The sequence below is a fragment of the Danio aesculapii genome, chromosome 11, assembly GCF_903798145.1.
Source record: "Danio aesculapii chromosome 11, fDanAes4.1, whole genome shotgun sequence".
In the NCBI taxonomy this organism is placed as follows: Eukaryota; Metazoa; Chordata; class Actinopteri; order Cypriniformes; family Danionidae; genus Danio; species Danio aesculapii.
Genome location: NC_079445.1, coordinates 23,733,414 through 23,855,309, shown reverse-complemented (window position 1 = coordinate 23,855,309; position 121,896 = coordinate 23,733,414). Strand labels below are relative to the sequence as shown.

General features: G+C 35.8%; 2 protein-coding genes across 2 annotated transcripts; both read left to right on the top strand.

Annotated features, from left to right (window-relative positions):
- Positions 1-842: 842 nt before the first annotated feature.
- pik3c2b (phosphatidylinositol-4-phosphate 3-kinase, catalytic subunit type 2 beta) lies at positions 843-89,606 on the top strand. Its single transcript, XM_056467854.1, has 33 exons — positions 843-1,090; positions 13,549-14,404; positions 16,346-16,446; positions 18,643-18,803; positions 24,463-24,583; positions 28,419-28,530; positions 29,616-29,695; positions 29,781-29,844; positions 31,272-31,418; positions 31,750-31,783; positions 33,295-33,490; positions 42,202-42,324; positions 42,757-42,924; positions 47,134-47,245; positions 57,043-57,185; positions 68,500-68,688; positions 69,980-70,073; positions 70,215-70,309; positions 72,269-72,449; positions 73,363-73,470; positions 74,376-74,468; positions 74,577-74,706; positions 75,208-75,344; positions 75,579-75,748; positions 76,566-76,722; positions 76,892-77,001; positions 77,217-77,418; positions 77,506-77,633; positions 80,023-80,140; positions 82,438-82,531; positions 85,113-85,219; positions 85,320-85,448; positions 87,453-89,606. The coding sequence occupies exons 2-33, from the start codon at positions 13,637-13,639 to the stop codon at positions 87,642-87,644; spliced, it is 4,764 nt and encodes a 1,587-aa protein (XP_056323829.1). The 5' UTR covers positions 843-1,090; positions 13,549-13,636; the 3' UTR covers positions 87,645-89,606.
- A 2,953-nt stretch (positions 89,607-92,559) lies between these two features.
- LOC130237152 (protein phosphatase 1 regulatory subunit 15B) lies at positions 92,560-100,453 on the top strand. Its single transcript, XM_056468001.1, has 2 exons — positions 92,560-95,143; positions 98,790-100,453. The coding sequence occupies exons 1-2, from the start codon at positions 93,398-93,400 to the stop codon at positions 98,979-98,981; spliced, it is 1,938 nt and encodes a 645-aa protein (XP_056323976.1). The 5' UTR covers positions 92,560-93,397; the 3' UTR covers positions 98,982-100,453.
- The last annotated feature ends 21,443 nt before the right edge of the window (positions 100,454-121,896 follow it).

Below are 121,896 nucleotides of genomic sequence, written 5' to 3'. Positions count from 1 at the left end.
ATTTTGGGGTGGTTTCATTTGTAGTAATAGCTTTGTAATTTTCACAAGGGATTTTTCTCAATTAGGCCTGCATTTAGTCAGGGATTGTCTATTTAGGTGCTGTATTCAGCTAATGTTTTCTCTTTTTCAGCGTTTAGTATACAACATCAGTCCGTTTTGTTATTTAGCTTAAGTACTCTAGATAAATGTTGTGGTTGTTTACTTTAGGCTAAGTAATGTTTGGCTGGTCTGTGTCAAGCTCTTTTGCTGACCAGTTAGCTGACAGCTTGTTGACTTTTTCTGGGGGTATTTTTTTTATTTAGAAACAGTTTTTAGATGTTTATATCTGCTCTTATTTTTGAGTTTTACTTTGAACATTTTGAATATATCTGCACAACCAAACATTAACCAAGAATTTACTACAGATAATTAAAAAAACATGATTATAGTACTTAAACCACAGTAACAACAAATTCACTATAGTTTTTGCTACTCTATATAGTTTAACTACAGTATGTGTCGTTAACCGTATACATATGGTAGTCAATGTGTCAAAAATTACGACATTATATAAAATAATGAAACAATGATTAATTAATGTTTCTCATATCACCAAAATTAAGTCGATAGGGCCTATATTTATATTATACATATGAATAGTAATTTATAATAATTTTTTTCTTTTTTGGTTTTATCAGAAACAAAAGTTGCTACGTTTCCACTGCAGTGCATGATGTCAGGCACGATGGGACGCAGTTACCAACATCATCCTCTAGAGTCCGCTGTTGCTCCTCTCAATATCAATCTTCTGACTTCACACATTCTCCAATGAGAACTGGGCGCTGTGCGCTTTGAAGCCGAAATCCACAGTGCAAGTCGCCAATCAAACAACCCGTTCAGACACACAGCGAGAGAAGGAGGAAAGATCATGCGTCTCGTGTGGATTAACAGAGACGCGTTTGTGATTTGGCCCTGATCATTGCACGATCTTTTGCCACCGGACACCGGAAACGAGCGCCCGATCGCGATCTATCAAAAAACAACGATCGAGAAGCTGATAATCGGCGAGCAGCACTATTATGACACAGGCGCTGGAGAGGCCGTGCACACGGTATGTGATGTGCTCTTTCATTTACTATCACACTGAGCGCTCATACAAACGCCTCTTGTTTAGATACGACCAGCTGTTTTTGCGCAGTGGCTGTAAATTTTGTTCAAATCTTTGTGTTGGATTGAGCTTCACCAGAGCTGAGAACCAAACACTCGAGTGCTGCTCTAAATATCTAACATTTAACAGCTGCCTGGAGCATTTAGAGGTGTTTGACCGCTGCCGTTCTTGATTATTTTATCGCCTGTTTTGGTTTTAGACAAGCTTTTCTTGATATAGACTTCACAAGTTTGGGCTTCTGAGAACAAATAAAAAAAAAATAAAGAAATGTAGCGTTAGTTGGAGACTGAGCCATACATGGATAAAGTGTGAAAACAGAGGAAACATTTAAGTTTGGTAAGATTTCTGTTTTATTTAGTTAATTTAATCTTTCAATGTCACTACAGGAATTAAGTATTGTTTTAAATATTAAGTCATTTGCAAACTATTGGCTGTGGGTGCTGTAAAAAGTAGCTTACAGCATGATAGTCTGTTCCTTTGCAGTGATATTGCATATATTTTGTAGTTTATCTATCTATCTATCCATCTATCTATCTATATGGATAGTAAATAAAGTAATATAGTAAACATCATTTTGTCATTAACATTCACTTATGCACGCTGACATTTATCTTTTGACGCTAGGAAAAATAAGACTTCTCTCTGTGTTTACACTTAATGATGGAGACTTTTTGGATGAATCTTATCATCAGAATTGCAAGCTTTATGTTGTATTACAACAAAATACTTATATATTTTTCTACATAATCATAGACTTTTATTTTAATCTGGATTCTTCATTTAAGCTTTCTGGAATCAGTCTTTGGCCGGTTTTAGGTCTTTGATTGTGCAAAATATGCACATGTTGTTTCTCTAGAACCACCTACACACCTAAGACCTGTCAGACGGGGTTGGGGAAAAAAAAAAAAAAAGTTATCAATGTTTTATATTCATCTGTTCAAACTGCGTATAACCAGGTAGAATTGTGGTGCCTGAACTTTAAAGTCCAGGGGTCTTATTTATAAATGTGGCATAAAATGGGTTAAAATGTGTGTACGCCTCTTCCCACTTAAAGGTTGTGATCTATAAAAACAAACTGAACAGCAGAATGTGCGCAGCTGTAAGTAATCTCCAAACATATTTACCTTAAATGTTGACTTAATTGAACAACTTTAAATCGTCACATCATCCATAATCATTAATACATAATTAAAAATGTTTTCTGGCTAGGCATGGGCCGGTATAAGATTCTGACGGTATGATAACCTTGGATATTAATATCATATTTTCACAGTATTAGGATTACTGTTCTAAATATATATTCTTTTAAATGTCTGGGCAAAAAGCTAAAACTTTCCCCCATTGAACACAAATTATTTTATGTTGAGACACATTTAAAATATTTTGGAGCAGTAAACATGTCAGGATGTCATATGAATCGTTGACTTCTGATGTGTTCATTAGTTTCAAAAACACAGATTTCTTTACAATTTAAAACGGCATCTTTAGAAATCTTTTCTGGTGGAGATACTGTTGTCATTAAATATGTATATACTGTAGGAATGGTATAGCTATAGATTTTGACGGTTTTAAAACCTTGACTTTTCCAAACCATGGTATAGCTTGAAAACGGTTATCGTCTTATACCTGATTCTGGCACTTTTAGGAAAGTTTCTACACGAAGTTGTATAAATCAGACCCTAGATGTCTTCTTCGCAACAGGTCAGTCAGACCATGTGCCATGTGTTTGCTTGAATCACTTTCCTGTGAGTTTTAAGGCTTGAGAGTTTGGCCTTTTCATCAACCCCGTTTCCATTTCTCAAAATTGGAGGTCAGGTGTTACCAGTTAGTTCTACTTTATTAAAAGTTTGTTTTCTATTTGTCAAATGCCATCGCTGACTTTCCCAGCAGATGCCGTAGAGGCTGAGTGTTACCTCATTGGCTGAATGTGGGCAAACTCACCACCATCTGTCTGTCAGATCCAAAGTAGAGTCGACTTGAAGTCTTTAAGGCAATATTAGGGTGGGAACGCCACAGGAAGAGCGGCGTATTGATGATGGAAGACCTCAGCATAAGGCGCACAAGCCTCGATCAGCTGGAGCCAGCATAAGCGAACACCCTGGGCATGGAGGGAGCCGTGTGATATTTGTTGTTGGGTGGGTGTTTTGGGGGAGGGGTGTACATGGGGGACAGGGATGACAGCGGTCTCTTTGTCTTTGGCTTCCCGAGCCGTGTGAACGTGTCTGAGTCGGCCCTGCCTCACGTGACGCCGCTGCCCTCACTCCTCCCTGTCCTTTGTTCAGCCAATCTGGGAGCCACCCCTGATTGAATGGGATTATATCCCAGCAGGGCATTGATTCCGGGGGCCTGTATCTGGCTGGCCTGGGGTCCCTGTGAAACAATGCAGATCCACCCTCCTTGCCACCCCTCCAGTTTTACTGCACCCCTCCGGCCAAAGCTCAGTCATGAGACTCTGCATAGGAAGCCCACGGGAGGCCGATGGTCCTGGGAATGTCTTGAAGGAGATGTGCGGTCCATCTGCTGGTGCCTGAGAATGCTGTTTACAAACACATCTGGTTTTTCAGAAGCGTCGCATGAGGTTATTTACATCCTTCGTTGGCCCAGAACTGACTCTAACACCACATCCCAGCCAAGCAGGCATGGTTAATCTGAGGCCTTGTTTACACCTGCTATTAAAATGGGTTTCGGTTGATCAGATAACATGTAGTGAAGGAAGTTTAATCCGTCTATTTTGTTGTTCATTTTTGACTACTTTCTGATTAGGGAGTGTCTACGGGTGGGTGTATTGTGGGATTTTGACCTGATGTTGCGAAACAATCTTCTGGAATTGACTTGCACAAAAAAAAACAGCTATAATGTAAATTTGTCAGTGGATATTTTACAGTTACAAGTGAGTAAATGTTCAAGCATTGAAAGCACTTAAAATGTTTTATTGATTATCTAATTCAAGTTAAAATATTTAACTCATTCTTTCTGAGGAGTACAGTTCCTAAAACTGTATTTATGCTGTTGAAACATGTTTTGCCAATTGAAATCATGTCACTCTAGTCTGTAGCATGAAATTAATTAACACCACATTAATTTAAAACATGAAATAGAACATTCACAAACCTATTTCACCAAAGGGCTGAAAATAATATAAGAATGCTATTTTTATGTTGGCTTGAGAAAGCCAACATGCTGTTATACTACTCTGTCCTCGAAATCAAATGTATCTCCTCATAGGCCATTCATGTTACAAGGCCCAAATTTGGTCAAAATGTGCCTTCTGCATTCAAGATTGTTGCTATATATATCCTCATGCTGATCAAACTTATCATTTTTTGTATAAAAATGTTAAATATTACATTTTAATAATCCGGGCATATAAAAAATTATACATGCCCCAAAATTGTCCAAAAGCTGTGTTCTTCATTAGATTTTGTAATTTTATCTTTTCAGATTTATCAGACTTATAGTTTTCCAATAAATATTTTTAAGCATTATTTTTCTCAAATATGGGATTGTTTTTTACTGATATGGAACACCATTTGCATGTATCACTTTCACACTTATTAAGCATTATATTTTCAATAAAATATGGCAAGCCATTTTTACCTAATGTCCAAGTCAGGTTTTTACTGTTATAGAGACATCAGGGTTGATTTATATCACTCATATTGGCAAGAAGCTTTCATGTATCATCAATAAGCTCAATTTTCCCCATAGCAACAAAAGAGGTTGACCTAGCAACCATTTAAAAACAGCAATATCTCCACATCAGAACATCGTAGGGACCTGGGTATTGGCTCGTTTGACTTAAAATCTTTTAGATTACATTTATACCTGTATTTAGTGTCACCGACATGATTTGATCAACAAAATGGCAACTTACAATCTCAAATCCTATTGATTGTGGTGTCACTTCAAGCAACATTTTCACTTTCAATGTGTTAAAATACATACTGAAAGTGAAAGCAAGTTGGTGTAAACCTGCACCATATCACACTTGGTTTTAAAACCGTGCAATGTGTGAGTCATCGTTGTTTACCCGGATCTCCATATGCACACGATCATCTCAGAAGTTAAACAAGTGACTGCCTGGATGATTTGCTGATGGAAGGTCTAAATGCTTCTTTTTCTTCTGTTTATCTGGAAAACGCATTTTGTATGCTTTATTTTATTCAGATAAAATAAAAATATCAGTCCAAAAATATATGTCAGACAGATGCCATTTTGCTTCCTCTTCTATCTTTGTTCTGGTGCCACTCTTCTGGTGTCGGGTGTCAGAGTTTCCTACAGTTGTTTTTGTGGGCGGAGAAACAGACCCCCTGCCACTGTTGTCAAGTTTCAGAGGAAACGGCAGGTCACAATGGTCAGGCACTTAAAGGGATCATTTACCCAAAAATCTAAACTCTGTTATCATTTACTCTCTTTCATGTCATTCCAATACAAAATTACTTTATTTATTTTGTGGAACACAATAGAAGATTTTTTCATTTAACTTTTAACAAAGTCTCCTTAAGGCAAGTCATTTCACCCAGTGACCATCTTTGAAACACCTCTCGGGCAGTATGCTCAGGAATTCTATCTGAATGGGAAAACATCAAATTCTTCAAAACTGTTGGCCAAGCTTACGATTACATTACGTATTTGTAACCACCAATAGAATTAAACCACAATCGTCTCATAAGTTTCATTTTTGAACGTCCAAATCAAACAAAATTAACATATTTTCAGGTTGCCCGAGTTAATGCGCATGCACACTCGAAAGAACAAGATCACGATACCAACCTCATTTATGGCCGTGTTACACATTATCATCCTCTGAATAATGCTTCGTCAGACCACGCTGGTCTTCTGAAGTTATCTACAACTTGGTCTTTGGTGAATCTCCTCCAGAAACGACAGCGACTCTGTTTAAATGTTTGTGGGGCTTTTCAGATGTTGCTGTCATGTGATGTGTGTTTGACAGGATGAACTGTACCTCGCGTTTATTTCATACAGATTACAAAACCAAAAAACTTTTTTAAGTGCGCTTGGTTCATTTAAAAGCACAGATTTCAAGCCTTATGTGGATATATTTTTTATGTCTGTGAATCAAGTATTAGCTTAGATTCCAGTGTGTTTGTTGACCACCAAATTATAAAAGCACACATCTGGTCCGAGCTTCTCCCCCAGAGAATCGTCAGTTAATAGCAATCGATGATTGGCTCTTGTTCTAGTAGGCGGATTCAAAACTATACGAGTGACACGTCTTGTGTATTCTATGGTCTTTGCTTCTATCAGAAAGACTCTCTGAGAATAATAATCTCTTTACAGACTTTACAGGACAAATTACACATTAAGAACACTACAAATCCTAGAATCACCCACTATTTGCTGAGTGATTGTCTTAAAATGATCCAAAGATGCCAATTTTTTGTAAGTTTAGTTTAGACTGAAGATTGTTTGAAAATAGATAGAAAATGTCTTTTTTTGTAGCCTGAAATTACAAAAATTTGAAAACTGCTGTTTTTTTTTGGAAGTGATACTGTTATTGGATCAATGTAAAATAAAAAAAAAACAGAATTTGTGATAACTGTGTCTAACCAGGAGTCATATTTTTTTAACTTTGCAATCTGTAGAGAATATATTTTTTCTGTTTTTAGTGCATCGTTGAGTAAACAAATTGTCAGTAAAACCTATTGGAGTCCAGTAATTTTTGTTGTGGACTTAAAGCATTACTCACACTATGTACAGTTACCTTGAACCGGGCCGAAGCACGCTTGTCCCCCCTCCTGTCGGCCCGCACTCATATTGCATTTGAGCCTGAGCATGCTTAAGTCATCGATGATGCTCTGTTCAGTTTAAGACGTGCTCTTGCTTAGCACAGTGTATATTCCTTTATGTCGTTATATTGTTTTAGTCGTTTGAGATGCAGTGACACGCAGTCAAATATTTCACCGAACAGAGCAGCCACTTTTGACGCTCATAAACATCCATAAGTCCTCATTCTGCAGGAATTAGGAGGTTTGCTAAAGGTGCAGCTGTCGTGCAGCAAAGGGTTTGCGTCTTTAATAAACTACGAAAATTTGCGTTCATTGAACAGTAAGAATGATTTAAACACATGAAACAGTCCCGTAAAAATCACATCTCGTCTTCAGTTTCAGGCACGCTTTGCGCTCATACTACAAGCGTACCGCACCAAAGCCCAAGTAAACTAAGCTCTGGCACACCTCTTCCAACCGGGCCTGGGCCGGCCAACTGAACCGTGCCTGAGCCCAACTCAGAGCACTCGCACTTCTCAAACGATCCAGGAAATAGGCCTGGGCATAGTTTGGAGAGCATAGTGTGAGTAGGCCCTTAGGCCCAATCCCAATTCATCCTCTTAGCCCTTTCCCTTATCTGTGCCTTGTTGCGTGTTCACGTGAAGATGTTGGGTTGTCCCAATTCTTTTTAGCTTGAAGGCATGGGACTAAGGGGAAGGGCTAGATAGCCCTTGCAACTGAGATTTTTCAGGACCAAATACACCATCACCAACGATAGCATGGATGCACAAATTACAACAAACAAGCATATTTTTTAATACATTCATTATGGTGTGTTTACTGCTTTAAAAAAAAAACGCTAAAACAAAAACCATTATGCTATATAATAACTCCTGTATAGCAGTCCCACAACATTCTGTCACTCTGACGCTCGAATACCCAGTCAAAAAAGTCTAGTGGCTGGAATTACCTTTTTACAGTATCTGGTATAATGTTAATGTTGTTTTCATGTGTTTACATGGATGAATATGAAATGATGTGAATACAAAAATAGAATTGGGATTGGGCCTTAGTTTGTTTTAATTTTATATTTATTGCTTTCAACAACAAAAAAAATGTACAGGTTTGGAATGACATGCTTATGAATGAATAAAGACACCCTGTTCAAAAAATATAGTTAATCAAAACAACAGCTGTGGTTGCTGAAAATTTAGTTTATTATTATTATTATTATTATTATTATTATTGTATATTTTTAAATCAATTGAACTCAAAGTAAAGTTAAATTGACTTCATTAGCTAATACAATGTTCATATACAATTCTGAAGTGATATCTGTTCATCTGTATTGTCGAACACAACCACATGATGAATCCGAGCTCATCGCTAACAGCTTTTCCACAAGCTGGAAATAAGCATTAATATATAGCAGCTCCACAGTGTCATTCACACATCCACCAAACACCATCACGGTAAAGCACATGACACTTGGCTAATGCAAACAAAGATAATTGAAAAACATTATATGCGAGCATCATGCCAAATTCCGTTATTACTCAGTACAGGCTTCATTTTTGTGTGCACTGTCATTTTAAACCTCTTTGCTGAGCCATGGCCTATTTAATTTTAAACTACGTTGTATACCACTTTTTAACGACATTAGAGTCTAGGACTTCTCTGCTATTTTTTCACGTCGTAACAGTTACCATCCTTCCAGAAAAACAGTCTGACCTTAGACCTTTCCAGCTGAACTCATTTAGAATTGTTTATGCCTAGATGACCATTAAACCCAATGGTTTGTGCATGTCCGTGGAATGGCAGCTGTGTCACGCCACATGTGTAGCGAGGCTGATCGAACACTAAACCCATTTGAGCAGCACTCAGCAGGTCTTCAGGTCGATTTAAATTCGAAGCTTAGCGTCTGTCCAGCTGTGACTCCACAGGAACAGGCCTCTTAATATGGCACATCAGTCTCCGTGCAGTAGAGAGAACCACTTCCCTCCCCCTAATGCGGAGGAACTGTCGTGCTGCAGAACAACCTGCACTGTTGCTGATGACTGTGCTGAAAGAGACAGATCTGCTTGGCTCAGTCTTTTGCTGAGCAAGCGAAGACAATGTGAGTCAGATGATCGAGCCAAACACAATCAAAATCAGCATCACACATGTGCGCTCCTCTGAACATGTTTAGCATCTGTGACTGAACATGTGGCTCTTTGATCTATGTATAGTTCATGGGGTTCGTTAGTTAAATGGTTTTGTCATTATGTAATTAATCATTCACTTAGCCGTTTTTAGTTATAAGACATGCTTGGTGTATGTGTGCCATATTGTCTGATGTTTGAGATTTTAAAAACATCGTATGTTTGTTCGTGCTGCTTTCCTGTGTTTTTACATTGTCCATACTTATGCCTTCAACTAACACTCATGTAAAATCAAATCTTAATCAAATCTATCCACTTTCATAATGCGCATGGGTTCATTCCTATATTATCTTGATTTATTTATTTATTTTTTTTACAATTCTCAAACTACTTTTTGTTTACTAGAATGTTCTATAGTGATCTACTAGTTTACAGCAAAGACAAACAATTTTTTCCTATATTGGAATCAGGACTTTTATTTTGATATGCATTCTAAACTAGAAGCTAATATCATCCATCTTCATTAGTTGACAGTCTTCGTTTAACAGTGCCATGTAATATAGTACTTAAAGGTTAAGCTATATGAAACCTATATGTCCACACATATGACGGAAACCTATATGTGCACACATATGTCGGAAACCTATATGTGCACACATATGTCGGAAACCTATATGTGCACACATATGTCGGAAACCTATATGTGCACACATATGTCGGAAACCTATATGTGCACACATATGTCGGAAACCTATATGTCCACACATATGACGGAAACCTATATGTGCGCACACATGTCGGAAACCTATATGTCCACACATATGTCGGAAACCTATATGTCCACACATATGTCGGAAACCTATATGTCCACACATATGTCGGAAACCTATATGTCCACATATATGTCAGAATCATATACATGTCAGAACACATATATGTCAAAAACACATATATATATCTGCATAAATGCCAGAAACATGTCCCATATATGACAAAAACATATATATCCCCTATATGTATAGCACATATATGTCCAAATATATTCCAGAAACGTATATGTCCCATATATGTCAGAAACGTATATATGCCCTACATGTATAGCACATATGTCAGAAACATATGTCCACATATATGCCAGAAACGTATACGTCCCATATGTTAGAAAAATATATGTCCACATATATGCCAGAAACGTATGTTCTATATATGTCAAAAAATATATATTTCCACATACAATTGAAGTCAGAATTGTTAGCCCCCGTTTATTTTTTTTCCCCCAATTTTTAGTGGAGAGAAGATTTTTTTCAACACATTTCTAAACATAATAGTTTTAATAACTCATTTCTAATAACTGATTTATTTTATCTTTGCCATGATGAGAGTAAATAATATTTGACTAGATATTTTTCAAGACACTTCTATACAGCTGTGACATTTAAATGCTTAACGAGGTTAGTTAGGTTAACTAGGAAGGAGAGGATAATTAGGCAAGTTATTGTATAACTATGGTTTGTTCTGTAGACTATCGAAAAAATGTATAGCTTAAAGAGGCTAATACATTGTCCTTGTTAAAATAGTGTTTAAAAAAAAATTAAAACTGCTTTTATTCTAGCCGAAATAAAACAAGTAAGACTTTCTCCAGAAGAAAAAAATTATCAGACATGCTGTGAAAATTTCCTTGCTCTGTTAAACATCATTTGGGAAATATTTTAAAAAAAGAAGAAAAAAAAAAAATTAGTGGGGGGGGCTAATAATTCTGACAACTGCTAGAAACCCATATGGCTTTTATATGTATAACAAATAAATGTCCCAAATGTGTTAGAAACGTATATGCCCACATATATTTGGGACACGTTTATGTCATATGTCAGAAACATGTCCACATATATGCCAGAAACATGTGTCCCAAATATGTCTGAAACATGACCACATAATATGCCAGAAACCTATATCTCCATATATGTAAAACACATATATGTCCCAAATACTATATGTCAGAAACATATGGCCAAATATGTCAGAAACATATGTTCCCTACATAAATATCACATATGTCAAACATATATGCTCATATGCAGTATGTAAAACACTTATATGTCCCGTATACTGTATGTCCGAAACATTTATATTCCCATATATGCCAGAAACATATTTGTTCACATAATTGCCAGAAACAAATATGTCCACATACACCTCACACTGCTACACTGTTTTGGCGCTGCTACATCTGAACGCAGCTACATCCTCTCACATAACAGCAGGGAAAGTTACAGCCAATCACAGTGTTCATATGCATTACGGGGCGCTGCCACTCGATGAGAGAGTAGATTTAACCCTTTCGACATGTCTGGGTTAATATTGACACTTTTTTTAAAATTGTTTTTTATTTAAGTTAATTGAATTATTGGTGGGGACATTTTAATAGTTGGTGGATATTGGTTTGGACTGTCTATGCTAAATCTACGCCCCTGCTTTTTAGCAAGACGCTCCTCAAATAGCCGCCTGTGGAGCTTTTTTAGGTTCTGGTTGTTGTTTTTCCTCATGCTGTGGCAACAATTCAGCGACAGCTCTTAAAAAATGACCTGGTTTTGTTTCGTGTCTGTGACTTTAAAACCAAGATATTCCCATATTACTGATGTGCTGTTTTTCTTTGATATTAATTTGTCTATTAATGCTTCTAAAGCAGCAGACGCCATCACCCCACTCGTTCGCACTTTCCTGTTTTTTTTGTTTAATTTTTTTATTGTTGGCGTTTCACATAGTTCAGTTGCAGAATTCTGATTGGGCAGAATAAAAGTGTGCTCACTCAGTTGGCTAGTAAGACTGTCACACACAGAAGGCAGTTATGCATTCGCTCTGAGCTGGGGAAGTTAAATAATATATTTTTATATTGCAGCCTCTTTGCGCTTAGCTAATCGTTACGTTTCAAATTGCAATTTGATATCAATTAATCGCACAGCCCTACTCTGTCATATTACCTCAGTTGCAACTGTGCTTTTGTAATTAATTTGCTTATACTAATTAATAACACAATTAAAATTTTTGGTGAATTAACAATATATTTGATCCGATATTGGTAAAATATGACAATGCGATATTTTGTTTTTCTGTGACAAATATGGCGATATACTTTGTTATATTGTACTTGGAAAGACTTTGGTCACACTTTATTTTAAGGTTCAGTTCTCGCTCCTGGCAAACCATTTTGATTTTTGCTTTAATAAACTCCTAATTTGCTTCTTTTTAATAGTTATTATGGTAGTTTTAATATTGGGATAGATTAGGGATGTAGAATAAGATCATACAAAACATGTGCTTTATAAGTACTAATAAGCAGCCAATATCTCAATAACATGCATGCTAATAAGCAACAAGTTCATAGTAAGACTTGGTCCCTAAAGTGTTACCAAATGTATTAATTTTCATTGACTGGGATGATTCTGTATGGGAGTGAATCATGCATAACGTGCAATAAACAAACTACTAGCATATATTTATTCAACAAAGCAAAGATGAAAAGTGAAATAAGCAGTGGATGCATTATGGTTTTGTATATTTAAATGTAAAAATTTCACTGCAAAGTTAACTCAACATTGCATATCTTTGCCATGTGACATTGCCATATCAGTGCTGAAATGATATATTGTGCAGCTCTAATGCATCCTGATTGCAATCACACAGAAGCACAGAATGTAGCAGGCACATGTACTTTTATTAGGTATTATTAATGTTATACTCATCCAATTGTAGTCATTGACTTTTTTCTTACCTATAAAAATGCAACGCTCGTTAAAAACAACAGAAAAAATGTCTGTGTCTCAGGATAAAACACAATGATGTACACGCACCCTTATTGTGTTGCTACTGTAGTATGCACTTTGAACTGTAATGTTTTCTCACTAGTAAATGAGACATGTTGTAATCTCCCTTTCGTCTTGCCATTCCAAGTCTCGGGTCTAAAGTAACACCGTGACTGCCTGTGCGCGTTCATGTACTTTGAATACCCAGGGTGGGCAGGTTCTTTAGCTTTAGCAACCTCTAGCTTCTCTGAAATCACCTACACTGCCTTTAACATGAGGTATAGGAACCATGTAAATATTATGTATAATGTGTTATGTCACGTTACTAAGGAAAAATGTGAATGTCATTAATTAAAAAACCTGCTCCGGGTAGTAGCCAGCCAGAGGAAGGAAGGGGCTAAGTGATGGTGCTCATATTTGTTTGTTAACTGTATCAAATTATTCATCCTTTATTTTGATTTTGATTTGTCTTTATGTTCGTTAAATATGCAATGAATTAAACAAACAAGACACACGTGCAAGATGATTGAAGGGTCAAAGTTATTCCCACGCTCAGCTTCTCTGGCTTTATTTGTTTGTCGGCTGCTACGTGTTGTTTGTTTGGTTACTAGCCTCCCTATATAAATGATCCCTACGTGGAAGGCATACCGGGCCATGATGTTGTAATCTCTGTCATTGGCATACAACAACAGCAGCATGTTCCTTATTGCTTCCCTCTTATCTCTTTACAGAGCCTGATGAAGTGGTTGTGCAACTCGTAGTGCCTTTCAAGCTCCTTCCTGTGTTCCTCCTGTGCACTGCAGCGCCCCTCACAGGAACATGTCGGCAGCGCAGACTCAGAATGACCGGGAGCAGCGCTGGGGCTGTCTGGAATCGCTCGGCCTCAGCCAAAGGGAGCTGGTCCTCGCGGAGGCCTTGCAAATGGAGTATGACGCCCTTGCCCGTCACCGTCAGGACAAGGGCTCATCAAATACACTTCCACCGGACAGCAGCAAATCATCGCCCTCACGGAGTGAGTCGTCTCTGCCTCGACGTGTTCCCAGTCCCTCTTGGAATAACTTACAGCAGCAGGGCGTTTCCGGATCTGACCCCATGCTCAACCACGTTCAACCCGGGGTGTCGAACCTATCCCGATCCAGCGGCGAGTCTCATGGATTCACAAAGGAGCCGAGGTATATCCTGGACGAATGGGAAAGTGATTTCGAAGGAACATCGCAAATGTTGTCGAAAGGCCTTCCAACTCTAGATGAGCCTCCCCCGCCGGTACCGCCCAGAAATCCCATCCCCCAAAACGATCCGTTCATTGTCCATCGAAGCTCGGCACCGCGGGATGTCAACTTGTTCACTCCTGAGGTAGACCAACCCAAGCTTTCCTTCGGAGACACGCTGAACTACGATAACCTCAATGACTCCCTGAGTAAGATAAACGGGGATTGGCTGTCTCCTGGTAGAAGTCGGAGAGCAAATGGAGACAAATCAGGGAAAGCAGTCGCTCGTAGTAATACACTTCCTCCTCAGGTTCCTCCTCGCACGTATCTTCCCACACAGAAGAGCACTAGAAGCCAGCGCAGAGTATCTGTAGATCCGGTAAGGATTCGTTGACTTTATTACAAAATAATAATTTCCGGGAAGTGTTGTTGATGGAATGTTATGTTATGTTATCTTATGTTATGTTATGTTATGTTATATTATATTATGGATTTTGGTTCTATGATCTATGTGTACATGTTTTAAGTTCTTCAAGTTGAAATCTTTAAGTCAATTTAAAGTATTCGTTAACCCCTTCAGACCTGAATTATGTTCAAAGTTTCATAAGTTTTCCTGTTCTTAAGGCTTACATATGTCTCAAGCTCCATTCCTGGAGGGCCGCAGCTCTGCAGTTTTGCTCCAACCCTAATCAAACACAGCTGATCCAACTAATCAAGGTGTTCAAGACTACTAGAGACTATTAAGCTGGTGTGAGTCGGAGGTGGTTGGGGCTAAACTATGCAGAGCTGCGGCCCTCCAGGAATTGAGTTTGAGACTTTGGCTTGCATAAATAAGACCAAATAAAAATTATAAAAATGTCAATACTCATTGACATTTCATATTTTGTGTCTATTTCAATGGGAATCAGGTCAAAACACAGTTGTACTGCAAAACCAACCTAAATAACTTTGTTTGAGGTTTTTGTTTTACAGACTGAACCCACTGTGCATTAAAATAGACAGACATATTAAATGCCATATTTAGCTCATTTAAAGCTTGCAATGGGCTATATGCACACAGACTTTTAATTTTCAGCCAAAGCAGCCTGGCGGCTTCCGGTGAACTGTCTTTCCATGTTTAAGATTTGATTTCTTTAAAAATCAGCGATCTTCACTGGCTGTTAGATATACGATATAAAGTGGGTCTCAGATTGGACAAGAAGCACTGCATTAAATTCCATTTTCCCCCTGCCATGTCTTTAACATATGAGTTTATTTTACCCCAGTGTTTTCAATGGAATTTCTGCGGTAGCCTGTTGCTACTGACGGCGCTAGAGGTTACAACGGTCTTTCATATCGTTTTACGCTTGAACTACTAAATGAATGCTTAAGTCCATTTAACTGAATGTATTGTAATTACATTACAACATCAATGCTGTAAAAACAACCTTGTGAAATTATAAATAGTCACATAAAGCTTTCACTGGAAGTTTATCATCGGTTTTAAAACTCTAGCTGTGCATAGAGCCCATTCTTCAATCTTTTTTTAATTTTTATTTTAATTAGTATATGCAGTCCTCCTTTTTTCTATGCAGTATATCAATCAAATATTGGCAAACATATCAATAAATGTAAATAAAAATATTGAAATTTCTTTGTTTAGAACAAAGTGCTGCCATACTTCTCCTTAACGTTGCATATACAACAATTACAGAACAACAAGCAGAGCTTTACTGCCATTTAATTAGATGACAAAAGACCAATATCATAGACAGCCGGCTTTAAATTTGGTGAAACAAAAAAATTTGACATTTGATGTCTATTATAATGGACATAGAGTCATTAAGCGTTAAGACACAAATTTCGAAATTTGTGCACTGTTGTCTGTCCATGCGCATATTCAAGCATCTATTTTTTGTCTTTTTATGCTCGAATGGACACATTAGCAAAGATCTTCAAACTTTTCATTTCAGTGAACATCATAAACAATCAGAATGTCTGAAGTGACATTATATGGGATCTATGTATTCGGTCTTAAAAAGACAGCAACTTTACATACCTGCTATGTTATTAATGTCAATCTACCAATAAAAGGGAATAATTGAGAGATCACACGCATCATAGATTATGCAGTGTTATCACATTATGTTTGAGAATTCAATTTCTGTACCTTAATTCTGTTAAACTCACTGGTAAAACATCTCAGTTTTATCAATGCTTGTATGCATATATAAATATATAATTTTATTAGTACTCTAATTTTGTTTTAAGCTGTTTTGTTTAATTTAAATTCATGATGAGTGTATTTATTTATAATTTTTTTATCTTTAAATCCTTATAGGTGTCTCTGGGGTCTAGGCCAAATGGCTTTGGTTATGAGCTCTTTCAGGTGTCTGAAGAGAGAGATGAAGAAGTTGCGGCCTTCTGTCATGTACTTGATTTGTGAGTTGCTACGTTTTGTATTTTTCTTCACAGTGTCTATTAGAGATGCAATGATTCTCTGTAAAAAAAAAACGTATAGGCTCGTTGTCCTCCCATGGTTCAGTGCGCCCTGTGATCCGCAGTTTAGAGTGGGCATTATTAATATTGATTTGTTAAAAAAACATCTGCAACAAAGCAGTTCCGCCTACCTAGATCAGTGGTCACTAACAGGTGGATCGAGGTCCGTGTCCAGACCCAGAAGCGTTCCATACGGATGCGGACATACAGCAGGTCTGTTACTTCACTCCCGCACCTGCTGGGTGTTCTTCCACACCCGATCACTCCCGCTGTTCACTCTGTTTGCCTGCGGTCTGCTAAGAACAGTTTTCTTCTCAACTGACTGCTCCCGCAGCATTAAGAGAGAAGAGCCGAACGCTCTCTCTTTGCTTAAGTTTAATTCACTACGATGGTGCTTATAAGTGAAACTGAGCTCTCTGGAATTATAGTAAAATCATAAAGAAATTATAAATAAAAATGTGTTGTTGCCTCGGTAATGCAAGCATACTGTAAACAGAAGAAATCAATGCTCTAAATATGCTCAATTAAGATGTGTTGATGATTGTTATCTGTATAATTATACAGATAAAGATGAATTGAAAAATTGAATTGATTAATTGGTTAAGATGTTGAGTTGAGATGAAATACAGAAAGAGGGGAAATTTAAGCTTTTTCTCTTTATTTTCTTAAGCACTTTATTTGAATATACAGTTTTCAAAATGCCCTACTTTATGCAAGAACATGCAAATCTACTGTCATAAGTGTGAAGTGTGAATAAATATGTTTATTGTTCTTTGAATTGTTCTGTAGGCATTTTTTTTCTAAGCAAAGCACATACCGTACTATACCAAAACCATGTCCCTAAAACCCTGATGCATACCGAACCGTCAGTAGATTGAACCGTTGCACCCTTAGGGCCCTTTCATACACCTGGCACAATGCGGCACAAGGTGCAACGCAATTGTTGTTTGCTAGTTTCAGCTTGGCGCAAGAGTCATTTTGACATTTAAATGGCATGCTGTTTAAATAGCAAATGCATTTGGGCTCATGTGTGCAGCTATAGGCGTTCTGGTCTAAAAAAGGAGGTGTGTTAAGGCGCATTGCTGGCGCGTTGCTATTTTGAGGAACTAAAATAGACTGTTCAATTGACCAGATCAAAGCAGATCTATGGTCCAGCGCAGTGCGCGTTATTTGTGCGCCTCGCTTACACATTGCTTAATACACAAAGGGTATACAGCAATACGCAAATATCTTTACAAATGAAAAAGAATTAAAGGATTAAATGATTCCAAAATTTTTCTAGCCTACATAAATATAAAAACCATACTTTCATGCCTTCATCTCGGGGGGCTTATTCAGTTTATTCATAACAATTTGCTTTTGTATTATGTTATTATTATTATTAGCAGTATTATTTATTATATCCATATTTATATTTGTTTTTTAAAAACAAGCTTAGATTTGCCCACCTGTCAGGTTTTGGACCATATGGGGCATAGCATGTGTATTTGGATATAACTTTTTTGACCACACTTCGTTATTATTGTTCATTTATTCATTTGCTGGAAATTAGAACTGAATTTAGAAATAGTTTTGAAACAAATCTTTGTGCTTAACAAACAAAATTAATTATTTATAGGCTAATGGATGTATGTGCGTACAACACGTTTCCCTATCCACGAGAGTGAAAGTAAATAATGAGGAGGCTCATCTCTCTTGCTGGCGCTGTAGATGCTCTGTTTAACTGTTTTCTCTCTAGTGAAGTGTTCAGTTTTTCCCCTTACAAAGTCCGCCATGTAAATGCTATGGCGCGACTCAACTGACTCTTAAAGGGAATGGGAGATTCTGATTGGTTTATTCTCAAAACACACCTATAACTTATTAGGAGAATAAGCTCAACCTTGTTAGACCATGTGCCACGGCGCAAAGCAGATTTTTTCGTCCTTAAAATAGCAAAAGTGGATTCTGACACTCCCTTAATGCTTTTGCGCCCTGCGCTTTGGACTGTCGCATGGATTGTCAAAATAGAGCCCATAGTGTCTATTGTATTCACTTTTAAAAATGTTACAATAAAATAATGCAATTTCAAATATAATAAATAAGTTACTAATTATTAATGTCTATTCAGTCATTTATATATAACCTTTACTGTTTTATCAGGCTGCGTTCGGCTTACCCATGCAACGACTACTCCAAAAATTCAGGCTTTGTTTGGAGCCCTTGTGTGGCACAAGATGAACTACAGCAGGGCCTGGGTGTCAGCATAAAGGTCACCGTTTACAGTGATCACTTCAGAGAACCGCTCACCTTTTCGTGCGACGGTAAGCATTCAATCATTTCGAATCTAACAACGCAGATCATATAGTGTGCTATTTCAGTTTTTACTTGATTATAATTGTGGAGCTGTTTTTACTTCACAATTGTGGAGTTATATTTTCTGTCCCACATCATGAAGGTTTTGAATTGGGCCACAGGATCTTATTGGAAAGACTGGAGAGGCTCTAGACCCTGAATTCTCTTAATAGCATTACACTGAATGGGCGTTCTGCCAGCCATCTGTTTTGTGTACTCAATTAAAAGAGGCAGCTTTTCATTCACTCGCCTTGGAGGAACACTCACAAACCCCCTCATACACGCACACTCGCTAACACACCAACAGATATGGTCTCATGTGGAGTTATTAGAGAGGGGCTGAGAAATATGTCATGAACATGCTTTCGCTCTCATTTATTCACTACATTTAGTTTTTTTTTTCTTTTGTTTTTCCTGCTCTGGCATGATTTGCCTGACAGATGCCCTTTATCATGGCAGCCTGCCAGTGTACGATGAATGCGGACTCTGGTGCCATTCTAACGTGGGTTCCCATTTGTGTCATAAGCAGCTGTGAGTTCTGCTAAATGTTAGTGAAATTGATGCAGGTCATCTTAAAATAGTCCACAGGGCATGGAAATGTTTTCTTAGGCCTGTATAGCATAGCTTGAAAGTTGGGTAGTCTGGTCATTTAGACATATTTACAGTATAGTTTCATGTGAAATATTAATCTTTGCTAATGTACATTGTAATCACGTGGTTAACTGATTTAGTTTGTTTGTTTGTTTTACAATTTACTTAAATGATAAGTTAAATATAGGGCTGCAAAATCATTGTTATTGTGATAATAGTATATGCAATATCTGTATCGCAGATGATTGATAATTTACATTTATTTTATGTATTGGTTGTTTATCTAAATTTGACCAGTCAGATGGGACCTTACTGTCTTTATCCCCAACTTTCCGTTATTTGCTGTTCTGCTATAGACTAAAGTGGCCCAAAGGCAAACCCAGAGATGAAAATAAATACTTATGGCGGAAGTCAAGAGAAGAGAGGTCAATGATAACAGCCAATCAGAGTCTGGCTGTTGATGAGGTTTTCACTCATTCTTAGTGTTCTAAAGACTAAATGTTTACACCATGACACAGTTTTCTCTGTCTGTATTAGATCTGAAATATATCTTTGACCTATTTATTTTAAAATATTAAATAAATAAATGATTTAAAAGCATACCCAAGTAAATAGCGTTTTTCAAAGGAAATTGTATATCTTTAGAAACATTTTTATTGCAATACAAGAAAATTGCATACCACTTATTTTTAATTTAATGTAAACTAATTATAATATAATATATTATAATATAATGGTGTGAAACATTTTTTTATGTGTATTCAAGGCCTGTGACTAAGTTTTTAAGTGAACTTGAACTATTTGGGCACAAGAAATTATAAAGTCTGCCACTTAAACAAAGAATAAATGTGTTTATTTGTACAATGAAGACTCCATGCAGAAATATTTTTGCATTTGATTATTGATTTTTTTTCTACCTTAAAACACCATCAAAAACCATAAAGTGCTGTTTAATTAATTTCTCTCAATGTGCTATTGTTTTCATCCATGCTTTAATTTCTTAATTGGGTAATTTTGTATATTTTCATGCAGGTGAACTAAATCCCAACCAAAGGAAAATTATGAATTCTTTACAAATAGTTAATAAAGTTATCTTGTCAGTTTAAATTTATATTGCAAAATAAATCAGAAAAAGAAAACATTTCAATGTCAGTTTTTTCCTATAGACCATTTCAATGAGGTCATGTCATTGGCCCAATCATAACTTCATGTTAAAACAGCTCTCATAACATTTATCAATTTATGACTTTTTTGGGATCCTCAGAATGTACAGAAATTAAAAATGTAAAACAGGAAATACGTTGGGACCATTGTTTTGTTTACATCCCTCAATATTGTGCAGTCCTACTTTAAATGCAAATGAGCTGTAGCTCTCTTCCCACTCTCCATAAGAAGGTGAAGCCTTTACAGCTCCAGTCTTTCTATCAAAGATAAAAAAAGGTCAGTTAAAATGTCAAACCAAACTGCAATGTTTACACTTTGTGTGGAAGACTAGTAACTTACAATGCTTTTTTATAATTACCAGTAAGAAATCTCCTATTTTGTCAGTGGAAATGATGCCTTGCAGAACTAATATGGGTTACAAGTGCCTTGTTTCTCTCTTCCCATCTACACTAGTTTCTGCCCTCTCTGCTGTCTCAGATTGGCATGAGTTTATCTGAGTTCGTTCGGGGGAAAGAAAGAGCCCACCCTTAAGACTAATGTTCCAAGAGAGCTATCCAATTCATTATTGAAAAAGTTTGGAGAAGCCCACAGAAAGAGAGAGAGAAAAAGAGAGAGACCAGGGGTGTTTTCTCCTAAATGTGCTCCCACGGTGACCGCAGTGCAGCGCATCTGCCCAGTTAGAGTGTAATTTGTGGGATGGGGGGAAGGGTGGATTAACCTTTTTCTGGCTCATCCCTACCTCCGCTCATTTATTTCACATCCTCTCAGTGAAGTGACGAACATTGCTGTGAATCAAGGGAAAATTCCTAACTCCTTTGTTTTCTTTGGTCGGCTGTCCACAGAGGGTATTCAGATCAGTAGTTTGCTAATTTACTGTATCGAGAGCATCTGGCAGTGTGTCCATTTTCAGGAATGGCTGCGCCGACATGTCACTAATTGATGACCTCTTATTGATCTAGCTTTGGATAAACCAATACATTCGAGACACTCGGCAGCTCCTCTGTTTCTTGATGTGCCTTTTGTTAGCAAAGAATTAAGCCAGTGTCTTGTGTTGTTGAACAGTGTATATGGGAAGTTAGTTTGAAGCTAGTTTCAAGTTGCTTATGATTTAAAGTTTAACAGTCAAGCTATGGAGGCCATGCTATATTGCTGCATGCTGTTATTTTATTATTACAGTTGTGTTTTGGATGTGTGTTTTAACTTGTTGCTTCCTGCCTTGCCATTCTCCTTGTAGTGATGGCCGATCTCGAACAAATCACTCTTTTTAGCTGGATCTTCTAAGTAAACCAGTCAGACGAGTTAACCAAATAGAACTGAATCGTTTGAAACGGTTCGTTTACAATAAGCACTTATCCACAAGTTACTTACATTTTAACATGCCTGAGACTCCCTCAGACTCTAAATAAGCCAATTTCAAAAAAGCCGAATTACTAGCACAGTACACTGAGATCACGTTTGAGAACCGGTGAACTGATAATACTGCACATTATTAGACTGTGAACTGAACACAAACAGTATGACAGCCTGCTGTGATGTCGTAATAGAATTTAAATAATAAGTGAATCATGCTTCATTTGCGTAGCAAAGCCTAATTGTAAGAAACCTTTCAGATAATTGTGATGTTTTAACCGACTAAAATTATGATTGCTGACTATATATTGGTGTGTTCTAGCATGGGAGGATTGTCATTGCGTATGACATCTTTACGTTGTAGCGTAAAATAATCGTTTGATTCGTTTTTTTTTTCAACCAGTTTTTTCAAATGAACTGTCCGAAAGATCTGATTTGTGAAAAAAATATCTTCCCATTATTTTCTCCTCGTGCCACATTAAGTGACAGTTTTCTGCAGAGGGTCTAGTTCCACCCTTTAGGGACCATACTATTGTGCTAAGTACCCTTACAAAAGGATTACAAAAAAGTGATACAGTTTGCTATTTTGATACCATTCACACCTTCTGACAGTGGAAACAGAAACAATTGTGTACTGTACTGAACCATTTCACTCAATGGAAACGAGCCATCCAAGTCTAATGTAGTACAAAGTGAGTGTACGGAAATTAAAAAGGAAACAGAAAATAGAACAGACAGTGTATATATCCCTTTAACTGCCCCACCAAGAAAAAAAAAATGGATAAAAATTTGTTAACTTCTAATGTCGCTAGTTAATACACTCAATGCATTTTTTTTTCCAACACCTCCCATAATTTCTAAAATATCAACCACTACCAAATGGTTGATATGTCAGTTTATGGTAAAAGTACCAGAATTAATACATATACTATGACAATCAGAAAATATGTAGTGTAAGGCCAATTTATGTAAAAACATGATCAAAACAAAACATTTATTTTTTGAAGTATGCCATAAAATAATTCAGATTCTCATTTAACCCTCTTTCTTGTTTCCAAAATCAAGTGTTGTAGTGCAACAGGATTATGTTTTTTTTGTAAATCAACAATGCTGTGTGTGTAAACAATAATTTAAAACAGTCATTCTTTAAATGACTTTAACTGTCATTATTTACAACAGTCAAAATACGGTCAAATATTTGGTATGGCAGGCAGTTAAACGGATATTGTGAATAAATATTGCTTTTTAAATATAAAATAAAATATAGAGGTTATTGGTTGTAGTAGGTCAAAATATGTATCTCTTATATGCACAGACTGAGCAGTTCAAATAAATCACTGAATATAAACGTACACACTGACATAAATTTTACTTGTTTTTCTGTTCTGCTGTTTCTGTTTTCACTTGTTTTGCTCCTGCTTGTATTAGTTGCCATGGTTTTTAATTAGTTGATTGATTTGTCTCACCTGTGCCTTGTTTTACTTTCATCACCTTAAGTATCTGTTCCACCTGTTTGATTCATTCTTTTTTCGTGTGATCAATTCTTGTTTGCAGTTGTTTTTTCCCCTTTGTTTGCTTATTTGTATACTCTTAAACTTCTTGAATGTTTGTTTTTTGTGATTGAAAGACTGCTTACTTTTAGACCTTCCTTTTTGCTTTCTTGTTTGAATCGCACCGTTGCTGCTACATGCACTGGCGTTCAAATGTTTGGCTAATTTTAAATTGTAATAATATTTTGTAACACTGCGTATCTATCTTGATTGTAGTTTTAATCGAAAAATTTTCAAAGCGCTCTAACCAACCCACACCTTTAAACAACAGCGTATATAAAAAGAGAGGCATTTTATGGTCCTGATTATACACCAAACCAGCATCAAAAAACTAGTGTGGATCAAAGTCGACTGGGTTGTCACCTTGTCACATGCATCTGTGCTAAACTTTTGCACTTCAACACATTTCAAAGACTACAGCCAACTAGCAGGTATGGTAAATGCCTGTGTATGGGAGAGTTTTATATCAGTTGGTATTTAATTATTCAAACCATAAACAAATCAGCACTTTCTGAATGTTTATCACTACATAGCAGACTACTCATACACACATTGCAACATGTAGTCATATTGAATTTGTTGTTCGCATTTGTCACTTTTTTGCTTTTAGATTCAAGCACACACTTGTTTACTGAACAATCAAGTTGGCTTGGGGTGCCAAGTGGCAACACAATGTGCTCAATTGTTTAAAAAAAAAAACAACTACTGATAAGATTCAACCTAAATATAAGCTGACGGATTCGATGGTCTGCTGTGTCAGGGACCTTTGAAAAGTGTGTTATTGACTCAATTGACTTGTAAATATAACAACAAAAAACAGAAGTATGTTGTTTTATAATCTCCTCTTTAACAGAAATGTGGTGGGTCACTGGAATAGTGACACTGTTTAACTGCAAAAGTAGGTCTCAACCCCTGTTGGACAATTATTTCTTATCATGCAAGTAAAATAAATATTGTTATCTTCGTCCCACAGGATCCTCAACAATCGACCTGCTGATCTATCAGACCCTCTGCTATGCTCACGATGACCTGGATATGATTGATGTGGACGATTATCTGCTCAAAATCTGCAGCCAAGCAGAGTTCCTTAAAAAGTAAGAACATATCAAATCTACCGTGATTTTGACAAACTGATACATGAAACGTTCAAGGAAAAACCACAACTTCTCTTATATAATAATCACAAAAATCTAATACAGAAAAGAGAATATATAATCGCACTTGCATGTAAATTAAAGACTTTATTTAAACAATGTTTTGGAAAAGAACTTTTGGCAAGGTGTGCTTTTTTAATTTAATAATAAAAAATAGCACGTGGAACATAGGAAACTTGATTTTAGAACACATGAAAAACAGGAGACTTGATTTTTTTTAATTATTTTTTTTTTTTTAATTGGCTTTAATGTACAAAATAGAACCGCAATAACAAAACAATTGAGACACAAGTCAAATACATTAACCCGGCACACAATTTTGTGTTTAATAGTTGTCTAGTAGACCATTTCAATGTGGTTATCTCATCGGCACATTAACATTTCCTGCTTGTTGTCAAACTATTTCAAAACTGCAACAAGAGGCAATTCAATAGTATATTAACATTAAAACAGCCGCCATAACTTTATTTATCAATATGTTTACCTGTTTAAATTCTCAGAAGCTATGGAAATTACAAATGTAAACCAGGATATATGTTAGGACCATTGTTATTGTTTACATCCCTCAAAATGGTATTTAGACATCTAAACGTAGACAGCTAGGCTAAAACAAGGCTAAACTTGGGCTGTCAGGGAAAACCTAATAGCCATCTAAGAATAGTCCAAAACTAGACTCGTCATCAAATAGACAGATTTTATGTGTAGTCATTAATTTCTGTTTATTTTATGACTAGTCTAGTTTTGACCTGTTCTTAGACGTCCATTAGATTTTCACTGATTTAGCCTTGTTTTAGCTAAGACGACTATGTTTTGACATCTATTAGACATCTTTTAAAAACCAAAAATGCTTGCTGGGAAGAAACATTTTCAATATTTAAATGTAATAGACATGGTAGGAGGTACCATCCAAGTGCACTAAGTAGAAAAAAAAAAAGATTTCAATGAATAAATAAAAAGGTGAATAATTGAATAATATTACTTAAAGAAGGGAAGTCACATTTAATATCAGACTTGATTTTTAAACATTTGATTTCTTCCTCAAAATAATTTTATTTATTTTATTTATTTAATTTTGTTTGCAATGTGATTTTAAAAATGCAATCACACTTGATGATACTCCTGTGGTATTTCTGTGAGGGTAGTTTGCTGCAGAAGTTATGTAATTTAGCCTTTGTCGTGACCTTGCGTAAAAAGGGCAATTAGCAATCTTAAGATGAAGCTTGCTATGAAACTTGTACTCGCTCCAAGCTTTTTAAAGGCTTAATCAACCGTCGCCTTCAGCCTTGTAGGAAAATGATTAGCCTGATCATCTTGTCTGGCAGTGGTTCATAATCCAGGCCTCTGCTTGTAAATACTCCCTGTTGATTGCAGGGTTGTAAGAATTTTTTGGATGTTTGCAAAGGGATTCAGACCCACTTCACACAGAGGCTCTGTTAGATTTTGCCCTAAAAAACTGGCCACTGCTAAAAAAACAAAAGTTATTGTCCAACAGCATACCCAACGTCATGTTCAAGCACATGTCCATTTAAGTTGTGTGTGGAAATGGGGTGATTCCAGAGAAACTGGCTGAACTGGAGATCTGCGGTTTGTGGTCTCCTCGTCATATAACTGTGGCCCTTCAATTGTGGTCGCACAAAAACAAGCTGTGCTAATGTCTGCGGACTGCTTTAACCACACCGGGTTTTCCCATGGCAAGACTACCGTAGCAAGACCAACTTAACAACTAATCACTCATACATGTGCTCTTCCTGTTTTTCATTTTAAAGGCCACTTGACATTTTTGACAATACATTCGGTTATATTATTTCTCTTAAAGGGCAAAACAGACAGAGCTAAGACTTTTTTCCTCTGAGTCAAAAACTGCAGGTGTGATTCTGTTGAAGTGCGTGTTGGTGGTTTTTGCTGTGTGTGCAGCTGTGTGATAGGAAGTGTGTCTTTTCCTGATAACTGTATGCTTGTGCAGGGCTGTGAAAAGGAGGGTTGTTGAGTGTATGACTTTTAAAGTAGATGTGTATATAAGCAGCAGTTTCAGAACAATAATGAGCTTTAGTCATTGAGGGGCTTTTTTGGCTGCTAAGACGATGAAACAATAAGCCACAATGTCAACGGTGCAGCGGAAACATGCTTTAGCACAGTATTTTCAGTTTTTGCACAGCTGTTACACTGTGTCTGTTGTTGTTTTCTGGCCTGCTCACTCCATTGTTACTGCTTTCAGGCTCCAAAAATGCTATTGTTTTATAAATGGACAGCCAGATTCAGAAAAAAGCTTTACAGTTTTAAAAAAAATTATGTAATGTTGAACGTTTTTAATTTTCATGTTTAGGTTTTTAAATACACACAAGATGCAGTTCTAAAGTCTTGGGTTGATAGGACTAAAAAAAAAATACTTTTTATGGATGAAAAATAGAAATCATTTGATATGATAAACTTCTTCACAGTGTTCCTCATTTGTGGAACTCGCTTTAGTTAAAAGCATTAACCAAACTAATGCATTTGGAGTGCTGATTATAAAATGTCTTATTTTTATTGATTTTAAAAACTGTTGTGCTGTTTGATATGTGGAAATGTGGCATGTTTTTGTTGAACTTTAAAACAACAACATAGAATTAGAATTCCTTTTTTAACATGAACAATTATGATCAATCAGTTTTGATTAATTTAAAGGTGCAGTATGCAAGTTGGACACCCAGTGGTTGAACTAGGTATTGCACTCTTGGATCAAAACAAACGCCTAGTGCAGGTTGCCAGATTGAGGACAGGAGCGAGTGATTTAAACCGAGTTCTAAATAAAAGCAACGGCACAACACCTCGAATGATCTATCAGATACTGCTTATTTCTCACAGGTAAACAACAGAAAACTGACAATTAATGATTACCTTAGGTAAACCTCATGTGCTGTCTGTTAAATGCTAACAATGTGAGTTTGAGTGACATTTTACATGAAATTTATTGCCATATACCAAAAGCAGCAGCAGATATTTTACCTCAGATCTTGGAAAAAAAAACATTAGAAATTGAACTTTAGAACTAAACACATATGAGTGATTCAGTATGTACATTTAATAATGTTAGAGGTTTAATATGTATTAAATAGATTATAAACCGTACCATTTTGTGAGAGAATGCATATTCTGTGCTTCTGAATGGCTATATTTAAATTTCTGTAGTGTTCTGTCTAGTACAAACAGCCAAATTGTTTATCACTGCATATCTCGTCACAAAGTGTGTTGTTAGGACACGCCGTTACAACGTAACCTGCTCACCTAATGTTTACATTTGTAATATTTATATCATTTGCTAATTAATAACCTCATGTGGAAATCTGCGTCTCATTTCGGAGTCTGCTACGGTCCACCAGAGGTCGCATTTCAGTCACGAGCACATACTTTGAGCCTTTCTGAATTAATGAATGAATGAATGAATGAATGGAATACACTGTTTTCCACCCAGGCAACCTGGGGTGCTGAAATATTGGCTAAAGGTTAAAATGAGCAAAAAAAGACAGCGTTCCGACACTGAAAACACATTTCCAAAGCAGAATATCTGACTTCAGCATTGTTTTTCAGATAAACAAGTATGTTCACTTGGCATGTTTCTTAAATATCTACAAACATATTATGGTGCTTTTATGCTTTAGAAAAATCAAAAACTTACATACAGCACCTTTAATGTGTGTGCGGTGAATCAGCTAAAGCTATGAAAAGTAGTGTGTGTCGGTGTGTTTGTGTATTATGAATATATAATGTCTAATATAAATCTTTTCTTTCCGCATAGTACTCAGACTCTGGCGAGCTTTGAGTACATCCAGCAGTGTCTGAAGTTCGACTGGGACATTCGCCTCATTCTCACCAAAAGGAGTTCTGTCAACATGGAGCTCGCCCGAACGGTAAGGCCAACACTGACACCAGATGGATTAGCGATCCAAAACATGCTTTTCTTTTGTCGAACCTGCAGGAAACATCTGTAGGAAAGCTTGTTTAGACATCTTAAAGCTGACAAGCTTGTACATAATTCTGGAAGTTCTTTACAAAACCTTGAGTTGCAGGCTTGAATTATGTTTAGGATACACGGGGCTACTTTTTGAGCAATGTTAGATTCAGGGCGTATACTTCTTCCATACATACTTTAAATGGGATACAGATTTCACTCATTCTCAATAGGAAAGTAGCCAAGAAAAAAAGCCCTATACTGTAAAGAATGCTGGGTTCCACACAATCGATAGCCCCATATATCATCAGTGTGCAATGCATAACACTGCTGAATGCAAAACATTTTTAAAAATGCAGTCTAGACATATATTTCTCTATGCAGTTCCTGAAATGCCAGACCATTCAATTTACGTCTGACAGCAACCACTGTACTATCATTTAGAGTACAATACATGTAATGTGTCTGGTATGTGACCTTACACCGAGATCTTGTACTTGAGGTGTTTTCCCAGAAATATAACAACACCCATTTCCTTATATTGGATTTTGTTCTGTAGAAGCATTTCCATTGAATCAAAGGCTTTGTTCACACCTGGAAGTGTTAGCATGCGTTTTCGTCAATCCATCAGTCAGAAGTGGACAGTGGAGACACCTATGGATGTGATTGAAAGTGGACAAGCTCAATGTTCACGCTTGTACTAAGCATTAGCCCAGGCATGTCCAAGCTCGGTTCTGGAGGGCCGGTGTCCTGCAAAGTTTAGTTCCAACCCCAATCAGACACACCTGGGCTAGCTAATCAAGCACTTACTAGGCTTTCTAGAAACATCCGTGCAGGTGTGTTGAGGCAAGTTGGAGCTAAAATCTGCAGGACACCGGCCCTCCAGGACCGAGTTTGGACACCCCTGCATTAGCCGCTTGATTGATGAAAACAGATCTTAACTCCAGGTGTGAACAGGGCCATGGTGTCAATGCTAATCATGTTTGAGTTTTTAAATGTTTGAATTATTGAAGGGATGTTGTTGTTGTTGTTGTTGCTCGACAGACTGAGGATGATGATACTCAATCTACCATGAACCACAGTATTCTATTGCAAGAGAGGCCAATCAAACAGACTGTGACCAAGTAAGTGAGATGGAGAAGGTTTTGGGCTGTGGGGGTTTTGGCATCCATATTTTCTGATGAAAAAATCTTTTTGTGTGTGTAACAGGGAGGCACTGACTCTTCTTTTAGATACTTTTCACAACGAGGCCGAGTCTTTCCTTTTATCAGAGGTGAGCTTGCTTTTTTTTTTTTGATGTTCTGAACATAGTTTGATAATTTGTTAAAGTGAATGTGTGTATGAGATAAAAAGATATAACAAATTGCGGAAATATTGTTTCCAAACACGTTTATGAATGTGAATAAATGCTAAATATTTATAGTATTTATCTATGTGACAAATATTAATATAATATACATGTGAAAACCCTAAATTACAAATGTATACAACAGTTTAAGTATTAAAATGAAATTTTATATACTTTTATTTATTTTTATTTTTTATACTTTGTGTATTTATGATCCTGCTGTAATGAATTGTTTCATTTTTGCAACAAAATGAAGTAGTGATGATTGAGTTAAACAGTGGTCAATGTGGTGGGCTTAATTTAAGGCGGTGTTTTTTTTTTCGTATTTTCATTTTATTTGATGATTAATTCTTTCCATCCTCCTAGCCCCTGACAGTAGGAATAATAATAATTCCTTACGTTTATATAGCACTTTCTCTAGACACTCAAAGTGCTTTACACATTGGGGGAATCTCCTCATCCACCACCAGTGTGCAGCATGCACCTGTATGACGCGATGGCAGCCATATTGCGCCAGAACGCACACCACACACAAATGGAGAGGAGACAGAGTGATGAAGCAAATTATGATATGGGGATGGTTAGGAGGCCATGATGGACAGATGCCAGTGGGCAAATTTGGCCAGGATGCCGGGGTTAAACCCCTACTCATTTGGACATCCTTGGATTTTTAATAACCGCAGAGAGTCAGGACCTCGATTTAACATCTCATCCAAATCATTGCGCTCACTGAGCAGTATAGAGTCCCCTTCACTATACTGGGGTGTTAGGACCCACACAGACTGCAGGTTGAGCCTGCTGGTCTCACATACACCACTTCCGGCAGCAACCTGGCTTTTCTCCAACCTTGTTTGGTCTCCCATCCAGGTACCTACCGGGCACAGACCTGCTTGGCTTTAGTGGGCGACCATGTGAGAGTTGCAGAAAGCTAGCTGCCGGCATTGAAGGGTTCACCCAAAAATGAAAATGCACTCATCAATGTTTGGAACCATCAAGTAACCATCTGAGTTACTTTTTTGTTAAACACGTTTATATTTTAAAGAATGTTGGAAGACAGTAGGCAGTAGGAAATCAATGGAGTTTCAACATTCTTCAAAATATAATCTTTTATGTTCAACAGAAGAAAAGAATTAACAGGAAGTAATAGCAACTGGAGGGCTAGTAAATGAAAGAATTGACTCAAACTCAACTTCACTATCCCATTTAGCGAGTCATTTTAAAATTTCAATTGTCTAAAAATTGTCTTATAACTTTTAAAAACTAATTTTCCATAGTTTTTTTTTTTTTAAATGTCCTTATCCTTTGTGATTCACTGTTACTTTCTCAATGTCTTGTTTTGTTGTTACTTGTAGGTGGAGTTGCCATTGCATGTGGAGCGTTTAGTGCAGTCTGTGAAGGCCTTGTGTACTTCACTAGCAGCTGTTGAAACACCTGACATCACTGCTGCCCTCAACCAGCTGCCAGCCTGTCCCTGTAGACTACAGCCTAAAGTGCAGAAGGTAGTGCACTTTCTAAGTCAGTAACACAGCATGGGGAAAGTAGAAATCTGATAAGAACTGATGAACTGCTGTTTTTGTTGGCCACTTTCTTTTGAGTGCAGCTGCAAACCTGCAATGTTTGCTGCAGCTTTTAACTTCCTCAAATGATTAGTGCTCGATTTTGCTCAAACCACTAACCTTTTAAAGTTGCTAGAAATATTCCACCAGTGCTATTTTTTTTTTCTTTTTTTAAAAGGTGTTATGAGTTTCACTTTTACTTCAGAAGCAGTTTGTGTTGTCTTTTTTGGTATGCAATGCTAATGTTGTTCTACTTTTCCATTTGCCTTTAAAGGATGTCAGTGTCTTGGCCAAGAAAGAAAACAGAGGTATGAAGATTCACTCTGGTTATAATGCTTTCACATACAACCAATGCTATTAGCAGTATTTATGATATTTTGGAATAGTAAAGCCATCAAAAAATTAACTGAACTGGAAGCATGAGGTTAAGGTGATCACCAAAAATACTGAACTAATAAACGTACACAAAGCAAATGAGTATGGAGTAACGAGAGTTTCTACGACGGAATAAAATCTAAAATAATCTCAATGTAATTGTGACTCCTTAATCTTGCTTATTTTCATAAATTTTAAGTTGATATCCTTGTATAAAGAAATGGCGAGCTATAATTTATTAGATCTAAATGATATAAATATAAGATATAAAATTTGAGAGCTAAACAAATGTAAAATAGCAGAACTGAGAGATGGAAACTTTAAAATAGCTTTTAAATCTCACTAATCTGAATTTACATTTCCGTGTTTTTTTTTTTTTTTTTGTATGATTTTTCACAATTGCAAGTTTATACATTTTAAAAATGTTATTTATAAAGTTCAGAAAAGTCAAAATTTTGAGTTCAGTTTTGCTAACTTTTCATTCATGCTGTCATACATGAGCAACTATGAGTGTGTTCGGTTATATGTTGTGGTTTATCATTTATATAACTACTTAACAATTGCTTTTATAATAAAATATATCTTTAATTTGTTTAATCCTAGTCAAATTTGAATTTAATTCAGCAGACTTATACATCCGAAGTGACTTACAAATGAGCAATATCACACAAGTAGCAGTGCGATATGGCTGTATATCTGCACTTGTGGGAGGCTTGCGTTGACGCAAGGCCGAGCGACGATATAAAGCCATATTGCATTGCTACAAGTGAGATATTGTGTTTATACAACACTTCGACGGCATAATCATTTATATAAAAATGAAAATCAAACACGAGAGTATAAAAACCGAAGAGTCTAAGGGTGCTATCACACCTAGACTTTTGTTTCGGAACCGGTCTCGTTTGCCCAGTTAGCGCGGTTCGTTTTGAAATTGAGTTTGAGACCTATGAGATGGATAAAAAATAAATAGGGAGTGCTATTGTTCGGAGGATGCAGTGTTAACAAAATGGGTGTATCTTCAGCGTAGTGTTAGGCAAGTCAATTTTATCTTAACACACATTTGTATGATCACAGACTTAAGAGCAGTTCAAACATGACTGGCCTCTTCCTGTTTAGGACGTATGCAAGTGTTTCATGTTTGTTGGAGGAGTGTATTTATGTTGCATCCTGCAGTGGGGAAGCCTGTGATCTCAGATATGAGTAAACCGGAAGGATGAGGTCCATGTGTGAGGCAGGAGGAAATATTAATGTCCCCCTTTTTAACTGTAACATTAAAAGGTGACATCTTACTCATGCTGGATCCAGCTTTCAATAAGCAAAAAAAAAGCACAAGATTTGAGAAGTAGAGTAAAGGGTTAATCAGAGTAAAGTATCTCAAAAGTAGTGTAAATATTGAGGATTTTCAATATCAGAATTTGTGGGCAACTTGTCTTTCTCTTTATAGTGGCAATCGTGGAGAAGTTGACTGCAGCCATTTTGGATCTTGTGGAGCTCTACTGTAGCACCTTCAATGCTAATTTCCACACCATGCCGCACAGCAGCAGATCCACAGCCCCAATTCAGGAAGCTGGCATGGTCACTAATGTGCTTTCCTTCAGTGTTTACGCCGCTCATCGGGTCCCCATCACATGGGCTGCCAGGTATTAAAATGATTCTTGGTTTTGCCTCCTCAAAATTTGGGAAATTTCAAATCTTATTTAACAAGGGTGCTTCATATTAATTAAAAGTTACAGCAGAATCATAATGGTACAAAAATCCTTTGAATTTTTATTAAGACGAAATGTGTCTAATTTGTTCATTTTGGTCTCCACTTTAATTGATAAATTGGATTTATAGAAAGCATATTAAATATAAGTCAGGTGTCTGCTTTACTGTTTCAGATAACTTTTGTGAAAAATCTACACTTAATAATCATGGTAAAATTGTATAATACTTGTTTTTGTATATGGGAAAACATTTAAGCAGGATGGTAATGAATTCATCTTTTTTTGTTTTGTCATTTGACTTGCATATAACAATTCCCATGAAATTTCAAGCAAGACTTCAGTTTTCATTATTGTTTACAAGTAATTATAGTGCTCAGCGTAATTGAGTACACCCCATTTTGAAAATGAATATTTTTATCCGTTTCTCAGTGAATATAGGCAATGTATTTTGGTGCATTTAAACAAAACTGATTTATTATACAGATATATTTATTAAAATATTTCACCAAACATAATTAGAAATTGAAAGATAATACAATTAAATTCAATATTGCAACAATTACAACCTACAAAATTTCAGTAATTTTTCATTTTTTTTTTGCTTCTCTTGATTTTTCCTCTTTTTTTTTATTTTTTAAATTGTTTAATATTTTTGTATAACATATAAATTTGGGTGTACTAGTTGTTGGACCGTTATCGTAAGTTATTTTGTTAGATAATCTCCAGATTTGGCTTTAGTACTGACTAATCTAATGTATCTGCACAAATATAATATTGTATAGCTGCCTATTAAAAATATGAATTTAAAAGATAGATTTGTGAGGGGTGTACTTATTTATGCTAAGCACTGTATATTACAATTATTAGTGCTAAACATTTTACAATTTATTTTAATATTTCGCAATATTACAGTTTTCTGTGTTTTTGATCAAATAAATGCGGCCTCGGATGCGATGCACTTGTGAAGATGGCAAACATTAAATATGAAAGTAGCTTGAGCTGTCGGTTTGAATAAGATCAGATTTTCAGCAGTGCACATTCTCTTGTTTGTTTTGCAGACACAAACCTATTAAGAATCAGGACTGACAGGTTTTTCTGTCAAGACTTTTCATGGCATCATCTTACATGCTGTTTGCTTCCTTTCTGCAAACAAAAAACTGAAAGTAGGAAATTATTCTAAAGCAAATTACATTCAAGAAGCATGTTTTCAGCAAAACATTGATTAATAAAAAGATAATAATTATGGTCCTGGATATTGGCCTGGTTTTAATATTATATTCAGTAGCGTTTAAAACATGTGTTCTCAGAATTTGGACTCATTTTGTTCAATATTACACCACACCAGTTCGCTCTTACATTTTTAGCTTGTAAATTTTGGTGTTTTTTTTCGATATGTTTTGAGTTTTTTTCCTTTTAATTGTTGAACAGAAGATATTTTGAATCTTCTATTGAATCTGAAATTTTAGAATTTGGAAATTTGTAGCCGTTGACTTATGTAGTATTTTTATGTAGACGTTAAACCAAGGTCCTGACTCTCTGTGGTCATTAAAAATCCCATGGGCCCAGTGTTCTGACCAAATTCCTTCGATTGGCCCTTACCCATCATGGCCTAAAAATCATCCCCATCCACCGAATTGGCTCTATCACTGTCTCTCCACTCCACCAATAGCTGGTGTGTGGTGAGCGCACTGCCGCCGTTGTCCTGTGGCTGCCGTCGCATCATCTAAGTGGATGCTGCACACTGGTGGTGGTGTGAAGAGATTGTGAAGTGCTTTGGGTGTATGGCCATACACGATAAATGTGCTATATAAATACACATTACATTTTACATCACATTTTTTGGGCATATGGATGTCAATGAATACCTTTTTTTTCCAAATTATCTTTAACAGAAAAAAATTAAACTTCTAAAGGTTTGGGGAGTAAATGATAAAAAAAATAAAGTGTTGCTTTTTTCCCTCTTTGAATCCTGAGGTCAACAGAAATTAGACCACAGGAAAAGTTGAATATTATGGAAATGGTGGTTTGAGAGATGCAGCTGTACACCATCTGTCCACATTGCTGATCCCCTTCAGTAATCCTGCAGGATTATTTGGCATTGCGGTGCACAGAGAGACCTCTCGAGATCCACATTCCCTCATTTCTCACTCCTCTCCATCCCAACCCAGAACTGCCTGCATGGAGAGACAGATGCTGGCCAGCCCTAAATGTCAGCACACCTCGCCCAGTCGTTCAGTGATCAAGTCATTCGGGCTCTTTCCCTCCCCCGCGCAGCATAGGAATGGTCTCTCCCTCCATTGACCTGCTCTTTGTCTCCCTCTGAAACTGATGCTGAGTGTGGAGCGAGTCTTTACAATGGGGTGTGTATGGGAACTCGGCATCACCTTTGACCTCTGGAGGCCAGGCGGAGGGCAGGCCGGGCACCTGTGCAGTGGTGACAGGACTGCTGGCGCTCTCTTGCGTCCCATCTGCTTTGGGCAATTAGAATCAATCAGACGGGACTAATCTAGAGCTTCTGTTCTGCTGTAGGACTTTAGACCGTAGGCAGGCATCTTTTTATTGCGGACTGAGTTTCACGTTTTGTGCGTGCTGCTTGCTTCATTTATGCGAAATGACAAAAAACTAAAGTAGGAAAATATTCAAAAGCAAATCACATTTGAGAAACATCTTTTAGCAAAACAAGGCCAAGATGATCATTTTTTTTCCTGATTAATCCTTGTTTTAAGTTGATAAGTTGATAAATCAATTATGAGAAAATTAAGTTCCTTAAAAGGTATTAAAGTCTTAATCGCGTTTTTACGAGGTCTTAAATTTTGTTGAAGCGTTGTCCAAAGCGTTTGACTCCAAAAAAATTATAAATATATTTATTTTCCTCCTAATATTAACAATGGCATGCTCGATCCACCGGGTCGTGTTCAGCCAAGCCCCTCCGTCCGGGTGATGTCACGTAAAGGCTGATTTATACTTCTGCATCAAGTGCACGTTTATGCTCCGGCGCAGCCTACGCATGGGCGCATAGCCCTCACCGAGGCCGATGCTGACGCGCACCTCTCAAAATGTAACTACACATCGCAATGCGTAGCGCAAGCACTGTGATTGGTCTGCTTGGTAGTGCTGATGAGTGTGGGCGGGACTGAGAGCCACGTAAACCCGTTGGAGCGAGAGTTTACAAGTGTTGAGTCCCGTGAAGGAGCTCTGGATGGAAAGTTTTGTTTTGTGTTTACTTTGATTAAATTTGTTGCATGTCCATTGGTTCCCGCCTCAAACATTAAGGTTTTCACTAATCTACATTAGGTTAGCGTTAAAAACAAAACAAAACACCAGTGAAGAAACACGACACAGAGAAACATAACCTATTGCCAGCTAGTGTTTCGGAAGTGTTGTTGCAGAGCAACACTATCAGCTGGCAGAAGTATAAATGCACGCGCAAGGCATGTTGCGATCTCACTAGACGCAGGAGTAAAAACTAGTTTTAATTTGCGACAAACGAGGGAAGGTGAAATGACGCCCTACACATGCAACGAAACCATATAGCGAGAAACACGGCAAAATGGGAAAATTTAAGTTTGCATACTCCTGATTGGAGAAAGACGAGTTTAAACAGCGACTGAAGCCCATCGCTAAAAACGACAATTTATTTTTTCAAGCTTTGTTTCTTCCGAGCTTATCAGAGTTGTTGCATGGTTGTGCTCCATTGCTTTATTGAACTACAACACTTTATTAACAACTGTTTATTAAGTTAAAGGTTTGATGCTGATTAGAACTTAAAGTGGCGATGAGGTCCTAAAACATTCTAAGAAGGTCTTTAAAACGTCTTAAAGGTATTGACTTTACCTTTAGGATTCCCGCATATACCCTGTTTTAAATTCGGTAACATTTTAGAATCTTTATTCTTAGATTTTGACCTCACTTTGAAGGAGTTTCATGTTTTTGTCATTAATGATAATAGAACGAATGCATGTTTCTATTCTGGAGGGCATGAAAACAGGCTCTTTAAGCACTAGAGCTTTGTTGATACTCACCTCCTATAGTAAAACTCTTTGTGGTTAGAACCGGCCAATTTGTGCGAGACTAATTTGGCCTACAAACACCACAGACATGCAAACATGTTACACTGTAAATGTTAAGTTAAATCAAGTTAGCTTTAGTTCATCTTCATGTTACATTAAAAGAACACTCCACCTTGAAAAAGACTCTGAGTTAAACCATTTTTAAAATCCATTCAGCCAATTTCTTGTTCTGGTGGGGTCACATATTAGCTTAGTTTAACTCTAGGAGACTTGTTAAATGAGGAAAAAAAAAAAGGTGGAGTGTTCCTTTAACAACTTAGCATTACTTAAATTATTATGCATTAAAAAAGGTCATATTTTGGTTTTGTGTGTCTCCAACAACAGGCTGATATTCATGCAAGGTCAAAAAACACTTTCATCGTCTTTATAATTTGCATTTATTTTTACCTCATTATCCCAAACACTCCTATATGATTCATTCAGCGATTCATTTGTTCCCAAACCCCTCCTTAGCTCATTGCTAATATGTGCTGATTGGTCTGATGACCCAGTCTGGTGTGATTGGTCAACTGCGTTCAGCGTGAGACCGAGATAACTGCCCACCACGGCTTATCAACAATCTTGAAGTAGTCAGAGTGCAGAGTGTATGTGTGAGCCCAATGCAGGAGTGCATTGAAGCCTTGCAGTTAAACACCAGCATATTGCTCTCTTCTTCTTAACCATAAGTAAAAACAGTGACACATATTCAGTATTAATCCACACAGTGGCAAAAGCTGAACTATTTTAAAACTTGACCACTGCACGTGTGTAGGAACAGCCAATGGTGGCCATAGCAATGACAAACGGCAGTGGATCGTGAGCTCACAAATGCATTTAAATCCATAAACAAAGCAGCATGCATCATGTTTTCAACAGGGTTTTAGACGCGATATGAGAATATAAGGAGTTAACCTGATACACTACAAGTTGCCTGGAGCGGTTACAAGTAATAAAACACAATTACATACATAATTTGCAAGCTACAGAAAACAAGGAGGCAACCATTTTAATCGCACTTACTTACACTTGTAAAATGGAGGAAGGAACTGATCCATGAACTGTGTATTGTAAAGTTCCTGTCAAGCTCTGACAAAGTCCCATTCATCAGTGGTCTTCTCTGATCCTTCCTTTAACGAACAGCTGACAAATCCCCTATTGTAAGGGTGTAGATTGCTAAAGCGCTCGTAACAAAAATGATGGGAACACCGCACAAGACTGGGACTATAATGCTGAGGTATTTTTACAAAAATAAACTTCAACCACTGACTCTTCACAGCCTCATCTTTGGGTAGGGAAAATAACACTGACTTTCCTTCACACTTCAGAGCACAGCATTTATGCGACTTTATTCAGCCGGGATCTGCTACAATGTTTGTCTTCCTCAATTTCTTTCTACTGTGTTTGTGGGTGGAGCCGAGCTTTCAATTTTCCAGGTCTGCGCATGCACCAAATAGGCGGGGCTTAAGTTGCATATTGATGTCACGGCAGCACGGCTAAAGACTCGCTACCGCGGCGATTCATTCGAACCACTAGGAGTCGACTCTTTTTATAGATGAATCAATCGTTTTAAAGTCGCACTTTCAGATTTAAGCCTTAGCTGGACATTTTACTTCACTTAGAGCTGTTACACACTGCATAGAAAGTCATTTTCTAAAACCCATAATAGGTGCTCTTTAAAATATCAAGTTGAAGCTCATTTCACTTGAATTTAAAATATGGTTGACCACTTTTAATAAGGTTTTTATCTGTATTTTTGATGTTTATTTAGTGCATTGTTGAGTTTGATTTATATAAATCACAAATGGTTTAATTTTTAGTTGCCGTATTTCCTGGAAAATCAATCGCACCAATACAAGTCTCACCAGGCCAAAACTGCATTACAGAAAAATAAAAAATAAGTTACATCTGATATGTAAAAATAATGCAAAAAGCTACCTCTTCATGAAATAAAACATTTACAAACATTGCAAACATGTATTAAGTTTTAGTCAATCCACAACAAATTCTTTAACGAATCTAACAAACTCGTCTGCATCTTGTTTGAAACCAAGCAAAATATGCACAAACACACAATCCCTTTGTTTAATGTTAATTATAATATAACGATGCAGCATTATACGTCATTTTGGAAGTCAGCTTTCCAATGATAAAGAGCATTATTCTGGAGAATATATTAATGAAAATATAACAGCTAGATCATAATATTGTCAGAATAAATTAATAATAAAAGAGAAAAGCTTTAAGGGCTCCCTGTGGATTTTCTGCCATTTATCTAATCGTCATTTTAAGGAGACAATAACCATGGTGCTTTTACTCTGGAGTGTTTTTCTGAATCCTCTGATCAGTATTAGGATTAGCAGCATCAGTATTTCACTCACGTGTTTTTCTTCCCTCTCTGGTATTTCATTTAGCTTGGGAATGTTTTTACTTCTATTTAAATCAGTCTCGGGAGAGTTCATTTTCCATTTTAAGAGTCTCTATAAGTGCTTAAATTGAAGCTGAATGATGTGGGAGAACATTGTATAATGTCGGGATTAGGAGAGAAGAGCTGGGGAAAAAAAGGTGGCGGAGTTTCTGCAACCCTTAACCAAGCTCACGAACACTAATCTATAAAAGCATGTCTGCGTTAGTAAAGACTCGAGTTTTCTAAAGCATCAAGACTTTTTTTTACTTTTGATTTCAAAACAAGATTTGATCAAAGTGACATGCTTGATGTTTTTTGGCAAATATATTTAATAACATTTTGTGCAGATACAATATCATATAAAAAAAGTAATACAGTGTTCTGCTTTTTCACAACTAAGAGCCAATGACCATAAAAACAATATATTTATTAAATAAAACAGTAAATGTAAAAAAAGAATAATAAAACAAATAAATCACCAAAAAATGAACAATAAAAGAAATAAATAATAAAAACAGTAATAAAAAAAAAAAGATTTCTTCTTCTGCTTCAAGATCAGTATCAGTGTCAATATAATTCAACAAAGGATTCCTTGTTTTGTAAAAGATTTTAAAGACCCTCTTAATGAAAACCTATTTTTTTTCCAACTTTAAACACAATAAAAGTATTTCATCCATCTGACATATGAAGGTGGATATGTATGTTTACACTTAAGGAGAATACACCTCCTAGTCAAAAATGTGGTGAAAGCAACAACGTTCTGTGCTGTTGAAGGCAAATTTGACCCAAAACGAATTCTGAATAGTGCTCTTAGAGGGTTTGGAGTGGCAAATATGTTTTTTTTTTTTTTTTTTTTTTTCAAAAGTATTAATCATTATAGACTAAAAGACTGTCAATCTTGGACGAGAACAAAACGTGTGTGTGATTTGCTGGAGATTGTTGACACCTCTTACAAGTATTTTTTCTATTTGGGTATATTTTGGCTAATCTGGCATTGGTGTAGTGTGCTCTGTGAAAAATCTTGCATTGCATTAAACTGTGTCGGGCACATATAGAAGAACTGTGTACAAAATTGAGTATATAATACTGTTCTATTTCACTGATGGTCCCAGGTTTTCTTATGTAATTCAGAGGATTGAGAATTTTAAAGAATTTATTGGCGGATAGATGATGGAGACTAAAGGACCATTTTTATTTTTTTAATACTTTTATTTTATGATACAGTTTTGCTTTATAATATTTAATTGTATTATATTTTATCAGTTTATTTGATTTTTGTTATACTATTTTGATATTTCAGCATATCTTTTAATCTGTTTTATTAATTTCCTGGACTCTGGTAATTGAGATTTCTATAAACAAAATATAGCTATATACAAAACAGTTTTTGCTTTATAATATTTAATTGTATTATATTTTATCAGTTTATTTGATTTTTGTTATACTATTTTGATATTTCAGCATATATTTTAATCTGTTTTATTAATTTCCTGGACTCTGGTAATTGAGATTTCTATAAACAAAATATAGCTATATACAAAACAGTTTTTGCTATGGTAAAAGTTTCAGCTGTGACATGGGTTTCTCATGGTCAAACTTATTTTTATGCCTCTCTTAATCATGCATAGTCTTCAGAGAAATCAGTGCTTTGAAGATTATTAAAATATTAAAGGATTCATTCACCCAAAAATGAAAAGACTTCTCTTTTATTCAGTATTTAAATTACTTTATTCGGTGAAACATTAATGGAAGTGAATGTAAATGGAACTACACCAAAATCACCAGCACGGCATCCTAAATGTACTCATGACTTGTGAAATTTGAAGTCTTCTGAAGTCTTATTGTTGATTTTAAATGGGGAACAGACTCCATTTTAAAGTTTTTCACAAAACAAATGACATTGCAGCTTTCAGCGGAGTTATTCAGAGAAACGGCAACATCTGGTTTGTGAATGAATTGTTCTTTAGAGTCAGATCTATATATTTTTTGGATGATTCAGAAGATCAAGTACTTTAAACCAGGCTGAATGAATTATTCACATATCTTACTGATCTGTTTTCTAAAGTCAGCTCAATTTGCTCACCACGGTTAGCAGTTTTTCATTGATCAGTGTCTTGGCTTCTGTTAGATCCAACATTTTGCTGATCTCACCCTCTTTTTCTGCTCTCTCTTTTTTAATAACGCACCCACAGCTATGAAAATTTCTTCCTGTCCTGTTCTCTCACCCATGGTGGCGTGGAGCTTTGTGCCCCTCAACACACCAGTAAACAGTCGGTCAGCAAATATCTCTTCCACCTGGTGGTGTGGGACCAGAGGTGAGCCTGATGCCAATTCACATGCTTCACAGGACAATGAATAAAACTACTTTGCATTGTAGAATTAAAAAAAGCCTAATGTTTGAACCTGCTAGTTTACCTCAGATGTCGACTTCCAAAATAGCTTGCCCAACTCCACTTCCTGTGGCTGTTTTTGCACTCCTTACTGTAGAGTTTAGGTATTGTTCTGGGATATTTTAGTGCGCAATTGTCATTTATTTCCTTCATCCTGTTTAATGTATATTTAGGTTCATGTATGTAGGTGTATGTGTGTGTTGTTATAGCTCCAAGTGCAAGTGTAGGTGTTAAAAAAAAAAAAAAAAGTATTTGTTTGTGTTCTTGGTTCTAAATTTACCTGTATTGGAAGCCATTTTGCTGTTTGGGAAGTGTGATTCTGACTGCTATTTTTCTAATCTCTTTTTTCCAAAACAGAGTTTGCTTCCCCGTTCAGATCAACCAGTTGCCGAGGGAGTCACAGTTGACAGTGACTCTTTATGCCACCCCTTTACCGCCCCCTGGAGGAGCGGAGGAGAAGAGCAAGCAGAAACGCAGCATTGAATCTTTGGGTTGGGTCACCATGCCTTTATTCAACTTTAGACAGTAAGCGGGTTTTTATTTGAATATTTTTTTTATCTCTCAGATTTTTTTGTTTTATCTATTAATGTCATTAAAGGTGCATTAAAGTAGTTTTAGAAAAACGATTTTGATCAAAGTGTTAGACCGAGCCCCAAAACACACTTGCAGCCAATCAGCTGCAAGAGGCGGGTCTATTAATAGACTCAATAGGTGCGTTCAACTTGAACCACAGCTGCAGCTTGTGATCAACGAGATTAGCCGAGTGCAGGCAGGGGCGGAGTTGAAAACGGAGCTGTCAAGCCGGACACTTCAGGGCTAAAAGTTGTGGCAGTCGTGATGACCGATCACATGGCATCATCATCACTATTTATTTATTTATTTTATTTATAACAACACAAGATTTACAGTACAAATAAAAAAAGAATACAGTCTCTACAATCCAGTTCATTTTTAAACAACAAGGGAATTATGAATTAAATTTATAACAAACGCATGACGAAATAAGGGGAAACGAGAGTGTAATATAAACAAAAACGAATAGGCCTATTAAATACAATGCAATAAACACAAATTCTACGAGTTTAAACATCACTCTTCAGGCTAACTTGTTTGAATATGCTAAAAAGGGGTTTACATTTATTTACATTTATAGATATAAAACTTTGCAATATATATTAGTATAAAACCCAAAACAAGGTGTTTTGATTAAGTCTTAAACAATGACCAAGATTAATTTGGATAATAAAAGCATTTTTAAAGAGCACTTTAATCCAAAAAGATTGAACAAAAGGACATTCCTAAAATAAGTAAGCTACACTTTTTGTAGAAATTAACCAGAAAGAGCAGATACATCAATGTCCCTTTTTAAAAGGTGTGCATAAACAGCTTGACAGGACTTTTTTTTTTCATAATCATATAAATTTATAATTATTCAATAAAATAGTTCTTTAACTTAATTGGTTAAGAAATCTTTAGGGTGGCAGGATCAACGATGATGATAATTTTATTACAAGTCTGTAAGACTTATTTTAGTTAATATTTAGGTTATTCACTAAAATATATAATTTAAATTGTTCATTGAGCTGAATGCAGTAAATAGTCTGTATAAAAAAGGCTGAATAAACCTATGCAAACAATCAAGCCTTTATAAACATTATTTAACAAAAATGATACTGTAGTACAATATTTGTAGTCTTTTAATAAGCATGATATATACATGTATAGATGTATAGATATATACATATGTATACATGGTATAAAAAGTTAAATGTTTGTTTTGAAATTTGTGAGATGGAATTTGTCCAATAATAAACCCGAAACACACATTGTTGTTGTTTTCATGAGCTGAACTCAGCCAATCATGTAATATCGATGTCGTCATCGCAACTCCTGCAGTCGATATTTAGACACTGCACCGACTGAGTCTGCTGTCTGTTCTCTGACCACATGGGTCAGTCACATGGCAGCGCCAAGCCGAAAAACGTAAAACCTAAAAATATAAAAAACGGGCATGGTCGTGGTGTGGGCGTGCTTGTTTTGGTGTTTTCAAATAGCTGAAAATGTACTGTTAATGCATCTTTAATGATAATTGAATGTGTTTAGTCATACTGGAGGGCATGAAAACAGGCTCTTTAAGCACTAGAGCTTTGTTGATACTCACCTCATATAGTGAACCAGTTGTGGTGATTAGAACAGGCCGACTTCTGCAAGTCTGATGCGGCCTACTAACACCACGCACATGCAAACAAGTGCATTTTTTTGTGTGTGCCAGTTCCTGTGTAGAAATACAATAGTTTGAAATGTGTTGCTCCAAACCCATTTGACCTTTCTTCAGTAAAGAAATAAAGATATTTTTATTCTGAGAGATCTGTTCCTCTATTAAAATTAATTCACACACAACTGTTTCAAAATATCCATAAAGAGATCAAATGACACATGCAAATGTATTTCAATAATTCATCCATACAATCTCAATGCCATACACATTTATTACATGCCTCTCTGGAATACTTGATTCTTATTGGTCAATCACAACATGTTATTCCCAAATAACAACCGCTGAAACCAATAACACAGACTCTAATTATTCATTCATTCATTTTCTTTTCGGCTTAGTCACTTTATTAATCGGGGGTTGCCACAGCGGAATGAACTTCCAACTTATCCAGCATGTTTTACACAGCGGATGACCTTCCAGCTGCAACCCATCACTGGGAAACACCCATTCTTTCTCATTCACACACATACACTACGGACAATTTATCTTACCCAATTCACCTATAGCGCATGTCTTTGGACTTGTGGGGGAAACCGGAGGAAGACTAATTAAAGAGTTAATATATTTTAGTAGCATTCGTTTGTTCACTAAAACTCAAGTACTGGCTTTGGGTATTGTTTTATCAGTTTAAATTTTGCTTAAAGGTTTTTGCGCACTGAAGTGTGAAATTTTCGGTTGCGTTTTTTATTTATTTATATGCGAAAAATTTGTCACGTAAACAAACCTTGCACACTGAGTCCAATGTGTATTAATTAATCCATTACAAAAAACGCAAAACATTTCAGAGTCCGTTCAAGCATTGTTCTCCTCTCTCTTCTTCAAAGTAGAAAAAGAAGGATGAATAGGCTACATATTGATTATCCAATACTCCATAGAGAGGAAGGAGAGTTCAGCTCATTATCAAAGAGCTGATTTATCCCGACATGTAAAGTTTCAGGAAATCAGTGGAGTTTGAATTCATTGCTTGTGATGCTTCACGCACGTAAACAAATCCTGAACAGAGACTGGCAGTGCCATAGACATTATAATAGATGGTTGCCGTGTTGACATGTTGAAGCTACGGAAGGAAAACGGACCATGCTTTCTATTATATTGCAGAGGTGCGCCAGTTACTGAATCAAGTCAGGGATTCTCAACTGTTCTTGGAGAATTTTCTGTCTTTATTTTATGCACCGTTTGTAATCCAGATATCTGTAGCTCAAATGACGGCATTCATTTAACTTTTCACCTGAACAGTGGCTCTGAACTGTCAAAACACCTCCCAAAACGCTTTTCCCCACTCAGTGTTTGTAATGTACAACTATCCTTACTGTAAAACACTTTTTTTTTTACTGGACTGTCCTGCTTTTAATGATTTCACAAGACTTTTTTATGAACTTAACTCCCTTAAGCACATTTTTAACAGTGACACCAGGAAAAATGTTAGAATTCTTATCATGTAATGACACTAAAAATCTTATTGAATTTATGTATTCATTTGTTTGTTGTTTTTAATTGTATATTTATTGTTGGAAAGTTCTTGCCATGAAAATAGGCTTGGTTGCTGACATGGCATTAAATAAAAACATTACATTACAAAATGATTTTTCGCATGTGTAAAATGGAAAAAGAAAGAATTATTCAAAAATTTTTTTGATAGTCAAAAGGATGAATTTTATTTTTTTAATGTGCGAAAATTACGGATGAAAATTTCAGATTCAGTGTGCAATAACCTTAATTCAAATTATTCAAACGATTCCGTTTTGTTTCCAATGTGGGAAAAAGGCAGATGTTTATAGATTTTTATTTTTTTATTTTATCTTATGTTGCAGCTGAATACCATGAAAAATATGCAGGAAGCTTTATAAAACCAAGCACACTTAATGATGTCGTAATTCATATGAACTTATTTCCCATTTCATTCTTTTTTTTTTATAAATCTTTTCCTTTTGAAGCATCAGAAGAATGACAGAAATATCTCATCTTTTGGTTTAGGGCAACATGGGGCTGAATAATTAATCATAGAATTTCTGTTTTGGGGTATCCATCCTTTTAAAACTAAGTAAGTTTTGAGAAGGAAATGATTATTAAGACTCAGTCAAATGCATAATGATGCATTAATTAACTATACATCTTATTAACATGCCATACTTAAACATATATTTTTTTTCTTCTTCATGAAGTGTAAACTGCCATAATATTTACTCGACAGCCAGGCTTACGTCGTGATAAGATGTTCTTTAATTCCTAGGAAGGTTGACTTGTTTGCTTTAGGATCTGTTTGCAGGATCAATATTGTATTACTTGGCGAAAAAATATTTATCTTTGCTTCCAAGATAAGATCAGAAATGAACTCTGCAGGTCAAGTGCGTATGTACTTATACTCCATCTTTGTCCACATCCTGTTGTTGCTTGTTCTGTGCATCCATAAAAGGATGTTAGGTGTTTTCTCACCTCGTTTTTTCCTCTTCCTTTAGTGTTCTGACCTGTGGGAGGAAGCTGCTGGGTCTTTGGCCTTCAACTCCGGGCAGTGGAAATGCTCGCTCAAGTACACCAAACTTCAGCCAGCCAGACAGCGTCATCCTGCAGGTTCGGCCTTTTGCTTTTGTGTAATCATAGAGTAGAATGTTTCCTGCTTGTCCTACTTTATAATCTGTGACTCGCCTACAATTTCAGATAACTCGCATTTACTCTTTTCTTCACTTTTTTTCTCCTAAATGCAGTAAATGTCTCTAGATCTATTTTCCCTTGAAAAAGCTCTTCACAAACCTGCTGAGACTAACTTTCAGTAAGCATGATGTCAGCATGTTTACTAACTATGTGCACAGAGATTGGAATAGAGATATTCGAATAAAGATTATAAAAAGCGGGCTAAGGAAAGGATTACATTCGTATACCTCATTCAGACTAGCAGTGTCTTTTGTAGCTGCTTGTCGCTCAGGGTGGTGATCTGCTGCAAACACAGGTTTGTGTAAGTACAGTATATACAGCACGAATACAACTGGCCTCACGTGAGCTCTCCTGGTGCTCCTATTGGCTGTCGCTCAAAGTTGCTCTTTCGCCAAAGTTGAAGGATTCACCATTGGCTGCCTTGTAGACTGAGGTTGCTGGATGTTGCTCGCTCTCCATTGAAAGCTTGGTGCTTTGTCTTTGCGTGTCGCTTGTTGTGTGAATGAGGCTTAAATGTGTATCCTTTTGCTTTTAGAGATTTAGACATTACATTTTTTTTTTCAAAGCTTATAAGTTAATAATTAGACAAATATATTTTTACATATTTGAAAATGTTTTGAGAAATGTAATAAAATGGCTTAACATGTATTTATAGAATGTATATTTGCATTAATATATATATTTTGGCTGTTTGTGAAATATTAAAAACTATTTTGAGAAAAAAAAGAAAAAAAAAAAAAAAAGAGTATTTGTCTTCCACGATTTAAGGTAAAAACCTTTTAAAATCTCATTGGGTTAAAATTTTCAAAAATATTCTTTCAAAGGCAAATTTGAACCATTTTAGGATAGCTTTTGTGGTTAAATGATTTGGGAGCCATCTTCTCCTTGCATTTCACACATTTAGGAGCTAGTTTTAGTGCTAAAACCATAGACTGTTAAGATATGATTGTAGCATCCATGACATCACCCATAGGTTTCTGAAGAGCGCAAATGAAGCTACAAGTAGGCGTGGCCAACCGTCGCCATTTTGCTCAAGCGTCATCAGGGGTTACCAAAAAAAAAACACTGTAGTTGAACTGTAAAGAATTGTAATTGTAAGAAATAATTCCAAAAATCAATTGACTGTAAAGCCACATAAAGCAAAACAAAAATACAATTTATATGCAGAGTTCAGCGGCTAATCAGCCAGAATGACGTGACTGCGACCAGCGAGACCTACAGTAGCTGTCACTCAAGTAGCTACGCCCTTAATTATGCAGACTTAATAAAACTTAATAAAAATGAAACCAATGAGTTATAAAAGAATTCACCCCCTCACAGTTGGTAATATTAGCTATATGCACCAAAACCATCTTTTGTACCAGGCTGTAAACATGTTTTTATTAGCTGTAAAATTGGCCAGTTTAGCATTGCAGTCAGTGAACATCTGGAGTTACTGGAGCCAGCCCCCAAAGGCCAGTCGATGAATTGCAGTTTCAGTTACTTCCGTATTGGCTTTACGAAGGAGAGCGGGATGTTGCCGCTTGGCTAAAATACTTTTGCTCTGTGAAATATTTGTAAATTGAAGACTGATGCTCATTAATTTTAAGATTTTCTCCCAAATCAGCAAGCAGATTCTTTTAGCCTGGAGATGTTTTAATAACTGGCTGTATTTTATCCAACGTCACTTTCATCTTTTTCCCAACATCATTTATGCAAACAGTCAAATCTTAAGTTTTGAGGACGTGTGCATTGGGAAATTTTAAAATGTGAAAGTTTGTAGAAAGGATGAATATATTTTTGAGTGCATGTCTGGATAGATTATATTTGAAGGAGTATAATGAAAGGTATGTTCAGCGCTTGGCTCATAAATTGGGCGGTAATAGGGTCGGGCCAGTGTGCTAGTGGAAATATAAGGAAGGAACTGTCCTGCTTCTCGCAAAATGTCCTAAAAGTAGGTCAGATAGCTCTGCACAGAGAGAGAAAGACTGATGCAGAAGTATTACTTTTACATTCATATAAACAGCCCAGAGCAAAATGCAATGCTCAGGAAATAGTCTGACAGCACTAAACTAGATGTTTTATTTGGATGTTTTGTTGCAAAAGTACTATAAAAGTAATTGATTTCAGTGTACACGTATAAACAGCTTTTTAAACTATTCATTTAAATGCACAGGTTGATCCTTCTCTAATCAATTTTTTTCCCCCTCTGTTTGAACGTTGTTAGCAGTAAAATATGTCCTTTGTAAAATGTACTTCATCTAAATCAGTCATCAGTGTCACAGTTATTCAGATGTTTTGCTAATACACTAATTTTGTAACATCAACATGATTTCATCTGGCTGAGAGTGCACAATTTTTAAAAACTCAAGCGTACAATTTGCTCGCCGCCACGTTTTATTTGAGTATAATATGAATCATTTTGAAGAGATTTTGTCTGAAACCGGTACGACTGTACAGACATCTTTATGATCCGTCTATGCGTGATCATAGGGATGACCAGGTGGACAATAATTATTGGCTAGAAATTGCAAAAGTGGGAAAGGAGGAAAGTTTTTGTTTAGTTTAGAAAAACTTGAGGGATAAGTTTGTTAAAACCAAAAAGAGAAGCCATGGTAAAAGTAGAGACCCGGGTGGTATGTTTTTCCACCCTTCATAGGTTTTAATGAATTTGTTACAAAACTAAAATGAAGTAACAAATTATTTCTTTGATAACTGAAAAAGAATATTTGAACCCATCGGTTTACAATATACTGATGCCCCATTTTTCTAGGCTTTATTGATGATAATGGTTTATTCTTTCCATAATAAAAAATATATTTGTAGAGTAAGTCATGTTCTGTTATTATTCATGTTTTAATAAACTTTAAAACGTAGAACTGTCTGAGATATGAGCAAAAGCAAGTAATGCAACAAAGTTTGATTTAAAAAATAAAATAAAATAAAAAACTTTATCTTAAATGTTTATAATCATTAAAATAATAATTTAAAAAATTTGTTTAAAAATCTCGAATTATTTTAATGATATGACGTAGTACCGAAAACTTCCTACTTCTCTGTTTATCTGTCGGATTTTACAGTGGGTTTCTTTTGACGGCCCCCTGTCGTTTTAAAGAAAATCACAAAGTATAAAAGCCTTGTCCATTTCGTGAGGTGCGCGCGCAATCAGCGGCGGTGAGCGACGTGGTGCCAGGCTTAATAATGTCACAAGTATATGATGTTCAGGAGGGCATGAAAACAGGCTCTTCAAGCACTAGAGTTTTGTTGATACTCACCTCCTATAGTGAACCAGTTGTGGTGATTAGAACAGGCTGACATGTGCAAGTGTGATGCGGCCTACTAACACCACACACATGTAGACACATTTATATGTGTGTGCCATTTCCTGTGCAGAAATGGTATATTAAAGAGACAGTTCACCCAAAACTGAAAATTGTCATCATTTACTCAACCTTCACTTGTCGCGAAACTGTTTGAAAGTCTTTAATGTCTGCTTTTTTTCCCTCTGTCTGAACGTCATGAGCAGTGAAATATGTCTTTGGTAAAATGTACTTCTTTAAAAGCAGTGTCGTCCAGTCATCAGTGTCATACAGTTATTCAAATGTTTGCTAATTTTCTAACATCTCGTATCAATGATGAAAACGGTTGCGATGCTTAATGTTTTTTCCCCCTATATTCAGAATTGCTTGATGGATTTAAGTTTAAAAACTTTGATGGTCCGTTTGAGTATTAGTAGACTGTCTGCTTGATATCCGTTGATTCTGCTCCTTCAACAGACATTTAACTGACTATAAGAAACTTAGCAAGGACAACGTACTCTAACCACAACCTAACAGTCTACTTATAATCTAATGAGAATTAGTTGGCATGTAGATGCAATGTAGCTTAAATTCAACAAACAGACCATCAAAATAAAGTGTGATCTCTTTTTGTTCCTGCATTGCACCTCCATAAAATATAAGAATAATTATAACCTAGAATGGTAGAGCATCACCACATTAACAACTAACAGAAGACAGAGGTTGCTAATTCAGCTTTAAATCACAGAAATAAATGAAATGTTTAACTATATTCAATAAGAAAACAATTTTTACAGTATTTTAAAAATCAAATAAAGAAGCTAGTGGCACAGTAGGTAGTGCTGTCCCCTCACAGCAAGAAGGTCGCTGGTTCAAGCCTCTGCTGGGTCAGTTGGCGTTTCTGTGTGGAGTTTGCATGTTCTCCCTGCATTCGCGTGGGTTTCCTCCAGGTGATCCAGTTTTCCCCCACAGTCCAAAGACATGTGGTACAGGTGAATTGGGTATTCTAAAATAGTCTGTAGTGTATGAGTGTGTATGGATGTTTCCCAGTGATGGGTTGCGGCTAGAAGGGCATCCGCTGCGTAAAAACATGCTGGATAAATTGGCGGTTCATTTCGCTGTGGCGACCCCGGATTAATAAAGGGACTAAGCCGAAAGAAAATGAATGAATGAATGAATTAATGTATAAAAGAAGCTATGGTGAGCAGAATATCAAACTTTTGACCACTAGTGTACATTAATTTGCTGATAAAAAAAGTAATGGACATATTAATGTAGATCTGTCTTAAATAAGGATGGAACACAAAAGAAGTGCCTTAAATTATCTAAACCTAAAAAATGTATCTCTATAGGATTTGTATTCACCATATGTGGTTACAGGTTTTCAGCATTTCTCTAAATATCTTCTTCCTTTTAGTTTTAAAATTTATTTTTATTTTATTTTTTAATTTAATTATTTTTTTAGATGCATAAACAGTCCAAAGAACAGCATTCATTTGAAATCGAAAATAGCATTATGTTTTTACTATCAGTAATACTTAATTTAACGCATCTCTGCTGAATAAATATATTCTTAAAAGACTAAATATGTTTTCCTGTCTCTTTAAAAAATGGTACTGCAGATTGCTGAAAACACACACACTTAATCATCACCTGAGACCTCCCTGTGCACACTGAGTCACCACTTCCTCCACATATATAAAATCCTCCCTTAACACATCCAGACGTGACATTTTCACCGCTGCTCTGTCTGTAAACAGCACTTCCCGCTGGTGGTGTTCTGAATCTGTTTGGTAGATCACATGCGCACATGGTTTTCTCTTCACTTCATCCAAATTCCCACCCTCCACACAGCCCTCCAACTATACAGTCCCCCGCTACTCTTTCTGCCATCTCCCTGTGCCAAGCCGGCCCATAGTAGTGCCAATAGTGCTCTTTTGTGCCCCAATGCCACGGCTTTGTCTAAGGGCATTGGGCTGTGCAGTTTAAACTGGGACGGATGCCTGTTCGGTCATTAAGGTGCTGGGGTTATTCAGAGTGAGGTGGCAGATTTCCCTCAATCTGCCCCGTTAAAACGGCCCCACGGCCACGATGCGTCTGGGTGTGATGACACATCTGGGCCTCGTTAAAACCGCCTAAACGTGCACTCGCTCCCCCCTAGCTTCTCTTCTTGTTCTATACGGGGCTGCTTTTCTTTCGCTCTTTTTCTCTGACCCCATTTTTCACATTCTTTTCCTTTTCAATACACACATTTATTTGATGTTTTGCCAAACTAAATCCTTGACAACGCTTTTTGTACTGCACCATTGAATCGGCTGGTGGAGTTTGTAAATGAGTATGAATTAGAGTCCTGTTTTTTTTTTTTTCTTGATGAAACGGTCTACTCAAAAAATAAATAAATAAATGACTTGAATGTCTTGAAAAATTGGATCAATAAATGAAAAATTGACCCACACACACAAAATTAAATGATGAAATGGACTAAACTTTCATTTTAAAACACAACAGTTTCAACTTGATGGAATTGCTTGAAAGAATAAATTCACATGTGTCCTTTTATAAATTAAAAAAATAAGCTATAAGGAATCTTTTTATTATTTTAATTAGAATTTTAATAATTATTTATTTATTTATTTTAATCAAAGTGATTTGGAATTGGACAAACTAAAACATATTAAAATGACGCTAAAAGTCTTTTGATATTTTATTTATTTTTTATATATAGTTTTATTTTATTTTTATTTAATTGATTTTATTTGTTGTTTATTTTTATTTATTTATTTTTAATCAAAGTGATTTGGAATTGGACAAACTAAAACATTAAAGTGAAGCTCAAAGAAGTCTATTTTATATTTTATTTGTTTTTATATTTATTTATTTATTCAATTATTTATTTTAATCAGTGATTTGGAATTGGACAAACTAAAACATTAAAGTGAAGCTAAAAGGAGTCTATTTTATTATGTTTTCATTTATTTATTTATTTATTCAATTATTTATTTTAATCAGTGATTTGGAATTGGACAAACTAAAACATTAAAGTGAAGCTAAAAGGAGTCTATTTTATTATGTTTTTGTATGTATTTATTTATTTATTTATTTATTTATTCAATTATTTATTTTAATCAGTGATTTGGAATTGGACAAACTAAAACATTAAAGTGAAGCTAAAAGGAGTCTATTTTATTATGTTTTCATATTTATTTATTTATTTATTTTATTTTATTTATTTTAATCAAAGTGATTTGGAATTGTACAAACTAAAACATTAAAGTGAAGCTAAAAGGAGTATATTTTGTATTCTTTTTTTAATGTTTTTATATTTATTTATTCATTTATTTATTTTAATCAAAGTGATTTGGAGTTGGACAAACTAAAATGTTAACGTCAAGCTAAAAGGAGTATTTTATTATTTTTTGATTAATCTATTTTCTTTATTTTAATTAATTAATTTATTTATTAATTTTATTTATTTTAATCAAAGTGATTTGAAATTGGACAAACTAAGACATTTAATGTAATCAAATAGCTAAAAATGTAATTGTGTATGTTGTAAAGAGAAGCTTTTGGGCTGCATATGTGAAAAGATCACAGCATGTGTAATCTGCTCAAGTCTTTATATGATTGCAAAGCAGTCTTTGTAATTTTCACACATAATGCCTTGTCATTTCTTGTAATGATTGCTATTGGCATTGTTAGTATTAATGAAAAGTGGCTGGCTAACTGATGACTTAACGTTTCATATGCCTTTCCATTATTAAATACTTGTGTATTCCAATATACACACCATATCAGGTTACATTACATACACATTTAATTTTTAGTTACACATTTAATTTTTCATAAAAGTAATTGACACTTATTCCATACAACTTCATCTTAATTTGTGAACGGATAAAAGCCATCTTCACTAAATGAACTTTATTCTCTAAGCAGAAGAGAGCTACCCAGGGGCGTTACTGACTTGCTTCCAGGGGGCAACATTTGTTGTGAAGGTCATGAAATGCATGAGAGACTTCAGCATTCATTATTGCAGTGTTGTTTTTTCATTTTATTCTGCTAATGGATGAAGTGTGATGCTGAGAGGCATATGGCAGTAATGATTGGATGGAATTCAACATGGACTGACAGAAGTGTGAAAACAGCCCCAGATGCCCCATCATTTAAAGCTTCATTTGCTGTCCTAATAGAGTTTTCTTGACTTCAGATCTGTTTTAGTCACTGGATCCGTGCAGTTGTAGTTTTTTCTTTTCTCAGTTTTCGGCTTTGTGTGTATTGGAACTCCGCTGTTATGGTTTAGTGTGTAATTTGGCGTGTTCAAGGTGAAAGCCTCAGCTGTTCATGGTGCCGTTCCGGCTTTCAGCGCTCATGTTAACTGCTGCCATCCGTGACCGTGAACTTCAGCGTTTCTGCTTCGGATCGTAAACCTTCTAATTTCACTCTTGTCCCATCTTTGCACCCCATGAGCTGGAGAGAATGTTACCTGTGATAACCATTTGTTTTCTTTATTTGCTTGGTGCTCCATTGAACAGAATAAAGCTGTAGGACTACATGAGTGATGAGTACATGACTATGAATATGACGTAGTGATATGAATTTTATTTTTCAGGTGAGATTAAAATAACATTATGAAAATCATCAGAATGGTTTTTACTATAAATTGTCACAATAGACAGTTTAGCTCAGAGGTGTTCAAACTCGGTCCTGGAGGTCTGGTGTCCTGCAGAGTTTAGCTCCAACCCTAATCAAACACACCTGAACCAGCTAATCAAGCTCTTACTAGATATACTAGAAACTTCCTGGCAGGTGTGTTGAGGCAAGTTGGAGCTAAACTCAGCAGGACACCGACCCTCCTGGACCGAGTTTGGACACCCCTGGTTTGGCTGGTTTATTCTGATGTGGCGACCCCTGATAAAGCAGGGAATAAGCTAAAGGGAAGCAAGTGATATTATGATGTTAACTCTTTCCATGATTGACTTAATTTATTTGCACAACAACTCAAATGTATACAGAATATAATTATTTTAGAAAAAATATTGAGATGCACTGCCTGGCGAAAATAAAAATGTTAGCAAAAAAGTCTTTAGTTGGATCTTTATTGCAGTGATAAATATATTTTTAGCTTCCTATATGTTTGCCATTTTCTTTTAAGTAAGCTTTTTATCATGCTGAGATAAAAACAATACAAAAAACATGCATAATTTGACCCACAGTTGATCTAAAACTAACTGAGAATCATTAGGATGTGGATAGCATGTTGAAGAAATAAAAAGCTACAAAAAAGAGACATTCTGAAGTATTTTTGGCCAGGCAGTGTACACACACAGAAAGAAAGGTACAAAATCTGTTACTGGGGTGTTACCTTTTCAAAAGGTACACTTTTTTTTTTATCCATACCATTATTACCTTTAGGGTTCACTTTTGAACCTTTTAAGGTACTATGTGTAACACATTTGTACTTTTTGCTTATTAATATGTACCTTTAAGGACCCTTTAAATATTCATTCATTTTCTTTTCAGCTTGGTCCCATTATTAATCAGGGGTAGCCACAGCAAAATAAACCGCCAACTTATCCAGCACATGTTTTACGCAGCGGATACCTTTCCAGCCACAACCCATCACTGAGAAACATCCATTCACACACATACACTACGGACAATTCAAGCATACCCAATTCACCTATACCACATGTTTTTGGACTGTGGGGAAAACTTGAGCAACCGGAGGAAACTCGCGCGAACAAGGGGAGAACATGCAAACTCCACACAGAAACACCAACTGACCCAGCCGAGGCTCGAACCAGCGACCTTCTTGCTGTGAGGCAAACGTGCTACCCACTGTGCCATCGTGCAGCCACCTTCAAATATACCTTTTGAAAAGGTACCACCCCAGTGACAGATTTTGTACCTTTTTTTTTTCTGAGAATGTATCATATATATTTTTGCCTTTTCTCTATAGCATTATTATCAAGCAATTCAATTCATCTTTATTTCTAAAGCACTTTTACAATGTAAATTGTCAAAGCAGCTTAACATAGAAGTTTGTAGTAAATTGAAAGTGTCAGTCCAGTTTTAAGAGTTTAAGTTCAGTTGAGTGTGGTTTAATTTTCCGAACACTGAATAGTGTCCAGAGTCCAAACACTGAATAGCAAATCCATCGATGCGCAGCTCCATAAGTCCCGAACCATGCCGGCCAGTGATCACAGCAAAACGAAAACGAAAGTGAAGGAAACGAAAGTGAAAGAAAAAAAACCTTGAGAGAAACCAGGCTCAGTTGGGCCATGACCATTTCTCCTCCTGCCAAACTGCTTGTGCAAGGCTGCAGATGCTGTTCAAATTATAATGTCTGTCCGATAAACGTTTGGTTTGCCATTTCAAACTAAACTGTAGTTTTTTTATAAAGTCATTTGGTAATAGTGGCTTATTTTTGTCTTTTAGGTGGACTTTCCTACCTCTTCTTTTGAAGTGCGTTTCAGCACCCCTGCTCCTGCTGAATTCAGTCCCCAGTATGAGTTCTCTCGCCTGGACCAGGTCAGCCAGAGGCAGCTGCATGATGTCCTGCACAAGAAGTCCCTTTTCTGGTAAGTCTGAAAATCCTAAACTGCATCCTGATTTAATTAAAGGGATAGTTCACCCCAAAATGAAAACAGTCACCCTCCACTTATTTCAGACCTGTTTGGGTTTGGTTTTTCTCTTTAATTTAAAATATATTTCAGATAATGGTGGCTATACATTTTTTTCTCACTATGAAAATCAGTGGCTGTTATCAACGTTTTCAAGATAAAATGTTGTTGAAAAGAGAAAGAAAAAAGGTTTGGAATCACTTCAGGGAGATTAACTTCTGAGTATATGTTCATTTTTGGGTGAACCGTCCCCTTAATATGTTCAATAGCTTTCCTTGAATATCCAAGAAACAAAACAAAAACAAAAGTCTGCCTTTATCAGAATCTAAAGTATATCTTGGTTGGAAAAATACATCATCTAAACACTGTACATCTCCATTTATATTAAAGGATCATTCTTCCAAAGTAAAGGTTACCTTTTCTTCATTAGAACATTAAAGAAGATTATTTTGCTGAAACTGTGGTCTTGGTAATTTCATGATGCAAGACAATACAGTGAGATCTCATGAAACAAAACCAGCAACATTTTTGGGGGTATTAAAGGGATGGTTTACCCATCAGTAAAATTCAGTCACTTCAAGTGGTTTCAAACCACTTTTTAATTTTCATGCCACGTTTTTAATATTCATGCCATCCTTGGTAGGAAAAACAAGCACTATGGAAGTCAATGGATACAGGTTTCCAGCTTTCAAATGATCTTCTCTTGTGTTCAGTACAAGAAATACAATCAAATAGGTTTGTGACTAGTGAAGGTTGAGAAAATGATTTTTCAGAGAATTTTCAGTTTTGCTTGAACTATCTCATTAAGGATTGCCTAAAATTTCTTATGCAATGCAATCCGTTGATATCTAGACATTGAGGTTATAAAAAGTGCTGCTTTTACTGGACAAGGGTGGTTTAAGTGCAACGGCAAACTCAAATGACCAGCTCATGAAAATTCAGATTCAGCTGTCGTTACTTATCATTCATATTTTAGCGACTCTCAGCATGAAATCATTTTTCCGCTCTCAAATGAGCATGTCTGCTTGGGAACAGAGGTTGAATAAGCTCAGGAGTAGACATTGAGATGATGATCAGGCACATATGAGAGCAGACGAAACCAGCTGTTGTAGCAGTTTGTGTCAGATCCTTCCTCATTGGCGAGAGGAATAAAAGCACTCTTGTCCATTTTCCCCTTGTCCCTTTTTGCATCTCCAACTCATCGTTTCATATAAGAGTGTGAGGAATGAATATTTGCTGGTGATTTATTCAACATTTATTAACATATAAAAAAAAAAAATCGATTTTTGTTGTTGCTGCTGAAACTGTGGTCCTTGGTGTCTCATAAAATGTACTTTAAAGGCTACCAGCACTTTGAAAGTCAGAAAACACACTGGAAATACCAAATTTATGTTTGCCTCCTAATGACACATTGAGGTTTATGGAGCAAAATGATCCATCTGGGCAAGAAACTCAACATTATTCACAGCTCACAACCATATTGTTTGGCTAAATGAATGGTCTAAATATCATATATCATATCATAGGTGATTTTTATGCATTTAGCCTATTCAAAAGTGACCAGAACTACATGTACACTTACAAATGAACCACCTGGGCAAAAAGCTTAACATTATTTACAACTCTCAACCATTTTTATTTGGATAAATTTATATATTTATATAAAGCCTAGAAATATAATAAATATAATATAATATAATATAATATAATATAATATAATATAATATAATATAATATAATATAATATATGGAACGTGAGATTGACAGGCGAATTGGTGCAGATGCAGCAGTAATACAGCCGATGTACTGGTCCGTTGTGATAAAGGAGCTGAGCCGAAAGGCAAAGCTCTCAATTTACTGGTCAATCTACGTTCATACTCTCACCTATGGTCATAAGCTTTGGGTCATGACCTAAAGGACAAGATCCCGGATACAAGAAGCTGAAATGAGATTCTTTCGCAGGGTGGCAGGGTCCACCCTTGTAGATAGGGTGAGGAGCTCTGTCACCCGGGAGGAGCTCGAAGTAGAGCTGCTGCTCCTCTACATCGAGAGAAGTCAGCTGAGGTGGCTCGGGCATCTGTTTCGGTTGTCTCCTGGAGGCCTACCTAGGGAGGTGTTCCAGGCATGTCCCACCGGGAGGAGGCCTCGGGGAAGACCCAGGACACGCTGGAGGGACTTTCTCTCGGCTGGCCTGGGAATGCCTCTGAATCCCCCCGGAGGAGCTGGAGGAAGTGTCTGGAGAGAGGGAAGGCCCCGGAAAAGCAGTAGAAAATTAATATAATATAATATAATATAACATAATTGGGGTTTTTATGCATTTGGCCTATTTAAAATTAAACAAAACTGTACAAAATTACACAGGATTTATATTTTATGTTTTTCTATTTGTGCTATTTGCGTTCTTACGAAACCTCCTAAAAAGTTTTCATCTTTTCATTTTTTTCAGCTGTCCATCACAGGAGAATATTATTTATTATAATCATTATACAAGGACAAATTACTTTCAACTACTATATATGCTACTATATGACTGTGTATTCCCCGCCCCCTTTTTTTTTCTTCTATGTTTGAATATAAGGTATATCTGGTGCTCCTCGGTACTCTCCAGTGCTCAGTTTGTTAGTTTCATCTTTAGACAGCTGATGTGGATCTGATCTCTCCAGCTGGCCCTGTTCCTCCTCTCTCTTTTTCTTTCTCTCTCTTTCTCCCTCCCTCCCTCAGCTGTTTTTTCTCTCTGCCGTTCAGAGACTCTAAACATTTGCTGCAGTGTAAAATCTAGTTCCACACCAGCCTGGAAATATTTAGTCATAAATTGTCTCCAGCTCTGGGATCAAAGGTTGAGCATTTGAGCTGGGTGTAAACTCTCTGATCGGGTTTTCGTCAATGGAGAGTTAATGTTTCAACTTTGGTTTGTGAACAGATGAAGAGTGGGGACGGATTTTGCTCCTATTATTACTTTTTCTTGTTACTTTATAATGCTTATAATAATAATAATAATAATAATAATAATAATAATAATAATAATAATAATACTAGTAATATTTATATACAATGCATAGCATAAATAAGTAACCATTTTTGAAAATGAATATATCTCAAATGAGGTGTTTGTAAAAAAAATTATAAACTACAAAAATGTAACTAAATTCAATATATTTTTGTGGTTTTCTTGATTTTTGCTCTATTAAAATTGTATGTAATTTATTTACCCGAAATATGCATTCTGGTGTACTTATTTTTGCACAAAGATCTAATTTACTTTGTTAGATCAGTTCCACTTTTGGTGTAAGTATGGACTAACCTTATCTACAGTGGTGGATTTAGGCATGGTCAATATGGGCATTTGCCCAGGGCGGCATGGCAAGTTGGTGCAAAAGAACAAAGTGCCCCAGTAAAAACATCTCTGCCCCAGTGAGCTTTGAGATAGGATTTTCCTCTTGCACGTGGCTTAACCTAGAGTGGTAATCCCAGAATAAAGACGTTATGGGCCATTCACATTAGGCATCTTTTGCACAAACAAGTTTGTTATTCTCTATGTGCAAGCGAAACAATGCTGGTAAAAGCAAACTGACGCATGGAAACAGAAAACCTTTCCAGCGTGCCTTACGCACATCAATATAGCAGCATTTTTTATGACAGTGTATAAAAATAATTAATATTTTTTCAGTACTGTGACGGTTGGGTTTAGGGTTGGGGTGGGGGTAGGCGTTAAAAAATAACATTTATTGGGTAATTTAATTGATAGCATATATAATACTCGGTACAACTACGGTTTTTACATTACTGTGACGATTGTGTTTAGGGTTGGGATAAGGGTAGACGTTAATAAAATACAATAAATGGAAAATTTAATAAACAATATAAATAATTCTCGTTAACTTCCGGCCGCAACTATATCCGATCTAGCAACAAACCGCACGCTGCATGAATCATGTGAATCCTGGTTGTTTACATGCACGTCCATAAAATACGCATCACTCATGCGCTGTAAAATGATAGCAATAGTCTTTTATTTTACTTCTACAAGGTGTCGACACACATCGAGTTTTGCAAGGTGACAAAACTGAAGTGTATATAATATAAAGATCTTTTTACTATGTAGCAGAAAGGAGGCATAATTAGTCAGGGAGTTGGGACTTAATAACATTATTTCTCAGCCTTGAGTCGGGTCTTAGATGAACAGATAATTCTATAAAGCATTTGTTTTTTTTGTGTGTTTTATAGAAATAATTAATATACATGCAAAATAATCTTAACAAATCACTCCAGGTTTGTGTTTACATTTATTTGCAGTTACAGTTAGGGATTTCTGTTATTTATTTATTTATAATAATAATAATAATAATAATAATAATAATAATAATAATAATAATTTAAATAATTATTTTATTTATAACATATATATATATATATATATATATATATATATATATATATATATATATATATATATATATATATATATATATATATATATATATATATATATATATATATATATATATATATATATATATATTAATGATCCCAATTTTGGTTTTGTCCATATTTTACACAAAGTTGGGCATATATGGGCTGGTTTGCCCAGGGTGCCATTTAAGCTAGAACCGCCATTGCTTATGTATATACATAAAAAGATTATTGTTTAGCACTCTATAGAAAATATTAATTTAAAAGAGAAATCCTTAAGGGGTGTACTCATTTAATCTGGGCACTGTATAATTGCACCTAAATTTGAAATTGTGATCAATAAAAATGGCAAAAAAAAGGCTACAGTTGTGATACACTAATGGTGATATTGCGATTTATATTACAATAATAAACTATTTGTATTTGAATATGTTTTGAAATTGATCCTAAGCAGCCCTTACTACCTTTAGCATTAATTTCTGCATTAATATTCTGATGATTATCTGATTCTGCTTGAGAAGAATTTTGTATTATCAGAGTTAAAAAAAAATAATCATGTGCTGCCTAATGTCTTTGTGGAAACTGTGATGCTTTTTTTCCCCTCAAGATTTTTTTTGATTAAAATCCAAAATGAACTGTATTTGTTTTAGAGAATTTTTTTTATGGGTATATTTAATTTTGATACTGTTCAGTTTTTAATGCACGAATGGATGAAAGATGAAACCACCTGGAATTACAAATAATAGATATATGTTTGAGTCAGGGGCGTCGCTAGACCCAATTTACTGGGGCACGTGCCCCAGTAAAAATTTCCAGTGCCCCAGTAAATGCATTGAGATATGATTTACTTCATATGCAAGTGTATTTATTAGTGGTATATTTAAGAGTGGTAATTCCAAAATAAAGATGCTGTTCTCTATGTGCAACCGAACCAACGCTGGTGAAAGCAATGTGTTTAATCAAAAAGCAAACTGACGCAGTGTGTGCGCTGAGAACTCGCGCGCCTCTCGCACGCGCTGCTCTTCTGCCGGTGCGAGTCTCGGTTAACATGCGTGCCAAAAAAGTAGGCTACTTGATGCTCACGCGCCGCTCATGCGTTGTAAAACCGGCGTAACAGCCTTTTTGTTTAGCTAGTCGACAAAACTAAAGTTTAAACAATATGACGGTGATCTTACCAAGCATGCCTCCTGATAGATTTATTTTTAAGCAAAAAAGAGATGAGGAGATGAGGAGGGATGACGGGTCAGGGAGGTAAAGACTTAATAAACCTAATTCTCTGCCATGTGTCAAGTCTAAGACAACAGATAATTCTATAAAACATCATTTTTTTGTATTTTATTGAATTGTCTATAGAATTTCATTCAAATTAAATTAATATTTATGCAAAAGATTTCTTAAATGATCTTAGCATCACTCCAGTTGTGTCTTAACATTGTTTTTCAGTTACATTTAAGATTACTTAGAATAAAAATTGTATAATAACAAGAATACTTTTATTTATAATAAATTATAAAAAAAAAAAAAATATATATATATATATATATATATATATATATATATATATATATATATATATATATATATATATATATATATATATATATATATATATATATATATATTATTTATTTATTTTTTTTATTTTTTTTTATTTTTTTATTTTTTTATTTTTTTTTTGAGTAAAACATTTTTTTTTTCTGCAAACTACTCAAATATTTCTTCAAACAAACAAATCATTGACATCAATTTTTAAAATGAACAATATAATGTTTCCTCCAGCACATGAAATTGAGGCTATGGATTGAAGATAATAATGCTGTAAATAATGTTTAGTTACACCAGTTTCTATTCAAAAGATTGCAACGTATCATCAGGATCCACAGTTGTAGATTTTGTTTTGCCTGTATGCATTTTTATTTACACTACAAGTACCACTAGCCTTTAAGTTGCATTTCACAAAACACCAAGTACCATGGTTACTCCAACAATTAACTAACAACTAAAAAAATAAAAATACAAACAAAAAACTTCTTTATTCTTCTACTTCAGAAAAATCGCCTACATCTTGGAAGGCCTGAGGGCGAATAAATTACCAGCAAATTTGTGTTTGTGTATGGACTATCCCTTGAATATAGCAATAGTTCCACACCCTTTTCTTCACTGTTTAATCCACAAAAGAGCCTCAGGGTTGCCTGGAGCAACTGCGGCCAGGAATCAATACTACTCAGGCCTCCAGTGAATTGTGGGATATGTAGTCGTCTAATGACAGTCATGCTTTTATATTGTTGTATGAAGCTTTTCTAACCTTTTATTGTAGGCCTTTCCTCCTGTATATTGAGCTGTCTGACTATAAATGTATGATTAGGGCCCAGCAGGCACAGGGGTAATCTGATCCCGGGGTCCTGCTCAACAGCTCTCTGTCGTCCCTAGAGAGAGGAGACACTCCCAAAACATGAATTCATAAGCCTGTCGAAAAACAGTGACAAAAACATGGTCTATTTTTGAATTACAACCTAGCAGCCCATGGCAGAATGAATGGGATGATTATAAAAATAATTCAAGTTATAATTAAATCTAATTTTTGATTCAAGACATGAGCAAGTTGTCTGACTGGGTCAAGAAAATACTTACATATAAATTAATACTACACTGTAAAAATGCTGGGTTTCTACACAATTTCTTCATGTTATCATAACACAAATTAAGTAAACTTAAATTTGTAAAAAATATTAAATTAATTGAACATAAAAGATAAAAAAAGAATTCAAAATTAAATAGTTTCAACTGTATTTAAATTAGTAGCAAAGTAATTTTTTGAGTGGAGGTAAAGCTCCTCTTTTGAATCTCATGTCAAGTTCTATATAAAGTTAATCATCCAGTTGTATTATAATTGTTAATGAGGAAATGCTTTTATTCAGAAAGAATTTCATTTATGTAGAATTTTCTATATATTAGGGCTGGGTGATTTGACCAAAAATCGAAATCTCAATTAATTGAACATTTTAACTATTACAATTATTGATCTATTTTATTTGTTAATTTATTTGCCCTCATAGTTCACTGACAGGTTTTGAACACGCAGGGGTCTTAGTCTTAAAATGTCTTAAATTTCAAACACAATTTTTGGCCTTAGTCTTAAATCCACTGAAATATTGTGTTGTAGGTCTTAAATCATTTTACACAGGTCTTAATTTTCCTCTGTCCATTAATATGGTTTAATTATCTTCCTTACAATACCATTTGATATTAAAGACTTTTTTTTTAAGTTTTAACTTGGCCATAAAGAAAAAAACTTTAGCGTTTAGCCTTGTGTAAGTCTGAAATTTCAATCATAATGGTCTTAATGTCTTAAAGTCCTAAATTTGACTTGATGAAACCTGTAGAAACACCTGTGTACAGTAAATATACTCGCATATTACAACTGAGAGAATTCTGAAAGAAGGGTGCATTACTTGATTTAAAATAACTGAAGGAAACACGCACTATCTACTATCTATGATTATTTATTGAACATCAATGTTGAACAACTGAAATTAAAACACACATTGCCTCAAACCAACAGTCACGTTTTTTTTAATAAAAAGTGACAACTCACACTTTTGGGAACGAAATGAATTATTTTCATTGTTTTCAAAAGTAAAAAATAAGCAGTATCTCTTCTAAATAAAATAACTCTTGTATATCCTGTAAATAATATTTAACAATGTATTTCTTAAATCTTCTGAAAACAAATATTTTATGTAAATAATCTTTTTTATAATAGAAATATGCCTCAAGGCGTCTCTGGTGCAGCTTCCAATCACCGTCAATGTAGTGCAAACGAACGGGGTCAAGTGACTCCACACGTGGTAGAGAAAGTAATCGAAAAAATTGACTTGGAAAAATTTGATCCATTATAGGTTCTAAATGTCGATTTCTATATATGATTCAATATTTTCTGAATCACCCGAATGCGTTTTAGACTTCTTGTCTTATATCAAGTTGAAATGTCTTATTAGGATTTTATGGATTATGATGTTAACCTTGTGTGTGCGCCATTTACTGTAAATAACCCTGATGGGGACATGGCATTATTCTGTTTATAAACAAACGAATCCAAACAGCTTACACACTAGTTTCCACAGATGAGAGAAGTACAAACATGAGGAAGTGTACAAGTGTGCTTAAAAGTACTGTAATAATGAATGAAAAAATGTTTTCTTTTTTTGTTTTTCGGTTCAACCTTTTTAGGGCACTCATTGAAATACTTGATGGAAAATTTCTGCAGTGTTACTGGAGGTTATTACAAGATATTTGAACTTAAATAATAATATTGTGTATGCAAATATATAAATAAATCAATGTAAATGTTACCATATGTTTGTTCACCTGATAAAGGGTTAATGGTACTAAAAATTTAATGCAGTTAAAGCTGAGGCTCTTTTAATTACATTTTTTCTTTACAAGAATTGCATTTGAGGTGCAGAATGTCTTGACTACCAGCACTTTAAATACGAAGCTTTTCATATGTGCACTTCAACTAGCCTTTCTCAAATGAGTGTGGAAATGCTATCGCTGACGTGTATGCCAGTAAAATAATAATAATAATAATAAAATAAAAAGAGTAAATGACTTTTGTAGCTTTAAGCAGGCCTGTAGCCAGGGGTGGTTCGGAAGACCCACCCCTCACTGACAAAGGTCCAGAATTTTTCCCATACATGAGCTTATTTGTCTTTTTCTGATTGCTAAGCCGTCATAATAAGTCAAAATAACCCATCGAAAAGGCTTAAAGATTAAGATTAATCCTCTGTTAGCTGTCATAACTTCAGCTAATCACTTTTGGCCAGTGCAAACAATTTTTTGCATGAGTCCAACATCCAGCTGGGCAAGAAAACATACAACCTGACAAAAGAAGTCATCTTTCGCTACTGTATTGTTTTTAAATCGAGAAAACATTTACAAGAAACTTTTATTGTAAATCTAGGACCTTAATCGTGAAACAAAAAAATGAACAATTAAAAAGGTGTGAAGCCCGAAAAGCGGCTCATATTAAAATGAATTTGGATACTATTTTGGTTAAAACAGTCAAAGTGTGGTTATGATGACCATCCGACAAGCTAATTCAGAATAGCACTTAAAATGTCACTAAAATGCAGTATTTAAATTTTATACTTCAATAGAAAATGTAGCGTATAATTGCAAAAAGGTCCACTTTTTGAGAAAAAAGAACCACCTCTTTCACCTGGGAGGCTACGGGCCTGTTAAAGATTTACCAATTTATGATTACCAACTTATTGGATTTCGTCACCTTGGAATTACAAGGTTCTATCTGCGTTCGGAAGGATTTTGACATATTGAGCTTCAAAGTTTTTGCGTTCCGTATAACAAACATTGTGTGTAACATTTGTGTTTTGTATATAAAATCTTAATAAACAACTTATAAAAACATTCCATAATGTAAATAAGTTGTAATTTAATAAGTATGTCAATAACTTAATTTTGACCATGTCAGATAGAACTTTATAATTCTAAAGTGACGATTTGTTTGATAACTTTCTACTTGCTGAAAGACACAGGTGGCTTATTATAATTGGTTTATGTAGTGATTGTTCTAAATTCACTTGAATTTAGTTGTTATTAAAGTATAGTGTATTTTAATATTGCTAGCTCTCAGCTATACTGTAATGTTCAATTCAAGTTCATTTGTATAGTGCTTTTCACAATAATTATAGTGATGAATCAGTGCTTAAATATGTTGTATTTGCTGTTGTATGTCGTTTAGTTTGTTGTGTTGGTGTTGTGCCAAAGACGATTTTCCACTCAGGTGAACCACAAAGCAAAAAAGAAAAGCAGTTTATTGAGTTATCAGTAGTACTGCTCAATGAGACTGGTATTCAGTCAGAAAAAAAATACAAGTATTAAACATATAATATTAAATTGTTTCTATTTATTGTTAATTTGAAGCTTTAATGTGAAATTATTACAAAATATATATTAAAAATATTACATTAGGTGAGATTAATTGCAGTTAATCACATAAATTCAGAAAAGTAATTTAGTTTATCGATTAGCAGCACTACTATTTAAATGTTTATGTTTATCATCATAATGTTTACTAGTTGGTTTTCTCTGGGTTGGAAATGTTGTTCATGAAAAGGCAGTCATGTTTACCTTGGACCGGAGCTTTCAGGAGTGTTTACTTCTGGACTCAGAGCTCAGCGTCTGGTACATCAGTGTAAAAGGACAAAAACATGCAACATAAATTTCCTACACAGTCTGTGTGGTTATTTTCCGTCTTTTACTGCAGTGAGAGCCCACACACAGATCTTCCTGGACACGTTTTTCCAGTCTTAATTTTAGAAAGATAGGAGGAGGTTGCTGCATTTAATCTTTATCAGATTGAATGTTTGGGTTTGATGGCATGTATATGAGGTTGTAAACCATCGATCCTTGTCTGGAAATGACATTAAAGTCTTCCAGGACAGCAGTTTTGTGTAAGCAGCATCAGTGATTTCCCATGTGAAATGTCTGATGGTATTTCCTGATGTTTTTGATAGTTTTTCGTTGTTAATGTAATTAAAAGGTTGTGTTTTTATAAGTACAAATTTAAATAGATTAAAATAAAATGTACTCATAAATATAAATAGATAAATGTAAATGTAAACAAGCAGATTTGATATAATTATTGGATTTTTTGGGTTACACAGAGTACTTCAGCAATAATATCATAAAGCTAATATATCATATGTATAAATAAACAGACAAATTTCCTTGTGTTTTTATATAATGTAATTTATTTTCATGTTTATTCTTGAAATTATATTTTATGATATATTAAAATATATTTTATCAGCTAATCAGTCTTTCTGGTCCCCTTTTCTAGGTTGAGTCCAGAGGACCGGCGTCTGCTCTGGGAAAAGCGTTATTTCTGCCATGTGGAAGCCAGTCGTCTGCCGCTGGTCCTGGCCAGTGCACCCAGCTGGGAGTGGGCATGTCTGCCTGACATCTACGCCCTGCTCCGCCAGTGGGGATGCATGAACCACCTGGATGCCCTCGGCCTGCTCAATGCCACGTGAGTGTCTGAATAACATTGGTGACTGCTGGCTCTGTTGTTCAGCTGGATGCTAAAACTTGACTGTCCTTCAGCTTCTGGCAGTCGGGCTGATTTGAGTCGACCGTGAAGAACTGACCTTTAGATTAGTCCAGCAGAGCACATGTGGACTGCAGATATTAGATGGATGTTCTCAGAATTTACTGACCTGATTTTAAAGCTCTATTAATGTTAGAAATGATATTCGCTCAGCCAGGACATACCGGGTTTGTGGATTACTAGCTCTAACCAAGGTGGTCTACCAGGTTTAAGGGATAGTTCAGCCAAAATTTGTATTTTCAACAATTACTTGCCTTCATGAAGTTCCGATTACAATAATTTAACCACATTTTTCTTAGTGTTTTTTTTAATATACTGATACCTTCAATGACAAGGTCTAAATCAACCTGAATGACATTTAAATCCACCAGTAAGTCCCGGTCCTAAGTGATTAATTGATTCCTTCATGTTAATGATTCGATTGAATCGAAGCATTTATGAATGGATCATTGACTAAAATGATTCTAGTATGATTAAACTATGCTAACATATTAGTAAATTGCTTACAAGTTTCTTGCATATCTTAGCATGCTGAAAGAATGTTTAAGCACATTAACATATTTTTAATAAGATGTACCACACTGCGAGCACTTCTTAGCATGATTTGGTAATTGTTAGCATGTTTCTTGTATGGTTAGCCATTGCTAGCATGGACTGCTGCAGTGCTATAGTTTTAACTGGTTTAACACAATACTGGGATGTTTGTTTTTATGATTTAGCACACTGTTAGCATGTTTTGTTTATTGCTGTCATGTTTCTAGCATCGTTTACCACACTGTTGGCATGAATTCCTTACACTGCTTATGTTTTAGCTCAATGCTAGTATGTTTTAGCTTGATTTTGCACACTGCTAACATGTTTTAGGACAGTGCTGTTATGCTTCTAGCATGAACACTACTAGCCTGGTTTAGCATAGTGCTTAGAAAAGCTAAATTGTAAATGTCAACTTGAAACTTAAATGTGAGATGTGTTCTGCTATTATATCCCAGGAAATACAACAATAAATGATGGCAGAATTTTTGTTTTGGGTGGACTATCCCTTTACCCTGATCTACCATCTTGTACTGGATAATGATTATTGTAAATGCTTGTTTTGGACATGTTGTTTTGGACATGACACATTAATATAGTTTATAGTGTCCTGACTTTCAAGTTCCATAAAAACACCATAAAAGTAGATTTTATTTTTTATTAACATCCACCTTTATTCCAGGTTTCCAGATCAGGAGTGCAGGCGGACGGCGGTTCAGTGGATGGACTCAATCTCTGACCCAGAGCTTCTGGACTTCCTTCCTCAGCTGGTGCAGGTAACAAAGGCCTTGTATTTCTCATTTCCTCTCACTCCATTCTCTCCTTTCCAATTGACCTTGATCTGATTATCTCCTACCTGTCTGTCTTCTTACTTTCCAACATTATGTTTCCCTCATTGTCTCATTTCTTTCTGCCAGGCACTGAAGTATGAATGTTATCTGGACAGTCACCTGGTGCGTTTTTTGCTGAGGAGAGCCATCGGAGATGTGCGCATAGCTCACTACCTCTTCTGGTGCGTCTTCTAACCTCAGATTATACCTAAAAACACTTATAGAGTGAACATAAACTGAGAAATCAGGTCATGCTGACTAATATTACAATTTAGATTATTCAATGACGTGTATTAATCAAAGGGTTTGTGTAGCAAAGTTTATAAATCTGTCAGGACCATAAATATGTGCATGCATAGCGAATATTTAAACTGTTCAAGCATAGAGTATATGGAGACTTGATGAAATCAGCTCACAGCTCCACCTGCTGTACAGATGATGTCATGTTTTTATTGGGTTATTGAAAGCCTTTATTAATATTGTTAGATTTTACACATATATTTGTACTGAAAATGTTGACTATAGTCATTGCTATGGGTATTTCATTTAAAAAGTAAAAGAAAAAAGTTAAATTAATGGGTCTTATTAAATATATTAATGGGTAAATATTAAGTGTACACAAAGGAGGAATTTATTGTACTTTTTACGAAAAATTCATTTAAGTTGTAAAATTTTATTTTTTATTTTGTATTAGTCCGAGTGATTTGATTTTGCGTATCTACCGATATCAAAACCCGATCTGATACTTCTATAATACATTAAAAATAAATAAAGAAGAGCGAAGAAACAGATCCAGGATCTTCCTTATTTTCTCTTTAATTCACCATATTTGAATGTTCAACAATAGTAAATATAAATGAAATTAATATAAAAACAAATCACACCTCAACTTAAAATACCCAGCAGGCATGTAAATACTGCACTCCTAACTCTTACTCTCATCGCTGTAGCAAGTTGCACAGAAGGAAATGTATGTTTTTCTTAATGTAACTAACATCTCTACCTTGTCATGTTTGAGCCTGTTTCTGTTCTCCTCAAGGACATTTGCAACAGCATTAAAAAAAGTCTCGTCAACTTTATAATACCTCCAGATACAGTTGAAGTCAGAATTATTAGCCCCCGGTTAATTTTTTCCCCCAATTTTTTTTTTTAACGGAGAGAAGATTTTTTCAACATTTCTGAACATAATAGTTTTAATAACTCATTTCTAGTAACTGATTTATTTTATTTTTGCCATGATGGCAGTAAATAATATTTTACTTTATATTTTTCGAGACACTTCTATACAGCTTAGTGACATTTAAAGGCTTAACTAGGTTAATTAGGTTAACTAGGCAGGATAGGGTAATTAGGCAAGTTATTGTATAACGGTGGTTTGTTCTGTAGATTATCAAAAAAATAGCTTAAAGGGGCTAATAATTTAAATATATATATAATTTTAATTAAAAACTGCTTTTATTGTAGCCAAAAATAACTTTCTCCAAAGACTTTCTCCAGAGAAAAAAATATTATCAGACATACTGTGAAAATTTCCTTGCCCTGTTAAACATCATTTGGGAAATATTTAAAAGAGAAAAAAAATAAATAAATCATGGGGGGGCTAATAATTCTGACTTCAGCTGTATATGCATATATATTTAAGTCCTGATCAGGAGGTAACGTCTGATTCTGATCAAGTCCAAAACCACATGATCGGACCCGATTTCCAATCGCATGACCCTAAATTTTATATCAAAAATATTTTAAATTATTTTTTAAATAATTAAATAAACTACATTACTAAACTAATGAGACTAATCAAAACAGAGAATGTTCTTGTTTCTGTAATATTAAACATAAATGTCACAAATATGTAAATTTTCTACTTTAGAGACAAATAGAAATTGTTGAATTGTAATAATATTTGAGACTTTCACAGTGTGAAAAACGTCACAATGATATTCAAATATTTTTTTATGCATGATAAGATATTTTCTTTTCTTTTTTTGTGAAATGTAACCCAGAAATGTTTTGACTAACAGGTCTCATCAGAATAAACAAAGTACTGACAGAGATCGCTCTTTGTGAATGCGGTCTCTTTAAAATGATTCTAAATGAAAAGGTGTTCAAACAGTTCTGTTTCCTCATGTCTGTGTTTGTAGGTTGCTGAAAGACACTCTCCAGGACTCTCAGTTCAGCGTGAGGTATCAGTATCTGCTGGCAGCTCTGCTCTGCTGCTCCGGCCGTGGTTTGAGAGAAGAGTTTGATCGTCAGTGCTGGCTGGTCAATGTGCTTGCTAAAGTGGCGCAGCGGGTCAGAGAAGCGTCACCCTCATCCAGACAGGTCAGCTTCACCATTCCTCAATTACACACCTGCTTTTTATATATTGTTGTGGTGTTGATTTAAAGTGTCCCATTGTGTTTTTTTTTTTTACATTTATCTTTGTAGTGTGTAATTTAGCTGTTTGTGAGGGTAAAAGATCTGCAAAGATTTGCAGCTTAAAGTATAGCGTTATTATTAAATTATTATTATTGACACTTAAAAGAAAGAAGTGATTCAGAATTGAAAGAAATGAGTTGAGGGTATTTGCTTCCTGCACAAACCTATGTAAGATGTATTGCTGCAATGTATGTTATGGGAATATAGTTATTAAATTATTGCACCTTTCACAGATAAATCAATTATAGGAGTCCTCAAACTTAACCTTAACCTTTATAATAACAAAATAGGGACACTTTAATATTTTGGATTGGAATATAATTTTATATTCTATTTTTTTTTTTTTTTGGTTGGTCTTTTTCTTGTTTTTCCTTTTGATTTTAAAAATAGAACTGTTGTTTTTTATTAATATATTATAAGAGTCCTAAAACATAGTCCTTAATTTGGCATCTTTAATTTTTAAATATTTGTTTTAATTCTATAATTTATTTTAGTCATTTTTTAAAATTCCAATAATCATCTCAGTTGGTTAGTCCAATTTTCATCCACTGTTTTTTCTTTTTGAGCTTTATTAATATTCATTTCATCTTCAAAACTCTGTAAACAGAGCCTTACAGGTTTTCTGATGCTCACAATTGTCTAAGAATCACTGACTTTTCTCGTTTCATTAGACATCACCATTAGACACACTATTTTTAGCTTGAAAGTCCAGATCTCTGCCAAAAAACTGATTGTTGATCCCTCAGGGACATTTTAATGTTCTCCAGAGCGTCTGGCCAGCACATTAACAGCGTTTTGTCTTTGGTCTGCTTTTCAGGCTATTCTCCGCGAAGGGCTGGATGATGTAAAGCAGTTCTTCTCGATAAACAGCAGCTGTCGACTTCCACTCAACCCAGGCCTGCTCGTCAAGGGCATCAACATACAGGTATAATTACAGGATGTGTCTTTACATCCATTCAATTCGCACGTTTACAAGCACACCAATATGTTGATAACTTATGAATATATATGCTTATTGAAATAACCAGAAGTCTTGTTGTATATACAATGCAAAATACTAAAAAAGACTTTATTATTAAGTTAGTTTTTCTCCCGGTAGTGATTTAAAAACATTATTTAAAACTCCAGCTATGTATCGTTCAATACATTATTGAAAACCAAAGTAGAGTATTGCTACATTCCTACATTTACTGCAATCTTATGATTTTCCTCAAGATATGTAGCCTTTTGACTGATGTAGCATGTCTTCTGTTTCACAGGGTGATGAAAACATGTTTTTAAAAGTCTTTGTCACAAAAGTATATGACTTTGCAGTATATTTCCTCTCTTATTGCAAAAACATTTTCTGTGTCTGGACATGCTTAAAAGACCATCCACTTTTTTTGGGATGCTAATGATCTAATCCAATTTTTGATGATTTATGCTAAGCTAAGCTAAAAGTGCTATACCTTCAGTTCGACTGAATGGATTTTCAAATTGTAAAATTGAGAGGAGTTGTAAACTGAGCCAATCTCCAAAAAACAGTGTAGCGTGCTTTATATCTGCTGTAAGAACATGTTACTGTCACATATCATACAAGAGCACTGTTATAAGCTGACAGAAAGCAGATTGCTGCATTTACATGCTAAAAGGGGCCATAATCTATCTGTGATGATCAGTTTATACTTAAAGTAATTTCTCGGATAAAGTAGAGCTTGCAAAAATATTTACATATCCATGTGCATTGATAATTTATCCAGCATAATCAGGTTGAGAACATGCATATAAACACACTCATTGAGTTATTCTTGCTGAGACATCAGTTATATCTCTTATTTTCTCTACATGTAGTCGTGCTCCTACTTCAACTCTAATGCAGTGCCCCTCAAGCTCTCCTTCCAGAACCAGGATCATCAAGGAGACAACATTAATGTCATCTTTAAGGTACTGCCTTCTCATGTCTGCGCTGCATAATGAATACATGGCTGTGTGTTAAAACAGTTTTTCCAGATGTAATCTTGGTCATTTATGGTGGTGTGTGTTCTCTGTCAGGCTGGAGATGACCTGCGGCAGGATATGCTGACGCTGCAGATCATTCGCATCATGAATAAGATCTGGGTTCAGGAAGGACTCGACATGAGGATGGTCATCTTTCGCTGCTTCTCTACCGGACGGGGCAGAGGTGAATATATATCTTTTCTTTTATGAGCCCAAGATGTCAGAAATGATCGTCAATGTTTGTCTTGTACAAATACATGTGTTGTACAACTGTACAGCTCACTGTATTGACTTTTTAAGGTTTATTTTGCAGTGTCTAATGAATCAGGGTCAAGAATATTGACAGACTGAGGCAGTTTACATGCCCTGTTGTCATGATTTTAAAACTGGAAGACAAAAACAGATCAAATGCAAAAAGCTCAAACCTATAATCGTTTTCTCCCATGATTAAAAAGTATTTTAATATTTTAAATATTATGAACATTTATTATTTAAAGTATTTTAAATAAACAAATACAAGTAATTAAAAACATACACTTTATTAAGTGTTCATTTAATTTTATATACCCAATGCCCATGATTAAACTCTGTAGACTTTTCTAAAATGTGATATTTACATTCTTTCATGTGAAATTTTAATGATGTGGAAGTGATTTTATTAAGCCTCCTCTTTGCTCTTATCTAGGCATGGTAGAGATGATTCCCAGTGCAGAAACCCTGAGGAAGATCCAGGTTGAGCATGGAGTAACGGGTTCATTTAAGGACCGGCCTTTGGCAGACTGGCTGCAGAAGCACAACCCTACTGAGGAGGAGTATGAAAAGGTTCCCATATCGTTCCCATATCGTCATTGAGCTATCAGACTAATTTGCTAAACCAATATGCACACGCAAACTGTTTTGCTTTAAAAATACACCAGTGCATGGTTGCTCTAGTTGCACTGGGTTGCATCATGTTTCTAACTTTGCATATCTTAATATATAAATGTGTTAAGGGATTTGCTGATTCAAGGCCTTGTGTCGATATGTTTAAAATCTAATTCTGCTGCTTGTTTACAGGCGGTGGAGAACTTCATCTATTCCTGCGCTGGTTGTTGTGTGGCCACATACATTCTGGGCATCTGCGACAGGCACAATGACAACATCATGCTGAAGACCAGCGGACACATGTTCCACATTGACTTTGGCAAGTTCCTGGGGCACGCACAGATGTTTGGCAACATTAAACGGTAGGAGCACCGAAAGAGCTTCTCTGACCCAGATTTTGTCCAGAAATAAGGAGAGTTAAAGAGTTGGTTCACCTAAAAGGAAAAATTCTGTTATTAATAATCACCCTCATGTTATTCCAATCCCCTGAGACCTTCATTCATCTTCGTAACACAAATTAAGATGCTTTAGATGAAATCCTTGAGCTCTCTTTTCCACCATTGACAGAAATGGTTGTGAGATATTTTAAAAAGTCCAGAAAAGGAATCAAAAACATTGAACTGTAGCCTTATGAAGCTCCAAAATAATATTTTATATAATATATATATATTATATATTTTGTGGGCCAAAAAAAAACGTAAATACAATTATGGCAGTACAACGCATTGCCATTAGAGTCACCAGCTCAACACGCACGCATTGTATTGCCTGTAGTAAACACTCAACCTAATCTGATAAGTACAGAAGACATTGGCAAACAAAGTTGAATCGCTGAAGTCACATGGAATGTTTTGAGAATATTTTTGCTTCCCTTTCTGGATTTATCTCAAGACCATTGCTGTCTATTAAGGATCAGAGAGCTCTCTAATTTCATGTAAAATATCCTAATTTGTGTTCTGTAGTTGAACAGAACACAAATTAAGGGATTATCAGGGGATTAAAACCACATGAGAAGGTTATTATTAACAAAATGATCAACTTTTTAGTAAACTAACCCTTTAAAACAGCTTCTGTTAAACATAGATTACTCATAATGGAACAAGAATGTGTTTTGGGCTGAACCAGATCTGTACTGTTGATTGTAAATGTCACCGATTTTAATCTTACTTTTTTTTTCAGCGACCGGGCTCCTTTTGTGTTTACATCTGACATGGCGTATGTCATCAATGGAGGTGACAAGCCATCCAGTCGTTTTCATGATTTTGTAGACTTGTGTTGTGAGGCCTACAATCGCATCAGGAAACACGCACATCTGTTTCTCAACCTGCTCGGTCTGGTGAGTGTCCAAATTTAATTTTATTATTCATTTCTACTTTTGTTTTAGTTGTGTGTACCCACAGTGCTGATGTTAAACAATAATTTGTTTATGTTTGCTTGTTATTTGAATGCTTATTTGAATTGTATTGCATCATTCAGGCTTAAAATTGTCAAATGTTTGTGTGCAGATGCTGTCCAGTGGAATACCAGAGCTGTCTGATGTGGATGATCTGAAGTACGTGTATGATGCACTGAGGCCACATGAATCAGAAGCTGATGCCACCATGCACTTCACCAGGTGAACACTTGGAGACTTCTGTTCTTCTTGCAGTTGAAGTTCACACATTACATGAAAATCACTCCAATGTTATAATGTGGTTTAACACCAGGAGGAAATTGGAGATCGGAATACTAAATCTCATTTTACTGTTTGCAAAAACTCATAAGTTGCTGCCATTGTCTATCGATTCCTCTTGTCTTCTGGCCTTCATCTTAAATCTAATTCTGTTCTAGGCTAATTGAGTCCAGTCTTGGCAGTGTGGCTACTAAGCTCAACTTCTTCATCCATAATCTTGCCCAAATGAAGTTTGCGTCCTCTGAAGAGCGTCCCGTTCTGTCATTTGCACCACGTGTCTACACTATGAAGACTGACGGTGTGATTCGCAGCCTGTTTGTTTGCAGGCACATCAAAACCTATTCTCCAAGCAAGGGCTACGTAAGTCTTATGCATTTAAACTTCACCTAGATGCACTATAATCATTAAAATACATGCTCTAATGTTCACGTTCACCCTTTCATGCAGTCTTATGTTGTAAAAGTGGAGCGGGAAGGTCAACAGGGCTCACCAACATTGGTCCAGAGGACATTTGAGGAGTTTAATGAACTTCACAGTAAACTGCAGCTCATCTTTCCTTCCTCAAAACTACCAAGGTACAGTATCAAAACTGACAGACATGTGAATTATATAAAAACAAATGAATCCACATGACTTCAATGGAAAATAATGCAGGGTTCTGTTATCCATGGATATATTTAGCCTGAAATCAGTGTAAGATAAGCTATGAAAGCAAAAGAACGGTGAACATTTCTTTACAGTAGTGCTTGTAAGAATAATGTATTATGCCATCTAAGGTTTTACCCAGCCAGTTTTTGACAAAATAACCCACTTTGCAGTGATTCAGGATTGTAAGGCTTGACGCTTAAGCTGCTAGTCTGAACCAATAATCGTAAAAACAGAAAGCAGTTGAAGGATGGCGTGTTTAAATCAATTATTTATCTGACTCCATTATAATTAATCTGACTTCATTAAAGTTGTCATCATCACTGACAAAGAGAAAGAATCTCAACGCTTTGAAGCAGGCAAAGTTGTTTATCAAGTTACATGTTTAAATATACAGAAAATGAAACAAACTAATATACTGTATAGCAAAACTTAGCTGTAACAAATGCACTGCTGTGTAACAAAGACAGTGAAACTGCCTTTGTTAGCAGGCTACACAGTGGTGTGCGGGAGACACAGAGTAAAAGCCATTCTCCCAGATCAACAGTTACCTTTCCTTCTTATACCCCGAGCAAAGCATTGTCAAACATTAGTGAAAAACCAACCCCCAAACCAGCTAAACATGAAAGCAAAGTTGAGGAGATAAAGTGGGGGAGAAGTACATCAACATACTCTCCTCAGGCAATGACTCAACAATAGTAAATAGATAGTATATTCAGGGTGTCTGCGGGGTTGTAGTAAAGGTAGTAAATGAAATTAGCCAAAATTAAGGATATTAAAAAGTAATCAACATCATCTGATGAGGTATTACATTTTTGAGCCCATTTTTATTTATTTTTAGATTAATTTTCGATTTGTGTTAAGTGCAGGCCTTTATTCTAAAATTTACGTGGAATTATTTATATGTTGAGAGTAGGACCTGAGCGATATCATGTGAGGTGGTGTTCGTTTACGCGCGCGCTGAAACAAACTGGGTACCCGGCTGGCTTGCTGCCAACCTTATAGGCGAGCTCGCTTTCGTTCATTAATTAAATTAAAACATGGGCAAATGCAAGTTTTCGGAACTCTGGCTGAAGGACTCACGATTTAAAGACTGGCTTAGGCCTGTAGTTGGCAACAGACTTGAGGCTGATATAACCTCGCTTGCATGCGCATCATGCAGCGCCTGTAGTTAAACTCACATCGGTTTATTATGACACTTTTATCGATAATTTTTTCCGCAACTGACCCCAAGAACAAACATAGAAGCCTTGTCTGATTGACAAGCCGCACCTAATTATGTTCAAAAGAATTTAAAACGCCAAATGGGATGAATTTATACCCCATTTCGAAAGTAAAACATACTCTAATAGGTAGTGCAGTGTGTGGGTGAGAGGGGGCAGTGTTTCAATGTGATTCGGTTATGTTGTGGTTCTGTGACTGCTTGTGTTGGTTGCTATATGGTTAACTATTATGACAGTTAAAGTAACTAGGTTAATAAATAAAATATTAGTCGAATATTTAGGGTGGTTTTTTTTTTTTGCGTTTGGGTGGGTTTTGGACAGCTTGTGGGCTGGAAAAAGTCTCCTATGACACTGGTGGTAGCTTGGCAACAGAGCCGCGATGTCAACGTACAGAATCTATCGGCACAGTTCAGGACAATTGCCTAACCGTGCTGAGAATTCCAGGCCGAGAACGGTTTGTAACGGTTCGTGCTGCGCCATTCCAGGCTCAGTGGAGAAACAACCTTTAACAAACTGTTCTTAGAAGAGCGGCTATTGACATTGATGACATTGATTAAAAACTATGGACAAAGACCCACTGTGACATCTTGATTAATCCCTCTGCTTTACTTAAATGTATATGTTATCTGCAATATGTTATTCCATTTGGAAAGATATTTAATTTACGCCACTAAAGTTGCAGCTCCAAGTTGTGCTGGTATTAACATTTAGGTATTAAAAGGTATGAAATTCAACTTATGAAGTTCTTTATATACCCTGATATTGGAATACATCAATGATATGAAGTGATAAACTGTCAAATGACACCAAACATGACAAAGTTAGATAAAGGAAGATCACAAGCAGATGAATTGTGTATGGTGAAAGCACATGGTTGCTGTTAGCAAATGGTAGACATGTGTAATGGACTTGTGATGAACTCTACCAGGCCAAAAGAACCCATCCCGTGCTTCATCAGCATAAAAGGAATAGTATATAATAATTTCTCAGCTTACAGGATCCTTCAGGGTGTATTTTGTTATGCTGTCTGTGCTCAGTGTGTAATTTAGTTCTCTTCATGTAATTCACACTGACTCTCAATGTACATTTCCCACAGCTTCCCCAGCCGCTTTGTGATTGGTCGCTCTCGAGGGGAGGCCCTGGCAGACAGGAGGAAAGATGAGCTAAATGGATATGTTTGGCATTTGATACATGCTGCACAAGAGGTGGCACAGGTAACCTTTGACCCCACTTTCATCATTGGTCTTTGGAATTCTGAATAATACTGAACCAATCAAAAGTGTGGGTTGGTAAATTTTTACAAATTTTTCTGAAAGATGCGCACCTAGACGGCATTTATTTTAGTAAAAAAAAAAAACAAACATAATATACTATTTTTAAATATTAAGACTTATAATAATAACTGTTTTCAATTTATTATATTTTAAAGAGCCATGAACCCCCGTCTCAGCAAAGTGTTTTCACACCTCTAGTTTGAAAAAAGTCAGGAAAGTGGGTAAGTCCAGCAAGAGGGAAGGGTTTGCATAAAAATGGGAGTATCAGTTCGAGCACACGCTGATTTTCACAGAGACAAAACCAACACACAGACGCAGGGAGAAAGACAGTGACTATGTTTACAAAGACATCAGTAATCTAATTATTTGCCCAATTATTAATTTGTTGACTTTAACTGCAGTTTAGCACTTTCACTTTCATTCAGGAACATTTCATGCATGCCCCTTGTGACAAACGAGATATTGGATGCGAGGAACTGTTGGAAGAGTGTAGTGTTAATGGAATAATTGTTTGATACCACATGGTGAATAGGAGAAAGAAAAAAACCTCTACATTTCTTGGTAACTTGGATGCACTCGGTAGGTAGCATCAGAAAGTCGTGCATGTATAGACTGTCCGGTCACAAAATGCAGCAAATTCTACACGACAGTAGTTGTTTGCTTAAGGTGTTTACATTTGGAGAGCAGCATTTACCGCGGATCTTTCAGTCCATAATATTGTAGTGATCTTAATGTACAGTAAATTTAACTAAATCATTTTGACTAAGGTATGTCTTTAAAAACTGAAAGAGTACTGCTGACAATAATAACTAACTAACGTACTTCACCGTCTGAATAACATAAACAAAAAACACTGATCACACACTTACCAAATCTGTAGAGACAGGACTTATAAGCGTATTTTTGTCGCATGTTAGCAGACCACTGTAATCCACACGTGAGTCCAGCTGCACTCTCATAGTGGGGAATTAAAAACAAAACCTTCGTTGCAGAACTTTTTTTAAAAGCAACACTGATGGCCCATGTCTCTGAACAATTCTTCTTTTTTTCACTTGTTTTAATTACGGTTGGCAACACAACATGGCGTCTCTTTGCCGTCTAAACACTGTAATAGGTAAAAACAGTATATCATGCATATTAATGAAGTTGCACCTCATACACAATAGAGCGCGCTGATTGGCGGTCTAGAAAGACTTGGAAGTCTCTCTCATGAATTAACACTGAAAGCTCAAAGACGTCATGTTGTACTCACCGGTACAGACATCTAGTCTACATGCTGGAATTCACGAAAGGATGTAATCGCTGTGACGTAGCTTCAAAATTTATTTTCAAACTGGAAGAACGAATTTTCTCGAAATAACTCAAAAACAAGAAATTTTCACTTTTTAGTGAAATGTGTGTCCTAATAGTGATTTTAGCATCGTGGGAAACATATATGACTGTCAACATCTCATATATGTTTTGGTGTTTCATGACCATTTAAGTATTATTTCTGTGAAAAAGAGCCTTTGAGCCGATTGGTTGCTTATGTAATATCTATTCTAATTAGCAAAATCAAAACTAATTAGCGGTAATTGTTAACTGTTATGCTGTGGTAATTTTTAGGAATAATTGAATGATTATTTGGTCAAATCAAACATCATTTGTTTGTAATAATTTTACGTCATCATTTTACAATTTTGTATATATTTTTAATTGTTGTATTACAAATATCCTTACTGTCACTTTCAGCACATATGCATACTTGCAGAATTATTATTAACTTTTCTTATAGGCATTATTATTTTCTAATAGGCATTAATTGTAAAGTCTTTAATGACTGAAAATGAAAGTGATTATTTAAATTCATGCTTGCATTCATCACTAACCACACCACCATTGTGATAATACTTTAATGGCTGAGTGGCATAATAGTCAATAGAATGTGATTTCAGACTCAGTAGTTTTAGTTTGACTGACGTGCTTCCTGGAAACTTTCCATGTTCTGCGAAAACAGACGCACGTTGACTGTAAACAGTCCACCCACAGGCCTATATCAGTATTGAGACAGGACTGGCAGTGCCAGCTGCCAAACTGTGCACGCTTTCACTCTTCCTATACTGTACTGTGCTGTATATCTCCAGAATGCATCAGGATCGCATGTCATCTATAGTACTGCTTTGACTGTACACTTGCTTATTTTAGTTCCTGCTTATGAGTTCAACTTCAGTCAGTAACATTACCCTCTCCTCTTTCAGTGTGACCTGATCTACACCTTCTTTCACCCTCTACCAAGAGACGAGCGGGCAGGAAGTGTGGGAAATGTTGTTAATACACTACATAAACCAACAGGTCTGTTTTTCTTCTTTACTGGTGTTAGACACACCCACTCACACATCTGATGAATCACTTTAAGGATTCATATATGATAGATTCAAAGGTCGTGCAGTTTTCTGCCTTTTACAGTAAATCACCATGAGTTAGTATAAAGGAATTGGACATTTGAGCCAATCAGCTGCAGACCATGTGACCGCGGCTGTGACTAAGTGACACACCCAGTGCTTGGTCATCATTAGTCTTATCATAAAACACTATTGCAATGTGTTTGCAATCACACAAAGTTAGGTCAATGCATTCTGACACGAGTTAGCACAGGGGTCTTCAATGAAATCACAATGAACTTTTTCTGCACTAATTTAGTAATTAAAATAACTTTTTTTTTTCTCTCTCTTTAATTGTGTTGATTCATGAGATCACAGTATTTATAATCTAATCAATACCTGATAAATAAAATCAAGTATACTTTTCATTTTTGATTAGACCATCTCTTCAGAACAAGGTTATAATAATTTGGGATTTTTCATTAGTTTTAGTTTCCATTTTTAACTTTTTGTTTTCAAATTCAGTTAGTTTTAATTAGTTTTTAGAGGTGGATTTACTAGTTTTAATATTTTGAAATAGCTTAGTGTTTAGTTCATGGTGCAAAAGCATTAAGGGCGTGTCCGAATTCACTTTTGCTATTTCAAGGACTGAAGAATACGCTCTGTGCCGTGGCGCATGGTCTAACAGGGTTGAGCTTATTCTCTTAATGAGTTACGGATGTGTTTTGAGAATAAACTAATCAGAGTCTCATCTCCCATTCCTTTTAAGAGTCAGCTGTGTTGCGCCATGGCTCATTTGCTATTTACGTAGCAGACATTGTAAGGGGAAAAACTAAATGCTTCATTGGTGAGAAAACAGTTAAACAGACCACCTGCAGTGCAAAGAAAAAGAATGAGTCTCCTCCAATCGGCCTTTACTTTCACTTTCTTTTTCGTGGATAAGGAAACTTTGTTGTACGCACTCCGCTAAAGACATCCATTAGCCTACATAATTAATTTAGTTTGTTAAGTGCAAACATGTTTCAAAACTATTTCTAAATTCAGTTCTAATTTCCAGCAAACAATTAAATAAACAATAATAACAAAGAGTGGTCAAAACACTGAGTTATATCCAAACTCAAGTCCTATGCTCCATATGGTCCAAAACCTGACAGGTGGACAAATCTAAGCTTGTTTTCAATAAAACAAATATACATGTGCATATAATAAATAATACTAATGATAATAATAACATTAAACGAAAGCAAATAGTCATGAATAAACTGAAAAAGCCCCCCCGACATGAAGGCGTGGAGGCCATGGTTTTTATATTTATGTAGAAAATAAAAAATTTTTGTTAACATTTTAATCCTTTAATTCTTTTTCATTTGTAAAGATATTTGCGTATTGCTGTACATCCTGTGGGTATTAAGCAATGTGTAAGCGAGGCGCGCAACTAACACGCTCTGCGCTGGTCTATTGCACTTGGTTTATATTGGTCTATTGTAGTTCCTCAAATTGCAACGCACTTCCTTTCTAGACCAGAACACCCATGAGTCCTCAAAGTGGCGCAAATAGATTTGCTATTTAAACAACGTAACGGAAAACGGGAAAACTAAGGTTGCGTTGGTCTGAAAATAGCAACACGTCGGGGCAAACGCTTATTGCGCCTTATTGTAAATAGATTAAATACATTCACTTCTAAAAGGAACGCAGTAGGTTTATGTATTTAAAAACATTTACGAAAACGAAGGACGTTTTTGCTATAATTTGATTTAGTTTCAGTTATTTTTGTATGTACACAAAACAGTTTGTTCTAGTTAAAAAAAAAAAAAACGACTCGTTTTTATTTTTATTTCAGTGAACGAAAATTTATTTAAATGTTAGTTTTCGTTTTTTTTGTTCATTTTTGTTAACTATAATAACCTTGCTTCAGACCTGGGGTCCAAGCACAATAGTGTATGAAGTAGTCAAATTTAGTTAGTTTTAAATGAACTGGTGAAAAATACCAATAGAATAGAATACTGATGACTTGATTTTGACAGCCCTAGTTTTACATTTTCTCTTATCAACAGTAATGTTATGTAAATCTTTTTTTCCACATAGCATTTTAATGGATTTGTTTACAATAACAATAATAAAGTAGAGTTTTAACTTTGCAAACAGCAAGTTGTGTTTATAATATAAGCTGTTTTCTCACACAGTATAACCGGGTGAATATATGAAACTCTTAGATATTTTAGGAAGGGGTCTTTAGTCCCTTGTAATAGAATCAGTTTATAGGGATATTTGAAAAACACGTGTAAACGCTTCAATAGTTGACAGTTTATCACAGCTGGTTAAATATTAAAAGAGTCATTGTGAGTAAAAGCTCTAGTGTGGCAGCCGTTGTGCAGTGTGGGGTCACCTTATCTGATGTGTGATAAAGGTCACTGTTCAACAAGTTCCAGCCTTGTCAGTCTGAACACTGGAAATCCAATTACTTTATTTACTTAATCCACCTTTAGTGTGCCTTGCAAACCAAAACACACAGCTATCTGACCACACTAAATCCAGCTCTTCTTTTCCTCCAGATGTGTCCTGGGCTCCTGTGCCCGGTGCAATGGCAGGTGAAGTGAAACTGTCCATTCTCTACAAGAGTGACAAGCTTTTTATTATGGTGATGCACATTAGAGGCTTGGTGAGTGTCTGGTTTTACTCGCAGCACATGTGTAAGACATAAGTACACGTAAAAAAATGTTAAGTTGATGTTCACCAGTGTGGTGTGGATCCTCCTCTAGCAACCCTTGCAGGACGGAACAGATCCTGATCCATATGTAAAACTGTACCTCCTACCAGACCCTCAGAAAACCAGCAAAAGGAAGACAAAAGCGGCCAGGCGAACGTGCAACCCCACTTACAATGAGATGGTGAGGAAACGGCATCATTACATGACATCCATAGGGGATTTCTTTTTTTTTATTATCACAAATAAACCTAAGCAGACCTACAGTGTAATGAGCAGTACTGTAATCAACAAAACTGTAACGAACAGTACTGCTAGTTTTAGTTAGTGGTATATGATTTTGTTGAAACTGCTTTTTGTTTTACAGAAGGTTTCTTGGTGGGAAAACGATGTTACCCATAATTTTGAAACAAAATCTCACCAATCAGGAAACTGACAAACAGGTCCTTCTAAAAAAAACCTTAGTCAAAGAATATAGAATACACAAGACGTGTCACTCGTAAAGTTTTGATTAAGGAAAAGCGTAATGGTGAATGAAGCCCCGCCTTTTAGTAAAGGAGCCAATCAGCCATCGCTATAGACTGAGGCTGACGCTATCCGGTGTTTCTGCAGATTTAGTGTGATTCAAACGTTTAGAAATGAAAAAATGAACTCTGTTGTAAGCTTGGCAAGCTATTTTATAGAATATTTTTGTTTCCCCCTTCAGACAGAACACCCGAGCATACTGCCCGAGAGGCGTTTCAAAGATGGCCGCCGAGTGAAATGACTTGCCTTAAAGAGACTTTGCCTTAGTGCACAACCATTTTTACAAACCACTTTGAATGGCATTACAGTCAGTCTTGCTACTGTATGTTCCTAACTACTGAAGTATTTGTTATATACGTACATATTTAGCATATTTTGCTACGTTTTTTTTTTTAATACAAGGGGTATTTACAGAATGCTGTTTCAATCAGAAACATAAATAAATTTACTTTTTACATGGATTTTGGCAATTCATTTACATGATGGAGAGTTTTTGCGAAAATTTTCGCAAATGAGTGTCAAAACTTAATGTTTTTGAAAATTTTACTAATATCGTGCAATTTATAAATATTTATTTTTTGTGAAAACAGTGACGTCATGCATATATACTACTATGTCTGTATCTTAAGGCTGATTTATACTGCTGCATCAAGCGCATGCGTGTGCTCGGGTGTGGATGCATAGCTCTTGTCAGGGCCATCAGCAAGGCTGACGCACACCTTTCAAAAAATAACTCGTCGCAATGACATGTAGTGCAAGCTCTGTGATTGGTCGGCTTGGTAGCACTGACGAGTGTGGGTGGAGGTGGGAGCCACGCGAGCCCGATGAAGCGAATGTTTACAAGTGTGGAGTCCCCAGAAGGAGCTCCTGATGGAGAATTTTGTTTTGTTTACCTTGTAATTAAAGTTAAAAGTTAAAGTTGTTGCAAGTCCGCCGGTTCCTGCCTCAAAATGAGCGAGATTGAGCCACTTGTACATTAAAGGTAGCATTCAGAAATAACAAAACACCAGCAAAGAATATAGAAGGATATAACCTCCCACTGCCAGCTAGCATTTCGCAAATGTTATTGCAGAGGAACACAAACAGCGCGCAGAAGTATAAAAGCACGGCTATACGCGTTGCATGTGCCGTGGGTCACTCATATCACTTGACGCAGAAGTATAAACCAGGCTTAAGCCTATGTCTACATCTTATGTGTGAGCACTTGACAACTGAACAGAGATTTTGGTGAAGATCTATAGTGCTGCTTTACAAATTGATATCGCCACCTACTGTCCTGGCATGCAAAATACAACATTTCTTGTCATTTTCATTGGTTAATGTGAACATTTATCTTAAAAATATATATAAATAAGTGTATACATAGTTTTTCATTCATGTTACTCACAATGTATCACAGAATTATAGATCTTTACCGCAGTTAAAATGTTGTGTGTTTGTTTATTTTCAAATACTTGTGGTTTAAATGAATGTTTTCAGTGTTCTAGCTTGTTAGTTTGGCCCATGGTTTATGACTTTAAAAACAATACTTTTTATTGAAACAATATTTCTGGAATCAAGGTTAATGTAAAAAAAAAAAACGTTTAAACGGTTTATTTTCTCAAATCTTCCTGAATGACTTTTCCTCTTTTTATTATTATTATTTTTTTCTTTCTTTTCTCAGTTGGTGTACGATAAAATACCACGTGGCGATTTACAGCAGAGAACCGTTCACCTGCGGGTACTGAGCGAGGGTGCATTCTGGGAGAACACGCTTCTGGGTGAAACCATAATTCATTTGAAAGACCTGACCCCGGGCCATCGCTGGGTGGACTGGCACCAGCTTGGCACCAGAGGCTCAGACACAAACCGCTAGCGTTTGTGCAGATTCCCAGCAGAAGTGCATCACTGTGCATGTGTTTGTGTCTGTCTTTGCTTATGGGTCGGGAGTTGGAGATGCCCAGCTGCTCAGAAGGCTGTTTCCCCCAGTGGGGGTTTGTGTTTGTTGATTCTCCTACCCAGGAGACGTGTAGATTCGGTGATGGAGCGTCATCACTTGATAACTGTTCTGGTGGGGTACCGTGCACCATATGAACCAGACCTTGGATTAAAGAAAGCGGTTCTTGGTAACACTATGGGACAAAAACCATTTGGTGGCACAAGGATTGGCAGAAAAACGATTTAAGAACTTCCAAATGCCATATTTTTGGGGGGGTTCTGGAAAATTGCTGTCCATGAAACCTTAAAGCCCCATTTTTGTCATCTTGAGATTGTTCATGGAAATTTAAGTTATTTTCTTTTTAAGATGTTTCTCTATTGCGGCTCAATTTTGAGCTATGTTGTGTCTTGTGACATTAGTTATGTCTCTTTGTATCAGATTTTTTCAGAGATTTACATAGAAATTAATAGTGAGGGCCGCTTTTTGTACTGTAAAGTTGGGTAATTTCACATGTACTTGATCTTGAAAAAGGGATGAACACTTGATCATTTGATTCAGCAGTGGAAATGACACAAACAGAACTGAATGTAGATTTTTTTGATCATGTAAAATAGGTGGGTGCATAAGAACTAAATTATGATTTGCATGTGCAGTATATTGAACAACGGAGAGAAAACCCGAGGAGTTAAATAAACCTCTAATGTTTGTTTCTTTCTAAAATGATGGCACACAATTTTGTATGCAGAAAAGGCTTTTGAAGGAACTTGATTTCAGGGTCAGTGGTTTTATGCCTTGTTAATATGTAAGCATAACCTACAAGGACATTTCTATTTGAAAATAGTTGATTTGCATGCTGTGAAATTTGCTACTGGGATAAATATTGCGTTTTTGCATTTGTTTGTCAATTACATTGACCTCACATCTTTCCAAGTTTTATTGGTTAATTTATTTGTATTTTGTTTTTCAAAGGGAGAGTGAAATTAAAGCTTTAGGCTGTAGTTTTGTAAGTATTTCCATTCTTCCTTTATGTAAAACTGCATGTAAATTAAATGCTGAATATACCACAGTAGCTTTCCCCCCTCTTGGAAATTTATGCTTATAGATTTTGCATTCCAGTTTGCTTGACTTTGCACTCGCTTAGCTCACCTCATAGGGTTGAAGGAAAAATGAATTAATTGGAAATGATCTTAGCCAATTTAACTAAGGGTTGACATTGTTTATTGTGTAAAAAATAATAAAACAGAAAAACAAAGACTTTAGAAACGTATCACGAGAGTACCTTTTCATTCTTGATGATTATTATGAATTAATATCTTAAAATGAAGGATCTACAAGTCAAAAGTGCAACCCTGTTTGTCGAGGTGCTCTAACAATCCAGTAGCCTTAAGCAAACTTAGGTAGGATTATCCAGGTCAGAGTAGTCCCTGTTCTGTAGCTTTTTCTAACCAGAAAAACCAGCTCCATTTCCAATGTAAAGGACATTTTTCTAAAGTATTGAAGTTTCTTTTAAATGACGAATGGTTATTTTCTTCCCAAAGGGCACCACTGTGTGAAGTTAAACCTTAAGGGGAATGATTGTATGTGATTTAGATGCCAACCCATAATGAAAAACTGAACATTTATTAAAAAAAGCTATCTTTTTTTGTTGTGAATGTGCAGAGTTTGGATTTAAAGGTATAGAACTTTTATAACATCTGTGATGCTTATTTTAATAACTAAAGAGAATGTGAGTAAGATCAGTTGGGTTGGCATGCTGAAAATGCTGAGAATATGAATTTGATGTGATGTATGGATTGTAAATGGGCTTTATCCCATTGTATTCCTTTCTAGACTGTTCCTTCTAATTTCAGATCACGTTTTAATGTTTATTTGCACTTAATAAATGCACAGAGAAACTGGCTTGAATATTGTAAATGGGTTTTTGTCATTGTCAGACCACATAAAGCGCTAAAGAGATGGTCCAACGATCAATGTCAAATGATGAAAGCTAATGCATAATACAAACAAGTATTGCATACACAATCCGTAGTTGGATTTATTTGTAAATCTCAATTACGCATGACTGACCGCAACAATCCACTTTACTGAGACATCGCTGACTTTATCCCATATTGGGCTGTCATCACACTGAGGTAAGAATTACATCAGACTGGGGTTTATCATAAAGGCTTTAATTGCCTGTCTGAACAGTCTATGGTCTTACACATTTCTCATTGTCCTGAAGCTCCACCAGAGAATTCTGATGACATAAATGTCTCATTCTTCCACGTTCATCTATGAAATTAAAACATTCCGCCGAGAGCAAGTTTAATTAGGACAACCTGGAAATCAAAGTCAGCTCTTATGGCAAATGACATTAAGTTTGCATCTAAAGTAAGTAAAATACACACACGTAAACTAGGCTGCAGTTGAATATGTATTCTGTTTTGTTTTTTCGTTTTGTAATTTGGTTTGTTGTTGTGTATATTTGTGCGAGCAGTCAATTGTTTAAAAAGACAATAGGCGAGACCTATATGCTTTAGAACACTTCCAGTTCATAACAATCTCACAAAGTTTTATATTTATTAAAGCTCTCTGCGGTGCACATTGAATCTCTTAGTTATAATGAAAGAATACACATGAGTCTATAGAACTCATTCATTTTGAGCATTATTTTTGTTTATTTACTTTTTTGTAAAGTATTTTAGGCATATTTGTCAATGTAATAATACTTACAGCCTATAATTTGTTTTATTTTAAATATTTGGCTATATAATGTAGCTGCCACTTGGCATGCATTTGACCTTTTCATCCTTTTCCATCTATCCATTCCTATATTCTGCTCAGAAAGTGGTGAGATGATCTACCTTTTTGATTTTATATAAATGATGGCTTTTTCATGATGGACGAGAGAGGTGGACGAAAATGTGCTGCATTTTCAGAAAACCCATGCAATTACAAAAAGCTCTTCATCATTTAACAGCACACGTGCTGCAAGTCCCCACAGTGCATACACATTTTCAAAAACAACGCGCTGCATTTTCACAGCGCAAACAATTTATAAAACGCACTGCATTTTTTCACAACGCAAACAATTTACAATAATGCGCTGCATTTTCTTACAATGCAAACAATGTACAATGACGCGCTGCATTTTCTCACAACGTAAACATTTAATAAAACGCACTGCATTTTCTTACAATGCAAACAATTTACGATGATGCGCTGCATTTTCTTACAATGCAAACAATTTACGATGATGCGCTGCATTTTCTCACAACGTAAACATTTAATAAAACGCACTGCATTTTCTTACACTGCAAACAATTTACGATGATGCGCTGCATTTTCTCACAATGCAAACAATTTACGATGATGCGCTGCATTTTCTTACAATACAAACAATGTACAATGATGCGCTGCATTTTATCACAACGTAAACATTTAATAAAGCGCGCTGTATTTTCTTACAATGCAAACAACTTACTTTGATGCGCTGCATTTTCTTACAATGCAAACAATTTTCGTTGACGCTGCATTTTCTCGCAAAGTAAATATTTAATAAAATGCGCTGCATTTTCACACAATGCAAACAATAAAACGCGTTGCATTTTCACACAACGCAAACAATTAATAAAACACGCTGCATTATTTCTCACAACAAAAACAATACGATAGCGCACTGCATTTTCTTACAATGCAAACAATTTTCATTGACATGCTGCATTTTCTCACAACGCAAACAATTTACTCAAATGCGCTGCATTTTCTCACAACATTTTCAAATAGCTCGCAACACAATGGAAATGTTTCAAGGAGACCCTAAGACATGACGGACCCTGCTATTTAGGTTATGGTTATAAGGCTAATAAATGCTAAAGACACGGAAATCACGATGTTAAAATAAACCAAAAAAAAACTTACCTTTCAAAGATCACCTACAACTTCACTGAGCAATAGTCACGGCACAGCGAAGTCCATCACATTTTTGGGTCCCCTTGAAATATTTCCGTTGTGTTCCAAGCTTTTTGTGTAGTGAGAAATTGCAGCGTGTTTTCGTAAATAGTTTGCATTGCAAGAAAATGCAGCACTTTTTATTAATTTGTTTGCATTGTGGGAAAATGCACCGCTTTTTTTATGTGTTTGTGTTGAGAAGTTTTGCAGCATGTGTGCTGTCAAACGGGTGAAGATCTTGTTTTAATTTACTTATGTTTTTTTTATAGTTGCATGTGTTTTCTTAAATGTTAAAATGTTAAAATTAAAATGTTAAGCTCTCTCGCCCATCGTCCTTTTTAAACAAAATCGTTTAACTTCTATACATTCATAAAGTAATAATTCATCATTAATCTTAGATGATGATAATATTAGTTTATTTATTTTAGGGATTGTATATTTCTCCTGCTTTGTGTGAGTTTGCCCTGAAAGTTTTCCTGCCTTTGTGCTAAATGAACAGCTTCTGTGCGTATTGATATTTACTGAAAATCATAAGAGAAAGAACAAAGTATACTTTTTCATACAGTGTGCACGGTCAATTCTTCATGAAGCATTAGTTCTGTGCCTGAGGGATTCTGCAGGCAGTTTCTCCAAAAAAGTCTTTGCACCAAAGCAAAAATGGATCCGTCAGATAAGATTCATGCTGAAAGTCCCTCTGGAGAAAGTCTGACTAGATTAGTAAAAAAACGACTAGAAGAAAGTATTAAAGATTTAGAGTGTCTTGAGGGATTTCAGTATGCATTGCCTGGGCATTACGTGACATGTTCTGAACATCTTATATAACACACACGTTTCAGAGTACAACGTGAGATGGGATTTTTACCACGGTCCCTAGTAAACGCGGCGCTGCTGCACTTTAGAGACGCTCCCTTAAGGCTTTTCTGATGAAATCTCTCCGCTTTAGCTCCGCGGCTAGCGAGCGAGACGGCGACGTCAACGAGTCTCTATACCAAGTATTTCTGCTTAAAACGAATTTAAAGTGATTCAGTTTTTGTCGTAACTTTAAGGAGAGCGCTTTGACTCGATTTTGATGATTCAGCCGTTTTTTCTCCAACAGCTTACAGTATTTTCGTCCGAAAACGCGGCTCGATTGAGGTGACAGAAGACTGACAGTTGAAAACCCGACGCTCGCTTCCTCTCAGACGTCAAAATGGCTTTTGTTTCAAGCTTTCCTTTGGAGTTTACCAGCCTATTTTACTCTTACTACACTTCAAAACGCTTGTCAATTCCTTCTGCTGTTTCTACGATCCCTTCAACCCGAAATAATTGGTGTTATTCTCCTCAGGACGGCACAGTTGGCGGCAACGCTGCGGTCAATATGGACGCTGAAGCTGTTCGTGCGAGCCGGGCCGGTCTCCAAACAGTCTAAACGACATGGACTATTTCATTAACCCCGGAGAATATTTATCAGCCCTCATGGATGGTGTTAGAGGCTGGAAGGAATGAGTAGCGGAGCATTTCACTTTGTTCGTAGCTAACATTTAGCCCTACATTAAAAGCTGCGCTAGCCAGCTAAGCCTTATAAGGCCATATTTAACGTTAGGTTGTGTTAAGGCTGTTCTGTATATTTGTAACATTGAGAGCTTGACATTATAAACCCGAGCACTTTTATTCAAATTAAATCTAAACAACGTGGAGCCAATTGTAAAAGAAGTAACTCACTTGTTTTATTTTCGTTCAGTTTATGTAGTTCACCTCATTTCATATTTTTCAGAAGTATGAGCACACATGGACACTTTATTCCAGGGGACACGCGGTCCGCGCGTGACGGTGACGAGCGCACTGACAGCTCGTGGATAAGCGTGTTCTCTCTGGTCTCGAGGCCTGCGTGGTCTCTCCTGCAGAGGTATTTCCCCGGAAAGACACAGACTGCATTTGAAATGAAGTCACACCTTGATATCGGAAACTCTTTAACGCCTCTGAACGTAGCATACCTCCACTGCCAGCATGAAAATGCTGCAAGCGTGGCCCCTGGAGACCCTGGCACTCTTACCTGGTTCACACAGGAATCACTGACTGAACTGGGAATTCAAAACACTTCCCAGAAAGATTTCAGCCTTCAAAAGCAGGCATCAGTCGGATACTTGGGAACAGCAAGAAACTTGCTGAGCCAGGTGTTATTGAACACCCAGGAAAAAAAGCGTGCAAAACCTGAAAGCGCATGCGATTTGTGCCCGGATATGGTGTCTGTGCGATCCACTAATAGCTGGTGGCAGGGAGGATTTTTGGAGGCCAATGACAGACCTCCAAACGTGCTGCTAAATGTAGCACAAAGCAGAAAAGAGACTGATACGAGCTGGCAGCATTGTGGAGAACATCACAGTGTCGGCTATTGTCAAAGCAATGATGGGCCATCAATGCACAACGAAAGCGCTAGACCCTTGTGCTCCAAAGAGCTGACCCACAATGCACTGCTGCACATGTCCAAAACAGAATCACTCTCAAACTCATACCAGCTTCCACTAGATGTTGAGCAGCAACTGCTGGTTTGTGGTAGAGCCTACAGTGAAGTGGCTGTTCTGACACCTGACCAAGATAATGGCTACTCCAGCTTGGAGGAAGAACACTCGAATAGTAAGCTTCATATGAAACTGCTTTCCAAGGAGCAGGAGGTGTCGGAAACAACCAACCCCGTTGCCTCCGAAGACGACTCATCTCAGAGTAACACTACTGGGAGTGAGCTACAAAGCCTACCTATCTCAATTGAGGAGGGAATTAAGGAAGGAGAGGAAAAGGAGTCTGAGAAGACTGTAGAAGCGGCTGCTGACAATGTACCTCTTTTAGCCACGCCTCAGTGTGAAAACAAGGTCATCGCTTACATCATGGGCAGCCCTTGCAGTGGCGAATCTGAATCGGAGGATGATGATGATGATGATGATTGGGATAGTAATGATGATGATGGCTTTGATAGTGAAGGCTCATCCCACTACTCCGATTCGGAGGACCTGGCTGACAGCGATGATGAATCCGAGGAAGATTCAGATGGAGAGGAAGGCAACTCTGAGGCTGAGAGACTGTGGAACTCTCTGTGCCAAAACGGGGATCCTTATAATCCAAGGAACTTTACAGCTCCTATAAGGACAGCCACCAAGCCAAGCCCTGCGACTACAGGCTCGCCGGTCTCAGAGTCTCCTCCAGCGCATATGTCCTCCCAGCCATCTTCGCCTTCTTCATCATCACCCTCACTTTCAGAAAATGAATCCAGCGAAGACGTCTGCGAGATGGATGAGGAAGAGAACTGGAGATTATGGAACTCTTTTAGCTGCTCAGCAGACCCATACAGCCTCCTCAACTTCCAGGCCCCCGTACAGACTAAGAAACCCCCCAAAGGTTGCCGTAAGGAGAAAGCGCCTGGAACGCCACGCTATAAGAGAGAGGAGGCTGAGGAGAGGCTGGACAGCGGATTCTCAGAGATTTCCCCTGTGCCATGCTCAAGCAGTGCCACAGCCATTCACTTGAAGAAGGTTTGTATAATTCTGACCATAATTAATGCATTGTCGCATTCCAGTTCAAATCTGTGTATATAATTATCTTACTGAACACTTCTAAAGTGAGACATGGTGTGGTTGCATTGAGAACAGCTGTTTATGTCTGCAATATAAGAATGAGTCAGACGGAGACTTGTTAGTCCTCTTTTGAATCATTCTTAGTTTCAGTTTTATGTGCTGTCACAGCCTTTACACCACTTAAGTTCAAAACAATGTTTCAAATCATTATATATGCTTCATCAAGTCCTGGAAGTTAATATTAAAGGATTGGGCAAGCAATTTCCGTATAGGAAAGTTAATTTTAAACAGCATGCTTCTTTTTTAATATGTAATATAGTGCTTTAAGATAAGATAAGATTTTATTGATCATCTGGAGGAAATTATGGTTTGTGCAGTGGTGGTAAAAGTGGCTAAAACTGTTGGCTAAAAGAAAGTGGTATCTTTTAATAAGGTGCAATTAGTGAACAGTAGTAATATTTACTTAATATCTAATATTTAGGTTATAAATATAAAACTGAAGGTTTTGGGGATACGCAAGATGTTTCTTTTTTTTATATAATTAATTTTATTCAGCAAGAGCACTGCTAAAATTGTAGAATAAAAATATCAGTTTCGCTCTCACACAGTGCTTTTTACAGGGTGTCCGCCCGGGTCGTAAAATGTCTTAGATTTCAAAAACTAAATTTTAGGCCTTAAAAAGTCTTAAATTCACTGAAATATTGTGTTGGAGGTCTTAAATTATTTTAAACTGGTCTTGATTTTGCTTTGCCAAGTAATGCTGCTCAATTGGGCCGACATCCATTTAATCACCAACAATGCATCTAAATAAAAACATATTTTTTTATATTGAAGTTTTTTAGTGCAAAGAGATACAATTCACAACAGCTGTTTGACATTTTTTACAGCAAATTCCCCAAATTAAATTTCTTAATCAGGAAAAAAATAAATAAAAACAATCACACAAATTCTCATGATAATACCAGGTCATTAAAAAAACTTAAACCTGTCTAAAGTCTAACATTGAATTCTTAATGGTCTTATAAGGGTCTTAAAAAATCAAAGCAAAGCAAATCAAAACACCGCAATTGTTTTGGAAGGATAATGTGACACTGAAGAAGGCCGGAGTTGAAAATGATCTTTAACATTTTTTATTCACAAGTACAATAATGTTTAAAAATATACAAAAAAATGAAATGGTACAATTTTATACTACTTATTTAGGCATAAGCTGGTATAAGGTTCTGATGGTATGATTATCTTGGATAAAAATATAGCGGTTTGACGGTGTTGTGATGGCTGCTCTAAAATATATTCTTTTTGAATGTCTGTGTAGAAACCAAAACTTTTCTCCCGTTGAACACAATATATTTTATTTTGAGAAACATTTACAGCGAACATGTCAGGCTAAATAATTGAAATAAATCATTGACTTCTGCTGTCTTCATCAGTTTCAACTTAAAACCGATTTCTTTGGATATCTTTCCTGCTGGAGATACTGTTCTCCTAAAAACAAAAAAAAGTAAAAAAGTCGTACATATATCATAGGAATGGTATAACAAAATGTTGTCGGTTTTAAAACCTTGACTTTTCTAAACTGCAGTATACCTTGAAAACGGTTATTGTCACATGCCTAATCATATTTCACTGTGATTTTAATTTAAATCATTGCTTAATTAAATATTTTTATAGTACCAATATTTACAGTGGTACTGCATATTAAACAATTTATTTTTAATACTTCTAATTAGTCACTGTGAATTAAAAAAATAGCGTTACATCAATACATTACATTTTAATTAATAATGTTGTGGTATTATACCATACTGTTGTAAAAATGTTGCTCATCGCTGCTTTTGTTGACACCTGATGCATTAATTAATATGATTTGAACCTTATACTGTTGTCAAGAAAGCGAACAATAAAATAATTTCAGTAAGACAATACAGAATATTTTGTGCCCTCCACATATTTCAGACAATGGTTGATGGCATTGCACCTCAGACCAACAATAGGATATTATATGCATCATAATCATCTTTTGTTTCCTATGCAGTGCATGATAGCAACAGATAATCCTCTTCAGTTCTGTCTTTGTGCCTTAAATCCATGCTTTGACAATATGGCAGTATAGGGCAGCTTGAGAAAATGATGTAAAGCTGTGCAATATAATTTTGTAGTTTTTTTTTTCTTTCCTCCCCGTCTGTGATGATCTGATGCAATGGTTCCATTTCGCTGTCTCCAGGGAGACTGAGTTCGTGCTCTGCCCATTACTCATTATCACTTCATAGCGAGCTGCATTTCATGACTCTGGCATCACAGTAGTCCGAGTCATTAGCTTTGGTCTTGGGGTGATGCTACACTTAAACACTCAGATGCTTTAATCACGTACTCGCACACATTTCATATGAACATTTTTAAGGGAATTACATGTTACTTAGCAACAGTGAACGAGTGAGTTTAAAATAAATTTCCATTTCAATCCATTGTGAAGCAAAAATAAGAGTGTTCACATTTGGCAGATTCCATTAGATTAAAACATTCTGGTGTGGTTGATCTCACACTGAGTTTAATATTTATTTTAATATTTAAGTCTTTGTCCACTTTCAAATGAAAACAGTTCCACTGAAATATCAGGGTATCCACAGGGTCTAATAAAGTCTTAAAGTCTTAAATCTCAAAAGCTAAATTTTAGACCTTAAGAAGTCTATTAAAATCTTTTTTTTTTTTTAACAGGTCTTATTTTTCCTTTGTTCATGTATAGCAACCCAACCTGGCCATTAACACCCATCTAATCACCAACAATCCATCTCAATAAAACTTTTGATTTAAAAATAGCAATATTAACATCTATTTACCATACTTTCCTTGCAGTAACATTTGTTTAAAAGTTTTCAATTTATTTACTGCCGAGGAAATTGCCCTGGCCTATATTATTATTATTAAATTATTATTATTGCATTCTTAAATGTATTAAATTATAACCATTTTTTGATGGGGTACAGTAAGTGAAAATCTTTTCCAAAAAAACTTGGCATTTAGCCCTGTATAAGTCTATAATTTCATTCAGAATGGTCAAAATGAACCTGGTAAAACCTGCAAAAACCCTGAATATGAATGCATGAATGTCACCATTTGTGACCTTAAAACTCTTCTCAACATGATAAAAACACCCTTACATGTACATGTTTACCCCCGGACACATTATTTTTTGAATGCTTTGTAAGTGCAGTAATATATGTAGTTTTTTATTTTGTATCTTAAGGTTTGGTCTTAACTTCCATTTCCAAATAAGGCGTAAACTATAAATGTAAATAATTTTATTAACTTTTTTCCACTTTGGACAAATCAAAGAGAACCAAGACGTGTGAGAACGCACCACAATAGGTTGTCATGTTTGACAGTATATTTAGATTTCCAGGTTTTCAGAGCCATTTTCAATTAGTTTTATATTTTGGTTCATTGGTTCCTGCTGCTCATTGCTTTCAAGAGTGTTGAGAATTCAAATGAGATGCCAGGTTTCAATGCACCACTCTTAAAATGATAATATAAAAAATAAAATAAAACTTGTTTAACATTATAAAATGAAACTTGACTCAGATTTCTTTTAATATTTCTTCCACAGGTGACATTTGTAGAGGAGGTGGAGGAGTTCTATGCCAGCAGCGACGAGGACCGTCATGGACCCTGGGAAGAAATCGCTCGCGACCGCTGTCGTTTTCAGCGCCGTGTTCAGGAAGTTGAAGAGACTATCAGCTTCTGCCTTTCTCCTAATTTTCGCCTGGACATTTTTCAAAGACTCTACAGTTCTAGCTAATTAAAAAAACTTGTTTGGCAGTAAATGTAAACGATGAATGACAAATTATATATATATATATATATATATATATATATCTCAATAGTTTAATTCAGGGCATCGGGTGGCCCTTTAACTGTTCAAAGGGCTCACAAGTCACAAATTCAAGGGACTCCACGGTTCCTGCCAGGGAAGGTCACCTCACTCGATTCGTGGTGAAATGTTTTGTGCTGAGTGTCGTGTGGATTTTGGAAATATGCATTTTGCTTTTGGTTTTCAAGTCGAGCTGTCATTTTCAGCCATTAAAGCAATAGTTCACCAAAAAGTGAAAATTTGCTCACTATTTAATCTCCCTCAAGAGTTTTTTTATTCTCTTGAACACCTAAGAGGATATTCTGAAGAAAGTCGAAACCTGTAAATGTTGACTTGCATAGAATGAAAAGCAAATGCTACTAAAGTCAATGGCTACGGGTTTACAGCTTTATTTTTTTAAAATATCTACTTTTGTGTTCAGCAGAAGAACGTCAAACAGGTTTTGACAAGTAAAGGGCGAGTAAATAATGACTATTTTAACTTTTGTGTGAACTATCCCTTTAATACCATTTCATTTTCAGAAGAAAAACAAAAAGGAACTACTCATGTCATGTCTGTTTTATCACATGATTCCCATTCAGAAAACAAAAACCATATTGCTTGCTTTCATGCTTTTTGGGAAGTTAATTCATTGACTCAATTGATGTGGTTTTAGTCATGCTTACACACAAACATGCGCTAACTTCAACCCATTAAGCAACACTTAACTGACATTCATCTCTCACTCAGAAAAGTATTAGCGCAGAAGTATTCTTAAAGGAAAGTAAAGTGTTAGCACTTCAATCTGTATTGTCTTCATCTTTCAGGCCTTCTTACAAACCCCTCGTGTTGTAACCTCAAAGCCAAAGATAACATACTTCTGCTCTGCAAAGAATCATTAAGCCAGGGGCGCACCGGGTGAACGATCCCCCGAGAAATCGCACTCATTACCCACATTAAATCCTAGTGGTATTTTGCCGGAGCCGAGCAATGCTTATATCAGTGTCTGTTCCTGTGTTAGAGTGAAGATATATGGGTGTGGGCCTTAGTGCAATGTATTTGCATGATCCTAAATGGAAAGATGTCTTTTTTCTCCCCCATCACTATTTATTGGACATAACCATGCGTGGAAATCACTGTCGTGTAACGGGGTTTTTCTCTGTGCTTTGAACTGTGGCAGCTGTGACAAACAGTAAAAATCTTGAATATAAAGGTGAAATGCAGGGACAAGATGCATGTTTTTGATCTGATCTATATAATATGCTTGATGTTGAAGCATAAGATTTGTTAATCAGTACAGTTAACATAAAAACATTTTATTTTTGTAATACATTTTAGCAGTTAAGCATCTGTTATGGGATTTGTGACAAAAAAAGATTAGTGCTAATTTAATTAATCAATAAAACAATGCAGGAGAACTCGCTGTGGTGTACTCGTGATGTTTCTATACTGAATATTTTATTTCTTTGCACTAGATTGCATCATATCGTGCTCAAACCTGTAACATCGGAATGATGGTGACTATCGTACTGTACAGTTCCTTTACTGATTTACAGAAGACAATCACTAAAATGTCATTCAGTCTAACGATAGTTCATATATCAAAGAATCTTGTCAGATATGATCATTTGGGGAAATATTAAAAAAGAATATCACCCAAACTATTTAGTTTTAAAAGTCTTTATACCACTATTCTGCAAACCAGATTTTACCAATTTGTCAGGAAGAAGTGTATCGTTCAAAATCTAAAAATTTTTGTATTCTTTTTTTAAAATAAAGCTTTACATTAAGTAATTAATTTAATAAATAACTGCATGGTCAACCAAAACGTGGATTTAACTTGCACTATAATCTGGTGACAAAAACTGACTCTTACTGTCAGTATAAATCAAAGACATTAAAAAAAATTAATTAATGAATGTAGTTTTAAACAAAAAACTTATTAACATTCAGAAAAAGTGAAACATTAAGTGAAACATTAAGGAATCCATGCAATAAAAATGGTTTATGGCCTACGGCTTAAAGTAATTTGACTCATTTTATGTTATTGATCTTTCAGAAATCACAGAATATTAGCTTATTTCATAATGTACAAAAATGGAAAAACTGGCCGATTAAAAACACTAAATCCAGAGGTAAAGAGACTTCAACTTCTCAGAGAGAACAGCAGCGATAAGAAATGAAAGTAATAAAGCTTTACAGTAAGTATATTTAATTTGATTATAACTATGCTTTTCTAAATGAAATTCTTTCACCAATATTTGATTTTAATATTCACATTATTTGTAATATTAAGTGGTAGCTTACATCAAATTCACCAGTGTATGCTTGACCTTTCATCATAATCATTGATTTCCATTCAAACTTACTTATATAGCACTTTTCACATTAATCATTGCCCCATAGAAGCTTTATAAAAAGGTGCATGTCATTACATCACAGTCAAAATCAGAAAGTTAGTTGTGTAAAGGGTGGACAGTGTATATACAGGGTTTCCACGGGGTCTTAAAAAGTCTTAAATCTCAAAATTTTTATTTTAGGCCTTAAAAAGTCTTAAATTTACTGATATATTGTGCTGTAGATCTTAAAACTTTTTTATACAGGTCCTAATTTTCCTTTGTTAATGTATTGCTACCTAATCTGGCCAAAACCCATACAATCACCAACAGTCCATCTCAATAAAACTTTCAACTTTTTATTCAATAGGTAATTTTTAAGTCTATCACAATGGTTTAAGTACTGTCCTGACAATAACATTTGTTTAAAAGTGCTCCTTGTATTTACTGCTGAGGACACCGACCTGGACAGTTTTTTTTTTTTTTTTGCTTTAAAAAATGTGTTCATTTAAAAAAATATATATTTTAAAGTAAGTTAATGTTGAAAAAAGTGTGTGGATACAAGTAGAGCTTGCGTGTTTTTAAACAATATTTACAATATTTTGCTAAGAATTTTTTTTAAATATAATTTTATTATTATTAATTTATTGTTGTATTATTAAATATATAAAGTTAGAATAAAAATCTTTTTATCTGGGCCATTTGAAAAATTCCTTTGCATTTAGCCCTTTATGAGTCTTAAATGTCTTAAACTTAACTTGGTGAAACCCAAAGAAACTCTGTATATAATATCTTAAATACACAAACACACACACACACATACACACACACACACACACACACATATATATATATATATATATATATATATATATATATATATATATATATATATATATATATATATATATATATATATATATATATATGTATATATATATATATATATATATATATATATATATATATATATATATATAAAATAAAGTGAATTTTTATATTGCTTAAGTTTGTGTTGTCCTTCAAGGTTGGCATCATCTCTTCAAGTCCTCTACATCGTCTCTTCACAGGTCTTGGATCTGATCCAGTGGCACTCCACAATCTCTAGGGGATAATAGAGAACACAAGAAAGAGAATTAGAATAGCTGCTGTTTATAATATTTTAAACAAGAGATTAGAAAAACTGCATTTTATCATTGTTTAATCATAATCTAAGATTAACTTGATCTGACTGACACTTTTTGCTGGACCAAAATACAAAATAACCATTTCATTATTGTGCATCCATGTGGCAAAGTTGCACATTTCAGAATTGTGAAATAGTAATATAAAATAATGGACTTTTTTTTTTATTCTACTTTTTGTACTAATTAACTGTTGGAAGTAGCAATAGCGCGCAGTATTCAGAAGTATGCTAGTAAGAATCTCAGCATACTAAAAAGCATGCTGTATACTGTAGATGTAATGTTGCCATTTTTACACACGCTGACCAGAAGACACCTCAGTTGAACCGACACGATAATGACTCGGTTTCCTAAACAACTTCAGGATTGCCTCAAGTAAAGGTAAGTTATTCTAAACTGTTTTTGATGTTTACATTTTGCGTTTATAAATAGCTGTGTTCATGTGTGTGTTTTTTATCCTTTCTTCCTATATTTGGGTAGTTATTAACATTTATTTTTTGATAACATGATTTTAATTATTAATAATAAGCGAACTTTGATTTGATACTATGAGTCAACATTTAGTAGATCTGCACATTTAAAGTTAGTTGGTCTAGCTACGTGTTAGAGGTTTATTTTTCCCAGAAACGGTATAGGCCCATGCCACTCTACAAAGGCAAATTATAATATAACTACGCAAACACTAAAATGTCAGACAAGCATGTTAGTAGGGTAGATAAGGGGTATCATTTTTCCACACCGTGACAAAATGTAACCAAAAATGTTACACTTTCTTACAAGACCGAACAGATGTCACATAAAGCCCATTTTGGGCCTTAAATTAATTTTGACCAAATATGTAGTTACTGCACTTTCCCTTTGGAGGGCAGTGTGGTGCTAGTGCTGTATTCAGTGACTTTAAATTAAGTTATTCACTGTATTAGATTAGTATGTCTTTAAGTTGAGGTGAGTGATTGAAAACAACAACACATGACCAGTGTAAGTACCAGGCAGCCATTATGGAAATACAAACACACAAACAAACACAAAACAAACACACAAACAAACATGTTTTTGTAGTAGCGAATAAGTTACAGAAGGGCTACAGTGGGTCGGTGGTTAGCACTGTGACCTCACAGCTAGAAGGTTGCTGGTTCGAGTCTCGACTGGTTCAGTTGGCATTTCTGTGTGGAGTTTACATGTTCTCCCGTGTTCACTTGGGTTTCCTCCAGATGCTCTGGTTTCCCCCACAGTCCAAAGACATGCGCTATAGGTGTGTAAATGAGTGTGGATGGATTTTTCCCAACTGTGTTGCATCCGCTGCGTAAAACATATGCTGGATAAGTTGGTGGTTCATTCCACTTTGGTGATCCCTGATGAATAAAGGGACTGAGCCGAAGGAAAATGAATGAATGAATGAATAAATTACCATAACCTCAACTTTACCATGGTTTTGCTACAATAGTCATAAATGAACACAGAATTTGTAGTAAAACTGTGATTAAATAAATGATCTGTGAGGTGCTTTTAGCTGAAGCTTCAGACAATCCTTATGGGGACACCAGATATTTATTTTACATTTTATCAAAGGTGTCCTGATATGTGCGTCTTATGTTGCACAAGTATATATTTTTTGTTGTTGAAATAACGCATGGTTTTATGTGGCTTTTGATGTCTGCATTAACACTGTGTAATGCTCGTCTTTAAATCAACGGGATACACAAGAATAATAAAAAAAAGGTTCAATTCTCTAGTTCCTGTTTTCAAATTTTATCATGGATTGTGATCATGGATAAAGGATACTTTATGTATTATAATTACACAGTTCTCTGAAAATGTCCTTACAATCAAACATAAAAACAAACAACCTTCATACAATAACACAATACAAAAATAGTGAATCTCCGTGTGTGTGTGTAAAGTCCAAAAGTCTGTGGATGAGTGTACGTGCAAAATGGGTCGCGCTCACCCCAAAGTTTGAGTCCGGATAATTGGAACCATGTCTTGTTGCTGTACATCAAAGGTCCTCCTAGGATAGTTTTTACTGTGGGTCTGCAAGACTAATGAGTCCTAAAAAGAGCAAAAAATCCACGCAAACAATTGTCCTTCACCCACCAATCAAGAAAAAAAATGCAAGGTAGATTTGGCAAACTCCTACTCCATGTGCTCCTCTGGCTTCTTCAGATGTCACACTGAGCAGTGTCCATGTGCCCTTTATCTCCCCCCAGACGGATATGTCTTCTCCCTCTGGTCAATCTGTCTAACAGTTTGTTAGTGTTTTTTTTTTAAACGTCGTTTGGGCTTCTTCATTCTCACAGAATTCATTTTATTTTCATTTACTTATGTAAATGTGTGTAAATATATATTGAATATTTTTTAAATATTAATTTCAGTAATATTATTGAAAAATAGGCAAATGTTTAAATGATTTATGTAATAGAGTGTGAAGTAATAGCCTATTTTCTGTCTTGTAGATATATTAAATGAGAGGCTGACTTTGTTTACCAAACAAGTGACTCTAATTTGATTTGCATTATAAAACCTAAATAAAAGTAAAACATTTGATTTTTTTCATAAGTTTTTAGTCACTTTGCTCTCAAAATCATTCCACATAAATTAGCTTATTTTGAACAACATTCTGTGCAGAAATAACAAAAATAATTGCAGATTTTGTCTGGCCCTGCCCATCTGTGACAGAATGAACTCGGGACACAATCTGCCCATGTGCTTTCCACCTGAGTACTGTATAGCATGACAGTTTAGCACAAGATGGCGCTGTATTCCACTTGTTAAAGGCCTAGTGATGAATTTTTTTTTAAAGAACAAGATGTAAAAAGCACTTTTGCGGTATGCATTTGCAGCTGCCTTTATGGTTCATGAAGCAAATAAGTTACTTTAGCGGGAAAAGAAAGAGATTTGGGGCTTCTTCTTGGCTTTTCATAAAGTGTTTATTTTTTTATTTGTTAAAAATCATCCAAAATACATTTTTTTAAGTATTTCTTCTATAGCTTTTGATCAACTTGTCTAAAGTTTAAATCCGTTACAGTGCATATGTTTAAAGGCTGATTTCTGAAAATGGGTTTTTGAGTCATAAATCTCCACGTCTTCAGCACTTACGCCAAAGTTTATTCTTTTTTATAATCTGATGGGTTTTATGAAGGGATTTGTTTACAATTTGCCTGATAAAATTTTTTTTATTCTATGGATAATTATAAAAACAAATGGGCTGTTTTGAATTATTGATTAATAAAAAGATTTCCTAAAAACCTTTGACTATAATGTGTCAAAAAAGAACAAAATTTGAATCTGACTTAATCCAACGTTCACAAATAATAAAAGAAAAAAAATCTAATTTGCATATTTAAACATGACATTTCAGAAAACTTGTAATAAATAAATTAATAAAAATAAATGTTTAAATAATTCTCAATGTAATCAGTCAGCTGGAGAAGTATAATGATAACTATCCTTCACCTGTAGTGTCTCGTCTTAAATGTTACGTAAACGTTCAATCACCAGAACTTGTTCTGGATTTAGACAAATATTTGCTTAATAATCACCTTTAAGCCTGTCTGGTTTGCAAAGAGGCAACGTGCAGTGTAATGGCAGCAATGTTTGTTTGCATGTGTGTACATGTGTAAGAGCTCATCTGATGTGTTTATGGGTGTGTGCGCATGTGTGTGTGTGTCGTCTTTGCAGTGTGTCTGATACAGTCGTGAGAGTGTGGAATGTGAGGTATTAGACTAGATTAAATCCAGATGGAGGTTCAGCTGCTGAAATATGAGCATCATCACCTGCCACTGACTCTCAGACTACTGTACTTCAAAAGCATTTCACAGACAGACAGACAGAAAGATTAAAAAAATGAACGCAATTTATAATTATAATATTATTTCCTAAAACAAACACATACTGTTTACTTAATTTTAAAAACATTTTCATGTTATGCTTTAATAAATTGATTAATCGAAAGTGCATTAATATTACAAATTTACTGTCAAACAATATAAAAATAGTTTTAAAATATACAGTAAACATAATTCTAAAGTAGAAAATCTGAATTCTTAAAGTTAAACACATCACTCTGAAGTTATGGAGTTTCATTGTAATGTTAATAAAATTATTAAACTTTCTTTCTTTTATTTGCAATATACATTTAAAGAGACAGTTATGCCAATACTTCATCAAAGGTAACTGATAACGCAGTAAGCCTAGGATTTATCAACAACATTAAAATGCCATTCTGAGAATTCTCCAGTCAACAAATAAACTTACAGATCAAATTTCTCATTAAAGCAGAACATGATCGAACTCTTACCTCACAAAATAAATCACTTGCATTGCACCATCTAGGTTTTTTGAGCAGAATCCGCATAGAATCATTTTATGCATCCTTATGTATACCACAAACGAGCTGTATATAAAGAACGGCAATATGTTCTAAAGAGGTTTATTATTACAATTTTTTTTTTTTAAATGAGACCTAAGATAAGCACTAGATAAATGTTACAAATTATTATTATTATTAATATTATTTTAAAAAATGACTATATTTAATAATATTGAATAATAATTAATTTAATTTACTACCTAGCACTGCCTTTTTTACTTTACTATCTAGCACTGAATACACAACCTGACAAAAGTATTGTAGCCTATCCAAGTTTTAGGAACAACAAATAATAACTTGACTTCTGGTTGATCATTTGGTATCAGAAGTGGCTTATATGAAAGGCAAAGGCCTCTAGATTACGCTTATTTTACCAAAATAAAATAGGATCATGTCTTTATTTGGAATTATTTAATTAGGACAGTAAGCTCTGACTTTACTTAGACAAAAGTCTTGTCACTTAACAGAAATATAGTACAGTATAGAATATAAAGTCATGGTGCAGTGGAAAAAGAATTAATATTGTGTATGACTCCCATGAGCTTGGACGACTGCATCCACACATCTCTGCAATGACTCAAATAACTTATTAATAAAGTCATCTGGAACGGCAAAGAAAACTTGGGGGTGTGGCGCAGTGCGGCTGTTCTGACTGACACTGACACAAGGAGTCATGGTGTTAATTTGTTTCTTTTAATGACAAAAGAATTATTTGAACTGTACAACCGTACAAGCTAAAATGTAACATTTATATTTATATCCTTTTATCCACAAAGTGTGCAGCTTTTGTCACTGCAGTGTATCTTAATGGGCTTCTGGAAGAACATTTTAAGTACTAGTACATTAATGTTAGTATATGTACTAAATAAAGTATACTTTTATACTTGACCATTACTTAAGTATACTTCTTTTTCCTAAAGGTGTATTTACTTACTAAGACCAGTCTTGTACAGCCAGAGGGAGTATTGCCACTCTAACAGCCAAGTTGGGTCAAAGCTAGGAATGCTTCTGATCGGGATTTTTGCAGCTGATACTGATTACCGATTTCTTGTCATGTTGATCTGGTGATACTGAGCACCGATTCTAATGCTTCAAGCTTTATAATGCATTGAGCACGTTTTCCCTCTAACTATGAACCTTAAAGGGCACCTATGGTAAAAAATCTACTTTTCAAGCTGTTTGGACAGACATATGTGCGTTTATGGTGTATAGACCGTCATATTGGGGTGATATAAGCACACCCAGTGCTTTTTTTCAATTTTAACAACATAAAAAACGGTGGACCAATTGGAGCGGTTTTCAGATCGACCGCAACCTTACGTAGAAGTGCGGTCCCCCCGCCCACCAATATTGATTGACAGGCGCGTCATCATATCCTGAGTTTGTTGATCACGTCCGCCATTTTCAGCGTGAGTCGAAGCAATATCACTAAAGGAACACCCTTGCTCTATTTTTAGATGCAAGGCTCATTGGGCTCAACACAAGAGCAATATTCTCCACATTATCGCTCTAATCGGAATTATTGGTTGTATCTTTAGGTAGGTTTGCAAACATGTGTACTTCTCATTGAGTCTACCTTATACTTCTACCTTATGCCTCAGTCAAAGTTAATTCAGTGTGCGTGGTTATTAGTTTCTGTGTACAAGCTCGGTACTTGAATCTAGCACACAGATGGCTGTAAAACTGTACAAAGACACAAATGATTTTGTACTCTCTGCTTGGTCTGTGTCCGAGTCGTATATGTACGACTGGTTGCTGATCCTCTCACTCCTGCACCTTCTCTCAGTCTGCCCAAACACAGAGCGGGTGAGCTCATGGCTCCGCCCCCTTGTTACGTTGGGCGGGAAGCCGAAACTAATCTACATGTGAAGCAACACACCCCTAAATCAGCGAGCTGTGGACACGCCCCTTACATGACACTGTTAAACACATTATAATAAAAATATCTGAATTGTGTTTTGAACTGAACCTAAACTGGCACACTCAGAAGAACCATAATATTAATATTAAATCATAAAAAAGAGGTAAATTATGTGCCCTTTAAGAGAAGATCTTACCCACTAGAATAAATTAAGGATGCTGCATATAATCCCTAAAACCATTTAGGAGTGAACATGTCATGACCAGAAGCAGCTTCACAGAAAATAATTCATCCATTCATTTTACTTTGTCCCTTAGTCCCTTATTTATCAGAGGTTTCTGAGAATAATAAAACAGATGTAAAAATTCTGAAAAATTACAATGCAATTTGGAAACAATGCAAATGATGAAAGAATAATTAAAAATTAACAAGTTTGAAGTTCACATTTGATGCATAAGAAGTTACAATGAACACATATGAAACTAATACTTCTTTACTAAGAGGAAATAGGCCTATAAACTATAGCAATGAGTGTATTACAAGAATTTATATTATTAAATATTCATGTTAAAAAATAAATTAAGTTTTATTTATCTAATAATTTCAGCCAGCTTTTAGTGAATTTGCAATATTGTCAAAAACACAGAACTTTCAGTTGTTATATGTAAAAAGGCCTAAATACATGCAGGACCATTAAAATATTTTGCTCGTCTCCAACTATTGACAGCAGATCACTCAATGAGGGAGAGGAAGGGATTTGCGCTCGTGATATCTTTACTGCTCTATTCATTTAACCTAACAAATGTAATGCTTAGACCATCACTGTGCCTTTTGCGATCTGTTCTCTTGCTTATTCACTCATCGCCATGATTTCCTGCTATTTTAACTCATTTTTGGCGATCATGGAGCCGGTATAAATTTGCGGGAGACTTGCCGAGCTTCCGGGAGAGGTCAGTACGCTTTGGAGGATGCTAGATAGGGGCGCACGCTCCACTTGCATCACTGCAGCGTTAAACACTGGAAATGCAATGGCTGCACTTTGCAAAGAGAACATCACTCGTGTGAGTCGCGCCAATAAACTGTTAACAGAGGTCGCACCGCATCTCTATATATTTTAGCTGCTGTGACTCTCACGCATCGATCACTCAGTTCCCCACTCATCATTTACCTGTGTTGTGGCTGCTGTAGGCTATGCATAATATACAGGAGCACATGTGCGTCTTTGGTCCTGTCAGATGTGGCGCGCGCACTCTCATTCCCATACAGCAGAAGGTGGCTATGTACATTCAGAGAGCAGAAATTTGTAATCACTCGACTATGTAGAGACAGAAATCGCATGGTGTTGTGTAAATAAGATATTACATACGGCTATTTCGATATTACATACACTGTAAAAAGTGAAAACTTAAACAAATTACTTCGACTTGTTACAATTAAAGGAATTAAGATTGACAGACTTAATTAATGTTTTCAGTAATAAGTTAGTCCTTTTAGCTGTAACAAGTTTTAGTAATTTATTTAAGAAAACAAGTATGGAACAGTACATACAGTACAGTACAAATCATTCAATATAATATTGATAATGTAATAATAATAGTAAAAATACTTTTATTACCGTACCGAATTATTTCCCTTCCCATGTAAATATAAAAATAATGCTTTTTTGTTTTGTGGCAAATACAAGTATTGCACATTATTAATAGTGAACAAATACTTGCCATAAATAAATTACTAACACCTGTTACACCTAAAATAACTTAATTTATATTACTTTATAAAACTTAATTTATTACTGAAAACTGTTAGAAATTAAGTTTGTCAAACTTAATTTATTTAATTGTAACAAGTCAAAGTAATTTGTTTAAGTTTCCACTTTTTACAGTGTACGGCCGTTGGGAGGGCGGGGTGCCCCCTAATATAATGGTAGGGGAAACACTGAACTAGGATTGACGACAAGACTTTTGTCAGGTAGTGTACATTTAAATTTGATCCTGATAATAATACTACTAATAATAATAGTTTAAGTAATACTATTTTTTATTTTCTACACATCACTGAATAAATTTAAATATGGATAATTATTTATGTAGATAGGTGATGGGTGGTATGAACCCAGGCTCGTTCTGAGAATGTAGTCCCGGGGATGTTTCTGGAGACCGCGAAATACGTCCCGGGAGGTATGTATTTTTGCAGTTTTTGTTTTCGCGAATCCGCGAGAGGCCGCTGTGCATGATTTTTCCCCGCGCCGTTCTCGCGTAAACCCGCTAGAGGCAGCTGTCGAACAACGTTCCGCCTGTCTGCCTGGATGACAGGATGATTGACCGTGCGACCGGCCAATCGGCTGACCCACCCTCCTCCGTCCCTAAACCCAACCAACGACGATTCACAAAAGCCGTCCAGAAAAAGAAAAGCCCTCGTCTGATTTTTACCACGTTTTCGGATTTTGACCACATTCTCACCCTGTGACGAACTTGTTCGCTTCATTTTTGGATTTTGTTTTTGTTTTCTTACCTGATTTCTGGAACCGCTCTTCCCCGGACTCGAACCCGGTCGTCATCGTGGTCAGCCCCTCTCTGCGCCTTGAGTGCGCTAGAGTACACGAAGAGCTAACCGGACAAACTGGTTGCAGCGGGAAAGCCCTCCACATGGAGGCGAGCGGCTGGCTGGCCTGCCGGCAAGCGCCGAAAGGAACGGCGTCACACCGCCCCTCAGCCTTCGCTTAAAAAAATGAAATGCAGCCGTACGTACCCCCGGCTATGTATTTCGCGGTCTCCAGAAACGTCCCCGGGACTACGTTCTCAGAATGAGCCTGGGTTGGGTATGAATATGGAAAAATTATAAACTTTTTGCCATTTTAAAATAAAATTATTTAACAGTTTTTTTTTCTTTCACATAAAATGAGATGTACCACAACATTTTTTGTTTTAAAAATTAATGTATTGCTTTAAAATCATTAAAAAACTATACTGCCTTTAATATTATTGTTATTATCATTTAATATTATATATACATAATTAAATATTAACCAACAATGTAGAGAATAAAAAAGAAGCAAATTCATCACATTATCTATTGAGGTGTGTGTCCTCATATGTCCATTGAGAAGGGGTTAATCCACTCCTCTAAGCCAGGAAAGACACGTGCCATTGGTGGGCTTCTTGCTAGAGGTGGGCTATGAGAGATTACACTCTTAATTTCTCCCCCTTTCTTTAATTAAACAGAAAAAAAGAGCATCAGCTGCGACAGCATCACCCACCGCTCCACTCCTCACTGTACCATCAACATAATCATCCTCCATCCATCCATCCTCTATCCTCCATCTCCTTCCCCCACTCCGTTCACCAGCCAGCGATGATTGACAGCTGCGAGCGGGTCACGTGACTCTTAAATACCCAGGGATTTGCAGCGAGCATGCTCCATACTGTCCCTCCTCCCGCCTCCGTCACTCCCTCCTTTATCCATCCTTTCCTGAAAAGGGGATGCTGTTATTGTAGCATCTCGCCGTCACTGCCTGCACCAGCCGGTCCTGTTGTTGTTTGTTGTTGTGTTCTGTAGCATCGCATCCGAAAGGACAACTATCCATATTTCTTTCATATTAGATCTTTAGTATAAATAGAGTGTTTTGGGGACGTATCAAGAAGAAAGAAACACTGTCAAGCAAGGAGATTTCAGCAGATTTCTGGTAAGTGCTCATGTTTTTCTTTTTAGAGAACAATAATAACAAAATACTGAATGAAAACGCACACACACACACACATATATATACATATTATATGTATATATATATATATATATATATATATATATATATATATATATATATATATATATATATACACACACACACACACACACACAAATACATAATTCAATAAATGTTTATACTGTTTCATTCGTTTACGCAGCATCTCTCATTTTTGAGCATGTTCACACACTTATGATTAATTCATACGAGAAGTTTTCAGAGTCAATATTTAATATGTACGATACGTCCCGTCCAAGATGCTGGACTTTTTGCTTGGGTTGGTCCTGCTCAGACAGATGCATCATTTTTATTGGGGTGTTGTCCGTTGTTCCAGATGCATGTGTGTCAGCAGATGGGCTTTGAGCTTGTGTTTTCCCCCCCTAGAGTGTCGCCACCTGTCTGTGTTTGAGTCTGTTTTGCCTCTGTACATCTTTTTTGCACCTCAGTCAATGCTGGGTTTGTTCCTATGAAGCGGCGTCCAGAATGCAGAACATCCCAGCAAATCTGAAACAGACTGAGCTTTTGCCAGGGCAGAGCTTTTTGGATGAACCGCACACAGATTGAGAGGATAAACTCAAATGACTTCAGCAGGCATCCTTTTTTGTGCCTGCTTGTTGTGTAATCGATTTCTGCCGCTTTACATGTGGCTTGAATGATTTTTTTATACCAATCACTAAATCACGCTGGCACTCCCAACCAATCAAATTTGCGTTTTCCTGGATTAAATGGCGTTTGTGTGCAGGAAAATGAATGAATGCGGTGTTTTTCGCCTAAAAGAGCTGCATCTGTTCTGGATACACACTAGCTCTCTGTCTCTGGTGTGTGTGTTTGTGTTGCCACTAGCTCTGCTCTGTTTATCTGCCATGTGATTGGTTTGTGCATAGGATATAGGCTTTTGTCTGTGATTCTCATTGGTCGGAGCATGTTGGATCTGTGTTGATGGCTGGTAATGCTGTGAAAAAAAGGAGGGAAATGTGCATCGGGCTCTGCATGCATCTGCTTGACTTTGTGATGCAGTGCTGGTACCGTGAACGAATACTGAGTAGTGATGGAGTGCGGTACTTCTAGAACCTGTTAGTGCACAGTTTGAGGTACATTAAAGGGACAGTTCACCCAAAAATGAACATTTGTGGTTAATTCATTCAACCCCATGGAAGTTAAATAGGTAATGAATTACTAATTACATCATTACGTTTTTCACATTATTTTTATAATTATATTTGAAAAGTAATTTAGTTACTCGATAAGGAATTTAATTACTTGACTCAATATTATTTAAAATATATCCATAATTTGCAATGCATACTCTTAATTTGTTATAACAAACATTGTAGCTTTCAGCTTTATTAAACTTTGTAGTACTCAAATGTAATTGCCTTAACATTTACAGGAACCCCTTACTTTACTTTTTTGAGTGGATAATTAATTTAACCACAGTAACTACACTTGAAAAATGACTTGCTGCTTGTTCAAACTACTTATTTGAAATCCTCTTAACTTAACTGATTTGTGTTGGGAGAACATGAAGGAATTGTGTGGAAACCAGCTTTTTTTTTACAGTGTAGTTAGTTTGTTACTAATTGCTGTAAACCCCACACTGTGCTCTTGGTATCCAAGATGTCTTCCATGTGACTTCAGTGGATTAACTGTAATCATATAAAGCTCCAAGAACTATTTAGTGCATCTAAAACTTGTAAAATTGACTTTAGCTGCTAATGTCTAGCACATTAATTTAGGATATGCATTTACTCTGGGGTTAATGATCCCAGCAAGCCCATAACGTCATAAGACATTGATATTTGGTTAGATTTAGATCATGACATCAGGTGACCAAAATTCAATGTCTAGCCAACGTCTAAGGACAACGTTATTGTGATGTCCAATAACGACATCAAATTACGTTGATATTTGGTTGATTTTAGGTTGTGTTGGAAAGTGCCCAAAATACAATGTCTGATAGATATAGTCATAGTGGTAACGTCCACATTACGTCAAGGTGTAACATGATTAGACGTTGATACTTGGTTGATTTTAGGTTGGACATTGGAAATTGACGTTGGCCTAAAGATGGGTTCTGATGTCAACCGATTTTCATTTCCAAACAAAATCCTACGTTCCCATGATGTTATGGTAAGTTGGGGTACAACGTCAATATGAATATGTGTTGTGCTGCTGACTCTATTGGTAATTTGTCATACAACCCTTAGTAAATGTGTACCCTGGCCTGTTGTGTAAGAGAAGACAAACGCAAACAAGTCATTTTAACAGTTTTTTGAAACACAAAAGTGTTTTTGGAGCTTCGTATAATTACAGTAGACCCGCTGAAGTCAAGTGGACAGTTATTACAATGTTTTTGATTCTTTTTCTGGTCTTTGAACATCTCGAGACAGTTGGAGGATGAGGGAGCTCTCTGATGTCATCTAAAATATCTTAATTTGCTATTTGAAGATGAACAAAGGTTTCAGGGAATTAGAACAGCATAAGGATGAAATATTAATGACAGAATTTTCATTTCTGTGTGAACTTTTGGTCGACCCATCATTTTCATTTTGCAAAAAAGTATTAGGTAGACACAGTCATTAGTCTAAATAAAAAAGTCAGTCGTGTAAAACATCATGGATCAATTAATTTTGAAGATTTCAGTAACTCTTAGAGATCCTACCACAGAAAATGCCACAGGCCCTATTGTTCTTGCATTTCCATTTTCAGCACTGTACCAAATCAAAGTCTTGGCAGTATAGCAATAAAATATACAGTATGCACTGCTACATACATTATATTTATTGGTTCAAATCAACTTGCAGTGTTTCTGCAGGCCTGAGTGCATTGATGTTGATCCAGTGTTTACGGGGGTGGTGTTTCCTTTCAGCACATGCTTTAGTGAATGTCATTAGGCATGGAAAAGTGCACAGCACTTATCTAGATAGGCTCCATCATTGTCCTTCAGAGTGGATTACTGTGAGGCAGACGGTGAAAGAGGCCTGGACACAGTTCACCTTCATTAAGGGGTTTCCTTTCCATAAAGGCCATATTAGGCCGTAAAGGTAGGGTTATTATAATTAAATAAATCTAAAGCTAAAACTAAAAGCATATAGCTAAAATAGTTTTAGTTACTTCACATAAAACAAACTTAAATGAACAAAAATAATTCTCTCTCTCTTTTACACGCATTATAAACAAATATTAGTGCTGGGCAAACATTAATTGCGATTTAATCACACCCAAAATAAAAGATTTTGACATGATGTGTTTGTGTGTATTATTTATATTTGCTATGTATGTGTTATCCACACACACACATACATAAAAACAAAACTATTCAAAATTATTTTGTTGCATGGATATTTCAATTTATATATAATTTTTCATATACATAAATATTTTATATCTAATTATGTATATATTTTTCTCAAACATATGTATGCATGTGTGTATTTATTTATACCTAGTAAATATACACAGCACACACACATACAACAAAGGTTTATTTTTAGTGATTACTTTTCCCCAGCACTAATAAATATATAAATAAATATAATTTTCTGACCATAAAAATTATTAATTAATTCAATTAATACATTAATAAAATAAATATTACTTCATTAACTTAACTTATTAGTAGTTTAAGCATTCCTATAAGTGTTTTTGAAACAGCCATAGCCATTGTTCTTAGGAATGAACGACATTGGTGTGGACAGGAAGAGTGAGTGACATTTGAAGAAGTGGAATTGACAATAAAGAATGGATGAGGTGAGGACTGAGAGCGACATGACAGATGGAGATTGTTTGGAGTCAGGTGCATTTTTTTTCCCTAGGGCTCCATGATGTTCGTTCAATGCACCCAGAACCTGTTTACTCTGGATTCTGACACCAACCCATTTAGATGTTGATTCTTGCATAGAAATAGGTTCTTCTGCATATTTTATGAATGTGGAGGACATGCGAGAATGGTGGCTCATAGAGGAGACAGATTTCCTCTGTCTTTGGTCCGTTTAGCACAGGGGAGCAGGTGGCCCGCCAAAAGATGTGCCAATCGCTGGATCTTAACCCTTTTAGCTCCCGCTGCTGTCTACTCCACACCCATAGGACATGACTGGCACTGTTCAAGGGTGTTAATCCCTATTTGGATCATGCGGTTGTTGTCTCACCTTCTATGGGTGGTTTGTCTTAAAGGGGAATATCATAAACATTTGACTTTTTTTGACCTTTTTTTTGTTTCAGTGCTTTAATTTAGTCTTACAGTAATTTTAGTTTAATATTAATTACAAAAATGTTGTTTTTGGTAAAACTTTCTCTGCAAGCATATGAAAAAAAAATGGTTGTTAAAATTTCGATCCACTAGTGAGGAATGGGATCTATTATATATAATTAACAACCCATTGATCTGCATGTTTCCACCCACAGTGTCACTGCAGCTTTTCACCATTTCTGTTTATTTGCAGTACTCTCTAAAGTTTTACAATGTCTGTGCCAGTGAGAAACATTACAAGTGTTTTGGTGTTGGATGAAAAATCAAACATAAGAGTCCTCATAGACTCCCGTTATCTGAGCCACAGAGAACATCGTAGTTTAATTTCAGTTTTTGAAGGAAATATGCAAAGAATGTTGGTAAAGTGTTTCATTTTTGAGAAAAATATAGTTTACGCAGGACTGCTGTTTAAGCAGCTCAACACTGTTTCTGAAAGATTGATCAACACCAGAGCTTTGTGCTTCAACTTCACATACCAAAACGGGTATGTCAATTTATATTTTGAGACTATTTTCAAATTTCTTTTGTGAATGTGCTTGGTAACGTGCTTTATGGCTAAAGTTACTATTGTCTCTTGACTGCGTGTATAGAGCATAGAGTAATTACTAGGGATGTAATTACTAGCGATTTCATGACTCGATCAGTACTCACTAATCTGGCTGATCGAGCAGAGGACATATAAAAACTGAAATCTTTTTGCATATCCGAACTGAAAGTTCTGTTTTCAACAATATTGCAAGTTCATTAAAACCTGGATGAAAATATTAGAAAATATATATATATATATTTATATATATAACTTGAATATTTAATAATATAACTTATCGTAATGTATGTATTGCAGTAAACAGTAGTTTATTTTTCTTTTAATAAAGAGGTAATTGATTCATAGGTGTGCATTTTAATTTCTCATGCATCAAAATATGCACTCCAAACTTCATTGAGACATGTTAAATTTTTCTTTTCATCATTTGCATTGTTCAATGTTACCTGTTATTTTCTGTGTGCTTCTGACCATGACATGCCCACACTAAATGGTTACAAGAGACATGTTTAAGGAATTATATGTAACATCCTTCATTTATTCTCTTTGGTAAGGAGAGATCTCCACCTAAGTATCATACTTAAAGGCAAAATGTGCTTTATGCATTATAAAGCTTGAAGCATCAGAATCGGTACTTGGTATCGGCCGATCACCATGACAAGGAATTGCTACTCTGTATCGGCTGCATAAATGGTGATCAGAGCATCCCTAGTAATTACATTTATCTTAAGAAATCTCTAGAAGTTGAAACGTCTTCCTTTCCATCATTGTCTAGCTTGATATGAACCTGTGAGGCTTTATATCACTACTGACCATTTCTGACATCTTCACTTCATGATATTTGCTTAATTTTTTTAAAAACTTTTGTTTAATTGGAGAAGCTATAATGTATGATATGTAGGGGTTTTTGTGCTGAAACTGTACAGATGTCTTTTGGGGACAGCAGAGATTTGACATTTTATAAAAAGGGGTGTATGTTACCCTTTAATTAGCTGACCAACCTTGACTAATTGGTCAGTCATGGTGAGCAGATGAAGGAGTATTGACGGACCTCCAGTGACAGTTCTGAGGTTCAGAGCGGCAGTGATAGCACAAGTGTCCTGATGTTCACCTGCTGTGACAAACTATTCAGACGGAATCATTGAACTGTTCAACTGGAATAAATCCATTCAACTGAATCTTTCTGGAAAAGCAGATAAATATGCTTGTCAGTCTTCTACCGAGATCCTGGTAGAACTGGTCTTCCTTTAATCCAACCTAATAGTCTGATGGTTCTAGTTTTAATTTTACCTAATAACACTTTTTAATTTAATTTTATTTTATTTTATTTTATTCATTTTCTTTTTGGCTTAGTCCCTTTGTTAATCAGGGGTCACCATAGTGGAATGAACCGCCAACTTTTTGTGGTGAAAAGCCATGCACTAATTAATATGACTGTACCATATATACATATATTTGGACTATACATATATATATATATATATATATATATATATATATATATATATATATATATATATATATATATATATATTATTGCAAAATAAACCTTAAAGGCAATTAAATAACCTCAACCTGGCGTTTTTATAGTGCCTAATAAGCAGCCCAAGAAAATATGTTTTACTTGTACTATTATAATAATGATTTTTTTGTCTGCCACTACATTCTGTGTTGAATTGTAAATGAGTGAGCAGTCATTAATTGTAACAAAAGCAGATGTTTAATGGAGCACATGGCACATTTGTTTATGTGATGTTTTCATGCACTTATGACATCACAAAGGCTTTTATAAGGCTCTGCAATGAAGTTCATTGTGCTATTTGTCAACACCCACTCATTTGCAAACCCAAGACTCCAATGAATTTGACAGCAATTGAAATAACAGCCACATCTATTCCCTGTTCTAATAAATATAACCAATATCATTACATAAAATCTGCTACAATTCAGCTTTTATGTAGCCCATATATAATAATAGTACAACTGCAACAGCGATTAAGTTTTCTATACAATACTAGCTACTAGGAATGTACCAATCAGTTTTGTTTGCCCTCAAGTACGAGTCATTTGATTTTGAGTATCTACCGATACTGAAACCCGATCCGATACTTCTATAATACATAAAAAACGAATAAAGAAGAGGGAAGAAACAGATCCAGGATGTTCCTTTTTTTTAATTCACCTTATTTTAACATTCAACATCTCCGTTAACAAACAGAGCACTTCTGTGAGGTAGCTTGAACAATCAAAAAGTAATAAATTCTTCACTTTTGGACTTTAGTGCAACAGTAAATCTAAAAAAAATCTAAAGTAAAAACAAATAGCACCTCAACTTAAAATACCCAGCTGGCAATCCCAAGTTTACATATCTCACAGTTTGCTATGGCAATGTTGTCATCATCAACTTTATAATACCTAAAGACCGCAGACATACTCGCGCTTTCCGCTTCAAGCTGCTTCCGTCTTCTACTTCTGATCACGTGATCGGATCTGGACATCCCTACTAGCTATGTTTCCATCTACCTATTTTTATGTGCATTTTGAATTTGATGATGTGCATAAACTACGATGGAGACACTTTTACCGAACAAATTCTAGTATGCACATTAAAAAAATTCATGTGATTTTGTCATAAGAGTGTGTGAATGGACAAACCAGCAGGCTGAGCACATTGTAAAACATCTGAAATGTTGTTTTGGTCATCCTAAAATGCCTTAACCATTTCAGCATTAGTGTTATTATATTATTATTATTACCTCCAGTTGACAGCATCTGTGCTCCGCGCCTCACTCCTCCAAACGCCACCACATGTTCATTGCGTGCTGACATTTGTCTTCTGAGGTGAAAGTAATTTATTAAATAAGGAAAAGATTCACGCAGCTTCTCCTGCTGCAGTAAATTGCATTTTACTGTTGATACTTGGAGCCAGTAAAGCAGAAAGTTAGGATTTTGTTGTCTTTGACGTGAAACGATACTTTATTCGCACATATTTTATGTGATATTCCAGTTTTGCGCATAAATTTAATCCCATCTTTGGATGGAAACATAGCTACTGTTAACGATTTTTGTAAATTACACAGTATTTAACTATAATACGAGCTATGTTTTACTGTAGCACAATTATGCAGTGTTACCGTATTTTAAAGTCGCATTGTGAAAATTACAGTAAAATTTTCAGTAAATATATATACAATACAGTAAGATAAATTATGCTGTAAATACCACACTTCTTGCAGTAATTAATTTACAGTAAATGTTAACAGTGGATATATGAGCAAAGGGGATGTAAATGCTCAGGTAATTAGGCCTAATTTTACAATATATATATATATATATATATATATATATATATATATATATATATATATATATATATAGTTAATGCTAATCTCTAATGCTAGGTCCCAGGTCTTTTTCTGGCACTCAGCGAGCAATTGACTGCATCCAAGTCCAGACAGTATTATCAGTCACAGAGGATATAGACCCATTAGGATTTGAATGGCATTACAAATCCTCCTTCCCCTGTAGATTGCTTGAGCATTTTGGGACTAAAGCAGACTCTGAGACGCTCCCCTTCTTCTCCCTCAGGATTAATTAAAAAGCTTTTCAGTCTTGATTCCTTCCTAGGTGATGATGACACATTGTAGTATTTACCCAAAAAGTACTAGCAACTGTCACACCTACTTTTCTAATGTGTTCCGATGTGTGTGTTTACATAATTATCTGGAAGTGTCTTATCCGTTTGGAAGTCTCTTGTGTTGTGATGGAAGTATTTGTCCCATCTCACTCCGTCAGCTCATGATTGCTGAGTTTCAGGCCTGCAGGAACATCAGATTCTTTCCCCGGTGAAGTGTGGTGACCCTAAAAAAACGTTAATGCAGACTTAATTGGACAGGCTGACATTTGCAAGTACAGCGATGTGTTTGGGGGTCAGTTCACTAGAAAATCAGGTCAGCTTTGAAGATTCTTAACCACCTATGAAGGCTTTTCTTAACCCCCGTAGAAATGTTTTGAAAAGATGCGAGCAAAAGACCCATTTTAAGGACAACAGTGTATCTTCAAGAGGTTATACGAGAAACTACAAAACATATCGAGCATGTTTATATGCACACCAGTGTGCTGATAACTCACAAAAACCTGTTTATTGAAATAACCTGTTGAAATAACATTGGCAATACATGTTTATTTCCATGTAGTTATGTCAAAACGAAGTAATTTGTGCTTTGAAGGCTATTACTGACCAATTGGAATCAAGTATTACTGTTACAGTCACCAGCGATCTAGATACTGTGGATCGCTGGAGAACTACACACGCGCCACATTTACAAACTAAAATTACATGGACTTTAAAAACAGCACCAACACACATCAGTGCTGAGTGTTGTTTTACTGTTAGTGGATATTACGATGCGGTTTCCTTGCTATGCCTTGTCATGTTCGACCTATGCTTTGTGTCTTTGTTTACGTAGTTTGCCGCCTGGACCAATCTTTTTGCCTGTTATCCAACTACTCTTTTGCTACACCTGTATGTACCCATTCGCTTCTGTTATTGACCTCTGCCTGTCTGACCATCCTC

Coding starts and splice junctions, on each gene's coding strand:
- pik3c2b (XM_056467854.1), top strand. CDS start 13,637: ATGTCGGCAGCGCAGACTCAGAATGACCGGGAGCAGCGCTGGGGCTGT. Junction 72,450..73,362: donor CGTCACCCTCATCCAGACAG/GTCAGCTTCACC, acceptor TCTGCTTTTCAG/GCTATTCTCCGCGAAGGGCT. Junction 73,471..74,375: donor TCAAGGGCATCAACATACAG/GTATAATTACAG, acceptor CTCTACATGTAG/TCGTGCTCCTACTTCAACTC.
- LOC130237152 (XM_056468001.1), top strand. CDS start 93,398: ATGAGCACACATGGACACTTTATTCCAGGGGACACGCGGTCCGCGCGT. Junction 95,144..98,789: donor CAGCCATTCACTTGAAGAAG/GTTTGTATAATT, acceptor TTTCTTCCACAG/GTGACATTTGTAGAGGAGGT.